The sequence below is a fragment of the Arvicola amphibius genome, chromosome 11 (assembly GCF_903992535.2).
Source record: "Arvicola amphibius chromosome 11, mArvAmp1.2, whole genome shotgun sequence".
Lineage (NCBI taxonomy): Eukaryota > Metazoa > Chordata > Mammalia > Rodentia > Cricetidae > Arvicola > Arvicola amphibius.
In genome coordinates, this window is record NC_052057.2 from 21,114,037 (window position 1) to 21,258,215 (window position 144,179).

The 144,179-nt window shown below is 41.2% G+C and overlaps 4 protein-coding genes across 8 annotated transcripts; 3 read left to right on the plus strand and 1 right to left on the minus strand.

The window, feature by feature from the left end:
- The first annotated feature begins 4,277 nt into the window (after positions 1–4,277).
- On the plus strand, positions 4,278–11,328 carry Pfn2 (profilin 2). Of its 3 annotated transcripts, none has more exons than XM_038347604.1 (3): positions 4,278–4,452; positions 6,430–6,622; positions 11,275–11,328. In XM_038347604.1, the coding sequence occupies exons 1-3, from the start codon at positions 4,321–4,323 to the stop codon at positions 11,286–11,288; spliced, it is 339 nt and encodes a 112-aa protein (XP_038203532.1). In that variant the 5' UTR covers positions 4,278–4,320; the 3' UTR covers positions 11,289–11,328. The 3 variants fall into 3 exon arrangements, with proteins under 3 accessions (XP_038203532.1, XP_038203530.1, XP_038203531.1); XM_038347602.1 differs by lacking the exon at positions 11,275–11,328 and adding an exon at positions 8,502–10,128; XM_038347603.1 differs by lacking the exon at positions 11,275–11,328 and adding an exon at positions 8,823–10,128.
- Positions 11,329–14,512: 3,184 nt separating this feature from the next.
- Positions 14,513–87,344, minus strand: Rnf13 (ring finger protein 13). Its single transcript, XM_038347002.1, has 10 exons — positions 87,195–87,344; positions 62,440–62,565; positions 58,387–58,467; positions 55,487–55,612; positions 45,320–45,407; positions 40,221–40,311; positions 35,588–35,693; positions 27,154–27,247; positions 16,580–16,660; positions 14,513–16,122 (listed from the first exon to the last, which is right to left on the minus strand). The coding sequence occupies exons 2-10, from the start codon at positions 62,551–62,553 to the stop codon at positions 15,761–15,763; spliced, it is 1,143 nt and encodes a 380-aa protein (XP_038202930.1). The 5' UTR covers positions 62,554–62,565; positions 87,195–87,344; the 3' UTR covers positions 14,513–15,760.
- A 10,271-nt stretch (positions 87,345–97,615) lies between these two features.
- Ankub1 (ankyrin repeat and ubiquitin domain containing 1) lies at positions 97,616–123,672 on the plus strand. Of its 3 annotated transcripts, none has more exons than XM_038346999.1 (7): positions 97,616–98,885; positions 100,315–100,994; positions 102,666–102,809; positions 112,482–112,698; positions 118,118–118,232; positions 119,785–120,717; positions 123,103–123,672. In XM_038346999.1, the coding sequence occupies exons 2-7, from the start codon at positions 100,902–100,904 to the stop codon at positions 123,230–123,232; spliced, it is 1,632 nt and encodes a 543-aa protein (XP_038202927.1). In that variant the 5' UTR covers positions 97,616–98,885; positions 100,315–100,901; the 3' UTR covers positions 123,233–123,672. The 3 variants fall into 3 exon arrangements, with proteins under 3 accessions (XP_038202927.1, XP_038202926.1, XP_038202929.1); XM_038346998.1 differs by lacking the exon at positions 97,616–98,885 and having other exon boundaries at positions 100,052–100,517; positions 100,703–100,994; XM_038347001.1 differs by lacking the exons at positions 97,616–98,885; positions 100,315–100,994; positions 102,666–102,809 and adding an exon at positions 110,946–111,744.
- Positions 123,673–127,431: 3,759 nt separating this feature from the next.
- Positions 127,432–132,490, plus strand: Commd2 (COMM domain containing 2). The gene is made up of 5 exons (XM_038347685.1): positions 127,432–127,558; positions 127,639–127,716; positions 128,343–128,425; positions 130,066–130,239; positions 131,556–132,490. The coding sequence occupies exons 1-5, from the start codon at positions 127,492–127,494 to the stop codon at positions 131,751–131,753; spliced, it is 600 nt and encodes a 199-aa protein (XP_038203613.1). The 5' UTR covers positions 127,432–127,491; the 3' UTR covers positions 131,754–132,490.
- Positions 132,491–144,179: the final 11,689 nt, after the last annotated feature.

The window sequence follows — 144,179 nt, forward strand, 5'->3', positions numbered from 1 at the left end:
TATTCAGTTCTTTAAATACTTTTACTTGGGAGGAGGAAGAAAGGATTAGGTGTTTGGGTTCATTGTGAAATTGGCTAAATACCAAGTCTGAGAGCCTGAGTTATAGGAGACCTTGTATCAAAAACCAATGAAACAGAAAAAAATGAAGAGAAAAGATAAATAAGGTAAAAGCTAATAGAAAAAGCTGAGATAGCTATCTTAATAATTGGAAAAATAGATCTTAAGATAAAGTACTATAGGAATTACAGAAGACATTGATAAAAGCTAATTTATATATTTCCTGATTAATATATTACTTTAATAATTAATATCATTTCCCTAAAATGAAAAATGGGGGTAAAAATTTTAGATGATTGAAATAGATTCAAATCTGAATTTTGTAATTGGCTAATTAGAATCTATGTCTTTAGTTTTTACTCTACTATCAAGTTATATATAAATATATATATGAAATATAATAATTTTGTTGGCCTAATTATTAATTTATGAACTTACATCGTTTACGTTATTAGTCACTTCTCCATTACAGTTGTTCTACATGAAAGCATTTTGGAAAGACTGAACACAGCCAAGCACACCAAACTTAAACATGTTCACACTATTCTGAGTGTCTGCATCGGCAGCAGAATCTCAACTCTATAGACTTCTCAGACATTGGTACTCTGAAGGAGTGGAAGGCACAGGTCAGAGACTCTTCCTCTCGTACTGATTCTCCCCTGACCTACACTGTTGTTCCTAAGCCCCAGCAGACTATCTCTACTGACACTTTTTGAAATGTGTGATAAGCAGTAGCTGACCTAGGAACAGACCGTTGTATACAGCCTATTAGCAACACGCCAGGGAAGCCGACATTAAAGAAAGCAAGCAGAGGGTAACTTCCTCATAGTACGAAAAACACAGCCACAAACGGACTCTTAGTATACAAGCTACAATTTAAACTGTAGCTAACAGAATATAATTTTCATAGCTATTTAAAATTTACTGTAGGCATTTTTATAGAAATAATGTGTTGAAAAAGTAAAACTAATTAAAATGTATTGTTAAAGTTTGGAAAATATGAGAACATGACAGACTCTAAACCCTTAGGTTTTTCTACACGTGATTTTAGGCAAACATAAACAACAAAATAACTGAGAGACAATTAAATTTTATGTCTTTTGCAACATACATTTTTAGAATCTGTAGATTAGGATTTCCAATCTTTCTAATCCTCCCAATTTTTTAAAGCCAATAGCAAATAAATGTTAATGAGATGATAAAGACCAGAAATAAGGTTTTAAAAAATGCCAGAGAGTGGAAGTCACTGAGGTCCTTGTGCTCACAGATGAACACTAGGGGAAACACAAATCTTAAGCACACGGGGTTGTCTCTTTGAAGGCAGGGATGATATACAACCTGTTTTCTGCCCAGAAGGCTGGCAGTGGACATGGTGGATAGCCTGGTGACCTTTGCACTATCTGTGTGGCCGAGAACACATGAGATTTTCCCAGAGTCTTATCGTGAGCCTGTCGATCTATATAACCCATCTATATGGAAGATGTCACATGTACTTTACAAAGAGTTTTGATGTAGTTATGTATTAAGCTTTGTTATTCACGCGGAATTGAGCTATTTATCAAGGAATTTTTTTGCTAAACTGTGCTGTGCTTACATATGCTTAAATTACTCAGGGTGGGAGTCTCCAAATTTAAACCAACACCTGCTACTTAAGTCATGTTGAGCAAAACAGCCTTCTTGCCTCTGGGGGATCATTACCTCTGCTGGCCACCCCACCCCCTGACCTGTACCACAGTAATGAATAAAACAGTTTCTATATTTCTGTAAGTTATCGCGATCTTTCCTATTATCTTATTAAATGCTTAAATTTTCTGGGTTGTAACACACATAAAGAAGACAAGCCCTAAGCATTATCACTATAATATTCACAATGTAAGCATATCCCTACTACTGGCAAACTGGAGTCACTGTAACCTGACAGGTCTCCCTGGTGAGCCTGTAACACACTATGTAGACATGGGTTCAAATGTCAGAGCTCCTCATGAGTCTGCCTGTGCTGGGATTAAAGCCTGTGACACCACACCACACCCCATCCCATCTTTAATTTTTTAAAGTATTTATTTATTTTATGTGTATGAGTATTGTGTGTGTGTGTGTGTGTGTGTGTGTGTGTACCACATGCATACCTGGTGACATAAATCACCTGGAACTGGAGTTACCGACAGTTGTAACATATGACTGGTGGGAACTGAACCTGGATCCTCTAGAGGAGCACTCAGTGCTCCTAAGCACTGAGTTATTTCTCCAGGCCCCCCTCCCATCTTTAATTTTTAAGGTGATAATAAGAGTTAAGAAATAAAACGGTTGGGACTACACAAAGGCAGAGGGATAAATAGGAGGAGCAAAGAGCAACTAAATCAGATGAGGACACATTTAAGAAGTGGAAGGACTCTATAAGGAACAGGATTCTCTGTTTTCCCAACACGAGGGAACAGCCTCAACATGACAGCTGACTAATCTATAGTTCGTCCTAATTTCCACAGTCCTCAGCCTGCTTGTGGTTGGAGTGAGGATGGTCCCCATAGGACCATCAGAGTGACACTACTTGAGAAGGATTAGGAGGTGCGGCCTTGTTGGACAAAGTGTGTTACTGGGCGGGCTTTGAGGTTTCTCTGTTCCTGCTGCATTTCGGATCCAGATGCAGAATTCTCAGCTATTTCTCCATCGTCACTCCAGCCTCCTATGCTCCCTGCCATAACAACAATGGACTAAACCTCTGAAAAATTAAGCAACTCCCAATTAAATGCTTTATGAGTTGCTGTGGTCACAGTGTGTCTTCACAGCAACAGAATGCTAAGACATTACTTTTATATTAAAAAAAAATTTAAAAAATAAAAGTTTGGCAATGCTATAAAATTCTCAGTGTACTGAACAACTTTAAAACTGACAAAAGTTGGCAAGTATTGGAGCTTTCTTTCCCTAATAGGCAGGCCAGGACTGCCGTCTAAAACTGGTCATTGTAGGGGAACATTGGATTCTGGGTTTAGACGCAGCACTTAAAGTTAATAAAGATGTAGGAGACAGTTCAGAGACTCTTAACCATCTTCCACCCTGTTAAGAACAAGTCTTTCTCAGATTCGGGTTCTTAAATGTTTTCGCTGTCTAGAACAGTGGTCGTCAACTTGTGGGTCATGACCCCTTTAGGGTTACATATCAGATATTCACATTATGATTCATAACAGTAGCAAAGTTACAGTTACGAAGTAGCAACAAAATTTTATGGTTTGGGGGTCAGCACAACATGAGGAAATGTATTAAAGGGTCCAGCATCAGGAAGGATGAGAGTGCTCTAGAACCTTTTCCTAGCTCAGTTACTCTGTATTCTCAGTGATGTCTGGCACGGCAGCTTTCCCAGTTACCAACTGCACGCAAGCCTGTTTCATTTAGAATTTCTGGACGATCAAACGAGCCCCAGGCATGATCAGCAGCACTGGATTCAGGAAAAAGGTTCCACAGAACCCCAGCGTCCCTGGTACCCAAAGGAGGCAACAAAGAGCACGGTGCGCGCTCCCCTGCCGTGGCTCTGATTTCAGGAGCGTGTTGTCGCAGCTGGCCGAGGTCTTCTCCGAGATTCCTCTCCAAGCGTGGGCAACCCGCACTGGCCGCTCCCACCACAAAGAGTAAACCCTCCGCATCCGTCACCAGGGCAACCCTGCCACCCGACACCGAGGCTGTCACTACCGAGTCCAGAGCCGGCGCTGGAGGAGGGCGCACGGGGGCCCCGCGCGCGGAGCGCCAGCGGCACCCCACGGCATCCACTCGAGCTGCCTCGCCTGGCCTGAGGCTCCAGCGCCGCGCCCCAGCCAGCCCCAGCAGCTCGCCCGCCCGCTAGCTCGCCTCCCGCACGTGTCGCCGTGATTGTCCCCGGCGGTATCCCTCCGCGCCCCCGCCTCGGCTCCCCCGCCCTTCCCGGGACCCTCGCTGGCCGCGCTGCGGAAGGATCGCACGCACGCGCGCTCACGTCCCGCTGGCCGCGGAGAAGCGAGGGAGCCGCAGTAAGAATCGGCCGTCGCCAGCCCCGCTGCCCGCGTCGCTCCGCCGCCGCCGCCGCCGGCTCCCGAGCCCTGCGGCCGCGGCCGCCCCGGCGCGCCCCGCTGCGGGTCCTGTCCCCGCCCGCTCGCCCGCTCGCCGCAGTTCCCCGGAGAGGGGCGGTCGGTGCCTGCGCAGAGCCGCCTCCTCCCCGCCCCCGCCCCGCCTCCGCCGCCGCCGCCGCCGCTGCGCCTCTGCTCCTGCCGTCCCCGCTGCAGTGCGAAGGGCTCGAAGATGGCCGGTTGGCAGAGCTACGTGGATAACCTGATGTGCGATGGCTGCTGCCAGGAGGCCGCCATTGTCGGCTACTGCGACGCCAAATACGTCTGGGCAGCCACGGCCGGGGGCGTCTTCCAGAGCATCACGGTGAGGCCCGGGGGCGCCGAGCCGGCAGGTGTGCGGCGGGCCTCCGAGGAAGGGACGCCGCCCGCGAGGAAGGGGATGCTTGCGGCCGGGTCGCGGGGAACGGGGGTGCCGCCGGCTGCGGGAGGGGATGGAGGCGGCCGGGGCCCTGGACGTGGGCCGCTGAGACTGGGGGGGATGCTGCCCGAGGCCGCGCGGGGGCGGGGCGGCCGGACTCTTAGCCCCGGCGGAGCCCCGGCTTGCGGCTGCCGCGGGGTGGAGGAGGGGACGTCTCCCCGAGAGGCCCCCTCGGCGTTCGGGGAGCCCCGTGGGCTGCAGTGCGGGTCCCCGGTGCGGGCGGGGGTCCTGGGCGGCCGGCTGGCCCTGACTCGGCGGTGAGCGCGGGCTATGGGAGGCGGCGGTGGCCGGGTCCCGGGAATTAATGGAGTGAATTGGCGTAGGCTTGCCGGTGCCCAGGCCTCCTGGGCTGGCGAGAAGGGGACGCGGACCACGTAGGTGGAATCGTGAATTTACTTCATCTTGGCTCTATAGTTTTTTTTTCCTCCAAGATGGCGAACTGCCATTGATTTCTCTTCTCCACCTATAGAGATTCATCGATATACCGTTATCCCCAGTTACGCAACATAGCTCTAAAAAGAGGATGGTTTTAGGGTGATTAAAAGAGAGAAAAAAATCTATCTGGGAAGTCGCGGGAGGGGGGTGACACTTCTCCAAGTCACTCCCTCTTTAGTGATGGTAGTAAAAGAACTAATACCGATTTATGCTTCACGTTGCCTCATATTCATGTGTCTTGATGGCTTTTGACTCCGTTCCCATACATTTGGGGAATATTCGTCAATCAGCCCCCAGCACTGCTTATTGTTATGGCCTTTTCTACGCAAGTCTCCTTAAAATGTTGACACCAGGATCAAGCACTAGACCATTCCCTTAGCCCTACACTCCCACTCCCTCCCCATCACACAGCAAAATTCAAGTCTCACATCCCAGGTGCTCAGCATTTTACTACTTCACATGGTTTACCACTTTGGTGTCTATTCAGCCCCTGGTAGGAGTGCTTCAGGATCTCCTGTCCAGATGTGGAAGACTACAATTCCTGTAGCGAACTGACATCTGGTGATCAACTTTCTTTTCTGCAGTCTTGTCTTTGTGTGTGAGTTCCCGCTGTCTGGCTAAGAAGATTGCGGGAGTGTGCTTGGAAATGGCTGGGGCCTGCTATGACTCTGCAGTTCTGATGGGGGCGACGCCTTCCTTCTTATTCATGGAATGCTAGAGTCTAAGCACGTTTTCTCTTTTCCGGCTCCGGCGGCCACCTCACTTTTCTTTACCAACGCCCCTCCATTTTCTGTATAATTTCACTATCGCCTACGGCAGTGCTGTAGACAGAATCCACTCTGCATTTGTCCAGAAAGAAAGCTGATTACTGAATGAAAGGGCAAAGCAGGCTGGAGAGAAAAGAGTAGTGGCTAGAAAAATAGGAGGGAAATACGAATTTGGAAATGTCCGGCAGTCTGATGATTGAGGTTCATACTACCAGGGATATTTCAAGCTGCTCTGAGGAGAGAGAGGAACAAGCTTGTCTGGGGAGACTTTTTACCCAACTTTAAATGTGTTGCAGCATGAGTAATGTGGCTGAATATAATAGAGAAGCTGTTGGAAGAGCTTATAGCCGACTCTTTGCAATTACATAAGCACCTTCAAACACCACCTGACGTGATACGGCTTATAAATAACTCGTTTGTACCTAGTGTCAACTGCCAACTATTTAGGGAGGCTCTTTGCATGGTTGGTGTACACTAGCTTTCGCTTAGCAGACCTCACTGATAATTGCAAAAGCAAACTAATTAATGTAAAACATGTTATCATGTAAGAACAGGCAATAACAGAAAATGCTGTCTTGATTTTACATCAGCACAGTTTGTTGTATCAAACTCTGAAAAGAATTAACTGCAGTTTTTTCTTTTCTTTGTTTTGGGTGGCCAGCCAGTAGAAATAGATATGATTGTAGGAAAAGACCGGGAAGGTTTCTTTACCAACGGTTTGACTCTTGGTGCAAAGAAGTGTTCAGTGATCAGAGATAGCCTATACGTTGATGGTGACTGCACAATGGATATCCGGACAAAGAGTCAAGGTGGGGAGCCAACATACAATGTTGCTGTTGGCAGAGCTGGTAGAGGTAAGCAAGCCATTATTTTTGTTTGTGTGTGTGTGCGTGTGCCTAAAGTTGCATGCCATATTACAATTTGCCTTTCTTTAATGGTTTAAATTAAACACTAGTTCATAATGTCTGTGATGGTGGTTTTTGTGAACTGCTCAGCACTGAAGGGAGGTCCTGCTCTCCGTTTGTCTGCGCTACAGTGGTTGCACACTCAGCCTCGCTTCTTTCACCCTGACTTACTCTAAATCATTAATGCCAGCTCTGCATCGTAAGCTTTAGTAAACTTCAAAATGAAAAGTCGCCTCCTCAACACTCCAGTATGTCATAATCCTGTGGTTCATATGGCGGCTGGACTGTCCAAGTCAGCTGGCTGTTTTATCTCTAGTAAGTCCTTACTTGTGGAGCTTCCCCTTCATGTTTGCTTAGATTTGAAATCAGTTCACTGCTCATCATAAAAAAATCACAGTAGTTGCTTCTTCTGCCAGGAACATTTCTGAAGAAGAGAGAAATAGTTACATGAGGGTTTTGGAGCACATTTCTCACTTACTGAACTACCTCCAAAGATTCCAACTTGAAAAGTGGCAAACTACATGTAGATCACACACTTGGCCAACAGCCCTGATGCCAGTCTCCAGACTTGATATAAAAATTCTGGTTTCAACCTGGCATAAGGAAATCTGATATTTCAAAGAGAACTTTGGAAATTGAAGTTTACTCTGACCTCTCACTGACACGTAACTGCATTTAAATTTATTGACTTGTATAACTGCCTCATTTGGCAGAGTTGGCACACAGAGCAGCTCTACAGATACATGAGCCTGCAGTGAGTTATCATCTATTGCTGTGGTTTTACCAACTCCCTGTGGGTATCTGACTCAGGTGTGATTTGCTTATGGGTCTCTGGAAAGCAAGATGACTTTAAAACACACAAATCTTAGGTTTTAGCTGCTTCCAGATATATATGATGCATATGGTTGAGGGTTTGTTTGTTTGTTTAATACACCAGCTGAAGGGCTGGAGAGATGACTCGGTGGTTAATAACAATGACCTGTCTTCTATAGGACTGGGGTTCTATTCCCTGTGCCTACACAGCAGCTGACAGTTGTCTGTAACTACTGTCTCAGTGGCTGTGATGCCCTCTTCTGACCTCCAAGAACACCAGACACATACAGTATATAGATCTTCATATCAAAAACCACCCATATGCCTTAAAAAAAAATCAGCATATATGAAGCCAAATGAGATTTGTATACCACAGAACACTGCTGACATCTAGTGGCAGTCAGTGCAACACTTGACGCACACCTGTCCATGTATTTGAGGATAGACCTCTGAACTTCAGTGCAGAGTTAGGTACCAGAAACAGTAAACAAGGAAAACGCGTAGCAAAGGGAAGCATCTGGATGAGACAAATACTGCTGATGTAGCATCTTCTGACCAGCAGTGGAATTTCTGTTAAGAATTTGGCTTTCATTTTCCTCTGGAAGGAATGGCCATGTTTACTCATAGTTATAGCCATACTCTAAAGACAATAGCTTGTATTCATCAAGCAGGGTAGATTTGGGGAGAATTTATCAATGGAAAATAATTGAAGTTTTTAAAGTATATTTTGGGAAACAAATACTGATATCAACCAGGATATTTCTCCTGGGCTGCAAGGTAAGGGATCACGTTTCTCCTAGTGCTCAAAGACCCCAGGTGCAGCTAATAGTGCACTCGGATTTTAGTGTCACTGGCCTGAAAGCTCCACTCTGGAGACCTAATGGAGTTCAGTGCTTGACAGTTCATGGAAAACTAACTTAATGTTAACTTATTAATTGGGGTTCTGTCTGCTTAAACTTATGTGATTCTCTTGATTAACACTTCTTTTGAAACACTTTTTTCCTTTTTCTTTCAGTCTTGGTCTTTGTAATGGGAAAAGAAGGGGTCCATGGAGGCGGATTGAATAAGAAGGCATACTCAATGGCAAAATACTTGAGAGACTCTGGGTTCTAGCTGCTAGGCAGACTGTTAAGTATTAGGGGAAAATTGCTCTTAAATTTTCCTAGCTGTAAGCTTAAGTCTTAATTCTGGAAATTTTATTAGCAATGCAGGGTGATGGGATATGAACACATGTCTCCTTTGTATCCCTCTGTTGGTGGGGAAAGGTGTCTTTCTTTCTGCCCCTTCCCCTGAAATAATTGTGTTCACTTCTGTTTTGTTTCCTTGTGTACTCCAGCATTGGTTATAGTCATGGGAAAGGAAGGTGTCCACGGAGGCACACTTAACAAGAAAGCGTATGAACTCGCTTTATACCTGAGGAGGTCTGATGTGTAAGCAGCCTCTCCCATCTACCTACCGTCTTCACCACCACCTCAATTACGGTCACAGTGCTACCAGATTGTAGATGGTGGCTAGTTTTTCCTTATCTATTTTCTAATGTCATGATCCCCAAAGGGTCATTTGTATGTTAACCACTGTGTGTAACCAACCTTGATCTGGCATCATAACTGCAGCACAATAATGATTTGCATGATATCTTGAAATTGGGGGAAGGGGGCATGCCAAGTTGGGCATCACTTTGTCTTAGCAATTAATTAATGGGATACTGATTACTAAAATAAGTTAATATTAAGCAAGGTGCCGGTTGTACAATCTCTAATTTGATCAATGTCTTTTCAGCACTTTGAGCATTTACTTGGCTCATTTAGTCTTCCTTTTGTAGCGCATGGTTGGGAGGAAAAAGTGCATGCATCTTTATTCTCTTCTCATCCCCTCCCTTCAAACATGAGGTATTTGGTTTGCTTCCATTCTCTTGTGTAGTGCCTGGTTTATTTAAATTAATTAATACCTCCTTTGTTGACGAGCTATCGAGAGCTGCGGTGATTTGCTTTTAATACTATGGTTGCACTTGAGACAGACTTTTTGTAGTGTCTACAGGATATGAAGAATGCAACTGTTGAGAGCAAAGGCACTTCCTCCATGACCTTGCTACAGTAACCACACTGGTCAGATTCCCAGGGACATTCTGTCATTGCAGTAGCTCAGACTTCTTGTCTTGTCTTTGCACACCAGCTCTCTTCTTGAGTAAAATTGTAAAAGGCTGCCATTATGGACATTAGGTTCCCAACATAACCATCTGGAGTGTGTCCAGTTTATTTTTCATAGGACCAATTTTTATTTGCAGCTTAGGTTTTTATATGAAGTTGCATTATTGTGGACTTGGCTGTCTTGTGATGTATTTTTTTCATATGTATTCTGTGCCATACTATTGTTAAAATGAACTGTTGCTATTGTGAGATGGGTTTTCTTTCGAATGGCACTACTTTAGGGACATTCTAGTATTTGCTTCTATTGTTTGGGCATTGTGGATAATGTACAGATTTAAAAACAAATCTTGTTGCTGATTTGTCCATTTCTTTCCCTGCACTTTGTTACATCTGGGATACAGTCTAACTCATCTGATTTAATATGCATTTAAAAAAATGCCATAACTATTAAACACCTTGTTTACAGACAGATGAAATAAATTTATTCCAACCAAATACTTTATAGACTCCTGTTGTTATTATAAATTATAAGTTGTTGGCTTTGCTGCTGTTGTTGATTTGAGGGTGGGATGGGGTGGGAGGCTCTTTGTATCCCTTGTTGATCTTAAGCTCAGAATACTCCTGCCTGAGCCTTCATAGTGGTGGCATGTGGTGCACACCCATCTCTAGCTGACACTAGTAATGGGCCAGACTCATCTGCAAGCACATAAAAGTACCTACAGATTTCTTCTCATTAAGCTTTGGTGTACTAAACATGGCTTTGATCATTCATTCCATGATCATCTTCAACTTACATGAAGAAAACCAGCCTCCAAGGAAATAAATAACTTAGGTTGATCTCTTGATGTGAATTCAATCTCATAAGCACTGGAGGCCCCAGTAGCAAGAAGAGTTTTTGTGGTATCCGTTATTGAGGGTTCTTGGATTTGAACTGTCATTGACTGTAGATAGGCATGTGTGATGTCACCAGTGACTCTCATAAAAGAGTAGACACCATTCCTTGGGTAGCGTTTAAAGAGAATTGGAAACTTACATTTTCTGGTTTTTAGAGTAACATGTTTACCACAACTAAGTATTTTAATGCTGGAGGTTCTTAATATTATGACTTTAGGTTCTTGTGTTCTTCTTACATATTCTAAAATTTCTAAGGTCAGAGTATACTATTTTATGACAAAATAATTTGAATTAGGATATTTATTTTGAAAAAACGTAAGTATAGGAATTTAATTTGAATAGCATTTTCCATAATTAAAATATTTTTAGTAAAAGTATCAATAGAAGAACCACTATAAAACCTAATTTAAAATTCTAAGGGGTTGAGTATTTAAGTTGTTCCTCAAAATATATCTGCTAGATTAGCTGTGACACTTTGTGCTTTCCGTTAGCAAAGGCAGATATGGATTGTATTATGGGTACAGTCCTCCGCAGGGAGACCAAAGCTCTGGTATAGCTACTGACCAGCGGTAGTTTAGCTACTGACCAGCAGTAGTTCACAGGGGTACTAGAAAATCCTAGGTGCTCAGCCGTAGTGTGTCAATGTTAGTAATGTCTGTCAAGTACCAACAGCTGCTGTGTACATGGAATTCAGGATGGTTCATCTTCTCCATCTAAAGTCAACACATCCTGTCTTTTTTGTCCAAGAAACACACACTTAACAGGATCAAGACCTCCGAGTACTTCAGTCTTGAAACCAAGTAGCCTTCATGTAAGTTTTCTATCCCATTTATTTATTTTAGACTGATGGCTTGAATTCTGTGAATCAATTTTCCAAATGCCAGAATATTTGTATATAAATTTATACATTGACTACAATTTTTTTATAATAGAGATCTCAAAATTTGAAACTAAATCTAATTTTTCATGGTAAAACTTACCTTGAGAGAGTCTCATATGTAGTCCTATCTGGCAGCCTGCCATACCTCCCCTTCCAACCCCTACCCCGGTGCTGGGATTCAAGGTATGTGCCATGCCCAGCCAGCTTTCTGTAGTTTTTAAGGTTTTTTTTTTTTTTGACAGTTTTATATATCATCATCATCATCATTTTATTTTGGTTTTCGAGACAGGGTTTCTCTGTGTTAACAGCCCTAGCTGTCCTGGAGCTAGCTCTTGTAGACCAAGCTGGTCTCGAACTCAGAGATCTGCTTACCTCTGCCTCCCGAGTGCTGGGATTAAAGGAATGCGCCACCACTGCCTGCCTAACAGTTTTCATACATTTATATAATGGATTTTAGTTGTTCTCCCTAACCTTCCCCTCCTTCTCCACTGGAACTCTTCTTAATAAGATCCTTCCTACTTCTATGCCCCTCTCCCTTCTGAGTTTAGTTTCTTGCTCAGGTATAAGTGGGAGGTTACTTACTAGAGCGAGGGCAACTTATTAGTGTCTACACCACTGGAGAAAATTATACCTCCTCCAACACTGTTGGTTGCTAATAGTCCCTCGGGGAGGGATGGGCTTCAATGGGTCCCCTCCCCGATCCAGAGGAAAATGTCATGGGCCTGTCATGTGCAGATAAGCCAGAGATGCAGTGACTTCATGAGAGTCATGTTCAGAAGTCATCTTTCTGCTTCGACTCTCACCATCCTCCGGTTTATAACAGTCTTTCCACCCTCTTCCATGATGTTCCCTGACCCTTGAAGGAGGTGACGTTCGTTGGCTGTTCCATTTAGGACTGAGCACACCCCTACACTTATCCTCAGCACTGTGGCATTTACGTTAGAGTGTCTACATTAACCTCTGTCCTCTGCTGTGAGCTCCTCTGAAGGCTGCGAGCAGCACTAAGATAGATATGAACCTGAGTATTCATAAACCAGTTTGTCAACATAACCATGTAGTTAAACAATAGTAGTAGGATCTCCATAGGGCTTGTGACATCCCCAGCCATGGGCTCTTGGCCAGCTTTACAGAACAATTTTCCTCTTGTACAGCAGGCCTCCAATCAGCAGCCGTTATCCCCATAGCAGTCCCAGCACTAGTTCATAGGTTAGCACATCTTGCCTGGTAGGTCATTATGACAGCTCTCGGGATTCATAGCCGAGTAACACCACTAATGACTTCTTCCCCAGCAGCCTGCATAGCACATACGTGCACTATGAAGGCTAGTCAGAAGGGAGGAATCTTCCAGCTCAGCTCCAGCCTGGTTCTGTCTGTCTATGACCAGAGTATGCGATATCTCCAGCAATAGTCTTAATCAGGTTCAGGTGGGCAACCAGAATCAGTATCAGTGATCTTGAAATGTTTAAGCCCCTGGTCCCAATCAACAACTCATAGGAACAGTATCCGTATCTGGCACTTTTATTTTTATTTAATAACATTACTTTTGGAGGAATATTATCCATCCATAGAGGATACCTATGAGCAAAGTTTTTCTTCTTTGAAAGACCTTATAAAGTCGTACCTATATGGGTTTTCCATATATTCTTTGGTTATCCTCCTCTGCGCCACCTTCCTCTTCCCTGTACTCCATCTCCTCTCCCTGTTCAAACCTTCTGTCCCTAGTAACCCGACCACTTTCATGCCCATTGTGTTCAATCCTTCTTAACTAATACACACATGTACACGCACCTCTCTCTGGCCTTTACCAAGACTCAACATGAAGCACGCTGTTCTAAAATTCCTAGCTAGTATCATCATATATGGGATAACATGCAGTATTTGTCTTTCTGGACCTTGGTTACCTCACTCAGTATAATATTTCTCAGATGCATCCATTTTTTTTCTCTAAAAGTTTAGTAATTTTGTTCTTTCCCATTGAATAAAATTCCATTGTGTGTTACACTTTCATTATCCATTCTTTATCCATTGCCATTTCAGCTGGTTCCATTTCCTCTACATGGTGAGCAGAACAACAACGAAGATGGAAGCACGGTGTCTCTGCTGGAGGGTGTGTGTGCAGCTGGGCATGGAGCACGGTTCTGTCTGACACTGGCTGCACCAGTTTACACTCCTGCTGCATCCTTCCCCACAACACTGCCCATGTTTGGCAGCATTTGGCCTTGGTAAAGCAATCTTGACTTTTGAGTAGGATGTTGAACACTTAGAGTACTTATTAACTATTTGTGTTGGTTGGTAACTCTGTTCAGTTCTCTAGACCAGTTTTAATCAGATTCTTTCCATTTTTGATTTTTAGCTTTTTAATCTCTTTAAATATTCAGTATACAGCAATCCTCTCTGAGCTCTCTGGCAAAGAGTTTCTTCCATCCCTTAGAATGCCTCTTCACTTGACTAACAGTTTCCTCTCTTGGCCTCACTTTCTGAGACACTGGAGTCTACAAGGTCATTACTTACTCCCATATTTAATCTACTCCCAGCCTCATCCTCTAGTGTGTCAGAATTGCAGGCCTAACACTGTAGGCTTCACTATATTTAGAATTGATGTTGTGCAGGGTGAGAGATAAGATTCAAGTTCATTCTTCTGTATGTGGATACCCAGTTCCGTTCTCTCAGCCCATTTGTTGAAGATGATGTCCTTTCTCTGTATTTGTAGCATCTTTTTCAAAATCAGGTGGCTGTAATTTTGTAGCCTTATATCTGGGTCCTCTGTTCTGTTCTGTTCATCTATGTATATTTTTGTGTCAGGATCATGTGCTTTTATTGCTATAGTAAGTAATTATTTTTTAAAGGGTGGAGGTGGTAGCATATGCCTTTAATCCCAGCACTCCAGAGGCAAAGACAGTTTGAGGATAGCCTGGCTCACAGAGTGAATTCCAGGACAGCCAGGCTCCATAGAGAAAAACCTGTTCCAAAACAAACAAAATAAAACAAACAAAAAAAGGTATAAAATTTTTAAAGAGAATTCAAAAATTAGTGTCTTTTCCTAGTGTTACATTTCTCTTAACATACTGTATTTTAAACAATAATAAATGGCTCATACACCTGATATACTTATTCTATAACATAATTTTATTCAGTTTCCCATGTTACTACACACATCTACTGTAAAGCATGTGCCACAATTTACAACAGAGTTCCCTAATTTACACTACTTAGGGGATAATTTTGGCTACAATGTTAACTTTGGTGGATAAGCCTGTGCGTTCTAGTAAGTAACCCTGTATAAAATCTAAGATGACGTATGATCGCCGTCATTTTCCTTTACAGCACCCTGCACATAAGGCTAATGTGGTAAGAGTTCATCAGAACAAATACTTGTGGCTTTTCAAGTGGAAAACATTTATTAACATTGAAGCTCCCATCATATAAGACCATATAAAAATTCTTAGCATTCTGATTATACTTAAGTATATTTTCTACATAGTTACAGTTATATAATTTAGCTTTTCATAATACATTGCCTTGATACATTAGTTCTGTTAAGCAAAAGCACTTATTTTCAAACCCAATACTTGAACAATTTCCTCTGCACATGGTTCAGCAGGGCTAGCTAGCATAAGATGCTCTTCATGAAGAGGTATACGATCTCAATAGTAACAGTTGCTGAAATTTGGTATTTTTATGCAGCATTTTTATTGCAACACAAAAGGATACTGAAGTATGGAAATTAAGATCCAGAGACGTTCCTGTGCAATCAAACTCATAACACTATAGTGTTTTTAAAATCCTTAACATAAAATATTTGAAGTTTATACTAGACCATTCCTATGAGGGAAAACTACTTGGGAATAGGGAGGAAAATGACATCTCTTAGTTTCTCCATGGTTCTAAGAAGAAATATCCTAAATTGCCCATTGCCACTCACTAATCATGATGGGAAATATCAGAACAGACATGTGCCAACCCAACAGTTGTAGGCAACCTTATGGAAGTGAGAGTGGTGTTAGCTCGTGCTAGATGACCATAACCGACTCATGTGAAAGACATTTGCATACTGTGATCTAGGTCTTCACTTCAAGCTATACTGAGGATTTTAAAAGTGTCCTGGCTACATTTCATCATCCCCAGAGAGCTGATTTGATGCCTGAGTTACAGCACCAGTCTGTTACTTGTTAGTTAGATGGATGTATACTACTGGAGATAAATATCATAGATCAAACAGTCTACTTCAGGAACGTGATTACACTAGAAAACTAAAAAACAAGTTATTTCTACAGAAACCTCTAAAGGGAGCAGAAGAATCAACTCATATGTCTAAATAAACATTTGAAAGGGAAATGAACCAGCCACCTGAAATCACACGGTGTTTGCTATGGTGTAGTCCGGTTCACCATCAGGCTGCAGCTGGACCACAACACTGTGTTCAGTGACCTCATTGTCGGCATCGCTGCTGTCGGTCTCGTTGTCATCCTCCTCGTAGTCGGAAGACTCTGTCATGTTCTGATGCGAGTGGGATGCTGACAAAGACCCAAATGACGGAGCCCTGACCGACGCTGAAGGCGGAAGTAAAGGGGTGTGCTCTGACACTTCATTTTCCTCCTGACTGCTGTCGGTGTCAGAGTCCGAATCACCTTGGGAAGGAACAACTTTTTGTTTGCAGACTGGACAGGTTTTTTTGGTTTTAGTTAGCCAGGGATCTACACACTTGCAGTGATAAGCTGTTGAAGCAAAATATACATCTTCAGTACAACAGTTCTCTTAAACAAAAGCACTCATTTTCAAATTCAGTACTTGATTTGGTTCAACAGAGCATATTCTTTATAAAGATATGACCACAGTTAACAGTTGCTGAAATTTGTTATTTTATGCAATATTTTCTTTTTATCACAACACAAAAGGATGATACCGAAATATGGAAATTAAGGTCCATAGACACTGCTTTTGAGCCAATCATGCCTAGCACTGTAGTACTCAGAGACTGTTATATTTAATTTCTTGCTATGTTCACTTAGTGTAATGATTTGTACAAATTGTATACACACATAAAAAGTTAGTACATTTTTATAGATCGCATCTATCCATTAGTTTTGTATTTCGGTGTCTTCTCCCTTGATACAGACAGAACTCAGAACCAGACTCTATACAAACTCAAGGCAGCATGTGGTTTACTCATACCATGGGAGCAGGGAAGGATTCTTAGCTTATCTCCATCTTCATATTCCTCCAAACAAATGGCACACACATCATATTCATCTCCTGGAACAAAATTGTAAACAAAAAACGTAGACTTGAGCATTACTTGAAACATCAGAATTAGTTCTGAAACATTCTATGCTAAAAAAATTTCAAACTTCTCGAATTCTGAGCCATTTTGTGGCTGATGGTAGGATTGAATTCAGGCACGCAATGAGAACTTTACCACTGACCTACATCCCTACCCCATCCTAACCCCCGTCACAAAACCACATCAAAACATTCAAATACTTTTAATATGTTCATTAAAAACAGATTGGAAGGGAAGATACTTTTAGTTTGAAATAAACCATGTGTACCAGTTCTGTGGTGTTAAGGCTAGCAGCCAGGTAAATGGGTATTCACCAAATGGCTACTTGACAGTAATGCTAGTTTGTCTTACTCTTGTTTATGGCCTTATAATATCTAGTTTCCTTAATTCCTAGCTCTTCTGGGATTCAAAAGCTACATTTTGAAAGGAAGCAAAACAGTACTTTTTTACATACTGATGCTTTTGAGGGTATATTTAAAAATACTTTGTTACCACTGACTACTTTAGTTCAGTATTTTCCAGTTTACTTTAAAAAATAACCTTAGGAAACAGAGGGTTTCACTGCCTGAGCTACACAGGTATAATGACTTTGGAAGGTATCAGAAATAAAGCTGCTACCTGGGAAGACAGTCTGGGTGAGCACCAGACATCAAAGGGGAAAATGACTCTTCGAGCTAGTCATTCAATGTCTTTTGGTCATTTAAACACAGGAAGAAGAATCCGAAATAGAAAGCTTTAAGAAAAATTAATATTTTTGTTTTGCTAGTGCCTTGATTTTATTGTTACCAAATATACTCTAACAAATTCATGTGCATACATGTTAGACTCTCCTGTGGAGTTTAGTCACATGGATTAGATGGGTCTTAACTAGAAATATTAAAGAGCGCCAACATATTTATGATAACATAATTATCATATGAATCACTGACATGGATTTTGAAGGTAGAGTTTGAACACATTAAGCCATTAAATCATGACTGATGGTATCATACATGTCAAACATTTAGTCTCATCACCCTGTAATGTCTCTTAGAAACAGCTGTAGTTAGCAGGGGTCAAGCTAGGTAGGAAGAATAGCTTGGAGTTTTCACATGAATTCAGTATGGTCACAAGAGTCTTTATACAGAACTACAGGTAATATAGTTGCAGTGCTTTAAGATGCTGTGCTTGTCATTTGTAACCCAAGAAACTAAATGCAGTTGTTTTCTAAGTTATCAGTAAATGATATTTTAGAGTCATTGAGTTTTCGTGTCCTGTGAACAGTTCCAAGTGATGACTTCATATTGACCTGTACTTCTTGCTACAATACTTACTTTGCACATAAGATTCAAGGATGTAGTTTGTGGTCATGGACTAGAATAGACCAAGTGCTCCGTAAGATTTGTAGAAAGCCCTTGTAGCCCTAGACGAGTTATGAATGACAAAACCACAGTCATCCCATCTTGTAAGTTTATTTGTGTTGCCTTGGAAAATAAAATTTTAAAGCTACAGTAGTTAGGTGCCTGGTAACTTAAAATAAAAGGAAATCCGCCCCCCAAAGTAGGTACTCTTGGTCACATTTACACATTAAACATATAATGGTGAGGTTAAGGAACTGTACAAGATCACACACATACTACATGGAGAAATCCAGAACTCCAGAATGTTGTATACTTCAAAGTCTTTGCATTGTCTTGGCCACTGTGTTTTATTGTCTCCGCATATGTACCTACATTTCTAGTCACATTTAAATATTCCCCTTAGACTCATAGTACCTGGATTTTTTGTAGTATATTTTTGTTTGTACATGTGTATGGATGTCAGAGAACAACCTTGAGTGTTGGTATTTGCTATCTACCTTATTGGAGACAGGCTCTCTTGCTGACCTAAGAGCTTCTGAGGATTCTCCACTCTCCACCTCCTACCTTGCCAGAGAAGGTTCCAGGATTACAAGACTCAGTGCTGGCTTGGGGGTAGAGAGGGGGTGTGGATTCCAAACACAGGTGCTTTACCCATCGAGTCACCTCCCTAGCTCGGAAGTATTCTTAAGCAGTCATCTAGGAAGTTAGGGTTAAAATCCCTTCCAGCGCTGACTTCAAGACACCTAAATTTATACACATCTTGGGCTAGATAGGTGACCAGGGTTCAAATCCCAGCGCCACTTGGTGGCTCATAAGAATATAAAGAAAGTTAAAAGCCTGCTCCACTTCAGTACATGTGAGGCACTAGGCCTATATTACTCTTGGATAAAGCAATAGTGCTTCTAAATGATTTGTGCTTATTGGATAGATTATCCGTGTGTTTAGTGTAATCTCAGGTAAAATGACTATTAAAAATTCAAACTTAAATTTCCTTCTAGAAAGTGCACTGGTAGAAATTAAGAAGAGAACACTAACACCCCAGTAGAAACATCCTAGCAAAGGGCATGCTATCATCTGAATAGTGAGTGCCCCCTAAAGGCCTATGTTTTAAAGATTTGTTCCCCAACATGGCACTGTCGGGAGGTGGTAGACACTTTGAGAGGTGGATGGGGCCTGACAGAGTGATACTGGCCTCGTATTTTACATGTTGGATGTGTCAGCCAACTCTCAAGACAGAATAAAACATTTTACAATAGCAGTACTAGATATGGATTCTATAATAATCCCAAGATACCCAGTTCTGAAGATCATAATAAGAAGAGTTCTTAAAGAGAAATTCAAATATGGCCTTAAGTCTAAATTGGATCTAGAAAAAGGGAAAGACATAATTGGGAGAATAAACAAAGGTAAAGCATTTTCAAGTCAATAAACAGGCTGAGGTCGTGCAGAATAAGTAATAAATACAGTGGAAGGCACAGCTAGACGAGTGTAATTGACCCAGAGTGTGAAGAGTTCTCAACACCAAGAGGAATGCTCTAAGGTAAAATGGCAAACAACAGAGGGCACTAAAATCTTTCCAGTAGAGGAATAGATAGTGGGTTAAACATGTGGCGAACCCTTCATCAGAGAGCTGAAGGAAACAGCAGCCTGAGATATAGTGAATACAGAGACTATAAACTACTGTCTGGCATTTCCAGATTCACATAATAAAAGTGGGCTTACACAATGCAGTACCAAGCCCACCATCTGAAATTTTATGACCAGACACTGCTAATAGAAGCCTGGGTAAAATAAAAGGCAATGTATGAAATAAAAAGTTAAAGCTTTTGATGAACTTGTGTTTTATTTGACATTAAAGAGATAACCTGAAATAAGAACAGGAGAGAGACTGGGAAAAAAATTAACCATACAAGCAAGTTGGTTGTACAGACTTTTGTTTTAGCCAAAACTTAGTACGATAACTAATATGATGAGCTGGTTTGCATTTCTGTGAGTACATCTTATCCTTAAAAGTTGTATAACTCCTGTCAAAGCCTACCTCTAACCCAAGCCAGTGTGTGCATTTGGAGCACAGAGTGGCCTGTTAGCGGAGCACTCACTGCAGCACTGATGTGGGCTAGCGGAGCACTCACTGCAGCACTGATGCGGTGCTGTGACAGGGAGTCAGGCTCCCATGGAACTAAATATCAACATTTGTCCTGGAAACTGCTTGAAAATTGGGGTCATATTTTTCCTCCTTTTAAATTTTCTAATGTGTCTTTAATAGTAATAAGCACACATTCATTTACAAATGTAATTGGGGATAAATAAATAAAATAGATCCTGGTGACTGAAAGGAACAATCCTGCATGATACAATACAGACTGTTCGATCACAAGTTCAGGTTTCTTTTTCTGCAAAAGCTAAGACATCCCGAAGCTCACCTGGCCTACTGGATTTCAAAGATTCTACATCTGTTATGGCAGTTCTGGACTTTCTTACTGGCAGCCCACAGACATTCCTTATTTGAAAAGACACAGTTTTTCTTTGGTTTTCCTCTAACTGAGCGAGATGATAGCACGAATTCATCAGGAAGCTAGATTAAGTGAGTTCTCAGGTCACATCCAAGTGGTAGAATGAAGTCTTATGGCTCATTCTTTCTGCTGTACCATGCTAGGGGAAGTGCTGGCCTACTAAAACACTCTGTCAGTATCCTCATTACTGTAACCTCTCTTATGCCGCCCCTCCCATGAATGTTGTCTACAGAGCATGCACAATGCTGAGCTTCAGCGATAAGAGAGAATTGAGGAACCAGATCCAGAAAATAAAATGACTTGTGATGCCATGGGGTCCCGGTGCTCTGTAATTCCTAAAGTGGAGGGATCCCTGTGGGGAAGACAGCACAACAACATTCCTCACTGAGGTCTGGTCTCTACTTAGATGTAGACCCAGGTACAAATCCCATTGCTTTCTTTAACACTAACACACACACACACACACACACACACACACACACACACACACACACTGGTTTTTTGAGACAGTGTTTCTCTGTGTAGTCCTGGCTGTCCTGGAACTTGCTCTGTAGAACAGGCTGGTCTCGAACTCAGAGATCTGCCTGCCTCTGCCTCCTGAGAGCTGGAATAAAAGTCATGCACCACCACAGTAGGCTCTTTAACATATTTTCAAATTATAGAAATTTTAAAACATACAGGCATACATAAAAATATACCATTACAAAACTTAATGTTTAATTATCAAGTTTAAGAATTTTAATCTTTTATCTTTGTTAGATCTACTTCTAGTTTTTTCTTGAAAAAAAATAAAAGACAATACAATCATATCATTTTATTAAATATTACTATATATCAAGAGCTTTAAAAGCATAATCACACTATTATCATGCCTAATAAGAATGAATGATAGTTTCTTAATATCTGAATTAATATCATTCAAAGTAAATTCAAATTTTACCAACTGTCCTGAAAATAATTTTTCATAGATGGTTTGTCCAAAGCAGGGCTTTGTCCTGTTGCTGCAACTAGGCCGGCCTGCTGTCACGTTCCCTGCCATCACAGACTTTTCCCTCCAGAACCACAAGCCACAATAGACTCTTCTTCCTTAAGTTGCTTTGGTCATGGTATTCTATCACAGAAAGAGCAAAGTAACTAAGATACCTATAGATCCATGTCAATTTATTTATTTGTGTGGGGTTTTGAAAACATGGTGCTCTGTAGCTATTTCCTCTGAACTGTAACATCCCTGCATGGAGGACTGAGACTCATACTATTCCAGAAGCTCATAAGACTTAAAAGACTCATATGACGCTTCTCAAAGATTATATATACTCAGCAAACTACTGTAGGAGATATGAGACCTTAGTGGAGCTCTGCTAGTTGTGTGTGACACGTCAGGGATGCAGCTCTTCTGAGTCATCACCCATGCTGGGGTGCACTCGGGGACGTGACTCCCTAGAGTAGCCCGTACTCCTTTAAGTAACCTCAATAACTTCATTGGTTCACTAAGCTAGACGAAGGTAGAGTTATTTGTTTGGTCTGTCATCAGTGCCCTATCTAGGGTAGATAAACCTCCCAAGAAAAGCAGCACAACACTATTGGCACCTGAATAGGGACTGATAAATGAATAGAATATAGTAAAAGTGATGGAAGATACCAGTCAGGTTTGACATAAAGGCAGTTAAAGACATCTGCCACCAAACACTTGACCTGAGTTTGATATTCAAGATCACATGGTGGAAGGAGAGGATCAACTCTTAAAAGTTTCACATATGTGCCCTGTGACACCTGTACTCCCCCTACAAATAAATACAAAATAAATGTAAAAAGAAAAAAATTTTTTTTCCTCTTTTCAGTAAAGACCTTGGGAGTAGATAGGGCTTTAGTGGACTTGCCAAGCTCCATGGCAGATGTAATCTTTGTAAGGTAGAAGGAGCTCTGGTAGATCTTAACTGCAGTCTAGCATGTAAATTGAATTTAAATTCCTGAAGCAATCTAGAGTAGCTGAGAAGGGCAAAACAATCAGAAGGGTCTATCTGGGCCATTCAGAAGATCAGTGTGGTCAGACTTGTCCTGGAATTCCTGAACAGAACATTAACAGAAAGACAACTGTGTTGGTTTCTGGAAGGCAGGAAACTGTTGCCTGAGCAGTGGTTCAGAGAAAATATGAATGATAAAAATAGTGCAAATGAAAAGGATTAAGCTTTCCCTGGGGGGTGTATAGTATTTACACATGAGAGCGCGCGCACACACACACACACACACACACACACACACCATAGTGCTCTGTATACATTTCTTCCCCTGTTTAAAAAGAAGGACACTGGAGTTGGAGATTTATCGCCCAGACTGGGGCTTACAGTAGCCAGTTGTGCCAATGAAAATGAAAGGGACACAGTGCTAGCCTGAGCTTATCAGAACTGGGGAGCCAATTCCTGTGGCAGGCACAGGAGACTGTTGTTCTCGCTTTCCCTTGGACCTGATCCAGACTAGGCAGCACAAACCGGCCTCACTAAGACTGCTGGGTATTAGAAGGATGCACAGAGACTCCATAGCAGATTCAGCAGCACACTAAGATGAGATCAAGTGACTCATGGAAAATGACTGTGGGTTATCGAGAGTTCGATGGATTAGTGTCCCCACCCATGCTGCTGCACAAAACACTGCTCTTTGACAACACCGTTGATACAAGTGACAGGATCTTTTCATGCAGTATTGGATCTTGTGAACACTTTTCTAATAGCAGCCCAGGACAGCAGCAGGCCTTCAAAGACTACCTACCTCTGTAAATGCTAACCCTTGTGTGTCTTACAAATTTGGAAAGGTACCTGAAAGGACAGTAAAACTGTCCCTATTCAAGTGTTTGAATGAAGTCACTGTGCATGGGTAGGAAAAGATATTCCCAGGAGCCATAAGGTTGCTAGGTAAAAGCCTTAAGTCTCAGGAGTAGGTTATCTTCCTATGGCTTACTGACAAAGGAATCCCCTGATACTCCACAAACCATAAAGTTGTTCTCACTGCCGTTGGCTGCACACCAGCACTAGATGGTAAGACCCTATTTCTAGAGATGGCACACACTTTGGCTGCAGGACATAGAGAATTGAGGCAGAGACGAAGCTGAAAGTCCCCTCCCTTTTTGCTACAGTATGCACATTCCTAGGGAAGAATTGTTGCTGATAGTTCTGCTCAGATATGGATGCTGTGCACTGCACTAACAGCACAGCAGGCACGCTGAGCATACAGGTGCAACAGCGGCATGACTGTTATGGGTACAGCCGACTGCTTTTTAAAATTAGATGAAAAAACTACTCCACAGGTCAGAATCCATGATTGGTTTTATAAACAACAACAACAAAACATGGCTGAGGAAATGAAGAAATAATCACTGATGGGGAAGAAGGGACAGGAGAGCTAAGATGTCTGAGAAACTCTTACAGAAACCTAGTGCTTTTAAACTGAATTTAGAAAGTAACGAAAGGAAGGAAGGGAGGGAGGAAGAGTTAAAATACAGATACCCTGCATGAGTGGACAATGCTTCCCTGAGAAGACATCGATTATTAAGTGAAAATTCCTTGCCAGAAGTGGGATACCTTTCTCTGAGCTACTGGTCAGGGAGGCCCAGAGGCCCCTAAACAGCATGGGCTTTAAAAGGGGAGAGGGGGCATGATGGACAGATACAAATGTTAGGGTGCCTAGGAGATGTGAGAGGGAGTAGTGGGTGCATACAGTCCAGATAATTGTTTACCTATATAAAATTCTCAATGAAACAAAATATTCCTCTCTTTAAAAGACTATTCATATTCAGTAAGACTATTTTTTTCAATAAATGATACCGAACAACAGGATTTCCATATTCCAAAAATGAAATTTGAGCCCCACTTCAGACCAAATACAAAAAGTAAATGAATTTATATGAAATATCAAGATGGGGGGAGTTTTAAATTGGGCTTTGGTTTTTAAACAAGAAATTCAGGATTATACAATAAAATCAAAAATACGGTCTTATGAAAATAGAAATTACAAGCTAACAAATGACAGAAAAAGCATGTAAAACCAGTGAAGGGCTGAACTGTCAAACAAATCCAGAAGGGGCTCTTGAGAATATATAAAAATTCTCTTTTTTCCCTCTCATTTGCAAACTAAATTTTACTTCTCATTACTTACTAAAGCAAACAAACAACAACAAACTGAAGATTAGAGAATATATAAAAGCTCTTGCTACCCATGAAGTGGTGGGATATTCTTCCACACCCGACCTGCCATAGATTATCAAGCCTATGTCTAGTAAGGATCTTTCTCAAATAAAGGTCTGTTTGTCCTTTTTCTGAAACAACAAGAAAGCAGCCTCAGTCCTTTCCCTACTTCTAGTCCATCAATAAACTGACTGCATCCCATCTTCCAGATGTATCCAAAATTAGAAGACTTTACCTCCCTAATGGTGACTCAAGCACATTTATATTTAATGCAGAAACTTACTATCTGCTATTTGTTTATATCCTTGACCCTGTACCGCTATTCTTAATACAGCCAGAAAAAAAAAAAAAAAAGAACTTTTTTGTTTTATGTTTTTTGAGGCAGGGTCTTGCTATGTACCCTGGACCTGGAACTCACTGTAGAGACCAGACTGGCCTTGAACTCATCTAGATCCACCTGCCTCTCCCTGCTTCCCAAAGGCTAAGATTATGGGAATGCAAAAAGAAAAGAGAAAAGGAAAAAAGGTGCTACTTCTGCTCAAAATTCTACATGGCTACTCTTCTGAGAAGAAAAGCCAACTTGCAAATCCCTTCTAAACCATTTTAACTCAAAACAGTCTCGATATCCTTGTCTTCATTTCCCTCTTCTTCCTTCTTCTTCGTTATTGCATGTGCATGCATGAATGTGTGTGCGCACATGCGCATGCGTGCATGTAAAACATGCATATTTTTAGTTAATACTCCCTGTCCACCACATGGATACTAGGGATCAAATTCAGGTCAGTAGACTTGGCAGCAAGCACCTTTACCAGCTGAACTATCTTGCCAGCCCTCAACGTCATCTTCTAAAAATATTTTGTTTTAGAGAAAAAAAATTAAAGTAAGTCCGAACACTGAAAGGGGAAAGTGGACACGGGCTCCCACAAACACCCACAAATAGTCTTCTCCAATGGAATCCCACTGGATAGTAACCACACTTAAGGGCAGGCCTCAGGCCCAGGAGTAGTTCCTGACACAAAGCAAACTCAATGGTATTTTCGTAGACTTTTTGACTCATATTGCTTTCTTTGGATATTTTTCTTTTTAATCTCATTGGTTTTTTTGCTTGTATATTTTGGTTTCCTTTTTGTGTGTGTTTTTGTGGGGTTTTTCAGTGTGTGTGTTTCTTGGGGTTTTTTGGTTTGGGTTTTGTTTAAAGAAAGAAAGGGCGTGGAGCTGGGTCACTGGGGAGGTGAGGCGGCTCTGGGAGGACCTGGATTATCTCACATTATTCAAGAAAAAAATGTCTTTAAAGTAGGGATTAAGAAACACAAAACTAAGCATATAAAATGGAGCTTTAAAAGGAGATTCCTAAAGCTAGCCTTTCATACTGGGTCTGATCTGTAAAGAACTTTTAGATAACTCATCTCATATGCTATCAGTTTACAGCTTCTCTGTCCCTTTTAAAATTGAAGTGCAATGTCTTACATCTTTCTTATTGTTATATTTTTAGCAAGATAAAATTATAAATGACAAAATATTTAGTTATATGGAAAATGAAACTTTGCTTTTTATTTATTAGTCATTCAATTATTTTATGTATATGGACAAATTTTGTCTGTGCATCTGTCTGATGCCTGGTGCCCATGAAAGCCACAGAGGGTGTTGGAGCGCCCTGGGACTGAATTCACAGATGGTTTTGGGTCCTAGAAATTGAATCCCAGTTCTTTGGAAGAGAAGCCAGTGCTCTCCATCCACTAAGCCATCTCTCCACCCCCTAGAACTATGTTTTAATGCCTTTTCTATTTCACCTTATATTCTTTACCCTCTTTAAATAGAACATTATATTGGTATAAAAAATAAAGTCTGGGAAGTACTAGTCAAAAGGATTAATAAGTATATACCTATATTAGGAGCTCTCTAAACACAGAGAAGGGAACTATGCTGGCTGTAACACAAAACCTGGACTCCTCTCCAGCTCTGCCAATAGAGTTCAAGCCTCAGTGAAGGCCAATTTCCTTGTGTATAATGGAAGGATAACAATAGTATCCATTTCATATTAGCATAAAAATTAAGTGGCATGCAAAATGCAAACACCTAACAGCTGCCTATGGTTTTAACAGCACAATGTAGTAGTATATACCACAGTGAGAGCATAGTAGATTACCTTGCTGCAAGGGAAGTGTTTTTTCTCTGACACTGTCTACTACTGCACATGGCAGTGGCAATATTTTTTTCCATTTTTACCATTACTTTTTCGTTTTCTGTCAACTCCATACCTTATTCTTGCCTTTACCAGGCTACCAGAGGATAAAAATATCTCTCATAAACATTCATTATTAATGTTAGTGTTGGGCATGGTATATAGCCAAGACTCAGAATGTAGTATAAGTATGGCCATCATGTATTCTGACACATACTAAATGTTACTATTTAGAAAGTAACAATATTCACTTACCCTTCTTGAACTTATGTACAGGGAGTTTTTTAAGTTGATCTTTACGAAGTCTGTTTCTTCTGTTTCTATGTCTGTCCTGGACAAATTTTGTAATCTAAAGATAGGGAAAAAAAGAACAGGTCATATACAAATAGAAAATTGGCACTGAAATAAAAAAAAAATAATGTTTTACGTGTGAGTGCTCTATCTGTAGGTACACCTTTGCAACAAAAGAGGGCATCAGATCCCATCAGATGGTTGTGAGCCACCATGGGGTTGCTGGGAATTGAACTCAGGACCTCCAGAAGAGCAGTCAGTGCTCTTAACCTCTGGGCAGTCTCTCCACTGCAGCTTCCAGGATGAGATTTTCCCTTTCTCCCCCCGCCCCTTTTCTCTTAAATTTTATTTTGTTTTGTTTATTTTTCTGGGGGTTAAGGTGAGACTGGGAGGCATGATGTGAAAGACACAAAGAATAAAGATAGATAGATAGACAGACAGACAGACAGACAGACAGACAGACAGACAGACAGATAGATCCTAACAGAAAAGCCCAGAAATGACAGGTTTGGAGAAAAAAAAAACTTTTATATTTCTGGGTAGCTGCTGTAAAAACAATTCATTTATTCAATTCTAATGGCAATATTATTAATTAAAATATTAAAAGTGATTAGTTAATCTATATATTATCCTTTGAATTTCTTATTAATGAAGTTTATCTTCTTTAAATTATTACATTTATTTACTTAAGTATCTGTTCTGTATGGTGTGGCATACACAGGAGCATGTGGATATCAGAGGACACCCTGCAAGAATGGGTTCTCTCCTTCTACCATTGGGTTCCAGGAGTCAAACACAGGTCATTAGGCTTGGCAGCAAGCCCAAACTTACTGGTAGTGACATTATAAATAGTCTAGAACTAGTATTTGCAAAAATACAAATAGGAAGCTACAGATTATGAATACTTTAACTGGTCAAAAACAATGGGAAATTGAGGCTGCAGAGATGGCTCGGTGGGGAAGAACATGGGCAGCTCTTGCAGAGGGCCCAGTTTCAGTTCCCAGCACCCACATGGGGGTTTACAACCACCCGTAACTCCAGTTCCAGAGGAATCAACACCCTCTTCTGGTCTCCATGAGCACCAAGTAAGCTGGTATAGAATACAACTCAGAAATGAAAGAATGAATAAGCAACATATTCAATAATTTACATGAATCTCAAAAATGATGCCAAAAGGTGACACAAAAGACCACTTAGTTCATAATTCCACTTAAAGCTACTGAAAACAAACTGCAGTGAGTAAAATCAGGTTTGTAGGTATCTAGGCCTCAGAGTCAAGAGACATCAAGATTACCAAGGAACATAGGGACATTTTTAAGGTGATGGACATCTCATTCTCTTGACTTTTGTAATGGTGGTATTTTTATGCTTGTGTTTTTGAGTACAAACACACACACACACACATATATAAGTGCTAAAATTTACTAAGATGTACAACTTAAATATGTGTGGGTTATTTTATGTAAACCATACCTTAATAAATATTTTAAATGTTTTAAATAATAAATGTTTTAAAATATTAAAAATAACAGTATGAGGTATGAGGGTAGGAATATAACTCAATAGTATAGTGGTTGACTAGTTTATACATGGCTCTTGTTTCTAAAAAGAAAAAACTCCAGCAATATGATATAAGGTTTAAACAAGTAGTAAAAAGATAAAGAAAACATTATATAATCCAAATTTACATTAAAAAGCTGAATAATATGCAGACATTGATCCAACTATGTATAAATACAATAGATGTAAACAATAAAAGTTATCTGTCTTAAGAGAGTATATAATAAGAAAAAAATCCAATTTTATACTATTTACAAGATACTATTAAAACTAAATGATGCCTTAACATTTAAAGGGGTGGATGAATACAGCTATGCAGTAAGCACATTAGACTAAAAGAGCTGAATAGTAAAAAGAATATTTCATCAAGAATATGCTGAAAACCATGGCAGCAATATGAAAATTCAAAAACTCAGGGATCTGTATCTAAATCAAACACATTTAAATAGCAGGGCTTCACTAGTCACTGCATGTCACATCCCAATAGAGAGCTGCACTAGTCACTGCATGTCACATCCCAGTAGCAGAACTGCAGTAGCTCTCACTGCATGTCACAAAAAGCCCGTAAAGGGCCACCCTTCCAAGTGAGGGTGTGCTCTGAGAATAGACACACAGTATCCAGCAAGATGCAGCACTGAGATGAAAACCACATTTGTGTACGTGGACTGAGGGCTCAAAACATTTTAAAGTATTCAAATTAATCTCACCTGTTTCCTCTTACTTTGTTGAATTTGGCTACCAGAAGATTAAGAATAATGCTGTTCTATTGCTTAGCACTGTTTTAGAAAGCCTAATGTAAAACTGCAGCAACTACAGTCAAAGCTGCACAATCTGTGAATATACTGAAGTCATTAAATTGTGCGTTTTCAATATGTCAATTTTATGTTTCAGTGATTTGTTTTTAAGTTAGACAAACCCACAGACTTAAATGAAAGGACATGTAACCTGGCATTCTCCACATCTGGGAATAACATTTATAAAATGTGACTACAAAAGGATGCCACAGGGCAGGTGTTTGAAAATTACATAAGAGGTCATAATTAGAAATGTATAGGAAAAGAAAAGACACTGGAAAAAAAAACGATGTCTGAAGCTTAAAACTTCAGTAAAGTAATCCGTGAATCACAAAGCAACTCGCAATGGGTAACAGGTTTCTGGTGAAGCCTCTTTACCACCTAGAATCTCAGCAGCCCACAAGAGACCATGAATTATGGAAGAAGGTGAAACACTAACTCATTGGAGGAAGGGAGCTGCTCACTGAGCCATACAATTAGACAGCCTTAACCACTCAAATATCTGATGGTAGCTTTGAGGTGGTGTGGGCTACTGTGCAACCAACCCTGAGGAGCTGAACAACAGCCACAGGTGATAGTAGGTTGGAGTACAGCCAAATACGCCTACTTAATCCTCCTAATGTACCACACGGATAGTTTTCTTTTCTCCTAAGACAGAAGGGGCAAAAGAACAGAGAAAGGGCTGGAATTGAGTTCCCTTCACATAGAAAGAAAAACTAAAACAATCAGAAATGTCTTACACAGGGATGAAGCTCAGTCCCAGTGGATCTGTCTACAAACACTCCCTCTCCTAAGTCTCAGGGAACATTGCAGAAAAGGGAACAGAAAGATTTTTTAAGAGCCCAAGGATTAGGGAGTTTGCTATGAGATTTTGCTTCCTAGTAACACAGAAGATACACCCATGCAGTCTCACCAAGACAACTGCCCAAATGTGAGCTGAACAAAGATGACAATGAACACACCAAACTGGATGAAGAAAAGCCCGTGAGGCTAACAAAGAACTACAAGCAACCGAGGAAAGCTGGGAATAGGAGAAGTGGTCCTCCCTAAGGAAAAGCACACCGATTGGTTGTTCAATACCAAACAGACAGCCCCAAAACATATTATTAGGTAGCATTATATGAACTTAACAGGTTATATTTAGGTATATATATATATATATATATATATATATATATACTAACTTATATACATACTTATATGCATGGAATAACAATTGGCTTTAAGAAAATAGGCCATGAATTTGAAGGAAAGCAGGGAGGAGTATATGGGAGGGTTTGAGGGGGGGAAAGGAAAGGGATAAATGTAATCAAATTATAATCTCAAAAATAAAACACAAATCTTTTCTTTAAAAGGGGGGGGGGGGGGCTTTACTTCATCTAACTCCCCTAAGGGACAACAGTGTAAATAAGGGCAGTGAAAAAAAAATGACTTTAAGAATTAAAGAAAAAAAGGAGAGGGAGAGTAGGAGGGAGGGAGGAAGTTTTAGCCAGGTATGGTGGTACACAAGCCTTTAATCCCAGTAAATCCCAGTACTTGGGGAGGCAGAAGCAGATAAATCTCTGTAAATTTGAGACTAGCCTGGTCTACATAGAGAGTTCCAGGACAGTTAGGGCTACACAGAGAAACCCTATCTCAAAAAAATGAATGAAAGAAAGAAGAAGAAAAATTAATTTTATGTATTTTGTTCACTGATAAATATATAGATCTCAAAGCAGTGTGGGCCTGGTTTATCATGAATGTGGAATGAAACTCTATTTCTTTGAAAGACAATTAAATCACATAAACATCTAACAACAACAGATGGTTAAGAATACACAAAACTCATTCCACATGTGACCAAAATTGTCTTAAAGCTGTTAGTGAATTATATGAAGAACTGAAATCACTTTGTCTCACTACACTGAATAGCTTCCTAAAAAATATAATGTAGTAAGAAGCCGAGGCCTTCCAGGAGAAATGGAGGCCTTAACGCTGCCTCCATGTGATTGTTAAGGAGAGACATTGGGATGAGAAAGAGTGGAGCTGCTTCCAAGAAAGCAGGAAGAAAGGAAGAAAGTGGAAGTCAGCTTCAGAAACTCAGAATGGCAGCAACAGAACCCGGGACAACGTAGAGAAGCAGATGGGGACACACAGAAACACAGATACACAGATATACAGACATACAGTTCCGCCAACCACAATCCCAATCATGGCTTACTGGTGAGGAGAGAAGACACGACCACCTCATCTCTTAAAAATAAGCTGGGTGACCATGGTGAAAAGAGACTTGTCCTAGGGGACAAACTTACAGCCCTCACCAGCCTGCAGTGCAATTTCTGGTTTAGGTAAGAATGATCCCTCTGGCAGCCAGTGTAGTAGAGAGGAACCCCATTTTATCACTACGACTAGAGGGTGAGCTTTTGACAGGGAATCTATGTTTAAAACTGAGCAAGATTAGGGGCCTGGAAATAGAGAGCAACCACAAGCCAGGGAGTTATAATTTAACATGGCACAGCCCTTGGGCAACAGACTTATAAAAAGCAGGAAGACACTTATAAAAAGCGGGAGGGCCAGATGTTGATGAGCTGAAATTGTAACCTACAGGAGGGTTGGCTCAGGGTGCTGAATGAATGCCCTGAGCTGGCCAAAAGAGGTGCACTGATGGAAATAACCATACTGTCTGATAGCTCTGGGCACGGGAGCTGACTCTTTAGTTGCCTATCTGCTATCCATAACTACAGAACCCAAGGACTCTGAAGTCCACCAGCATGGGGACTAACACTTAGATCGTGAACATAAGAACACAGGTCCTTCCTCTGTACACATCTCAAGGTTGCGGCTGATTCTTATGCATTTAACATATCTGAGAGATGGCCCCTGCTAGAACATTAGCTACTCTCTTGGGATATAATCTAGGGAAACTCAAGAGAGTGAGAAGACTTGCCTAGCCCACAGACTGCTAAGCTAACTGTGACCAGCAGAGGCCCCGGTACATAAAGAAAGCTCTATTAGTGAAGACACTTTTGGTGGATAACGGACACTTGAGCAACAGACTCAACACCAGCAGAAATCACATGACTGACAAGAGGCAAGTCCACCTGGCCCTCTGCGCATGCCTCCCCACCCACTCGCATATCTCATGAACTTAACTGGTAGTCTCCAAGTTTTAAAACTCCAACACTTCATCCCTCCCTGCACCATGCTTTTTGTCTGTATGTACATGCTCATGTGTATGCACATGTGTGTCCTGGTGCACATGTATGAATGTGTGGAGGTCAGAGGTAGAAAGGTGTCTTCTTCAACATCTACCTTATTTTTCTGAGTCAGGGTCTCACACTGGAACCGGAGCTCACACATGAGGTGCAGATGGACCTCAGGGATGCACTGGGATTGCAGGCAGGAGCTTCTGGATGCTGGAGATGACACTGGTCCTTATGCTTGAACCTTAGGCACTCTGCTGACCAAACCATCTCCCCAGCCCCTGTTTTTATTTTTATTTCTTTCCTTTTCACATCAGTTTTAGCAGTGAAAGTTGATTTTTTTTAAATTCCCCATTATACATTCTTCTAAGTTTTGTTTGTGCTTTTTCCATTGTTAAATAATCTTTTCCTTTCCCTATCTTGTCTCCTCCTACCATGTTTCCACCTTTTCCACTCTCTACTATACTTTTAATATCATTTTATCTTGTTGTAAAAACTCACATGTATCTGTCATTTAAGTGGTGTGTGTGTGTGTGTGTGTGTGTGTGTGTGTGTGTACAACATTGGTTCTCTCCTTCCACCATATGGGTCCCAGGGATCAAACTCAGATTGTCAGGTTTTACAACATGCACCCTTACTCTCTAAGTCATCTTGCCCACCCAAGCTTTTACATTTTATTTCTTTTATCTAACTTTGCCATTATTGTAAAATCTTGATGCTCTTGGGCTCTTTGTAATCTCATGCTCTTTCCTCTTCCCTTCTAGAACCATGATTTTCCACTTGTCTTTTTCCCTTTTATTTAATCTTGCTTCTCCTCCATTTTCCCCTTTGCCTGTCTTCTTCATTTCATTCACCTATAAATTTTTTAAATTATCTAGAACACTTTTTCATTGTACATTCAGAACTAGTTTTCCCATTCACTGTTTCGTGATCATTGGTGACCCAGTAGGCAGGGTTTAACCCATTTTAGCTAGTGTATGTCTATATCGTACATGGTTTGATGCTGATTGTTTTCTCCTCTAGGTAGTACTGGAGTTTGAGCCTTCAATAAAAAAAAATCCCCAAATAAAACTAGAAATCTACACAAACAAATATATAATGTACATACAAGAAATATTAAGGCAGCACGACTCCATTAAAATATCCTATATCATCAGCCACTGAACTGAAAGATACTGAAACTGCTGACTGAAAATGTCAGAAGTTCAGTAGTGGAGGTGATCAGTGACCTAAAATACCACACAAGCGTGCAGATTAACTCAATCCAGAATCTGGGGAGGAAAATCAGCAAGACAGGAAAGACCAAAAAGTTAACAATATGAATGAAAAGTCATAATATGATAAACAAGATCAGAAAAAAAATCTAGATTTCAGAAACTAAATCGAAACAGTTGAAATTTTTAAGAAAGAAAGAAACACAGTGGAAAGCCCCAATAAGAACCAGAAGAAAGAATGTAAGGGATGAGGACGCAGTTGAGCAATCAGCACATTCAAATGTTATGAGAAAAAAATAAATTAGCATGACTGTTCAAGAGGCCAGCCTAAAGTCCACAGGCTGGAAGGGGCTGAGATAAGAACTAAAGGCACAGGGAATGTGGTGTGTGCACACAAGAAAGTGAAGATAAAGGACTTAGAGAAACTGAGAAACAATATTGTGAAAAGTGGTCACTCCACCAAAAGCAAGCTACAGACTCAATGTGAGCCTACCAACATTCTAACGCCATTCTCAGTATTCACAGAAAGAGAAAAAATAGACTTAAAATTCATATAAAAACATAAAATAAAAATCCAAAGAAATCCTGAGCAAAATAAATAATGCTGGAGGCATCACCATCCCTGATTTCAAGTTATACTACAACGCTATAGCAACAAAGACAGCATGGTACTGGTACAGACAAACACATCAATGGAACAGAGGACTAAATACAAACCCACATAACACCAACTGTATGATTTTGACAAATGTTTTAAAAACAATATTGGGGGAAAAAAAGATGCCTCTTCAACAAACAGTGCAACCATACTTTTTATGATGGTCTTAGAGAAACCATACATAATCCCTTTAGTTTAAGCCCTCCTAATGTTTTTTCTTACATTTTAATATGAATTTTCTCAAATTCACTTCTAGATGAACTTGGAGAATTTGCTGATACCAATATACCACTACCTAGACTCTACAAATGATACTTCATTTCTGTATGTGAATTCATACGTCTTACTTTTTTTCTCCATAGTTTTTTTTATTATTTCATTTTAAGTGTATGAGTGTTTTGTCTGTATGTATGTGTGCACCACATGCATGCCTGGTGCCCAAGAAAGTTGGAAGAGAGTATCAGATCCCCTGGAACTGGAGTTACAGATGGTTGTGAACCACGTAGGTGATAGGAACTGAACACAGTCTTCTGTAAAGAACAAGTGCTCTTTCTCACTGAGCATCTCTCCAGCCCTCCTTAGTTTTTATAATCCATTTCAAGCTAAGCTATAGATATCGGTATATGCCCCCCAAGTACTGTGTGTATACACATACAATATGTACGCATATACAATTTAATAGATTCAAACAAATGCTATGCATTTGTGTACCTCAAATTTCTATCTAGATACAGAACATGGTTCTTACCTAGGAGAGTTCCCTCCTATCCTTCCAGTAATCCTTTACCCATCCCCAGGGCCTCATACACAATTACTGTTCGTTCGTTCTTTCTTCCTCTCACTCATTCACACTATATTTGCCTTCTCTAGAACTTTATATAAATAAACATATTCCATATGTACTTATAAGGTTTCTCTTACTTAATCTGTCAATAGTTTTTTGATCTACCCATAGTATTTTTCATAATTATTAGGAGTTAACTGACCTACCATAAAAATGACTATCAGGATGAGGCAGATGCCCACTATGATGAGGAAAGGAATCAGATAGTACTCCAAAGGAAGACTCAGTTCTGGAACTAAGGTTACATGGCCCCTAGAAGAAAGAAAAATTAATAATTGAGAGTTAGTAACAATTATCAAGTTATGCTATTTTAAAATGATTAATGACATAGCCACTAAATTCAAATCTACTTTGCACATCTCATTTTCTAAGATATGACTTACATAATTTAAAACAGATGTTCTCAACCTGTGGGCCAGACAACCCTTTCACAGGGGCCATCTAAGACCATCAGAAAACAAGGATGTTTGTATTACAGTTCATACAGAAGCAAAACCACAACTATGAGGTAGCAACAAAAACAATTCTCTGGTTGAGAGACACCACAACATGAGGAACTGTATTAAAGGGTCACAGCATTAGGAAGGTTAAAAAACCACTGGTTTAAGAAATACTTTTTATATTTTTAAAGTCTATTTTGCATATTTTTCACAATAACCCCTGAAGGAATATTATTTACTGAATGCAGTGAACTATGCGAAAGTTGTATTTTATATATAACATCAGCATAAAATAAATTGTAGGCCTAGAGAGATGGTTCCATGGTTAAGAGTACTTGGTGCTGTTGGCGAGGACCTGGTTTTGAGTCCCAGCACCCACGTGATGGTCCACATCCATCCATAACTCCAGCTATAGGGGACCCAACACCTTCTTATGACCTCCATCGACACTAGACACACACATGGTGAGCATATACACATTCAAAGAAAAAAACAGACAGAAACAAAATAATAAATGAACCTTTAGAAAAAAAGTAGCACCTGAGTAATGCATAATAAGAACCTCTACCTCACCCATTGTTTCCATCAACATAAAAACTCTACAGACTCGGGCTGGCGAGATGACAGCTCAGTGCTTAAGAGCACTTGCTTCTCTTGCAGAAAAACTGGCTTTGATTTCTAGTTTCTATACTGGGCGACTCATAACCAAATCTAACTCCAGCTAAAAGATCAAATGCCCTCTTATGGCCTTTGCACATGCACATGGTACACATACATATATGTTGACAAACACTCATGAGTATAAAATAAAAATAAACACTCTATAGCAGTAATCCTCAACCTTCCTTATGCTGTGACCCCTCAATACAGCTGCTTATGTTGTGGTGACCCCTAGTCATAAAATTATTTCATTGATACTTTATAACTGTAATTTTGCTACTGTTATGAATCATAGTGTAGAGATCGATCTGATCTGCAGGATATCTGATATTTGAACCCAAAGGGGTCACAACCCACAGGTTGAGAACCACTGCTCTAGAGAAATTACCTAGGACAATACACACAGTCCTTAAACCATGAGAAAAAAAAAAAATACACACAGTCCTTGTGCCCCTGCATTCATCTGTGAGATATGCCATGAAAACATCTCAAGAAATTTCTAGGAGTGATCTCTTGTACACATCCATGTTCACCACAGTTGGGCTGAAACTGCTGCAGAAATATGTATGTTGTGGGGATGGGAACCAGAGGTATTCCATCTCTCACTCCTCTTTGTTACAACCGTGCTGTTGGTGCTGTGACTTCACTATTACTAAACAGACAGAACCCTACTAGATGCAAACAACGGTCAGAGTTGAGTTCACTGAAGTGCATGTCACGTGTGGCCACACTTTACACAGTATGGAAGCATCGCTTTACAAGGCCCCTAGGCTAAGGAGGGGCCTACAACACTCAACAGTGTGCATGTTCTCTCCATCGGAAGGACTGCGGTACTAGACCAGAGCAGAGTCGGCCATCCTGCCCTACTACTCACTGCTAGGTGATTTTTTTAAAAATAATAATGCCACATACTCAGTTCAGGTAAAGTAAAGACACTCAGTATACAAAAAAAAAAAAAAAAAAAAAAAAAAAAAACCAAGTTGCTTCTTTCCCCACTAACAGAGGTCTTTAGGATTCACAGTATTCATGAAAAAAAAAATTATTTTGACTTCCAAACTGTTTTTACTACTATCATTTGTCAAATTTGCATCTAAGGAATTCAGTTTAACTGTAACAAGTATAAACAATACCAGGGATTTCTCCCAAATAATGCAAATACCCTCCAAAAACTTGCAAGGATTGCAAGAGTACAGTGTAACTTTTCAGCAGAATAGAGGATAATAAATTATTTCACATGCATTTTTGTAGCTTTGTTTGAAATACCTATGTGATATTAGTATTGGTGTAGAAAAGAGAAAGCAGCAGCAGGTTTGGGACCTGCCTCATCATCTCTTCTAGCAAAAGACCATTTCAGAAAATAATTTCATCTGGGCACAAACCCTCTGCACTACCCAAATGGTGCCACTTGTGTGAGCCACCCATCTTCTGGTACATCACTGCCACATCCCCACCGTCATGCTACAATTAGCAGTGCTGCTGTCCAAACACTGGACTTCTCTACTAACTAACGGATGACAGCTTCTTCATCTTTCAGCAGTCCACTTATACTTCCTCTACTCCAGTTCCTCTTTTCTTCGTGTTTATGACTTACATAGAAACATTTCCCCTATGACAAAACAAACACCGTTCTGTGACTTAGCGTGACGACTTGCCTAGAAATAACTTGCTAGGCAAGAAGAAACAAGCTATAAAAAAAGCACATCAGGAAGTTCCAATAAAGTAAAATTAACACATGTTAGAATAAACAAGGTCTGGAATTCACTACAGACATTCCCAGAGGCACTGCTGGGATTCAGTGGTCTGGATTCTAAACCTAAAATTCTACATGTCCTATTCATGCTAGCCTGCCACATTCAAATCACTTTAGCTATGGTCAAGACATTCTTATGAGAAGAATAAATAGTCTGAAATTGATCATTTTACACATCTTGAATTACAGGTTGTCCTGGTTAGTTTATTGTCAACTTCATAAAAGTTAGAGTTATCTGAGAAGAGAGAAACACAGTCCAGAAAATCTCTAAGATTGGTCATAGGCAAGCCTGTGGGACATTTTCAAAACTAGTGATTGATATGGGAGGGCTCAGCCTATTGTTGGTGGTGCCACCCCCCCCTCAAGCTCAGGTTTAAAAGAGAAGAGGCTGAGGAAGTCATTAGGAGCAAGCCAGTAAACACTGATCTTTTATGGCCTCCGCTTCAGTTCCTGCTTCCAGGTTCTTGCCATGACTCCCACAGTGTGGGACTGTTACCTGGGAATGTAAACGAAATAAACCATTTCCTACATAAACTGCTTTTGGTCATGGTGTTTTATCACAGAGATACCTAACTAAGACATGAAATCAATACACTTTCAAAATACTGCCCTTTCCTAACCAGACTGCTAACGGTAGAGGTGGTGACAGTGACTACCTATGGCTGAGAACTGTTTCCTGTTTTGTATCTATTGCAGGTGCACCTACAGATTCACCCCAGATTAATCTCAATTTGGGGAACAAGAACAACAAAGAGGTACTTAAGCAATTTTAGTAATTTCTTACCACATCACATTCCATGGCCATGCCTAAATACTGAAAACACCATAGGTTTTGCAGCTAATATTGATCTTTGAAGCAGAGAAATGTGCAATGGAGGAAATAAGGTTTATTCTATGTTTGTATTTTCAGGTTAATTTCAAACGTAATGTCAAGGCCTACATATGAAAACAAATTGCTAATTTCCCAGGCTCCCCGCTGATACACACACAGCCTTGCCTCTTCTCTTTCTGACACCAGCCAAGAAAGTACAGAGCTTTCAGAACCACACACCAGAGTCTTCTATCCATCCAATTATCAAAGAAACAACCTGTGATGAGCTCAAATGTTGGATACAGATGTACATGCTGGAAACTGAACTCAGGTTCTCCACAAGAACACTATACCCCCTTAATTTCTGAGCCATTTCTCCAGTGCCCCTACGTGCTATTATTTTTCACAGTGGTTAAATTAATTAGACAGTGTTTAAAAAGATAAAGTGATATTTATTCTTAATATGATTAAAAGTTAGACTCCTATTTTGAAACAAACTATCTTATTAATGAACAAGGTAAAGATACCCACTATCTACTGATTACCGTGTGTTAAAGGTGCTGTCAGTGCATTTAGATGACAGAAAGCAACTCAAGTAGAAAAATTAGAAAGGAAAGGCGAAGCCATTCACATATGTAATAGAAAAATTATTATCAGCCATAAAATAATTTTGGCAATCACAGATTAACATCACCATATAAAATAAGCTTTCATTTATGTAGATTAAACTCTCCTTAGAAAATGTAATGACAGAGTAAAGTCTACCAATAATTGTAACCAATAAAATACCTCATCAGAAACTTGAAAAGAAGCCATAAATGGAAAACTTATGTTTAGCCACATTAGCAAATCTCTGTAGCATGAACATATTTTTAATACATAATCAAATATAAAAGAAACAATTGCTTACAATACAGTGATTTGTATTAAGAAGAGACAATTTAGCACAATCTATAATTTAGCACATTATAAAACAATCTTTTCCAGGCCAGCCAGGGCTATATAGTAAGAACTTATCTCTAAATAAATAAATATCAATGTAACTAGAATTATATAATTCTAGTCTAATATAAGGAACAATGTGAAGTTACATGATATTTCTGATATTCATTACTTACCCTTTTTCATATGTGAATTCATCTTTCAGGGAATTAGCTGATGATTCACCAATGAAGACAGATGGAATGTCAATTTTCTTTAATGTTTCAACTGTGTAAAAGAACAGTAAATTTATTTGTAAAAAGCTAGCATTTAAGGTTCTCTCTAACAGCAGCGAATGCAATTGGAAGCAATCACATTCAGAGTCCACAGCCTACTACCTGACCGCCAGACTGCAGATTTATACTCACACGGCACGGCACGACAAGGGCGATGCTGCTCTCACACACACTCACTCAGTTCTCTCCATGTCTGACAAGGCCGAGACATAAGTTTTAATCTTTAATATTTCCATTTTACTTACTCTCCTAGACATAAAACTTTAACTATCAAAGAACAAAGAAGATGGTAATATTTCAGCCTTCCTTCCCACAAATTACCTAACTCCTAAGTAAAGAGGAAAATTTTTACTTTACATACCCAACTCCAAGACAGAGACAAGCCACCGATGTAAAACCATTTTAAAGAAATCTAAGAGACTGCACCATGACCCTGGCTCTCAAGCGGGAAATGGTGACAGGACTAACTGGCAAAGAGCTAAGGGAGTTCCAACTTCCTCCTAGGGTTACAGCAGAGCTAGCTTCTGGCTGCTTTTCCCAGAAACTTGATTCTGACCTCTGTATTTAAAGCCAAAATCAAATGTCACACAAAAAGAAAAAAAAAGATTTTTGTTTTTAAAATTATCTGCTACTCAGGTTTGGAAATAAAATAATCGGAAACAAAATAAAAACAATCTTCTTTAGGGGAGAGATTTGATGGAGCTAGCCCATTTAGGGCTGAGCGTTCTAAGGGTCTCTGAATCTTTGCATAATATCTGACTGTGGGTCTCTGTATTTGTTCTATCTCCCACAAGAACTTCTCTGATGGTGGAGCGCAGATTGCTCAGGCTGACGAGCCCCATCACCAGCCCTAAATTTTATTTGACAAAGCTTAGAATTACATTCCCTTTGTAAGAGATTTTATTCTTTCATGAAGATACTGTGATAAAGTGTGAGAGGGACTTGACTTGAAGCCATTGAGTTATAACTGTAATGACATCTACTGACCTATGAGGTCAAGAAAGATACAGAACAGTCCTCACATTAAAAGCTTGAGTTTGAATTAGGATTCTAGTTAAAGAAAGCCTTCTTTTATTTTCCCAATAATGTATACAAATCACATATATTACCTGAGTTAGGATGTATCAACTGAGATTTTAAAACTTAAAGAGGGAATTTTAAAGAGGGAAAAGAAAAAGTCAAATCTACAGTCTTTTGCACAGCCGTGGTGCAACAATGGCACATGCATCCGGGGGATAACCGAGAGCTCTCTAACTGGACTTAAAGTCTGCTCGATAGGACAGACTTCGGGCCTCATACTGCAAACCCAACACCATCCATGGCTGGTGGGGAGATGGACTCTGGTGGAGAACCTACTACAGCAACTTTCCTAAAGCAGCATAATCCTAACTGCATTCAAATACTTATCCCTACACCCACAGGTAAGTGAAGCTCTCACCCCATCAAAGAAGCTTCTCTTCGCAGCAGATGGAGACCGCTATAGGGATCCACAATGGTCAAAACACAGAGCACAAGCGACTGGAATGCCAAATCTCAACTGATACATCTACAACACAACCCTATGCCTAAGGTACAAAACAATTGAGTAGGAAAGAGCAGAAAGATTCTAAAAGGCAGGGGACCAGGATGCCTGATGCAAGATAATATCTTCTAGACAAGACAAGAAAACTGTACCCAAGAAATAGGGTTGTCCAAACAAGACCTGAACAATGACAACAGCAGCTGACATGTCAGCATTGATCAGAAAAGATCACAAGGTTCCACCTCTACATGAGGGGCTGTAGGAAATCAATGGCTAGCGAGAGTGACATAAAGAGAGAGAGAGAGAGAAGAGAGAGAGAGAGAGAGAGAGAGAGAGAGAGAGAGAGAGAGAGAGAGAGAAGAGAGAGAATACATTTTCTTCAGCATGAGGTCAATAGGCTGTTCAATCCCAAGTGGTCAGCCCTAAACACATGTACATACAAACAACACTATATAGACTCAGCAGGGTGTGTGTGTGTGTGTGTGTGTGTGTGTGTGTGTGAAACAATAATAATTAGATGAGAGAAAATAATGAATTTAAGAGGGAGAGGGGAACATAAGAGAGACTGGAGAGAAGAGAGGGAGGGACAGAAATGATGTAAACAGAATTCATGTATAAAGTTCTTAAAATTTTTTAGTAAAAAAAAATACATGATAGCCCTGAATTGTGTAAACTACATTGTGTAGGGGAAAAGGGCAAGACAAAACCACCCTGCCCCTGAAACCTAAGTTAGTGGACGGAACCCACCCTGGCCCTGAAACCAGAGCCAGTGAAGAAACACTTTAGCCCTAAAGCCAAAATCAAAGAAACACACCCTGACTCTGAAACCAGAGCCAAAGAAACACACTTCGTCCTAGAACCAAAGTCTGTGAAAGAAATATGCTTTAGTCCTGAAATTAGAACCAAAGGGCTAAAAAGGGACAGTGAAAGAAACACAGTTTGGCCCTGAAACCAGAGCCAACACTGCCCCTTACCACCTAAACCAGCCAATCCCTGAGCAGAAAAATCTCCCTGGGGAAAACTGTGCCCCTTCGAAGTGTCCGTTCCCACCCTGGCAGGGGTAGCCACTCTCAAGGACTCCTCCTTCACAAACAAATGTTTCTTAAAAGAGTTTTCCATCAGCTTGAAGCAGAAGAACCTTTGCTGAGGCATCCCCTATGGCCGGAGCAGGAGGATGGCTACATTCTTACAGGGGTTTCCCTTGAGCAGAGTAAAACAGAAGTAATCTTGGGTGGGCGCAGAAGAAGAAACAGAGAGCTCTGCTAGGATGTTCCCGTAGGGCAAACTGGACAGAGCTCAGCTGTAACGCTCTCTCTAGGAGGGGAGCAGGATTGCTACATCCCCACTGCACCCCAGCTTCAGGTACAGTCTGATTCCCAACAAGCCAGGACATCTTTACCGCCAGAACTTTAACAGTCACATATTAAGTGAAGGATACAGCTTTTAAAGAACTCACTGGTAGATGAGCACACCTCTAATCACATCACCCTGAAGGCAGAGACAGGTGGGTGTAGATCCATAAGAGTTCACTATGGCTACATAGTACCATATCTCAAGAAAAAAAAAATCATTGAGAAGTTCTTTTTAGCTCCTTAAGGTTGGCTCATTTTCCCTGTGAACTAATATTCAGAATAAGAAAATATTCTCATTTCAAATAAATTATGAATGTATCCACATGATGTAAAAGACCAACTGATACAAGAAAGTATATGGGAGGCTGGGCATAGTGGTGCACGCCTTTAATCCCAGTACCTGGGAGGCAGATACAGGCAGATTTCTGGGAGCTCTAGGCCGGTCTATACAGTGAGTTCCAGGACAGCCAGGAAGACATACAGAGAGACCCTGTCTCAAAAAAATAATAAGAGGAGGAGGAAGAGGGGAGGGCAGAAGGCAGGTAGGCAAGCAGGCATAAATCCATGCAGCCATGCAGCCAGGCAGTCATGCAGCCATGCAGCCATCCATCCACACGGGGACTGGTAAAATGGTTCCATGGATAAGGGCTTGCTCTATTTAGGGAGATCTAAGTCTGGGTGTCCAACACCTATATAAAAAGCCTAATCCAGTACTGTAGTTTCTCCAGTAGAAGACAGGAACAGGAGGATCCCTGGGGCTTGCTGGGCAGCACCTAGGTTCTGGGTTCAGTGGAAAATCTCAAAGAAATAAGGTGAAAGGGCTGGAGAGATGGCCCAGCAATCAAGACTACTTTCCTGATCTTCCACAGGACCCATATTCTATTCCTAGCACCCACATGACAGCTCAAAACTGTTTACACTCCAGTTCTTGAGGATCTAGCACCCACATGACAGCTCAAAACTGTTTACACTCCAGTTCTTGAGGATCTAGCACCCACATGACAGCTCAAAACTGTTTATACTCCAGTTCTTGGGGATCCAATGCCCTCTTCTAGGCCTCTTTGGACACAGAACACACGTGGTACACAGACACATGTGCAGCAAAACACCATATCTATAAGGTAAAATACAGTGAGGAGCAATAGGAAAAGATACCTGATATTGGACTGCTGGGCTAACACACACACACACATATACACACCGAAGCATGTACATGCCCAAAACATATGAAAGAAAATAATATACAAGGCTTTGAAATTTTACCAGAATATAGTAGATACTATATACATCTTAGAATGTAATGCTGTATATATCTAAATAATTACAAAAAATGCTTATACAGCATTCCTTAATTTTTATTACATTTCGTGTGTGTGTGTGTGTGTGTGTGTGTGTGTGTGTGTGTCCCACAGCCCTTTCATGGCATTCTTAACAAGTAATGAAATCACTGTTTATGGCCTTTGAATTCTTTTTTAAAGAAAATATCTACAAATCAGTAAATAAATACATAAGCTAAACAAAAAACAAAACAAAGCCCTTCCCTGTTCAGAAAAAGAAGTCAATTCTACTTCAGCTGGGAATTAAAATTATCCTCTAACATGGCCCCAGACCTTCGTTAGCCTAGAAACTTTAGCACAAATGACTCCAAGATGGAAGTGTCATTCAGGGTGTAAAACTAAGCACATAGACAGCATTCCCTGCCAAAACTAAACAAACACCTAATCCATCAAAGTCCATGGTTCTGGGAAAGCCTCTAACTGTGCTTGTTAGCTTCTGTAGCTCTGCTTCTGACTACCTGTTCTCGCTAACTGAAATATGTCAGCCCGGAACATGGTTACATGCTTAAAAGCTCATCCTGAGGAAGACCCAGGGCTACCCTGGGATCTGAACATCCAGTATAGTCGCTAGCTGGCTAATAAAGACTTCCTACTGGCTTAAACCCAAGCCTGTGCAGTCTTCTCTGGTGAATACCCCACAGCAATCCCATGAAGGCTAACAACTGGGAATTATCTGATAATAAAAAGAAACTTTACTGTTTGAACAGAAAATGAAAGAAGAAACTCTGTTAACTTTAATTTCAAATGATCTGTCAATCAGGAGACAAGAAAAGTGATACCTGTACTTACTGTCGTTGGATCCCATGCTAATCAGGTCATCAGAGTCTACATTGTGAACTATGGCTGCTTTGTATCCTGCTCTCTGTGCATTTAAAACCTGCAGACGAGAAAACAGTCATAAGTTGAGGAAAAATGGCTACAAGTCTAGAAACCGATCTTGTGCCTCTGTGGGAATAAAGCACAGATGTTCTTGAAACACGTGGATGTCTATAAGGGACCACTGAAGAGTTCTTTGGATACTTTCCTAATTCATTCAGGGCATTAGGAGAATCCACAGCAAATAAAGGTTGGAGATATGGCACAAGTGTTAAGAGGATGCAAAGCAATAAGGAGTCTGTTTCCAAAAGAGAAACTTGCTATGAGCAGGCTTAGTAATCACTAGGTCCCAGGCATTCAAATCCCATCACGATACTTACTAGTGGTATAGACTCAGGCTGAGTACTTTCTCTGTATCTGAGGGGGTGAATATAGTATGCTTGTTCACATACATGTACATACATGTACATAGGTATAGCTGTTTGTGACTACCGTTGGATACCAGAGGTTGACATCGTTGTCTTCCTTAATCACTGTTTACTTTCGGAAGCAAGGTCTCTTTTTAAACCCAGAGCTCACAGATCTAATTAGTCTAGGTGGTTAGCTTGTTCTGAGTATTTTCTGTCTTCTCCTTGGCTGCTACACCTACCCAATATTTAATTTGCATGGTGCTTGAGATCAGTCTTCACAGTGCAGGGACAGGGATGTATCTTTTAAGTCATCTATCTACCCAGTTAACTTTCTTTTTTAATTCTCAGTTTCCTAAATTTCCTCATATGTAAAAATAGTATTTTTAAATGCTTAAAACCATGCTTTAAACATAGAAATGTGGCATATGAAAGTAACTTAAATCAACTTGCTCAACAACGGTACATAAAATTTCTTTCAAAAATTAAAAATAACCTCCAGCCAGATAACCTCCAAAACTAGAGAGCTACTTAATATTTTCTCAAACCTCTAAAATAGCAACTGATGACCACGAGGATTCAGCTAGTTGTGTGGCAAAAGTTTGCAACATGAAAGATTTGAAAATTGTCCAACCATCCTATTAGGTAGAAAAATATATGCATGATAAATATGCTATATATTTACATATATTTTATATATTTTGAATGTTTAAACACATAAATTACTTTTAAAAACTACAAAAATTTTATATATTAAATATTTAATATGGAAAGAATCTCTTGAAATCCATCACCTTATAATTAATGCTTTCTATAATTTGTAAATAATTTCTAAATAATTTGTTTTAATTTCCAGGTCTAATATTAGTTTTATTTGGTTAGCAGAACTAAAAATACTGAAAACTGCTGTAATTAATGGAAATAAAACCTATATCAAGTTCCAAAGCATCAAGGAAAGCCTTGGGTTGAGTTCTCAGGAGTCAAAGCAATGTCCCATTACTGATTCTCTGACTGACAAATGGGTGAATCACAATGAGGCTATGTGTGTATGGCAGGTCGGCTTTGCACAGCCAAGTCTCTTCGAGCTATCCATGACCTCTCAAAAACTACCCAGTGTAAGTGTGGGTAAGTCTGAATAATTTTGTCATCTCATTTTTGAAAAATTGAGAGATATGAGTGTTTTCAGCCAGTAATACTCTGTTCATATTTATGGCCCCATTATCTATAAAATAGCCTAATACAAAGTAGAACATCATTAAATAAATGTCACTGAATGAAGTAAATAAAGCATTCATTTGGATTAAAAGTTCACATAAATAGTAAAATTGGGCAGAAAGATTTTCCGAATAACTAATTAAAAGAAATAGCTTGCTGTGTGGTGGTGGAGCACACACCTTTAATCCCAGCAATTGGGGAGGCAGAGGTAGGCGGATCTCTGTGAGTTCAAGGCCAGTCAGTCAGGGTTGCTACACAGAGAAACTCTGTCTCAAAACAAAACAAAAAAGAAACAAAAGTTTTACTTTTTTTTTTTTTTTTTTTTTTTTTTTTTTTTTTTTTTTTTGGTTTTTCGAGACAGGGTTTCTCTGTGGCTTTGGAGCCTGTCCTGGAACTAGCTCTTGTAGACCAGGCTGGTCTCGAACTCACAGAGATCCGCCTGCCTCTGCCTCCCGAGTGCTGGGATTAAAGGCGTGCGCCTCCACCGCCCGGCAAAGTTTTACATTTTTACACACAAGTGCAGTATCTTATTTTTGGGTGGATTTTTATTACCACCTAATTTCATTGTCTAACTTATAGTTACTAAGAAAGCACATGGGCCTCTTCCTCAAAGAAGCTGCTGCTGTCTGGAACCTTCCGGAGAAGCACCGCAATTTCTGCCTCTCGCTACATGTTAACTTATCACTCATTCATTATATTGTCATGATAATACAGACTTCTATAGTTTTATTTAAATAAAAGCATGCGTAGGTGGTGTTCCTGTTAGTTTTTCTGACACTTCAGAGACCATTTTAATTCTTCCCCTAAAAGCTAGCCAAGTAACCAAGAAGTGTTTCTTTTTACATCAAGAAGCACCTTTTACCACAGACACACTTTAAGAAACAAAAGATTAAATCAATATCAAAAGCCATTTCCTGCTGATCTAAAATACAAGGTTTAAATTTTTAAAGCTAACTTTACTTCTCTGATAGCATATTAGGGCTGACAAAGCCACCACGGAAGCCACAATAAGAGCAAATGAGACACTGAATGCCATGCACAATAGCAATAAAGAAAGATCAGAAGCACTGTTCCCCTATGGAGGCCTCAGTCCTGCTGTTTACCATGTCTCCAGCAGACTGTCTTTGAACGTCCTAAAGTCCACACTAACTACCAAGTGCCCTGTTCCTCAAGTCCCATCTATGCACCTTCTCCCCCCACACCAGTCGTTCTTAGGTTAGAGTACTTAATCAATCTATTTACTTCTTAAGTACTAATGTTCTATTCATCTTAAACCAAGGCACATGTATCATCCCAATTCCAAAACAGGCTATCAAAGGCTATTTAAATATTTAGACGCTATCTACCTAAGAAGTTTTCTGGTGAGAAGAGCCAAAGTATCATCAGTTTTGTAAGACGCTTTCTCATTCCAATATTATTTTTGAGATTTACTTGTTGTTGTCGGTAGTGATGTTGGTGGTAGTGGTGATGATACTTGTGGTGCGTGTGAACATGGGTGCACAACGTGCCATAGTACACCTGTGAGGTCAGAGGACAACTCTCAGGAGTAGTTCTCTCCCACCTTTCCATGGAATCAGGGGATGGAACTCAGGGTGCCAGGCTCGCAGGTAAGGTTACCTGCTGCGTCAGCCATCTCTCCAAACCCTCACCCTCAAGTTACTACAACACAGCGACATGAATGAATGCATTAACAACGGCATGCTAGGTGTACACAGAAATAGAACAGCCATTAAGTTTTTAAGACTTTATTAAGCAATTGAGGAGAAATATTTACTTCACATATCTAGCGTGCAACTGTTTCCACAAATAAAATGCAACATTATATTACTATCAAAAGTTGTTTATGTGAACAAAATGAAAGCTCCTAAAATAGAACATGTAAAACTAACAAAATGAGAAACAATTCTGTGAGCTTAAGTGTGAACTCTAAAAAAAATGTTTTCAAAATTTAACAATTCCTCCCAAGGTTTCCTTTTGTTGCTTTACTGATGGAGAAGAAAAGTGAAATCAAGAGACACATTAACATACGAACCAAAATGCTTATGAAAACAAACAAGGAAACATATTCATGTTGAGAAACTATAAATCTCAAGTGTCAGTCAAATCAAATTACATTTCAACTAAGCAGCAGCTGGTATTTTTAAGAACACATGAGACAGAAATAAAACCTAAATCATTTAGTAATTATGTTCATGGTTTTACATTCATAAAATGCAACCTCAAACACATGGTGTCAGATGGAAGCAAAGGATGAAAAGATTCATGAATAAAAATCACACATGGTAAACAAAAACCTGAATGCAAACAGACATCAAAACTAAAATTGCAAGAAAAAAACCGACCGAACTGTATTACCAATCTACCTTTTAAGGGACTGGTCAGAGCTATTAGCTCAAATTGCAGTGTATATACTGAACACTCCTCATCTATCTAGTCAACAAACCAGAGGACACTGCATTATGTAGACCAGGTGGCGTCTAACAAAGAGTTGCAAGGGAACAAGGGACTGCTGGTTTGTTATTATAAACAGGCAACATGTCAAAAGATAACACACTGCTAATGATAGTGTCACCAATGAAACAGGGTGTAAAAGAAATCCTGGAAATGAAACAATGGTTCATCTTTTTTCAGTCTGAACAAATTGATCATAGCTTATAGGAAGAAAGAAGTGACTGTGCTCTTAAGATGACCATGAATGAAGAACTCATGGGCATTAGAAGCAGGAAGCTATTAACATCACTTAGAACATGACATGTAAGAACAAAAGGACTTGCTAGACATTTGTGTCATTATCTCCAATGTTCAGCATGGTCCTAAATCTAGATATTCTTTTCTACATTTTAGAAGTGAGGTAAGATAGACCCCACAGTAAGTCACATTGGGGCAGAGCTGAGATGGAAGAACATTTTGTTAGGTTAGAGAGCAGCTTGGAGCTATAGTTTGGATATATAGTATCCCAAAGGCCCATGTTCAAGGCTAAGTCCTTAGTTTGGCATTATTAGAAGATGGTGGAAACTCAATGGGATGTTTTAGGTGACGGGGGGCTGCTTTTGGGAGGACTGTAGATACCAGTCTATTCCTCAGGCTCTCTCTGCTTCCTGTCCACTGTCAAGTCGGCAGATTGTTCTAACACATGCTCCCTGCCAGAAGTAACAAAGTCAAGGAATCATGGGCAGAATCCTTGGAAACTATGGCTGAAAATGCATTTTCTCTTCACAGACTGCCTATCTCAGATAGGCATCTTAGGCAACAGTGAAGGAAAGCTAAACAACACAATGAGATTTGCCGATGGAACAGGACCATTACCAGCACTTAGCATCCCACCAAGGCTGTAAAAGGAAACAGAAGTGAGAAAGATTTGGATACACTAATATTAGGATCCTACAGGAAAAGCCAAACTTATTAAATAAACACTGTGTGCCAAGAAAAACTGTGTTAAAATACTGAGGTAAATTAAATGGAAACCCAAGAGAAGAAAATACTATGGCATGAAATACATATGGCTGAATCTCTACAAAAGTGAAAATTTGATTTCATGGTAGAAAAAGAATAGATTTTTCTTGCAGAGAAGACAGCAATAACAAGCCAATAGCATGCTAAAAACAAAATTAGAAACAGAAAGAGCTACTTGAAAAGAAAGGTGCCTCTGGAAAGCAGAAGACCCAAGAGCAGAATCTCATAACAACTACATAACCTAGCTTTGAAAGCTTCTCTTAGTATTACAAGATGTATTAATTTAGACAAGTAACTTCCATACCAATTAATATAATACACTCAACTGAGAAGGTTGTTCTCAGGAGTTAACAAGTTAATATACACAAAGCTCTTAAACCAGTACCCAGACAGCTTCCAGCACACAGGAAATGTGTTCTTGTTATGATTAGTGCATGGCAATTCATTTGATTATTACTGATATAGACTCAGAGGTGAGAAGAAATAAGAAAAGGAGAAGCAGGTTATGGAGCCCTTGAAGGCCGTTCAGAATAGCAAGCTTGGAATTTCCTCTTGTGAATTCCAAGCTGACACTTGAAAAAGGATAAATGGGGTGTCAGAGCAACCAGCTATGGCTGGATTTAACAAAGTACGATGGTGGCAATGATATAATTTTTCTTCATAACTATATTTTTGTCCTTGGGAACCTGGAAGATGTCTTTGACCAAAAGTCACAAAAACTTAGCCTGACTTGATAAAGGGAACTAGAACTGGCTTTGAACATGTTGAATTTGAGAGGCACCAAGGTTTACTAGGTGAAAGATTACATCAGTCAAACTAGAGGCAAATATTTAAAGATTTTCAGCAAATAAATTCATTTATTAACTCAGTGTTTTGAATAAAACTCACTATAATTTTCAAAATGAACTTCAAAAACATAATCCACATTTTTATCTTTCCTATCAGTCCCAATCTCCTCGAATAGCTATACACAGAGCTAAATATAATTTTTGTTACTCTATCAAGAGGCAAATAAGCAAGCATGTATACACATCTATATTATAAACCTGCAAAAACCATAAAAGCATAACGGGTAGAAAAGAATCTCTTAAAAAAGAGCACAGTCATTGTAGACAAAAATATTTCTCACATATGTTGAAGTTTCCAAGCTTTGTCAAGTAAAGGGCACCAAACGTGCCCTGAACTCAGTTAGTCACGGGTTGTAGTGAACAAGCAGGCCTGCCCTCTTCAGTAAGTGTTAAATGTCAGCCTGCTTGCCTCAGCCCTTACTGCGGGCAGACTGCTAAATCATCATGACTCCTTCCACCCACACACTCTCTTCTGCAGAAGAGAAAGGAAGAACTAAACTTAAGAAGAAGTACTCTTCTAGAAAGGAAGGAAGGAAGGAAGGAAGGAAGGAAGGAAGGAAGGAAGGAAGGAAGAAAGAAAGAAGTGAAAAGAAAAAGAAAAAAAAATGGCAGGTGGTGTCGCACGCCTTTAATCCCAGCACTTGGCAGAGGCAGGTGGACCTCTGAGTTTGAGGCCAGCCTGGTCTACAAAGTGAGTTCTAGGACAGTCAGGGCTACACAGGGAAACCCTGTATGGAAAAACCAAAAAAAAAAAAAAAAAAAAAACCCTAAAATTAAAAGTGTATGAAAGCCCCAAGAAAGGCTGTCTGACACACAGTCCCTTACTTGAGATCATGATTTGGGTGGGACTCGGTCTGCTGCTAAGTGGCATCCCCACTATGCATGGTTTGAAAGGCCAGAGATAAAAAGAATTTATTTCTCTAGAACATGTTTTCGGTAAGTCTGTGAAGCTTCTTTGCTGTACTGAAAGCTATTTATTCATTTTTTTAAAGATTTATTTATTACATATACAATATACCTCTGTGCCAGAAGAGGGCACCAGATCTTATTACAGATGGTTAGGAGCCATTATGTGGTTGCTGGAAATTGAAATCAGGACCTCTGGAAGAACAGCCAGTGTTCTTAACCTCTGAGCCATCTCTCCAGCCCTATTTATTCATTTTGAGAAAGCCAGAAAAGAGATGCTGGGGTACTTTCAACTTTAGAAAGTGAAAATCATATGCTATGTCCCAATACCATCAGAATGTGGCTCATAGGCCAAAAAACTTTAAATATTGGGAGATAATAATTGATACTAAATTAAAGATTAAAAACATTTTTGAATTTGCAACTGCTCAGGCCTATTTCATTGATGTGAACAAAAAGCTAGCCTAATCAGTATCTCTTTACCAACACACACACACACACACACACACACACACACCACACACACACACACACACCACACACACACACACACACACACACACACACACACCACACACACACACACACCACACACACACACACACACACACACACCACACACACACACACACACACACACACCACACAGCAATTTTTCAGCAGCTCAAATGAGTGACTCTAGTGAAAAAGCTGCCTCAACATTCAAGTGCTAAGACTGCAAGTCTAAAAATGGCATCTCTTAGAATACGGTAGATATTAAAATGCACACAAAAATGAAATCTCTATTCTGAGTTGATATTAATATCATTTTTCATGTGCTGAAAGGATTCGTATTCCAACCAATCTTAATACTTCTCAACCTAACACAGCAGAGGTGGCATTCTAACATGCTCATCACTGAACACATGGTTCCCGGAAGTAGGCTAACACAGCCGAAAGATATCTCTCTGTATTTGCTTATCTGCCCACTAGGACCATCCCAGATGACAAGGATTCACACTGTGCTTGATAAAGAACAAATAACTTTGATAGAACAATTACAATTAGAATCTTGGTTTTTAGTGCCACCCAGTGATGAATCTCAAGCACACATGTCCTTTTAAGGCTTCTCACTGTTCTGGTGTCCTAGCCCTATATTTAAGGCTTAATACCCAGATCTACATAAAATATAAGCTCTAATGCTCAAATTTAGAAAGGAAAAAATAGACTTTTAGGACAACGTCAATCAAGAAGGTGGGAAATATTGCTATTGAACAAAAAACATTCTTTATCCACAAAAAGAAGTACAAAAGGACCAGCCACGGTGGCACGTGCCATTAATTCCAGCTCTCAAAAGGCAAAGGCAAGCAGATCTCTGTGAGCTCCAGGCTGGCCAAAGCTATGTAATGAGATGAGACGCTGTCTCAAAGAAGCAGACAATGCCTTGCTGTGGTTTTCCCCAACCTGAAGAAACAATGTTTCTTTTCACAAGCGGTTTCAGTACAAGATAAAAGGTGAAAGTGGGTGGTCGCCAAGGGACCAACAGCAGTCTGGACTGCACAGCCCATGTCAGGCCGGCGGCTGCACAGCAAGACCTCATAAGGAGCAGTGCTTGCTGCCAGGTCTGACAAGGAGCTAAACCTTCAGAACCCACGTGGTGCTGGAGAGAACTAACTCCTACAAGTTGTCCCCTAAGGAATACTGGACCCATCCCTGTAAGCAGCTTTAACAGGATGTTTGACTCTCATTAATAGTTTGGTGACGTAAGTCATCTTTCTCTTAGGTCACATGTTTTCTTCTTGCCTAAGCACCATTCATTACGGCACATCACAGTAATCTGAGTATCCTGTGTTTGAAGAGCGTGCAAATAAGCTAGTTTCCTAACATTTGCTTTAAGCTAACGCATTGATACAAAATTATAAATAGACATAAATGGACTGCTATTGACTACTTGAAATATATTTATGTAAAATTCAGAAAAAGGTTCTGTATCTACATTGTAAATCATGAGATGATGAATGTAACATAAAGCTGTATATAATAATCTGGAAGCTCAGAGAAGTACAGTTATTTTTAATCAAAGGCTGATACCTAATCATCAGAAATTCTCCTCAAGGTGAAATTACATCTGCTTCTCCAGTAACTAAGATGACTTTACCCTTCCTTAAATTACTGTGATAGGTGGTCTGTAATTATTACTATTAGTAATAACCTGTATTTTCTACATTACATCCTAATGTAACTAAACTGCCTTTTGAAACCAATAACAAATTTTATAACTGATATCAAGTCACTAAATCAATATCCTGTCAATAACTAAATTTCTTTAAAACTCTCATTTTTGCTGTCTTTATCATTATTATATTTACCTAAAATGGGAAAAATCATGCAACACCAACTGCAAACACCTATTGCCTACATCTGACATTCAAGGCACTGGCAGGGATTTGGGATTCAGATGGATGTAATCTATTTTCAGGTGTTGATTATAATCACTTCTTCCCCGAAAGGGACACCCCTGTATTTAACACAACTACAAAGAAGATAATATCAGGAAATCACCCAAGAGCCATTAAGCATATCTTTGAAGAAAAACTCATAAAATAAAAAACATGTGCACATGTACAACCAACTAAAATTTTATCCATTGAGACTGTCTATATGGTGAAATCTAAGGGGAAAAACGTTAATTATTATTATTATTATTATAAATACAAAAGTGAGAAAAGTTCTGTGGGGAGCTCTGCCTTACTACCTAAAATGTCAGCTTTGCCCAACTGCAGGGAGACAAAGCCCAATTTCAGGGACAGGCTATTACTACAAACATCGCAATCTAAGTGTTGATAGAGATAAAGGGTAAACATTTTGTCTGCACTGTAAAAGTGAAGGCTAAAACAAAGCCTCCTTTTTACTTTTTCCTTTACCCATTGGCCACTAAATATTTATAGTTCATTTTGTAACAAATGAGACTTAAGTAAAATTTCTTCTTAATCTTGTCTTCAAAGTTGTTTAATTTTAATTTCCTTTAGCTGGCTCCATTTTTATTTTACTCTGAATAATTTCATACACTGACTTAAATCTTTCCTGAAAGAGAAAGAATTTAAATTAGATAACAAAAGATAATAATAATAATATCAAAAGCCGGGCGATGGTGGCACACGCCTTTAATCCCAGCACTCAGGAGGCAGAGGCAGGCGGATCTCTGTGAGTTCGAGACCAGCCTGGTCTACAGAGCTAGTTCCAAGACAAGCACCAAAGCCACAGAGAAACCCTGTCTCGAAAAAAAAACAAACAAACAAAAAATAATAATAATATCAAAAGGAAAATATTACCTTTATATCAAAATTACAGTCAAGTCTTCTAATCAAAACGATAAAAGTGCTGGATGAATTGTCTTTTAGTGGTGGAGGCACTATAGGTTCACAAGCATTCTCTGGTTTCGAGTTAATCAAAAAGCCCTGAAAAAGAATCAGTAGTAAGTTATTTCTGTTTCACTCAAGAGGTCAATTATCCCACAGACGGCTTCCATTAGTCTCCTGTGCTTTATTATGCTATTCTGCATGTACTTCTGGAAGCTACAGTTGTTCACAATCCCAGAACGTTATTCTCAACTTTCTATATATACACACACAACCACACACAAACATACACATTCATACACACATGGAGTAATCATTTAATACTCTTTAACTTACTCGAAATAAATAAAATAGAAACACAAATTGCAATTTTCTTCCACTTACATAAGGATGTATTGAACTCCTACCATAAGGCAAGCACTGCCAGACACAGTCTAAGTGCTGTGAGATAGTGATTTTACCCTTGAGACACTTCCATCCTATGCCAGGAGACCTACCTCAGAATCCATGGGGCATTGCTTCAAGAATCCCAGATAGAAAGCAAATCTATAAATGCTCAAATACCTTAAATAGTTTAGTTGGTGTGCGGAAGCTAGGCATAGTCTAGAGTTACTCATGATACCTAACATGATATAAATGACATATAAATAGCTGCTAGTGTCACTATATTGTTTGGGTGACTACAAAAAGAAAATGCTGTCTGTATATGGTCAATACAGATGTAAACTTTAACAACAATTCACAGTAGCTTTTCAGTTGTTATTACATTTCTATTTATTATTTGTGCATATTATATGAACTATATTATATGTGGTCATTATATATAATTTTATATATATATAAAGTTGCCTTGGCCATGGTGTCTCTTCACAGCAGTAGAGCAGTGACTAAGGCATTGTGGATCAAGCACTTTTGCTTTGACCACAAGTATGTCATGGCCACACGTAATATATATATTCACTATTACAACTATACCCAGTAATACACCCTCTCTTCCCTAAGCTGCTTTTGTCTTGGTGTTTGTCACAGCATAAAGGGGATTAGAACACCAGTCCTCTCTGAAGCCTGCACATTGGTTCCGAGTTTTATCCATGAAGCAGTGTCATCATCTTTTCATAAATCCCCTTTCATGTAAAACCACAGAAGAAACAGTTCATAAATACAATTAATGCATTTCTGAAATTTATAACTTCATCAATGTATGAACAGAAGAAATAAAAAGGGGCAAGTGAGATGGCTCAGTGGATGGTGCTTGCTGCCAAGGGTGACAACCTGAGCCCAATTGCTGGGACCCACATGGTAGAAGAGAAAATTAACTCCTGAAAGCTGTCCTCAGGCCTCCACGTGCACACCATGGTGCACATGCACACACACGCACATGTATGCACACATACGCACAAACACACAAAATAAATAAATGTAACAAGTTTTTTAAAGAACTAAAAACTATATATTCAGAAAAGGACCCAAAGTAAGTATTACCTGTAAGTCCCTGGTAATACTTAATTCTGGAGACAGATATGACTGCTACGTAGGTATGGTTAAAGAAGAAACAAAGGAAAGCTTCTCCTGTTCTTAAATGTTCCCTGTTCTGTTTAAATATTCATTCCAGTGATAAATAACCACATGATATTCACAGCGTTTTTAAAAATAATTTAAATTCTTAAAGAAAACTAAAAGCAGATATGCCCACTACAGAGTTGCACACCATGCTGATTGAGAACTGGAAACATTATGTATGTGTATTCGAGATTATACAACAAAAATCTCATACTATCTTGGAAGGAGGAAGGAATTTCTAATTATCATGCCAGAGAAAAAGAGAAAATACACTAATTTTTAACCACATAATAAAATTGTTGAAACAATTACTTAAACTCAAGAAAAATTATTTAAACTCAAGAAAAAATATCCCAAAGCATATGTAAAAAAACAATTGATACTTCCAATATGTAATCAGCTCTGGCAAAAAAAAAGAAATGCATCAGTTTTTAAATGGGCATAGAGTATTTATAGTCAACTAACTCTCTCAATGTGTCTGTGTATGCATGCATATATACATATGTGTGAGTTATACAAGTAGAAAATCTAAGATATTTAATCTTATTAGAAACTTCTGGCAAATTAGTGAATATTTTATATCTAATACTGAAGATAGCATAGAAAAAAAGGATGGTCTCAGACAAAATGATAGAATTTTAAACTGCCCTTAACCTTCTATAGGCAACCTGAAATCTATACCAAAATTTAAAACATGCTATGTCACAAAGAAAGCAATCTTACATTTCAAGACATACCCTATAGAGATAAATTCAGCAGGATAAAAACATTGATTAAGCAAGGACTGGTAATGCATGTCTTTAACCCCAACACTCAGGAGTAAGAGGCAGGAGAATCTCTATGAGATCGAGACCAGTCTGTTCTATACAGCAAGGCTACATATTGAGATTCTCTCTCAAAAAGAACAAAAACAATAAAAGAAAAAAATCATGGAAGATCTAAATATACAATTCAAAAAGTTAAATGTTCAATATCCATAGCATTTCATGACATTGCAAAACCAAGAAATTATTCAAAGTAATAATGAAGGTCTTTCCCTATCAGCAAGAAAACTTGACAGAGAACAAATTATGGAGGCAGGATTCAAGCAGCAAGTTTCAGTTAGTGTTAAATATAGCTTTATTGTGCACACAAACACACCTGTATAAAGATGCATACATAGCACACAATGGCTTGAATAACTTCATCTTCTCAAATGAGTACTTCAGTTTTTATGATAATAAATACTAAGAAATGTTTTCAGTCAGTAAATGACCATTAAAAACACCTTATTAAATCTATGTTACGTATCTTGTATGTTAGTATCTTCTTACCTTTAAGCCTTCAGCAGGTAGCCTATAGCCAAATCTTGCTGGAAGATCCTCAAATGTCTGAGATGCATTTTCAAAATTATACTAAATATAAAATTAAAAGAATCAAGTTAAAATCAATTTATATATTACATTTTAAAGTTTATTAAATCACATAAATTGTCATCTCTGTAATTCTGATTTACTAGTGCAACATCATAAAATAGAAACAGAGCATCAATTAAGATAGCAAGAATAAACATAATTTACATAAACCACCTAAATTTGATTCTAACTTCATGTATTATCAAACATGAACAATAATTCTGTAACATTACATACCTACTACTGTTTTCTGGGCAAAGATAATTCCCTGGCAACGAATTTTCTAGATATATAATTCCAGCAGACAAGTTCCCTTTTATTTTCTCTATATTTTAAGGGTCTTATTTAATAGAAGAAATTTACAAGATTTCTGGTAAAAGCTATGAAAGATGACATTTCCTCCCAGCAAAAGTAACATCAACTCAAACTCTGATGTACTGTCAACTCTAATATAAAAGAACACTTAAGACAGGGGTTCTCCATCTTCCTGATGCTGTGACACTTTAAAACGGTTTCTCATGTTGTAGTGACCCCCCAACCACAAAGTTATTTTTTTTTCCTTTTTTTTTTTTTTTTGGTTTTTTGAGACAGGGTTTCTCTGCAGCTTTTTTAGAGCCATAAAGTTATTTTTGTTGCTACTTTATAACTGTAATTTTGATGCTGTTATGAATGTGATATAAATATCTGTTTCTGATGGTCTTCGGCAACTCCTATGAAAGGGTCATTTGCCCCACAATGGGTCACAACCAGTGGAGAACCAGTGATTTAAGGACCAAATTCAGCGGAGCACATAATAGGGAAAACTAAAGCTATTTAAGTATTTTGATTTGATTTATTATTGTTGGGAATGGTACACACATGCCATAAAGGGCATATGGAGGTCAGAAGATAATTTTGTCGAGATGGTTCTTCACGTCCATTTTGATGTGGGTTTCAGGGATTGAATTCAGGTCCCAGACTTGTGAAGTAAGCACTTTACCCATCTCAATAGCCCAAGTTATTCAAACAATTTCCATTTTCCATACAGATATTGGTTCTTGTGCTATAGTATTGAGTCTTCTACTATAATAAAAGAGAGTGTGCTTTTAAGAGATAATAGGAAGACTAGGGACATAGCTCAGTGGTAGAGCCTTGCCTAGCATGCATGAAGTCCTGAGTTCCATTTCCAACACCACAAAAAAAAAAGCTTATAGTTCATAGCAGTACCGACCTAACTGTGAGATAAGTCTGCTGTGTCATTTAAAATGATTAATCTACTATATGGAAAACAAGAGAAAAAAGAATAGGAAAAAAAGCAAAGAATAACAAGTAACTTTTGTAACGCAGATGAAATCTATGCTACTAGTAGAATTTAAGAGAGTTGTTCATAAGCTGTATGTCATAAATAGAAAACATATTTACAAAGTAAGGTAGTTACTTGATAGTAATCACAAGACAGAAAAGTCTTCAGGGGCTAAGAGCACTTTCAGAGGACACAGGTTCCAATCCTAGCAACACTCACATAGTAGCTTAAAATCACCTCTAACTCTAGTTTAAGAAGACTGATACCTCCTTCTGGCCTCCATGGATACTATGCAGCACATATACATACATGCAGACATTCACAAATACACATAAAATAAAAATAAATAAGTCCCTTTTAAAAAGATGTAAACATCAAGTATGCCTTGAGAGTCACAAAGCATAGAGGTCACATATCCAGGTGGACAGGTGTGCTACCCTGAATCAATCACCTACTGGACAATCCTGCTCTTCCAGCATCATCTGCCAGAGGCATGAGATAAGAAGTACGGTAGGCGAGCAACATTATCCTCATAGCTATGCCAAGGCACAGACATGTCTCCCTCCCCTACAGAATAAGCACCATTCAATCAGGACAGCTGCCAGCTGTCGAGTCTCTTGGCCTCACACTCAGCTCCTGTCACAGTGAAAGCTGATGCAGGCAGCAAACAAGAGTTCAGGCTAACACAGCAGGGAACACAGGACCGGGGTGACCCAGTGTCTGAATGTTTCTGCATACACCCAGATTTCCCTTTGCTTCTCACTAGACAATTATTCATTCTGTTGACTTGGAAACCCAGCCCAAAATCGTACCTGTGGGCCACCAAATGTACATGGTAACTGCTCTACACTGACATCCTGCTGCAACAGAAGTTCACACTTTCAGAGCGATTTACAAAATGCTTTCGACACAAAGTACTTTCAAATCAACTAACACAATTCACATTTAATCTCCTAAAGTATCGTTATTTTGGTTACTCAACCACGGTCAGCTCAGTATTGAATCTAAGGAGGTCATTTACCCTTCCTAAAGACACCAATGTAAAATGAAGAAATTTATTTAGAACAGTGCAGAAAGAGCAAGGGAAAATACAAGTGTATAAAGGTAGCACTTTAAAACGTATGCTTTGAAAATGAGGAAATGAGAGAAGCCACAAATAAGTGTTTTTGGATCACTTTTATGACTAAATTTTTGGAACTAAAACCTCTCTCTTGAACAGTACTTGTAACATCCATCAGGGCTTGGAAGACAGGTATTCATTCATTTATAACCATATAATATAAACTATTACTATCGCCCTCATTCTGAATGATGAACACAGAATACCTAAAACAACTTACACAGTTTACACCATTGGAAGGAGCAGGAGTCAGAGCCCTGGCTCTTAAGCCACAAGGTACAGCTATACTTCCACTTTCACTGTCAGGCAACTGTGGACTGAGACGTTAAGTGATTTGCTCAAGGTCATCTTACCACATGAACAAGAATTTAACTCACCTTGTAACGCTATTACCAACATTCTAGACTACCATTACATATAATCTATCCGTCCCTGCCACTTCTAACTATGTGATTCTTGATGGTCACCCTGCTGACCATCAAGTAACCAATCATCTCTGACAAATACAAACAATGAAATCAAAGGCAAATTGGGATCAACTAAAATGATGTCATTCAACTGTAATTAACAAAATAACATGAAGTGGCACATCCATGTTTAATGCTGCTACACTCACAACAGCATGATGTTTACTAAGAAAGAAAAGAAGAAAAGGAGGGAAGGGGGAGAAGGAAAGGGGAGGGAAGTAAGGGAGAAGAGAGGAAAGGGGAAGTGTGGAAGGGAGGGAGAAAAGAAAAGAGGGAGGGAAAGAAAGAGACCAGGTGAGGTGGTACACTCCTGTAATCCCAGCACTCAGGAGGCAGAGGTAGGTGAATCTCTAGGTCACCCTAGTCTACACAGTAGGTTTCAGGACAGTCAAGATTATGATAACAAAAGCTGTCTCAAAAATAGGAAATAAAAGATACCAGGTAGTAAAGAAACCAATGAGATTCTACATAAGAGCTGGTTGGTTATGGTGCCGCGCCTTTATTCCCAACACTCAGGAGGCAGATCTCTGTGAGTTCAAGGCCAGCCTGGTCTACAGAGAGAGTTCCAGGACAGGCTCCAAAGCTACACAGAGAAACCCTGTCTAGGGGCTGGAGAGATGGCTCAGAGGTTAAGAGCGCTGCCTGCTCTTCCAAAGGTCCTGAGTTCAATTCCAGCAACCACATGGTGGCTCACAACCATCTGTAATGAGGTCTGGTGCCCTCTTCTGGCCTTCAGGCATACATGCAGAGAGAATATTGTATACATAATAAATAAATATAAATAAATAAATAAATTTAAAAAAAAAAAAGAAACCCTGTCTAAAAAACAAAACAAAACAAAACAGAAGGTTCTACATAAAACACAAGGATGTAAGTATGAGCACATAGTCTCAGGAACAAACACACCATTTATGAGGCACTTAAATGTACAAGAAATTTATGCTGGATATTAAGCAAAGAAAAGAAAATAAGACATGCTCAATTTTCAAGTACCTGTACGTAGTTCAGCATGTTTATAAACACATTGTAAGATCCATCATCTGTGGCTTTTTTTAAAGCACTGAGTGATATTTTTAGACATAAATAAATTATATTACACTTACTGCTAAAATGTCTGCTTCTACAGGCAGCAGGTTCAGGAATGCAAAGAGCTGCACAGTCAAGATGGTGTAGACTTGTGTGGCAGACAGCATGAGCATCCCTATGGAGAGCAGCATCTCGTAAATCACCTAGGAGATAAAGAAAGAGTAACTGGAAAAGCTGGTGCTTTCACCCCTAGAAGACACCATTTCCCACATTGATTCTCAACACCCAAAAATATCCATTTAATTACAAATGTGCTAATATTAATTATAAATGTGCTAATAAAACCAAGAAATATTTTGAAGCCAGGCATAGTAGTGCACACCTTTACTCCCAGCACTAAGTTGGCAGAGGAAAGCTGATACCTATGACTTCAAGGTCAGCTACCTCTACATAATGAGCAAGGGTTACACACACACACACACACACACACACACACAGAGAGAGAGAGAGAGAGAGAGAGAGAGAGAGAGAGAGAGAGAGAGAGAGAGAGACCAGGACAGGGAGGCACTTCAGTGGTGAACATCATTTGCCTAGCAAGCACAAGGGTATGTTCAATCCCACAGTACTGGAGAAGGGGGTTAGTTTTAAATAGTAGCATACTCCCAGAAAAATCTATGTTCTGCATTTTAAGCACAGAACAAATATTTCCCCCACAGAGCTTTGTTATAGCACAACTTGTTCACCAACCCAGTTTTTGGAGAAAGATTTCAATCAAAATACGATAAAAAGAAAGCAGACAACTTTGCTTTAAAATTTAAAGTTTTTCTACATTTCTAGAAATTGTATCTTTTGTTCAATACAAAAATTCATATACACTCACTAAATATAAATTCATGTAATTTGAGATAGGCTTCATTGGATGGCCCTGGATGGCTTAGAATTCCCTACTAAGACCAGCGACTAGGCTGGTCTTGAACTCGCAGGGACCAACTACAACTAAAGATGTGTGCCACCACGGCCACATATGTACTTTCTTTACCTTTCCCTATTACCTTTCCCTCCACGACCACATATGTGCTTTCTTTTTTTTATTTTTTTTTATTTTTTATTTATTTATTTATTTATTTATTTATTATGTATACAATATTCTGTCTGTGTGTATGCCTGCACGCCAGAAGAGGACTCAGGACCTTTGGAAGAGCAGGCAATGCTCTTAACCTCTGAGCCATCTCTCCAGCCCCATATGTGCTTTCTTTACCTTTCCCTATTACCTTTCCCACCACGGCCACATATGTACTTTCTTTACCTTTCCCTAATACCTTTCCCTCCACGACCACATTACCTTTCCCTATTACCTTTCCCACCACGGCCACATATGTGCTTTCTTTACCTTTCCCTACTACCTTCCCCTCCCTGTTTTTTTTTTCTTTTTGAGACAAGGTCTCACAATAACAACAGCTGACTTAAAACTTAGTATGTAGTTCATGCTGGCCTTGAACAAGCAGTGATCCACATACCTCTGCCTCCCAAGTGCTGGGATTGAAAGTGGAAGATACCTTTAGGTGTTGTATTGACATTAAAGGAGGAAAAACTAGTTGACCCTCTCTGATCTAGAAATCAAAACATTCCAGATTTTGTAAAATTTCACATTTATGATTTTTTAAATTAGAAACATTCAATTGGTATAATTTACAGAAATACAATGAAATACTTCCCATACCAAGGACTTTTCGTAAGGGGCATTCAATTTTTTGCATTGATTTCCTAATAACCTAGCATTTTATTTTCCCTATCTATATCTAAAACTGACCCCTTCTCTCCCTTACACTCTTGGAACCAGGCCACAGTGACATCATGGCTTACCTCCAGAACCCCTGTATCTTTCCCTTCATAAACTATCTCCTCTGCTATTAAAAATAAAAATAATAAAAGGCAATTTTATTAATAAAAATAATAAAAGGTGTTTGCTTCTCCCAGATCATTCGGTTTTCTAAATTACTCTCCGATCTATCTTATAACAAATCAAAATCCCAGGATAGGACTGAAGATTCAACAGTGGATAAAATTTTTATTGGCACGTCCCAACCAATTATATAGTATACTTTTCAGGAAAAAATGAGAACATGATTAACAAAGGCAATAGACTTTATAGTGAACTGCTTCAATAAATACCAACAAGTTACAGAGAGTCAACACTGATGGTAGTGAGTGAGAGTTCTTGGTGGGGAATGAGACAGATCCAAAGCCTGAATCTGACTCACACACTGAAAGCAAAATACCTGTACATAGTTTCTGAAACACCATTTTACAAATCCATTAACATTGGTGATGAAAATGTGTTAGAGCTGACTGGGTGTTGACGGAGCCTATGACAAGAAGGTTTGGTGAAGACAAGGGAGCAGGTGGAAGCAGAGAATGACCGCTCACAGGGACAGGGGGAAGATTAGAAAAATGTTCTAAACTAGATTTTGGTGTTCGTTGCACAATTTTATAAATATATTAAAATCACTGCACTGTACATCTGAAGTAAATTGTATATTGAGAATTGAGCTACAATAAAAATGTAAGTGTATAACTTTGTTGAAATTACTTCTTAAGATAAAGTAGCCTTACCGGTGTGTTACTGAGACACTGGGCAGCACACACATTCATATGATCAATATGGAGTGCCACGTTGTGCAATGGCTGGGGTAAAGGGTGCAGACAGTGATGGTCCAAGCAGTCTATCTCAGATGAAGATGTGGCTGTGAGAGCTAGTGAGTGTGCCAACAGACCACTGGCCTTGATGAGCACATGATCCTCACATTAGACAACGTGGCACAGATTCATAAAATGAAGTCAAGAAAACAATCTGAATGGAGATGAGATGGTGCTTCCAATAAATGCTGTGAAGCTTTTGTTAAAAAAAAGAATTAAAAGGAAAACTATAAATCTGAAGCAAATGTTAACTTTGTGTGTGTGTGAATATATGCAGTTTCTATTAAGAAGGCTCGTGCTGACTAGTTTTACCACCTTGACACAAGCTAAAGTCATCTGAGAGAAGGGAATCTCAACTGAGACACTACCCTCTAAGAGATAAGACTGAGCTATAGATAAGCCTGTAAGGCATTTTTCAAATTAGTGATTGATGTGAGATAGTCCAGCTCATTGTAGGTGGGGCCATCCCTGGGATGGTGGTCCTGGGTTCCATAAAAAACAGGCTGAACATGTGGGGGCCCACAGATGTGAGTCTGTCCCACCTTCACACAGGTCAGAGAGGTTGAGTTTATTTTTACTCTTTCAAAGTTGTTGACAACAGGTGTGGCTACAAACAGGATATCTTGGCCAAGGGTGTGGTTACTTGGTTTCTTGGGCATTAAGATGGCCCATAGAGGTGGATCTGCTCCACCCTGACCACAGGTCAGAGAATTCAAGCCTACTCCAGCTCCTTCATTTTAAAATAAAAGATTTGACATAGAGAGTGGCTGCCTACAGGATGCTTGGCCTAAGGTGTATTCGCTGCATATCTTGCCCAAAACATCAAAATGCTTGACTCAGGAAATACTGGCTTAATGTCTCAAGCATTGAAGCAAGTACCTGTTCTGCTTCTGTCATGCTAAAGCAGTCTTTTGCCTTCTTTCTCCCTTTCTGTACTGGGGTATGTAAGTGTATGGAAAATAAACACGGACAGATTCAGTATTCACTGAGTTGCCTTCCTGGTACTATCCTATGTCTCTTTATTTTTTTTTTTTTGTATCTCCATCTATTATAACATTCAACAAGGCACTTATGACATGAACAAGTCATGGGAAGCAAGCCAGTAAGCAGCACCCCTCTGTGGCCTCTGCATCGGCTCCTGCCTTCATGTTCCTGCCCTGTTTGGGCTCCTGTCCTGACTCCTCCAATGATGAACAGTGATACGGAGGTGTAAGCCATACATTTCCTCCAGGTTGTTTGTGGTCATGGTTTTCATCCCAACATTAGTAACACTAAGACTTTCGTGATCAATACATTCTCAAGAAAGCATGAAAGTTTCTACATTTTAGTTTAAAGTGACTTTGCTTCATTAAGAAGCCTTCTAAAGGGAAAAGTTTTAATTCTTTAATGGCTCCTCCTAGCACTTAGCCTACTGTGTGAAGAGAAATAAATACATCATGTTACTAGACAACATTCAGCTGTATATGATTCTTCACTAGAGAATTTAAAAGGGAATGACTCTTAAGTTTGCTATAAATCCTTTTCCAAGAAAGGTACAAGGACATAAACCTGTAGCCCCAGCTACTTAGAAAGCCGCTGTGAGATGGACCGCTGCAGCTAGGGACTGAAGACCTATGAGGGCCCAGAGATGTAGATCGCTCCACCTCGACTGAAGGTCAGAGAGCTGGAGCTTACTCTAGCTCAGGAAGTCTGACTTAAGGAGTGGCTACAAAGAAGACGCCCTGATGTAGGGTGTGGTTGCTTGGTGTTTTGGATGTTAAGATGGCTCACAGAGGTGGATCCGCTCCACCTTGATCAAAAGTCAGAGAATTCAAGCCTATTTCTGCTCCTTCAAGGAAAAGACAGAAGGTTTGACCCAGGGAGTGGCTGCCCACAGGATGGTCTAAGGTGTGGTCACTGCATGCCCTGCCTAAAGCACCTGAATGCTTAACTCAGGAAATAGTGGCTTGACATCTCAAGTATGGAAACATAATTGTTCTCTTTTTACTTTGTGTCATGTTAAGGCAGTCTTTTGCCTTCTTCCCCCCTTTTTGGATTGTGGTATATAAGCAATGGAAAATAAACATGGGCCTATTCAGTGTTCACCAGATAGCCCTCCCAGTTCTATCCTATGACTCTGTATTTCTTTCATCTCTGTTCCTCCTACCTAATTTTTCTAATCTACACACCCCCTACCCTGGAATGTGCAAACCCCATTGAGGCTGGACCACAACAGAGACCAGCCTGAACAACAACATAGTGGGGTTCTCACCCCTCAGCATCCACCCTTACCCCACAGTCGCTATCCCAGTCTTATAGGAGGAAGAAGAAAAGATAATGACTTTTTTAAAAGGGTTTACTTGTACCATTTCTTAAAACTGAACATGATCTTCAAGGGAACATGGAGGCTACTAAATGGCTGTTAAAGGAAGCTGTTCCTTTCAAATACCAAGATCTTCCACAACCTGATCTCATGATTCTAATCCAGTATCATCGATGCTGAATATGAAAGCTTTACCTGAACAACGGAAGACTTCTCCATGACCACGTACTTTACACTGGCATACTGTGCTTTCAGTTTGTATACTCCTACAGAGAGAGTATAATGCCACCCACACAATGTCTGTGTGGCAGCACACATCTGAAATTCCAACAGTGTGTGTGGTGGTGGGGGGACAGGCAGAAGATTACAGGGCTCACTTGTCACCTGTCTAGCCAATTAATGAGCACCATGGTCAGTGTGAGATCCTGACTCAAAAACAGTAAAAAAAGAAAGAAGGCAGAGAACAATACAGGAAGACAGAGATATCAACTGTTAGACTCCACACATAAACTCACAAACAACACACCACACACGGAATACATGCATACAGACACAGAAAAATCTAACAAATCAAATTCAAGAACACATTAAAGATGACATTTGCCATAAAGTTCAATTCAACATATGTGAATCAATAAACATTCACACATCAAAAAAAATTGCGCACATAAACAGACATAAGGGCAAAAACCACATTATCATCTCAATCACTGCATATGAGGCTTCCCACAAGTCCAGCATTACTTCATGACAAAATCCCCAAAGATATGAGCAACAGAAAGAAAAAAAACTCAATACGGTAAGTTATGTATGACATACCCATAGCCTGTGGCATTCTAAATGGGGAAAACAGAACATTTCTTCTGAAATCTATAATGACAAAGGTGCCCACTTGCTCCATTTAGTCACTACATGGCTAGAAGTCATGGCTAGAGCAATACGACAAGATTTTTAAAAAGGGATACAGACCGGAAATGAAAAAGGGAAACTATGCTTACTTGTAGGCAACATGATCCTATACTTAAAAACCTTCAAGACTCCACCAGAAAATGCTTAAACCTAAAGAACATTTTCCACAAAGTAACAGGACACACACACACACACACACACACACACACACACCAAAAAAATCAGTAGCTTTTCTATATACCAATAGCAAACTTGGCAAGAATGAGATAAGGAGGAAATTCCATTCATAATAGAAAGGGGGAAGAAAAGGTTAAAAGGCCAAAATCAATGAAATAATCTTTAAATTATATTACTAAGCCATCATAACATAACCAGGATGGTACTGGCACAAAAAATTGACATGCAATTATTGGAACAGAATAGAGGATCCAAAAATAAGCCCACACAGCTACAGCTGCCAAAAACATAAATCGGAGAAATGACCACCTCTTCAATGAATGGTGCTGGGAAAACTGTATTTCTATGTGTAGAAAAACAAAATCAGATCTGTTCTCTCTCTCTCTCTCTCTCTCTCTCTCTCTCTCTCTCTCTCTCTCTCTCTCTCAAAACTCAATTTAAAATGGATGAAACTTTTCATCAAGATGTAAGCATGAGGCAAGGACTTCTGAACAGGAGTCCAATAGCAGAGGATATAATCATTAGACTCAAGAAACAGCCTACAGAATGGAAAAAACATCCCTGCCAACTAGACACCAGACAAGGGATTGATAAATATAATAAAAAGCTGAAAAATGAAACACCAGTAAAATCAAATGATTCGCTCAATCAATGCATGAGCCAACAAACTAAATGAACAGTTCTCAAAAGAAGAAAAATACAAATGGCCAACAGGTACCTGTAAGTGTGTGTTTAACATTCTTAATCATTGAAGACATGCTAATTAAAATTTAAGGATCCTTTCTCATCAAACTCAAAATGATAAAATCAAGGGAACAAATAACAAATGCTGGCAAGGGGGTGGGAAACAAAGATCCCCTACTCACTGCTGACAGGAATGTAAATTTGGACAACCAATTTGTTGGCGTTTTGTTTTGTTTTTTGTTTTTTTCGAGAGACAAGGTTTCTCTGTAGCTTTGCTGTCTGTCCTGGAACTAGCTCGTGTAGACCAGGCTGACCTCAAACTCACAGAGATCCACCCGCCTCTGCCTCCAAGTGCTGGGATTAAAGGCGTGCGCCACCACTGCTCGGCTAATTTGACATGGATCTTCCTCAAAAACCTGATAATAGAGCCACTGAGATAGATGACCAGGCGAATGCATCTGCTGGTAAGGCTGACAACCTGTGTTCAATTGCCAGGAAATACAAGGTAGAAGGAGGGAACCAACTCCTTGGACCTCCATGTGTGTAGTAACAAGTTCACAGGTACCCGTGCATGAACACACTTAAACACACACACACAGATACATTAATTAAAGAAAACTGAAAAATGAATAACCATATGACCCAGTTAAACCATTACTGGATATACATCTCAATGATTCTAAGTCAACAATACTGAAATGCTTTGTGCAGTCATGTTTATGTCTGTACTGCTCAAAATCAAAAAATGTCAACAGACTAGACTTCCACCAACAGATGTACAAAATGGAACTTTATGAGGTGATAAGGAAAAATGAAATACTGACATATTCAAGAAAACTGATGTAATTGGAAATCCTAAATGAGTTAAGTCAGTCTCAGAAAAGCAAATAACATGTTTTCTCTCTTATGCAGAAACTTAAAATTACATGCGTATAAACACATGTGAGCATGTGTGTACAAGTGCATACATGCACAGATGTAAATCACAAAACTTGAAGAAGGATGAGATCAGTGTGAAGCAGGGAGGGTAACAAGATACATGTGATGGGAAGCAGAAGAGGGAACTAGCTGAGGGCACGATCAGCTATGGGGGCAGGGATAAAACAGTTGGGGAGAAAAAGAATGGGAGCAATGTACAGTGACACAAATGCATGGTGACGCCGCGGCAAAACCTACTGCTTTTTATTCTAACGTAAAACATTAGTGTAAGAAGAATTCTTTTCAGGGCCACAGAAATGACTTGGCAGATAAAGGCAGTTGCTGCCGAGCTTGACCATCTGAGTTCCATCCACAGGGCCCACGGTGATGGAAGGAGAGGAATGACTCACCTACACACACATCCTAGAGCACGCACACACCAACACATACAATAAATAAAAACAAAATGTAAATTTTGGTTTTAAAAAATGATTATGACTGTAATCCCAGCACTGGGGAGGCAGAAGCAGGAGGATTGCTCCTAATTCAAGCCCATCCAGGGCTACTTATATCAAGAACCTGTCCCCCCCCAAAAAATTTCTTTTTAATTTTAAATAAAGAGAATAAAATATTTTAAGATAATAAGAAACACTAAATACATGACAGTTTCATCAAACCAACAATAAAGACATCCTGGAGGCAACAAGGACAGTGTAGCTGTGATTCAGCTTTAACTGCCTACTTGACAAAACCTAAAATCACCTGAGAAGAATCTCAGTGAAGAACATCTATATGGATTATCTTGTAGGTAACAGAGAGGTCTTCCGAGAAGTTCACCTGTCTCATTTTTGGTGTGATATATATAAAACTTACCATTTCAAAAATAGCTTAGTAACTATATTTTTACTATCATGTACTAGATCAACTTCTTATATCTCTAGAGCCTTCTTATCCTGACAAAATGAAACCCACAGCCCTTAGCAACACTTATTCACTTCCTGTCAGAATTTGACACATAAGTAGAATCATCCAGCATGTCTTTGGTGACTGGCTCAGTTCACTGCATGTCTTAAACACTGATGCACTATAGAAGTATAAAATCTGCTTCCTTCTCAGGCTGATAGTGCCCCACGGCTTGTACACACCACATCTTGTTTACCTACTCATCCATTAACAAAAATTAAATCACTTCCATGTCTTGACTTATTAAGAAACATTTAATTGTTTCATCTTTTAGTTGGGTATGACAGATTGCCTTAGTTGTAAAAACAGAATTCCTCTGAGATTACAGCTGACTTTGTTCAACAGTCACTGGTCAGCCCAGACGGGAATGTTTGCTAAAACAGCATCCGCCCTGCCTCAAGGAAACAATTCACAAAGGAAAGACCACGGAGCTGCACATAGCCCCCAGAGCTGCATCAAGTTCCTCATTCCAAAGCCCCACACCTATAAAGGGTGCCCTTTGCAGACCCCTCCATTCTGATGGGAGAGGTTGTCCTTTGCCGTGCATGCTAATAAATGCAATCATGTGTGGAGGTTAGACTGTTCCTTTCTGCCTTGTCTCTTTCCTCTGGGCTCCAAATCTAATATGGTACATACCAGAAGTAGAACTGCAGGAACACTGACTTTTTGAGTATTAAACCATTTTCCACAGATGCTGAAGCCTGTTTACCCACCAGTAATGTCCAAGGGTTCCTATGATTTCTCATAGCTATAACACCTGCTGTTTGCTATTTTTGACACAGCTACCCTAGAGTGCACAGAGTGGTGGTTCTGGTTTGCATTTCTCTAAGAATTAGTAATGCTGAGCATCTCTTCTTGCACTGTATGCCCATTTGCACATCTTTGTGCACTCTTCTCATTTTAATCAAACTCTACTGCTGTTGTTGAGTTATAGGGGTACTGACACACTTTAAATATCAAGCCTTGCCTAGTATAGGACTGAAATATATGTTCTCCCATTAGGTGCATTATTTTTTCACTGTGTAAAAAGTAGACAAGTCCTTCAATACACAAACACTTTTAATGTTTATGGATGCCAACTCCCCTATTTTTGATTTTATTACCTTTGTTTTTGGTGTCATACATAAGAAATCCAATGATGCAAACCTTTTCCCTGATTTCTTTATATATTATTTCTATTTTTAGATGTTGAACACATTTTTTGCTAATTTTTACATTAAACAGTAATATAACTTGTTTGGAAAACACTTTCTTGATCATGACTGAGAAGTGACATACCATGCAATGATTCACAAACTTCTTACAAGTCAAAGGACAACCAATAGGTTAAAATAGACAAGAAGAAAAGATGGGGGAGAGATGCTAACAAACACACACTTCATAGTTCTCTCAATGCCACTATTGTCAACTATATCAGAGGCTGTCAACCTCAGCAAAGAACCACACAGAAAACAAGAAATGAACAATTGACAATGGAACTTTTTTCAGGGGTTTTGAAATCTTTAGCACTAGGGAACATAGCAGAAAATTCTGGGTTTTGTGGTTATCAAAACATGCACCATGTTTCAGAGCATGTCTCCTAAACCAGAATGTTTTATTTTTACGATGTTTCCACACAAATGTGAATGCTATCACTATAGCTGGCACTGAGAGAAACTTGACTTCATGATAGCTCTGTGTTAACGATCTGATGGGAATGTTACTCCCCCTAACCCTCTACACAGCCTTTAAAACAGAACAGGAGAAAGTGACTTGAATGTGCTGTCACTCTTTTAGGGGACAGAACTTCTACATACAAGAACTAGGAACTAACGCACTGAAAAGCGAACAAATCTGCTTACGCATGGTTCCTACCTTCACCCCTCATTCTTTAATTTTTGTACAGTTCTTAGATGGAAACCAATAATGCGGCCGATGATCTACAAGGAGTGTGGGTGTATAAACGTGGGCTCTTTCACGCTGTGGTCATGGTGGCAGACTGTCACACACCAGGCCGTGTTACATCATCGCCATCGGCACACGCTGCTTCTTTACATTGACTTTAGTTATGTGTATGTGGGGAGAGGTGGACCTGAGCGCAGGAGCCCGCACTCAGGGAGGCAAAAGACATCAGATCACCATGGAGCTAGTTACAGGGAGTCACAAGCCACAGGAAGTGAGTGCAGCCTATGGTCAGGCCCGGAAACCAGCTTCACAGTGTTTCTCCAGCTATGTTCTTGACTTCCTTTCCTGGATGCCAGGCCCACCGTGGCAAGTGTTTGCAGTCAGTTTACACATCTCCCATGAGTTACTCCTTTAATCTGCTTTTTTAAATGCTCACTTCTTCCTGTCTTAATTTTTAATTCTCATTTTTACTGTTTAGTGTCCTTATTTTCTGAAAGAATATGTACTTGTTGGGACTAATGAGTCCTGGCCTTGAACTACTCCTCCCTGCTAGAACCTTCTAATTGAAGTTACTAGAAGCTGTGCCTAGCTTTAAGGATCAGAGGATGGAATTTTCACCTGCTGGCCATTGACTGCAGTGTATTTAAGCCTCCATGGTGCTATTAAAGATGGGTTTTTTGATACCAGTGACTGAAGGTCTGCGTGTCGGTCTGTCTCTGCGTGAGTATTCTCAACCTCTAGCCCCTTTCCTGAAGCTCGCGAACTGGGGTCTAGCGCACAGAGCGCAGGCCGGGGCTGAGATTCCGGCAGGCACTTCTCAAGTACATCACTATTTACGTTACAGATGTGCAAACAGTGCTTGACAAACCGGATGCTTGGCATTTGTAAAACAAATCACACAACACTTCTCCTTATACCATCTTCAACAAAACCTCTAAACGTGACGACCGGTTTACCTCTCTTTAAAAAGTCCTAAGACTTTAACATTAAACTTGTCTTAAGGCTCAATAGGAGAGCAGCTGCCTACCATGGGCCTCAAAGAGGCACTGACTCCCCAGTACCACCAAACATTAATAAAAATCCTGTTTTCATTAAAACCAGGGTGTGGTGGTTTCAACAGTAGTCCCAGCTACTCAGTGGAATTCAAGACTAACATAGGCAGCACAGGGAGATGCTGTCTCAAAAAGATTCCTAAGTGACAAATGTCTTATGCATATATTAGAAATACACACAAATATACATACATTGAGTACTATGGAGGCTGGAGAGATGGCTGAGCAGCTAAAAGCAGCTGTTAACCTTGCAGAGGACCCAGGCTTGGATGCCAGCATCCATGTCAGCTGGCTCACAAACCTCTTCCGGTTTCCCTCTTCTGGCCTCTGAAGGTGCCTGCACATACGTGGTATGCATCTTTATACTGTGTCACACACACATACATACAAAATAAATAATTCTTTAACTATTATGAAACAATAAGATAATCTAATAGATTAGAATGCTAACTCTGGGCAATGGGTCTTTATATCATTTTCAGTTTGTTCTTCACACTTATTTACATGCTTCAGAAAAAAAATTCTAGAGTCTATTAATTTATGATGGTACCTGCTTTTAATCCCAGCATTTAAGAGACAGAGGCAAGTTGACCTCTGTGAGTTTCAGGCCACTCTGGCCTACATAGGAAGTTACAGGATAGCCAAGGCTACATCATAGATGCTGTCTCAAAAACTATCAAAATGATGATGATAGTTCAGGTATGTGGCTGCTGGTAGGCTGTGCGTACTCCATGGAGGTCCTGTACCCATGCGCCAGCAGGCAGCATGAACTGTCAGTGAATTTACAAACAGAAAGGACATGAGGGAGAAGAAGGACCTGTTGGGGGAGTTCTATGGGGAATAAGAGGAAGGCTTGGGGTGAATATAATCATGCATGAAATGGTCATGAATAAATAAAAATATTTTAATACTTTTAAAAATAAAGAAAAGGGCAGATCTTGAGAAGAAAATTAATTTTTTTTCAATATAAGCACTCAATTGCACATAAAATATTCCCTTTTTAAGATTACTTATTTTTATGTATATATGTGAGTGCTTGCATATATACACATACTGTTGCTGCCCATCAAGGCCCGAAGTGGGTATGAGATGTCCTGGAACTAGAATTACAGGCTATGAGAGGGTTGAATGAGATATGTCCCCCCCCAAAACTGTGGGCATTTTAACCCAGTTGGTGGCACTGTTTGAGGAGGTTTCTAAGTCTAAATAAACCCTTCTTCTATAAGATGCTTCTGACCATCGTGTCTGATCACAGCAGTAGAAAAGTAGCTAATACATTGACAGCAATAAGCTCTCATACGAGTGAGTTATGGGTACTAGGAACTAAACTTAGGTCCTCTGCAACTGCACAAGGGCTGAGCCGCTACCCTGGCTCTGCTCCCAAAATATTCTATCCCATGCAGCAGCTTTAACAATGAGTATGATTGCCATAAAGTGAAAAAGCAGCAGGCATGTGCCTCAGTAGACAATACATCTCAATCAGCTACAGCCCATAGCTTAGTTAACTGTGATGCTGTGGTTGCTAGCATTCAGTCCCAACTGGCAAATGGCTCAGCACTGTCCTTGGACCCAAAGGTAAACCAAACTGAATAACAAAAACAAACAAATAAACCTCAATTTTTTAAGCATCCTGGAACTATTCCAGGTACCAATACCAATTTTGTAGCAGCAGGGAGCTATATCAGGAAACAAGGACCGTATAATATGCTAAACTATGGTATAAGTATAAAGATCTACATTACAGAGGCAGGAGAGTAGAAAGCCTATGTGGCTTGAGAAACTGCTGAGAATAATGGACATGTTTGTCAACTTCATTATAGTAGCTGTTTCATAGCTATGGAAATGTCAGTGTTTATCAGAATTTATACTCAATATCTGCAAGGTTTTTCAATCAACTAGTCAAAATTCTGTTTTTAATATTGTGAAAAAGATGGCTAGAAATGGTCCTTAATCCCAGCACTCAGGAGGCAGAGGCAGGAAGATCTGACAGTACACACCTGTAAATTCCAGCAATCAGGAAGATGAAGGAAACACCAAAATTCATATAGCTTACCCCAGATACTGAAATACCATTTCAAAAGAAAAAAAAAGCCAGCAGCAGTGGGACACCTATAGTCTAAGAAGCTGGGAAGCAGAGGCAGGTGAACTCTATGAGTTCAAGGCCAGCCTAGCCTACACAAAAAGTTCCAGGTCAGCTAGTACTACTTACTAAGGCCCTGTCTTAAAAAAAAAAAAAAAAAAAAAAAAAAAAAAAACAGAAAGAAGGAAAGGGGCAAGTTTCCATATTAGCAATGAATTCTTAGAAATAACATCAAAAGCACGAGTAAAAAAGATATAAATTGGGCTCCTCAAAATTGAAAACTTTTGTGTATCAAAGAACATTATTGAGATATTAACCACATACAAAGGGAAAGAAAATCTGTACATCTGTATATCTGATAAGGATTTAATACCTGGAGTACAGAAAGGAGCTGGAGAGAGGGCTCAGCTGTTAAGACTGCTTACTGCTCTCTCGGAGGACCAGGATTCAGTTCCAGGTTCCCAACATCCTCCTCAGACAGCTCACCAACACTCTCTTCTATCCTCCAAGGGGACCCACACTCTCTTCTATCCTCCAAGGGGACCCACACACAGATACACAATAAAAACAAAATAAATTTCAACATATACAAACCACATTTTTGTTGTTGTTGTTTTTGTTGTCTGAAACAGGGTTTCTCTGCGTAGCTCTAGCTGTCCTGGAATTCGCTCTGCAGACCAGGCTGGCCTCAAACTCAGAGATCTGCCTACCTCTGCCTCCTGAGTGCTGGAATTAAACATTTTGCCACCATTGCCTGGCCATATAAACCACTTTTTAAAAATTCAGTATCAAAAAGATAATTTTTAAGAGACAAAGAACTAAATTAACAAGTCTTCAAGAAAACGTGCAAATGGCAAATAAGTGCATGAAAGATGCTCAAGGTCATTGGTGACAGGGTGACACAAATCAAAATCATGAGTAGGGCTGGGCATAGATAGTGGCACATACCTTTAATTCCAGCACTTGGGAAGCTGACAGAGTTCTGAAAGTTTGAGACTAACCTCATCTACATAGCAAGCTCCAGGTATAGTGAGACCATGCCTCAAACAAACAAATAAACAAAAACCATAGGTAGGTACCACTCACAAGAGTAACAATAATAATTTTTAAGAGAAAAAATAGGAAGCTGGAGAAGAATCAGTAGATAAAGTCCTTGCTGCCACACAAATATAAAGATTGAGTTCAGATACCCAGCACTCGGAAAGTTGGTCGTGGTGTGCACAGCTGTCACCCCAGTGCTGAGGAGACAGAAACAGGAGGACCCTGGGGCTTATGACCAACGTGGCTTGCTGAACCAGTGAGCTACTGATTAGACTGTCTCAAAATTTAATGTAGAAAGAGACTAAGGAAGACACCCAGCATCACACACACTCACTCTCGAACATATGCATACATATGCACGGGCATACACCAGACAGACAAACACCAAACTGAAAAATAGAAAAAGAAAGAGGAACTGTTACAAAGACACGGAAGAATTCTTACCCTCACCCTCTGCCAATGTAAATATCGGCTATTCTAGACACTATGGAAGACAGTTACGCAGGTTCCCTAAAAACCTAGACACAGGCTTACCATAAGCAATTCCAGTCTTGTTACAAAGAAATAAAAACTGGTACCCAAACACATCCTCATTGATGAATGCTAACAGAAACACTAAACACAACAGGCAAAGGGTTAAAACAATTCAAATATCCATAAATGACTGAAGAAATTGTGTTTGTAGAGGAATATTACACAGGAGTTTAAATGTGCTAGTACATGTTACTATACGTCAGTAAGTGAATGCCACTAAGTCACAATCATATAACATTTGATTCCCTATAAAATACCAGAGTAAGTAAATACATAAAAAGAAAAATAATTACTGGTTGATATGGCTAAGGGTATTAGGAAATAAAGAAAAGTCAAGCTGCTAATGGTATAGGATTTTTATTTTGAAATGGTGAGAACATTTCAAAACTAAACAACATTGAAATATACAAAATGCCACTGAACTGCTACTTTTTAAACAATTAGATCTTTTTGGTGTAAGGGGGGGCATTGTAAGTGTGTGGTGCATGCGTGTAAGTATGTTGGTATACAACATGTGCACACATATGTGGGGCCAGCAGAGGATATGTGTTCCTCTATCACTCTATGACGTACTGCCACAGACAGGGTCTCTCACTGAAGCAGAAGGTTGCCACCTCAACTAGAATGGCCAGCCAGCAAGCTCTCAGCATTAGCTCCTTATTCACAGCCTTGTCCAGCTTTTCATGCGGACGCTACAAGTTCGAACTCAGGTTCTCATGTGACAGGACAAGTGCTCTTATCCACTACATCACCTTCCCAATCCCTAAACAGTTAATTTGTTAGGTTAATATCAATTCTTACCCTGCCAAAAAAAAATCAATTAGTATTTATAATTCATGAGCATATAGTACTTTCTTTCGAAAGGTCAAATAGGGAAACTGTAAGACAAGTAACCAGATAAATCCAACATTGACAGGTGCTTTCTGTAAGAAGAGTTAAAGATCAATGACTGCTTTCTCTCCCAGGGCTCCGCGCAGAAACACTCACTTATCAGCTCATTAGAGCTCTTTCCCTCTGTTGAGATCCACTCCCTCTGCAAAGTTTAAGTGGATAGTTCAATCATTAAAAACTGAACTTGAACTAGACAACACTTAAGCAATAAAACATTAACACATTTCTAACTTCCTTAGAAATTATTCTCAAATTTTTACCCAACCAGAAGTTCTCATACATCAGTGAACAGAATTATCCCAAAATCTATTGCTCTTTCAATTATATAAATGTTGATATAAATATTTACATGTCTTAATGTACATATGTTTCATGATTATCAGTACCCTAAAAAAACATGATATTAACAATGTTTCTTAGACTTTGTCCTTAAAACACTGATTTCATCGACATCTATGATCACGATTGAAATAGCATAACCGTCTTCTTCCAGCCTCGCCCTCTTGTAAGAGGAAGGCAAAGTTACACACAAAAATGTCTCAACAAGTAGGAGGAGGAGGAGCACAAGAGAGAATAAAAGTAAATGAATATGCTCAAAGCATTTAATAAACATGAATGAAAATGTCATAATTAACATATGGTGGGAAAAAAGGAAATGCCTGATCATGCTATGAGCTGTGTAAAATTCCTTGGCAGATCACACGGATGTCAAAGACAGTTTGTGACTACCTTGAGACTCTGCCCGGGAAATCTGCGTACACTCGCTCTCTCTGAACTCAGTCCCTTGCCATCCTCCATACTCCCTTCTTCTCACTGAAAACACTGTCCAGCAGCAGCCTCTCATTCTGCTTTGTTGGTACCACCACAAGGTAACCAAACTAACTGATCATCATTCTTGTGTTACCCCCTCATGCTAGGGATCCTTTTTCTTTAAACGTCTTCAGATTAGGAACTGACATTCTCTGATTCTGTATGTCTCGCATCTCATGCCAGGAAATAGCACAAGGGACCAGTGTACAAAGGTAAACATGAAAAGCTAAGGAACCACTATGGCCTAGCACTGAAGCTCAATGGGAAGCACTACAACTCCTTCTCCTCTGACAACTGTATAGTAACTACATTTTACCCTGTTTTAAAATGTGCACAGCAGTCATTAGCAAATAGCACCAAAACATAATGTAGATTTGGTAAAAATCCACTCTTAAACCTATGTCATTAACCAAAAGCAGTTATTTAGCTTCATTTGTATGCAAAGGAAGTTTATAATTAGCTATTTTATCTATGTTAGTAAAGCAAAATATTAATGCAACATTTTTGCAAGACATCTCAAAAGCTGATTTTTAAGCTAAAAAATTCCCATTACCTTACCAATGAGAAAATTAATTGGAAGGTAAAAAAAATCATTATTGTTAGTGAACAATAATACCCAGGTTACTTTAATGTTGAAGCTTTTGTTTCCAACAACCTTATTTCTATTAGTCTCCTAGATCAGCAGAAATACAATTCACAGCAGGTCTCTCTTTGTTCATCTAGCAAATGCACAGTCCTTAATACTTACTGCACTACAAATTTCCTTCAAAGCCTGCTCCCTGCCTGGCACAGCCTCTTCCTGTCTATCATGAACACTTAATGTACACTTATATTTGCATGCATTAAGAGCTTTCTGACTTTAAACCGTTTGTCTCAAAGGAGATAACAAAAGCAAAGTTGGAGACAGAACAATTTACCATTCAACATACATATAACCCTTGGCACTGTTCAAAGGGTAAGACATTGTAGTGGGAGGGGGGACATGGAGAGAGGGGAGGAAACATAAGAAAGACATGATCCCTTCCTTCAGAGTGCTCCTCACAACCCACCAGGATCTGGTATCGTTATCTTATCTGCTTACGTAGTATGGCTTGAACATACAGTAGAAAAAAAATCTAATTACCATTATAAAAAGGTACCCATTTCTCCCACAAAAAGGCCAACTTCAGAAGGACAGGGCTCCTGTCCCTTCAGTTAAGTGATGCTGACTGAGTGCCTAGCACATGACAATGAAGGGACTGAATGAATAAATACTTGCTGGGTGAAAGGATGCCGCGTAAAAGAAGAAAGCCATGCAAGCAGCGGAGTTCAAATACTGTTTCTACTGAGATGACATATGTGCAGGCCTGCTCTCTCTCCAAGCTCACCAGCAAACACACTTTTGTTTGACTGGCCACTTACTCAGGCCTAACATGACATCAGAGAACTAAAAATAATTCAGGGAGAAAGTTCACAGCATAATTTAAAATCAAGAAATTGCATGTAAGCCTAGAAATCTGCTTGCTAAGGGGAAAAAACCCTACAGGCCCTTCTATTACTTAGTCCTGAGCCCTTTCGATGTAAAGAGAGCTTTGAGATACTGCTCCTTCCTTCTTACCACAGGTCCCATTAGCGACAACACAAGCATCCCAATTACTCTCTACCACGTTTCACATATTGACTAATTTTCCAAACGACTCCGAATCAGAACTGTCATCATCGTCATTTCACAGACGGGGAAACTGAAGCCAGCGGATGGAAGGCAATGGGATTTACTCACAGGTCTTTACTCTGCCCGCCATCCCAGGTAGCCTTTCTACCCTTTGAAGTTCTTCCAGTGTGAACTTGGGTAGAAACAGAGTACACTCTGTAGTTGTGTCCATAAAGTCTCACCCCATCTCTGAATAAGGGTTTTGCTATAAGCAAGTCAAGTTAATCGACAAAGAAATAATTAGATCTAACATGGAAATGTTGCTGAGTCTTGCAGAATACAAAACTCAAAACATCTTCCAACATTCTTCGCGTGAGAATCTCTGGTCTCCAGTTTACTGTTCTGAGAAATGGGAGCCTTGTGTGTTTACACTTTTCCTGCCGCCCCAGAACACTAATGAGACATGCTACAGGAAAACGGTCAGCGCATTCGTACTAAGTGGGGAACTCTCAGGCCTGAGTCATTTCCAGCACCCCAGAGAGGAACGGCAGTTTGGGCCATTTCCTCGTGGTGTGAGCCTCACTCCTCAGCTCATGGAATAGCTTCCGGTATCCATTTTACCTTTGCATTGCTGAGCATCTTCTCCACTAAATGTCTTCATCGTAATCAACACCCCCCAGATCTGCCCAAAGCCATGTCCATTCCCAATGCTATTCTGAACATGTCAAACCTATCCTTCGTTACAACCTCCACATTCTGTCTCCACTCTATGGAACTCCTACCTCAGGCTTCCACTTCTCCACTGGACCTCTGTTCCCAAATTAATGTTCAAAAAAGAGGGATTTGTCACAACTAAAAGCCAAATGCTCAAGTCCAAATGGATCAAAGACCTCAACATAAAGCCAGCCACACTGAACCTTATAGAAGAGAAAGTGGGAAGTACACTTGAACGCATTGGCACAGGGAACCACTTCCTAAATAGAACCCCAGTAGCACAGACACTGAGAGAAACAATAAATGGGACCTCCTGAAACTGAAAAGCTTCTGTAAAGCAAAGGACATGGTCAACAAGACAAAACAACAGCCCACAGAATGGGGAAAGATCTTCACTAACCCCACATCAGACAGAGGTCTGATCTCCAAAATATACAAAGAACTCAAGAAATTGGACACCAAAAGATCACATAATCCAATAAAAAAAAATGGAGTACAGACCTAAAAGAGAACTCTCAACAGAGGAATCTAACATGGCTGAAAGACACTTAAGGAAATGTTCAGCATCCTTAGTCATCAGAGAAATGCAAATCAAAACAACTCTGCGATTCCATCTTATACCTGTAAGAATGGCCAAGATCAAAACCACTGATGACAACTTATGCTGGAGAGGTTGTGGGGAAAGAGGAACACATCTGCATTGCTGGTGGGAATGCAAGCTGGTACAGCCCCTTTGGATGTCAGTGTGGCGATTTCTCAGAAAATTAAGAAAAATTCCTCAAGACCCAATAATATCACTTTTGAGTATATATCCAAAGGATGCTCAATCATGCCACAAGGACATGTGCTCAACTATGTTCATAGCAGCTTTGTTTGTCATAGCCAGAACCTGGGAACAACCTAAATGCCCCTCGACCAAAGAACGGATAAGAAAAATGTGGTACATTTACACAGTGGAGTACTACACAGCAGAAAAAATAACGACAGCTTGAATTTTGCAGGAAAATGGATGGAACTAGAAAACATTATTTTGAGTGAGGTAACCCAGACACAGAAAGACAATTATCACATGTACTCACTCATAGGTGGTTTTGAAACATAAAGCAAAGAAAGCCAGCCTACAAACCACAATCCCAGAGAACTTAGACAACAATGAGGACACTGAGAGACTTACATAGATCTAATCTACATGGGAAGTAGAAAGTAGAAAAAGACAAGATCTTCTGAGTAAATTGGGAGCATGGGGACCTTGGGGGAGGACTGAAGAGTGGAGGGGAGGGGAGAGGCAGGGAGGGGAGCAGAAAAAAAATGTAGAGCTCAATAAATATCAATAAAATAAATAAATAAAAAGTCAAATGCAAAATCCTTAGTCTGGCATTTGAGGGTCTTCACACTCTACCACTTCTCTTCATTCGGCTGTTCCTTAAATATACGACATTAGCAAATGTTCTCTTTCTCTAAACCTCTGCCTTGATGATGTCCTCCTAGGGTCTGTTGTCTCCCCTGCTCCTCCATTTACTATCAGTTAAGCAAAGAGTCACATCCTCAATGTAAGAACAAGCCTGAGGCTCATCATTAGCTAAACACATTCTCTCTAAGGATTTACAAACTGTCCCAGTGCCCAAGCATTATGAGTAAGGAGTTAAGCAAACTATCCAAGGTCACCAGCAAGTCAAAACTCACATACCCAAGAGTAGTCTATGGGGCATTATGACGTGTGTAGTGTATACATGTGTACACATGTGCATACACTTATGAGGTCAGAAAGGGAATTTGGGTATCCTTTATCCGTCTACAGTTCTACACCTTATTTCCTCAAGAAAGGGTCTTTTACTCTGGTTTTTTGCTAGCCTGATGGCCAGCCAGCCCCAGTCATCTTCCCGTTTCCCACCATCTCCCAAGGCTGGGGTTACAGGTGTGGACCTCTCTCAGATTCTTCGCATGGGTGCTACGATCTACACTAACGTCTTCATGCTTATGTAGCACATGCTCTTTACCCACCGAACCCCCTTCTTAGTCTCATGCCGTGCATTTTTTAAGGAATGCCATACAGAGACTGGCTTTATATAGTGGATGCCAAATCGATCTCTTCCCCTACAGGCATGAACTCGTGTCGGTGCCTTAGCTTCTTGCCTGTAAGAATGGTACATATTCTCATCTGTAAGAACGGTACATATTCTCGTCTGTAAGAACGGTACATATTCTCGTCTGTAAGAACGGTATATATTCTCGTCTTTAAGAACGGTACATATTCTCGTCTGTAAGAACGGTACATATTCTCGTCTGTAAGAACGGTACATATTCTCGTCTGTAAGAACGGTACATATTCTCGTCTGTAAGAACGGTACATATTCTCGTCTGTAAGAACGGTATATATTCTCGTCTGTAAGAATGGTACATATTCTCGTCTGTAAGAACGGTACATATTCTCGTCTGTAAGAACGGTACATATTCTCGTCTGTAAGAACGGTACATATTCTCGTCTGTAAGAACGGTATACATAACTAAGCACAGAGGAGACGGCTCAGCAATGCTTTCTGCTCCTCCAGAAAACCTGAGTTTGGTTCCCAGCTCCTACATCAGGTGGCTCACAGCCAGCTTAACTCAAGCCTCAGGTACCCAACACCTTCGGCAGGCCTCCACAGTCACCCACATACATGTGTCATACACTCACACAGACACACATAGACAAAATAAAAAATATATATAAGTTGAAATAATTTAGCCAGACAAGATGGCACATGCCTTTAATCCCTGAACTAGGGAGGCAGAGGTAGGAAGAGTTCTGTGAGTTTGAGGCCAGCAAAGTCTACATAGTGAAATCTCCACCATCACCTAAAATAATAATAATAATTTTTTAATGTTAAAGATGTATTTGGGCCAGCAAGATGACTCAGAGGGTAAAGACACTTGCTGCCAAACATGAAGACATGGATTGGACTCTGGGTCATAAGTCATACAAAAAGAGCATCTCCCACAAGCTGTCCTCAGCCTCCGCATGTGCACTGTGAGTATATGTGTGCACACATACAAAAAATAATTTTGTCATAATTGTACTATCTACCACACTAATGAATTTGAGAGTTGTATGTGATAATACAAACTAATTAGAAATCTATTGACCCCATTATGCTTTGTTATTTGTATACTAGGACATATAAATTTTGACACTAGCAATCACATACTTTCATTCTTCTCAAATCAACCTTTGTGCAGTGCAAAATCTTTATAAAAGCTTAATTCTGGCTGGGTGGTGGTGATACACACCTTTAATGCCAGCACTCAGGAGGCAGAGGCAGGTGAATCTTTGTGAGTTCAAGACCAGCCTGGTCTACAAAGTGAGCTCCAGGAGAGGCTCCAAAGCTACACAGAGAAACCCTGCCTTGAGAAACTTAACAATGTTTATTAAGTGCCTTCCTCTTTTCATGTTGCAGGAAACCACCACACCAGCACCACAAGGCGATACTAACTCAAACAGTGGAAATCACTGTTTTGGTTTACTCATTGGCTTTCAGCTATACATTATTAATTCCTAATTTTAAGATGTCCAGAGCCATAATTTTTATTGTAAAACCCAACTATTTTTTAGTTAATGCTGGCATATGTATACCATAATATTTTCATCAAGCCAGCTAAAACCTATTCGTAATAAAACTACAAAGCCAGTCTACGCCTGCCCCTAGAGTCAACCCCTACTCCACCCTCACTTTGCTTAATTAGTGCCTGAAATCTGATAAAAACCTGTTCGTCTCAGATGTAGAAACACCAAAGGAAGTAAGCTGCATGCTAGTCACATGGGTCCTCCAAAATCCTTAAAGAAATAGCAAGGATAAATGAGAAATTAGCCCCGAACCCTCCCATAATCAACTTCCCTAACCATGGTTGCTGCACACATGATTTACAATGCCCATCAAGACCTCATGCTGACTTCAGAGCAAAGCACACACCCGCTGCTAGGAGAACCATCATTCCTTACACAGAGAAAACTGTGGGTTCTGCACAATCAATTCAATGAAGCTGAACTACATTACACGATGGGTTTCACTTCATTTCATCTTCACAACTTTCCCACTTTTTCACTTTTTAACTTTTGCTTATTGTGTGTGTTTGACTTGGGAGGGAAGACACACACTACAGGGTTCATGTGGAGGGCGGAGGGCAGTTTGCCGAATCTGTTCTCCACTTCCACGTCTACAAGGGTTCTAGAAAATCTAATTCGGGTCACTGGGCTTGCACAGCAAGCTCTCCTACTCAGTGAAACATCTCCCCAGCCCTTTCCATATTTATTGATGTCCCAAAACACAAGGGGTAAAGTCTAGTCTGACTCCCCAGTTTGCAACCTGTCTTTTGAAATATTTGTTTTCCCCCAAATCTACAATAATACATTCTACAGCTTCCTCTTGTCACACATTTTTTAAAAAAAAAAATTGAAACTGACTTTCTATAAATTAAAAAAAAAATCAATTCATGAAACCCTGTGGCTCTGCACTCAACTCAAGTCCAGCTGTGCTCCCCTAAAACGGTGTTATCTTTTTGACCCATTAAAAACTATCTTTAAACAAGGTTTGATGGCCCAGTAATTCCAGTACTCGGTAGGCTGAGACAGAAGCGTAGCCAGTTTGAGGTCCGTCTGGGTTACACAGAGATCCTGTCTCAAATAAACAAACCATGACCCTATGACAGATAAAACCTCTCAAGCGCTCTTCCGGAAATTTGCAAACGGCCTGTTTCTACTGGCTCTTTGGAGGCGCGACAAACTTTACTGTATTGGATCAGAAAGCGCAGCTGTCTTCTAGTCACTGCTGAAAGGAATGCAGATTCCACTGTAACTGCTGCATCACTAGGCGAACAGTAACACCGGGGCAGGTTTGGGGGGCAGACGTCAGCCCACAGCAGCTGCCCACGGTGCTGAAAGTGAGGATAAAACGGGAGTTGCGGAAATTAACTACTGCCAGATTAGGACAAAACACAGCCATTTACCAAAAGCCAGCAGAGAACATGCAGCAGAGGCTACCAAAGTTGTTTCCCTCTGGGGGGACAGATCAATTCATAAGCGTCCTTGCCGAAGTTCAAACTTCAAAAATTGGGCGGGGGAGGGGGGTGAGGGGTGTGTAGCTCTAGCAAGGTCACGTCTAAGCCTGAAAGCTGAGCTTTTAGGGAAGGAAGGGGGCAGAGGAGGGAGGCGGTGAGAAAGGAAGAGAGCGATCGCATTTTTTTTCTTCTTTTTTTTCAAAGACAAAACTGGCCCGGGAGAATTTTCTCCGAAGACTTAAGAGTCAAGTGCTGGGTCAAGGGAAGTCTTCCAGGCCACAGGCACTTCTGGAAGGGAACGTGGGAAGCAAAATCCACGACCCGACAACTTCAGACCGACAAGCCCGCTGAACGGGGCGCTAAGAACCGGTGTCCCGCACGGGCGTGTACTGACACCGAAGGGCCCTACGAGTCCCCGCCGCGGGCCACCGCACCCAGGCCGGAGGGGGTGTGTTCTCCCGGCCAGGCCCGAGGACAACCCCCGCCCACCGCGGCCGAGCCACGCAGGCTCTTACCTGAAGTCCGGCCCCGGAACCCAGGCTCGCGGGCACCCGGGAGAAGTCGCTACCCGGACTTCATGACTGAGTATCCGCACCGAGCCCCTACCCAAGCGAGTCCTAGCAGGGACGACAACAGCGGGGCGAGCGGAAGTCCCGCCTCTCGCGCCTCATTGGGCCACACTTGGAGGTAGAGAGACGCTATTGGGCTGTAGTGTTGCCCGTCAGGGCCCCGCCCCTCTCGCCGAGCCGCACCGCCTGCTCCGGCTGGCCTGGGAGCTCTGCCCAGTTGTTGAGTGTCTTTCTGAGCCGCGTGATCTATCATCCCCCGTCGAGGAAGGGAAGATGAGGGAGGACCGGCTTTCGGAAGCCTTGGGCGCTGTGGAGAAACCACCCTGGACAGCTCCGGGCCGCTTGACAGAGGACGGACGTGCGGAACGTGAGGCCCAAGCAGAGGCTGCGAGTCAGAGCTGTCCGCGCCTCTTTCCTGAACCCATCCCGGGTCGAGGAGCCGCGAAGTGTCGCGCGGCCCTCCAGCTAGCTGGCCGACGAAGGCGGGGACCGCCGGGCGACGCCTCGCTTTGGAATCCAGGTCGGGTTGGAGCTAGCTGCCTGAGGGCTGGGCAGGAACCCCTGAGGCCTGGCAGGGAGCCGCGCTCATCTTCACACTGCTTGACTAGCAAAAGTCCAAACCACGTGATCCAGACCTCCAAAAGCTTTCAGAATCTTTATCACATTCTGAGAAACGAAAATCACATTCCCTCGGCTCTCATCATACATTTTCTCCCCCAGTCTAAATCTTAAAACCAACTACTTAGATTTAGACCTATTGAGCCATGGGCTTTAACAGCTTCTAAACCACTGCGGTTTGTTTTTAATGTAGTTTGATGTAAAGACTGCAGGATCCTGACATGCCCTACTGGTCCTACTGTGGCTTGAAATAATAAGGATTTTTAATAAGGGCTATGCTGGCAACAAATTCTTTAATACTGGGGTGGGTATAACAAGAGATATCAGTAGTTTATAACCTCGTTTGTTTCAGGAGGTCTTAGTGGGTGGGGAACAGGAATAGAAAGATTTCCTGTTCTCTATCTCTTTGTGGCGTTTTAATTAGAACCTACTCTAAATACCACACGAGCAATTTAAAACACAAATTTGAAGTGTTGAAGATTTAGTTCAGGGGCAGAGCATTGGCCTAGCAAGCACTAGGCTCTATCTGGGTTACAGAAAAAAGAGGGAACACAAGAGTCAAATTTGAAAAGTAAAGACCACCACCTGTGTAGTCCACACCTGTACAGTCAATGTATTTTCATTCATTGAGAAGACGTTCAATACTGCCTAGTTCTACTTTGACGAAAGTCATAAAGATCAGGAGATTATTGTTATGAGGGCTTAAGTAATTAGTATAAATAGATTTGCCATTCTTTATATGTATTTTCATTAAATACTCTCAGAATGGTTTGCTATATTAAACCCAATTTCTTGCATAATACAAGTTTTTTTAAGCACAGAAAAAAAAAACAGCTGTTAATTCCTTAAATAAGGGCTCTTAAGGAAGGAACATTTTGCTTCTATTATCAGTCTCCTCTGTCAACTATGGAAAGTATATAGTTCTCCCAGAAATAAATAAGGCAATACGTTTGTGTTGCACTTGGGAAGACTAATGGCATAGTTTATAAATATATATCCTTGAGTTGAGTGAAGGCAATTAGAAGACATATTGAAATAGGATTTTTTAATTGTGGTTTTAATAGAGTTTAATAGAGTATATGCTCATTGAAGTGACCTGCATTGGCACAAGACATCCCAAGACCAAATTCCCAGCTCAAAGATTTATTTGCCCCAGATGGACAAAGGGCAGGGAATAAGAGACAAAGGCAAGAGATAGACATGAGGGAGAAGGGGGAAAAAACAAGGAATAGGGGGAAAGGATATTTGATCCTGGGGGACAAAAGCCTGCCTCTGGATAGAGAAGAAACAGAGGTGATCCACAGGCAAATAGCAGTTTTATTTTGTTTTATTAAGTTATTTTTTTTATTGAGATATATATTTTTCTCTGTTCCCCTCCCTTCCTCTCCCCTCTCCTTCTACCCTCTCCCATGGACCCCACGCTCCCAATTTACTCAGGAGATGTTGTCTTTTTCTACTCCCTTGTACATTAGATCACAAATGGCAGTTATAAAAGGGGAAACCCCTGCGTTAGAATGAGTTGGTTTGTTTTGATCGGGCATGTTAATTAGGGTGACCTAAAGGGGACTTTTGATTGCTACACTTTACTAGTTAGGTCAGGAGGAGAAAGTGGCCAAAGAGGAGAACAGAGCTTGCTGGCTAACTTTAGGGATGTAATCTACTCGTTTTTAGCAAAGAAGAGAGAAAGGCCTGCCAGAGCCATGTTTGCCATTCTTAAGCCTGCCAGAGTCAATTCATGCCCACCTTTTTGTTTTATTACTGGGCCACTGGGTGTTTGATAAGTGGGCGCCCTTCTCTCTGTCTGCTTTCTGTTGACATGGAGGCATCATTGTTAGGGGACCCAAGGAAGCTGGGTCGCTAGTCAAGGCTGGGAAGGGCAGGCTGTTTCATTTGTACCATATGGAAGTGTAGGCTGAGTTGGAACAGTCTGTGAGGCTGCACTATCTGGGGCTGGACGCTTTGGCGCTGTCTAGGATGTAGATTCCAAGGAAACAGCTGGAGCTGTTGCCGCAGTGGCTAGAGCAATCTGTAGTTGATTTGAAATCTGTTCGAAGAGATAACTAAAGACAGGGGTAAAGTTGAATATAGGGAAAATTTTTATCTTAGATATACATTTGAAATTTCTAGGTCCTGGTAGTTGGAAAGAGGAGTCCCAAGACCAGGAAAAGGGGGTGAGATCTCACCTTTGGAAATAGGTAGTAGCCAGGAAGACTTAGGCTGTTGCTTGTCAGGAGTTTGGGAGTTTTGTGAGGAGCCAGGGAAATTTCGATTGGATATATAAGGCTAACTGGGGAACAACTATTGTCTGAAAGGAGGGTCTGGTTGTGTTGGAGAGAATACAAATTGAGAGGCTTCCATTACATCAGAATAGTCTTTTCGGGGGTGTTTAGGTAGGTTTTGAAGTTGAGATATTTGAGGAACATGAGTAATTGGGGAAGCTCTTGCCAGATGATGAGAGGGATGGTCTGTCATAGGTTTTGGGTTTGGTGTGGGAAGATTGGGAGAACTTGGCTTTGGTTCTCAAAGGGTGAGTTGGATAGTCAAGGGGACAAGTAGCCAGTAGTGGGGCAGGGCTGTGCTGGCGGAGCACACGCATGGGGTGGGGGCAGTTTTGCTGTTGTGACTCCTAGCTGTGGTGAAGGCATAGCATCTCGCACACTTGAGTGCCAGACAGTCAGCATCCCTGCCGTACACAGAGGTTTACAAAGGACGTGAAACAGGATACGTGTAACAGTGGAGTGTCAAAAAGTTCAGATTGTGGATCACACAGAGTCCCTGAAGCAGACAGAAGGAAAAGCGGGCACTTCCAGGCGCCAGGGTCATCCGTGGGTGCAAGTCTTCCAAGTGGAGGAAGCCATTCCCATCACCCCACAAGCCCTTATCCTTAGGACACATGGAGTCTTCCAAGGACCCTCCAGGAGTGCCACCACTCTCTGACTGCCCACTCTGGGGCTACACCAACCAAAACCATATCAGCCTATGGATCCACAAGAGGATTTGACCATTGAATTCAGACAGATCCCCTTATGACCCACTCTCGTTGAGCTAGCCCAGAGCTTCTAGATGCATGTTCCCAAAGGGTGACTCACTAGCTATCACCGTAGTCCAGAGACTCTGTGCAACAAGCAGACACTGAGCAGAGCATCAAAAGAGAGGTCAGGGGTGGGGTGTGTGCCTGTCTTGGAAACCTAGCATCATCTGTGTATGACATCTTTGGGTTTCTATTGCTGCAAGAGGCACCATGAGCATGGCAACTTCTATAAAGGAAAGTACTGGGGTTGGCTTACAGTTCACAGGTTTAGTCCATTATCTTCGTGGTGGGAAGCACAGTGGCATGTAGGCAGACTTGGTGCTGGAGAGGAAGCTGAGAGTTCTGCATCTTGATCCGCAGGCAGCAAAGGAGACTGTGTGCCACACTGGGCATAGCTTAAGCATATGAGACCTCAAAGCCTAGCCTTCACAGTGGCACACTTCCTCCAGCAAAGTCACACCTCCTAATAGTGACACTCCCTCTAGGCCAAGCCTTCAAACACAGGAGTCTACAGGGGCCATTCCTAATCAAAGCACCTCAAGAAGTAAAAGACCTCTTCAGTTTTACAGCACATTCAGAGCCAGCTCAGGAACCATAAGGCTGTCTTCGTTACAGTGCCAAAACACCATGACCAAAGTAACATTTATAGAAGAGACTGTTAAACTGAGCTTTCAGTTTCAGAGGGCGCATTCACCAGGGTTCTCTGCAGTAACAGAACTTACCGAATGAATGTCTGTACATATTGAGTAGTGGTTTATTCGAATGACTGAACAGGCTGTTGCCTAGCTAATCCAATAATGGCTGGTCAGAAACAGAAAGTCCGAGAATCCAGTAGTCTCAGCTGGTCTTTAGTATACACCAGAATCCTGAAGAAATGGGTCCTAATGCCAGTGAGGAATGGACTTGTTAGCAAGGCGAGAGTAAGCAGGCAAAGAGCAAAAACTTCCTTCACATAGGCAGCCAGCAGAAGATGTGGTCCAGATTAGAGGTGGGTTTTCCCAGTTCAAGTGATCTAGATTAAAGGTGTTATCTTTCCACATTAAAAGATCCATGTTGGAAGTGGATCTTCTCACTTCAAATTAAGTAAAAATTCCACAAAGGTATGCTCAATTTTTGCATCTTAGTTAATTTCAGATATAGCCAAATTATCAAAAAAGAATAGCGATTACAGAGGGTTAGAGTCCATGAAAGCTGCAGGCTCACATCTTGATCAGAAAGCAGGAGGCAGAGAAAACACTAGGGATGGGTCAAGTCTTTTGAAACCTCAAAGCCAGCCCACAATGACACACCTTCCAATAAGGCCATGCCTCCTTATCCTTCCCAAACAGTTCCACTAACTGAGGCCCAAACAGTCAAACATGTGAGCCTACAGGGGCCATTCTCACTCAAACCACCACAGAGACCTGTCCCAAAATAAAATGAGATATAAATGTGCAATAAAAATAAAAGGCTTATTCTTAGGGTCGCTGTTGTTGTATGGAGACACCAAGACCACCACAACTCTTATAAAGGAAAGCATGTGATTTGGCCTGGTACAGTTCAGAGATTTAGTCCATTTTCAAGTCAGGAAGCATGGGAGGATGCATGGCGGAACACAGGCAGACATGGTGCTTGAGTGGTAACTGAGAGTTCTACATCTAGACCTGCAGACTGCAGGAAGAACCAGTGTGAGCCACTAGGCCTGGCTTGAGCTTCTAAAACCTCAAAGCCAGATACACTTCCTCCAACAAGGCCACACCTCCTAATAGTACCACTCCCTCTGGGCCAATGGGGGCCATGTTTATTTAAAACACCGCAGTTTTACGTGATGGCTATTTCTAGTGGTTGTATTGGGTGGTTTTGTGTGTCAGCTTGACTTAAGTTAGAGTCATCAGAGGAAGGAGCCTCAGCTGAGGAAATGGCTCCTTGAAATCTAGCTATAAGGCATTTTTGTCATTCGGTAATCAATGGGGAGGGCCCAGTCCATGGTGGGTGGTGCCATCCCTGAGCTGCTGGTCCTGGGGCCTATAAGAAGGTGGACTGAGCAAGCCTTGGGAAGCAAGCCAATAAGCAGCTTCCCTCCATGGCTTCTTCATCAGCTCCTCCCTCTGGGATCCTGCCCTTTTAGTTCCTGTCCTGACTTCCTTCTGTGGTGAACAGCCATGCTGAAGTGTAAACCTAATAAACCCTTTCCTCCCCAGCTTGCTTTTGGCTGTGGTGTTTTGTCGCAGCTATAGAAACCCTAAAACAGTGGTCAACTTGGCTACATCTGGAATAAACTAAAACCCCAAAATGGAAGGTACACTTGTGAGGGATTTTGCTTAATTTGAAGTAGGAAGATCAACTTCTAATCAGGAATTTTGAGCGATCCTGATCACTTGAGTTGGGAAAACCCACCTCTAATCTGGACCACACCTTCTGCTGGAAGCCTATATAAGGACGTGGAAGAAAGAAGAGTTTCCTCTTTGCCTTCAGTGGCATTAGAGCCTACTTAGAAATTCCACTGTCTTCTGAAGACCAGCTGAGACTACTGGATTCTCGGACTGTCTGTTCCTAGCCAGCCATTATTGGATTAGCTGGACCACAGCCTTTTAGTCATTCTAACAAATCCCCTGTGTTAATAGAGAGAGAGAGAGAGAGTCATTCTCTAAGTTCTGTTTATCTAGAGAAACCTGACTAATACAGCACATAAAAGGGACACATGCTGGTAATTCCACCAAGGGGCAGCAGCTAAGCAACTTGAGCATAGCCTGACCTATGTGGTAAGATTCTACCTCAAAAAAATGAAAAAAAGAGGAAGTGAGATTTTCAAACTTAGTGTCTGTCAGTTGTCCATCCTAAAAAGCAGGGACAACGTGAAAGTACAGTCTTTGCAGACTCCCCTACTTCCAAAGGCAGTCACAGCAGGCTCAGATACCAAATGACTTCAGTAGGATGGGATGGAAGTAATCCTCGCTGAATGCTAAAAAGAATGCAAACAGTCTCTTTCCACACTGAGATATTCAGAAACATGATGAAACAGATCACTCATAAGAAAACAGAATCTATGCCAGACGGTGGTGGCGCACGCCTTTAATCCTAGCACTCCCAGAGGCAGAGGCAAGAGGATCTCTGTGAGCTCGAGGCCAGCCTGGTCTACAAGAGCTAGTGCCAGGACAGGTTTCAAAGCTACAGAGAAAACAAAAGAACAGAATCCATAAAGAAACCTTATATGTCTGGAGTAGAACTTGAAAAAGTATCACCAGAAGTTATTTTTTTTAATGCTTTAGAGAGTTAGCCCAAGATGCAAATTAATAACTTTGTTTGATGGACAGTAAAAAGTTTAAAACAGGAGGAACCATATCAGAAGGGATTTTCAACAAAGATTTTTTTTTCAAGGAGTTGAGAAAGATCACACAAATGTAAGTCTTTTTAAGCCTAATGCCTAAAAATATGATCTAGGAGAAAAGAGTTGCTTACCTCACATTTCAAAAGAAGAAAACGCATCTCTGTGTCACACAAAGGGACAGGGAAGCAGAGTGAGAGCAGCAGCTGACCAAGGCAATGCCTCTGGCAAACAGGGTTCTCTAGAACTCAAACCAGGCTAGGAAGCACCCCGAGACAGGAAGTTCACAAAGTGGGTGAAATATTTTTTCTCCATCCGCTGGGGTCTCACCTTGCACACTTTCTCGGTCAGCCAGCCTTAAAAGAACCTGAGCAAAGAAAATGGGGGAAGATGCTAGGCGTTTCAGGCCATCAGATTCGGGGAGTGCAGTGCGGTCTTTGTGTAAACCAAAGTTTTACCTGATGGAGGAAATTAAATGATTTGCATAAAAGTTTTACAAGGTGAGAAAGATTTATGGAATATTGGACCTTGACCCAATTATAATAGTTAAGATGACTGACACACAATTTCAACTTTATAATTACTTACTTAAGACACTCAAACAAAAACACTGTCTTGGTTGCAAAATGTAATATAAGATAAGCAAAAATTTGTACGATATAATATGTATTCATAGTAGTGAAAATTTTGGGAAACAACTTTGCATTACATAAAACAAAAAACTAAAAACATCTTTTTTTTCTGATAGAGCAGTTTGCTTCAGGGATTTATCCTGTGCAGGCTGGTTTCATGTCACCTTTACACAAGTCAGAGTGACCCCTACTCAGATGGCCTGGGATTGTATAAAAACCAGGCTAAGCTGCCATGAGAGCAGTCCAGTACTCGGCACTCCTCGCCTCGGCGTCAGTTCTGGCCTCCAGGTTCCTGCCTGTTGGTTTTTTGTTTGTTTGTTTGTTTGTTTGTTTGTTTTTTGAGACGGGTTTCTCTGTCTAACAGCCCTGGTTGTCCTGGAACTTGCTCAGTAGACCACGCCTGCCTCTGCCTCCTGAGTGCCTGTATTAAAGGCAATTGCCACCATGTTTGGCTTGGAACTGGGTTCTAAATTCCAGCACTTAATCCGAACGATTCATGAGAGCCACTGTGATATGAGGTGGGCTTTGAATCTGAGCCAAATAACTGTTTACTGTGTAATCTGGGGCACATAATGCAACTTCTTGAGTTTTGATTTGATCACGTTTTATTTATGCATGACTGCCCTCCCGAATTATACAAATTATTCAAACCCATCATTCTGACTCCAATGTGTGAAATTTATCAGTCTCACGTGAGCACAGCTCTCCTTCCGTTTAGTAGAGTTTTAAATAGTTAAATACAAGGGAATTTGCCTCGTTAAAGTTAGCTTCAGAAAGCACAGTACCTCAGCGAAAATGAAAATCTAGATTCTGAAATAATAGGAGAAAAAGCTCTGCAGTCGAGGATGCAGATCTTGTCGGTCCTGCTGAACTGCAGCATTAGGTATATGATCCTTTTGCAAACTTCATAAGCGGCAGCACCTGAGAAAACCGGTACACTAAGTATTTGACTCAGTAGATCTGAAAATTTAGTTTCCGGTGGCTGGCCAACTTCTTTTGTTATTTATTTATTTATTTTTATTCTATGTGCGTGAACGTTTTGCCTGTATTCCTGTCAGTGTGCCATGTGCATTAGCCCTGAATCCAGAGCTGTGGATGAGTGTGAGCCACCATATAGGTGTTGGAACTTGAACTCATCCTCTGCAAGAGCAGTAAGTGCTCTTAACCATGGAGCTACCACTCTTCTTCCTCCAACCAAACGTTTTATCACCATTCCTGCTATAGTTGGGAATGTTAATATTATTTGGTTGGAAGTGTCACCCCAGCCCCCTGGTACCCCCATATCTAAGGAGTCTGAGATGTTTGGTTGGAAGCATCACCCCAGCCCCTAGCATCCACCTCCAATGTTTGGGTGGAACTTTCCACCCCAAGTCCCCTCCCCTGGGAGTTGCCACAGTCTAGACTCCACCTCCAAAAAAGCCTGCCAAATGGTGACCCCTCCCTAGAGAGGGTCAAGACCACTACTCCCACAGGCTATTTAAACTGCCCCCACCCCAGAGAACAAACGTGTGGTCTTCCTGGTTCTCCTTTTCCCCCTCTCTGTGTTCTCCCAGTCTTTCTTGGGCAGGGAGGTGGAGGAGTGGGGGAAGTGGGGTGGAGGGCCACCCGAGAGCACTGGCATTCATTAAACCTGGGCTTTTTCTAATTTGGCTTGATTTGGTCTGAATTGGATTATTGCATCAGGAAGAGCTTATCAGGCTGTAAAAAACTTTACAAATAGATTGGCCTTTCTCCTGCTTTTCTCTTTGCTCAGTAGCAAACAAGGAATTAAGGGTTGGGTTTTCAGTTCCTTCTTTGTTTGAGGGGGAAAAAAATCCCTTATTCTCTGATGACCTTTTGCAAAGGCTTACTGTATTTAGAACAATGTATCTAGGCGTTAATTGCCCAAATCCTCATGGTTGTTTTTTTACTCAAAATAATGATTAATAAGTTATTTTTTTCCTTTTTTTCTTTTCTTTCTTTCGTTCTTTCTTTTTTTTTCTTTTTTTTTTGAGACAGGTTCTCTCTATACAGTTCTGGCTGTTCTGAAACTTAGTAGCTCAGACTGGCCTCAAACTCACAGAAATCTGCCTATGTCTGCCAGCCAATAAGTTTCTTTAAAAAAATAAATAAATAAAACTAAACTATAAAGAATCAGGAATAATATGAAGACACAAAGAATACTGTCAAGAACTTATAGTACTTTTCAATTTTAATTCTTGAAGCACAGGATAAGGGTGCTGGAGAAATAACTCAGCACTTAAAAGCACGGATTGCTCTTTCAGAGGACCTGAGTTCAGCTCCCAGCTATTCAGGGTCCTCTGAAGGGGTGCTACCTGGAAGAACATGGGCTGAAGAGAGGAAGGAGACCAAGCAAGATTCTATTTGTAAAGGTCTCGTTTATTAGGGTGAAGGTTACAGCTTATATAGCCCTTGAATGGGGTGGAGGTAGGGGTAGGCAGGAACTTTGCCGGGGTAGCGGAAGGTCATCAGTCAATACATGGTGTAAGCTGAAACATGTGATCCATTAAAATTTTTCAAGATAGTTGGAATAAGGGCGGGTTCCGTAAACAAATAGTTCTCAAGATAGTTGGGATGTGGGGCGGGTTCTCCGCAAACATCCTTAGGGCAATGACCTCTGCTATCCTTTAGGACAATGGTCCCTGACACAGCATCCACATGGCAGCTCATGACTGTCTGTAATTCCAGTCTCAGGGGATTTGATACCCTCTTCTGGACTCCGAGGGCACCAGGCATGTGTTGCACAAACATACCTGCAGGCAAAACACCCATACACATAAAATAATAAATAAGTCTGTAAATAAGCATGATTAGGGGATGGGGAGATGGGCCTGTTGGTAAAATGATTGATTTGATACAGCCTCTCACTCCATAGCTCTGGCTGACCTCCAAGTCGTGGCAAGTCTCCTCCCTCAGCCTTCTGAGCACTGACATTACAAGCATGGAGCACCACACTGAACTAGATTAATATTTACCGAACACCTGTTGTGTAACTCAGGCTGTGCTAAGTGAAGTTAAGAACAATTTTATTAATTAAATGTGTTATCTATACAAAATAAATTTATTAATTATCAACTTTATTATTTAAAATACTGGTTGTACCCTCAGTCAGATGTGCTTCAGGGAGAAGGCAGATGTGGGTATTTGAAAAAAGAAAAAGAAAGATCATACATTGAGTCAAGTGTGTCATAAGGGGATTTCAGGGGGAAGAGTTTCAGTCCTAGGAAAATGTTCAAATTCTAACTCGAGCAGTGTTCACACAATAACTTGGCCACTCCCACAAGTTCTGTGCCACCATGGCCCAGTGGCTGGGTTGGTGTCCAGGTTTCTCTTTCCATTGCCTGCAGAGTACCTTCTCACACCAAAGAGACTGAAACAGTGGTTCTCAACCTGTGGACCCTTTGAGGGTTGAACTACCTTTTATAGGGGTCACATATCAAATATCCTGCATATCTGATATGTACATTATGATTCATAACAGTATCAAATTACAGGTACGTAGCAACAAAAATAATTTTATGGTTGGAGGTCACCACAACATGAGGAACTTTATTAAAGGTGCAGAATTAGGGAGGCTGGGAACCACAGGACTATAGCAAAGTGGTGAGGGCTCCGTGCGGGCACCAGTTCAACCTCTCTACGTCCAATGGTCTATGTGTCATTGTTGCCCTCCGCAATGTTTGGTTTACCTTGAGGCCCACACCATGAGAGGGAGCCCATTCTTACACTGCCTGAATGGCCAGAGACTCAACGAAACGATTCCTAATGATATTCTGCTATACTCATAAATGCCTTGTCCAGTTGTCATGGGAGAGGTTTCCTCAGAAGCAGATGGGAGGGAGGGAGTGCAGAGACCCACAGCAGACATTATGCATGGAGATAATCTAAAATGGAGGCTTCCATTGGGTCCTTCCCCTGGGAGATGAGGGAACAACACAGAAGAGGGAGAGGAACGATCGCAGGAATCAGAGGAGATGGAGGACACCAGGAGAACACAACCCACTGTATCAATTAAGCAAGGCTCATATGGGCTCACAGAGAAGACTGAAGAGGTAAGTAGAGCCTACATGGGTCCACACCAGGTCCTCTGCTTATGTTACAGCTGAGAGCTTGGTGCTTTTGTGGGACTCTGGGGTTCTTTGAAAGAAAATGGTCCCCAAAGGGAGTGACTCTATTAGGAGGTACTCCTTGTTGGAGTAGTGTGTTGCTGTGAAGGAGGACGTTGAGGTATCATATGTGCTCAAGCCATGCCCAATGAGACAGACCACTTCCTGTTGCCTGTGAGTCAAGATGTAGAACTCTCAACTTCTCCAGCACCATCACCATCGATGCTGCAATGCCCCACCATGACAATAAGGGACTAAACCTCTGATTTGAAAGCGAATCACCACAGTTAAATGTTTTCCTTTATAAGAGTTGCTGTGATCATGGTATCTCTTCACAGCAATAGAAACCCTAACAAAGACAGATTCCTAATAGTGGGAACAGGTGTATCTCTGACTCTATTGCCTACTCTTGGGACTCTTTTCCACCTACTGGGTTGCCTTGTCAGCCTCAATATGAGTACTTTTGTCTTGTCTTACTATATCTTGTTTTATCCTATTTGGGGGTCAGTTCTTGGAGGCCTGCTCTTTTCTGAAGAGGAAACAATAGGGGAGTGGATCTGGGGAGAGAGAGAGAGAGAGAGAGAGAGAGAGAGAGAGAGAGAGAGAGAGAGAGAGAGAGAGAGAGAGAACGAAGGATATCAAGTCTCAAACTGGGTCACATGGCTGAGGTGTGCCTATTTAACATATCAAAGCAGACCTGGTTGTCAGGTTCTCCTAGCATTCCTTAGTCCCTACTTGTCACAGGGTATGGTGGACATACCCCAGCCTCTACCCCAAACTCTCCAGACCAGGAGCTGGGCTGTCCTCTCCTCATTGGCTCTTCCCTGTACAGTCCAGCCATTTTGGTTGCCCGCCCCTTTTGTACCATTGCCCTCTTGGCTGCTGCACTTGGTTCCCTCTCTCCCCTGCCTCTTCTCCTCTTCCTCTTCCCACGTGGCCCAGCTCAGTCAGGGTCATGTTCACTGTAAACTCTTCCAGATGTCCCTGTCTCTGCCTATGCTCTCGCTTTCAGCCACAATAAACTTTCTCCACCAGCACACCTAGAAGCGGTCTGTCATGTTTTTTTTTTCTTTTCCTTTCCTTTTCCTTTTTTTTCATTCAGGGGAAGCTGGGAGGAGTGGAGAGAGGGGAAACTGTGGTCAGGAGGTATGATATGAGAGAAGAATCTCTTTTCAATAAGGAAAAGAAAAAGAATTCCACTGATGTCAAGTGAGGTAGAAAGAGATCACAATGGCAGATTGTTCGGAGTAGCACAGAGAGCAGAAGAAATATCAATTACATTGTGTTGCGATGCAGCAGATTTCACTGTGCAAGGGTGGGAAGGGAAAGCCACATTGGTTTCCTTGGTGTGAGTGGGTATTGTTCTGGACCCCAGGGCAGGATTAGACTTACTGCCAGAGAACAAGTACACAAAGTTGTTATGGAAACCAGGACGCCTCCATGCAGCACACATTTGCAGAGGATTTTCAAGGCCATCTCATTCAGCAAGATCAACTCCATCCGCTTAGCCGTACGCCAGTGCACCCTCATGCAGGCTGTATTCTTATGGGTTCTTTGACCGGCTGTCCTCAAGTAAAGGTAAATTCAACACTCAGGGGAGGGCAACTCCATCACCAAAGCGCCGCTTGTGTGTAGGGTCTTTGCACTGCATGTCAGAAGCTTGCTCACACTTGCCTCAGCCATTGTCTGCGTTCTGGTTTCTGTAATCTGAGAATGAGGTGGCAGTTGTGATTGTCTTCTGAGAGAAACGTTTCCTCCAACAGAGCCACAGCCTGTGTTGTCCCGTACCGGGATACGGCGCGCGTGTCTCTTTGCATTCTTTCCGTCGTCATGGAGAACAGACAGTGACAGCTGCCTCTGGCCATCAATTTTTGTCTTTGGGAACTGGAAATTTTTCCAGCTGTCTCTGAAAACAGGATTTTTGTTTTGTTTCATTTGTCCCACTTTTGAGAAGGTAAATGCATGATGAGGATTTTTGTGGCTTTTGAAGGATCTTTTGAGGCATTTGATGTTTCAGCACACGAATCTGTGGAAGCCATCAAGCAGATGGTAAAGGTATGTATTTAGTCAGGGGTCACTAAGATGGGTTTGAGTTTTCATTAAAATGTGCAGGGTAGAGACCCTATCGGGTCCATTTCTAACACAGGGAATAAGGAGGTTTCGGAAAATATCCCTATTTGTTTGCATACTATATTGATAAGAATCTGGTACATTTGGAGATCTTAGATAAGAAAACAGACTGAGTCAGTAAACTCTGGGATTGGAGGAGGTGTCAAGTTTCACTTTTCTTTAATGACTTCATGGGTCGTGCCTGGACCAGATAGTTTATTACAATTGTTCATAAAAGGAGAAAGTGCAACGCTAGCTTTAATATTCAGAGGAAGCTGAGGTGCAGAGAGGGCATCCTACCTACGGCCACACTGCCAGAGTAAGAGACAGTCATGAAACGTTTAACTTAGAGGTGGTCATTCTCATTCATTAAGGAGTATTTCTTTTGTGCTTTACTTTGTTCTACAAAATGGGGCCTCACTGTTTACCTCTGACTGTAGACCAGGCTGACCTCAAACTCAGAGTGCCTGCCTCTGCCTACTGAGTGCTGGGAATAAAGATGTGTGATGTGTATGCCACCACAGCTAGCCATATTGAGTATGATTGCTAATAGTGGGGAGATTATTGCAATCTGGATCTAGTACAGGAGATAGTAGCCACTATGCGTCATGGATCTGTTGGAAGTTTGATAAAGCAGATTAACTCCCTCTCAGAATGTTGTTAAATGCATAAAATAATAAGATAAAAAGATAACCACAGAAGGCGTGGTGCTGCGTGTTTATAATCCTAGCACTCTGGATGCTAGGGCAGAAGGGATAAAAGATTGAGGATAGCCTAGGCTAGACTAAGAGACTCTCAAAGAAAGTAAGAAAGAAGTGAATTGAATTTAAATATAATCTTCAAATAATAAAAGCCATATTTATGACACAATGCCATGGGATGTGGGGTTTTATTAACATTAGCTAAGAGACCCTAGTGGTGCACTTGGCAGCTAGTCTACTTTCAAAGTAGTGATAAGTATGCATAAAACTCTGGAGTATCTGTAGCACCAGGAACGTGACATGGAGGTGAATGCAATTTTTAAATGGTGACAGTGCCACAGGTACAGATGATGACTTACCTGAGTACAATTAAAGAAGGGGGGAAATCTCAATTTCACTTAGCGTTAACAAAAATAAAGCAGTAGCAACTGGGGAAATGGTTCAGTGGTGAAGAGCAATGGCTATTCTTTCACAGTTCAATTCCCAGGACTCACATGGCAACTCGCTATCATCTGTAATTCCAGTTCAAGGGGCTCGAGTGCCCTCTTCTAGCATCTCTGGGTTCCAGGCACACATGTGGTACAGATATACATGCGAGCAAAACACTCACACATAAAATAGAAGTAAAAGAAAATTTAAAATAAAGGTTCAGGTTTTTTTTTTTTCCCCAACTAAAATCTTATTTATAAGCTTTTGGGGAGCAATAGGGTCCAAGTCAAGAACCCTATCCAATCTTCCTTCCTTTTCTTCTAAAACAATCATAATGCCATTGGGAAGAGAGGGAAGGAGAGAGGAAGGAGAAGGGAGAGAAGGAGGAAGGGAGGGAAAGATGAAAGGAAGGGGGAGGGGAGCACTGTATTCTTGGTCTGCTAATAAAGAGACGTGCTGGTTTCATAAGCGGTTGTTGCCCTTTAAGGATTATTTCCACATCCCTCTTTCTGAAGACCAACAAGGCAGGTGGTATTTAGAGCTGATGTACGCCGGAGCTGCCCTAAGGAACAACTGGAGGCTGTCGGATGTTGGGATATCTTTCTGCGCAACTCTCAAATGCTTCGTTAAGGTACGATAGAATAACATTTGATCAAGATGTCTCTCGCGTTTTGAGGTAAGTTGTGGATGGTTCAACTAAGTAGTTTCACACTGTAGAAAAAGCTTTGCATAGGCTGGTATAGCTGATGCACACCCATAATCCCAGTGCTTCTGAGGCAGAGGCAGGAGGATCATCACTGAGGGCAGTTTGGGCTATATAACAAGATCCTACCTAAAAGACTAAAATAAATATTGCTTTATTTTCTTTACATTTTTAAAGATTTTTTTAGAATTTAGATAGATTTATTTTATTTTATGTGTTTGAGTGCACAGCTGGTGCTTGAGGAGGCCCAAAAAGGCTGTTGGCTACCCTGGTGTTAGAGTTACAGATGATTGTGAGCCACTGGATATGGGTTCTGGGAATCAAACTCAGGACATCTTTAAGAGCGGTACCTCTATTGACCCCGTGCCATCTTTTCAGCCCCCTAAAGATTTACTTTTATGTATGTGTATGTGTGCACATGAGTGCAGGTGCCACAGGGGGGCAGAGCCATTGGATTGCCCCGGAGCTAGAGTTACAGACAGTTGTGAGCTTCCAGGCATGAGTTCTGAGAACCAAACTTAAGTCCTCTGCAGGAGTGCTATACACTCTTAACACTGACCCATCTCCCCAGCCCTTCTTGTCTTACAGTCTCCTCTTTTCCATTGGTACTCATGGTCTTATGTATGCTTCATGCCTGCTAATGGTAGTAAGATATGGACACAGCATTCCCTCTGTCCCCTGTCTCTTCCATCTCTCTTTCTCACCTCATCCCTTTGCCATTTGTCCCATCACACCATACAGGAGTCACCGTAAATCAGAGTCTAATGGATGGCTCTGATGTCTGCACAGTGAGGCAGATGAGGTCACTTCCCTGGTCATAAGAATTGGGGGCAGCGGCGTGACAAAGAGAAATTTCTCAGTAACAGGAAGAGTGTGCCGGCTAGTTTTATGTCAACTTGACACTAGCTAGAATTATCTGGAAAGAGGAAGCCTCAATTGAGAAAACATCCCTATGAGACCAGCCTGTGGGCAAGCCTGTGGGATGCGTTCTTGATTGACGATTGATGTGGGAGGATCCATCCCACAGGGGGTGGTGCCACACTTGGGCTGGAGAAATCCCTGGGGAGCGAGTCAGTAAACAGCGTTCTTCCATAGCCCTGCATCAGCTCCTGCCTCCAGGTTCCTGCCCTGCTTCAGCTCCTGCCCTGACGTCCTTCCATGATGGACTGAGATGTGGAAGTATAAGCTGAAACAAACTCTTCCCACCCCAAGTTGCTCTTGGCCACTGTGCTTTATCACAATAGAAACCCTAAGACAGTGTCTACATCCAAGTACAGACAAAGTAGCCATCAGAACTAGGTGTGTGTGCAGAAGAAATGTCTTTCCCACTTTTAGGGTGCCCTTAATTAATGGCACATAACTAGGGTTCCTGGGCTCAGCTTTCATTAAGAACTTTACAGAATCCTAACCCTAAAATATACAAAACCATGTACTTTGGGATTTCCTGGGCTCAATATCTCTAATTTGAAATTAGTTTTTAATGGGGCAAGTGACCCAATTAAAAGCTGTTGTTTATGCGGGGGTAGAAATAGTGTCTTACACTTATTGCCAACCCTGAAAGCATGAGTTCTCGTCCCCTTAAAATGTGACACTTATCTTCTCATACTCAGCAGTAAAAATTTTTATGATGCTCCAAATTAATTCTTTTTTTTTTGTTTTTTCAAGACAAGGGTTTCTCTGTAGCTTGGAGCCTGTCCTGGAGCTAGCTCTTGTAGACCAGGCTGGCCTTGAACTCAGAGATCCGCCTGTCTCTGCCTCCCGAGTGCTGGGATTAAAGGTGTGCGCCACCACCGCCCGGCTCAAAATTAATTCTTAATATGCTTACACAATTAACTAAGATGTTTTAAAAGATACTCTTCTTTATTAAGTACTAAAGACAGGTCACAAAATGCTAAAGATTGCATTACTCCATTTATATAATTTTGATGTTTTCTGAGCATTTATTATTTACTTATTCCTTATATTTTAAAGTGAAATTAAAACGACCCTGAAGTCTCCAATTTTCTCTCCCTAATACCCAGAAAATACTTTTAAAGCAAACCAAATTATATTTCTTTTCTTTTCTTTTCTTTTTCTGACAGGGTCTTGCTATGTATCCCAGGCTAGCCTCAGACTTTTGAGTCAAGATGTTAGGGTTACAAGCGTGTGCCGCTAGAGCCCGCTTCTCCTATGAGTTCACGCGGGTTCCTATACCATGTTCAGGCACTGCACAACTACACAGGTCACCTCCCTACAGTCTCCATGCACTGCCTAGTGACGATAAGGGTCCAGATTTTTATTCATTTATTGTTTTATGTGTGTAGGCATTTTTCCCGAGCGTATTTCTGTGCATAACATGTGTGCCAGGTGCCTGTGGAGGCCAGAAGAGGCTGTCAGATCCCAAGGAACTGGATTTAGAGATGGTTTTGAACTTCCATTTGGGTACTGGAACTCAAAATTCAAACATGGGTCCCCTGGAAGACCAGTCAATGCTCCGAACCACCAAGCCCTCTCTAGCCCCAAGTTTTGGGCTTTTTGTTTTGTTTGGTTTTGCTTTGCTTTGTTTTGTTTTGTTTTTCTTTTCTTTTAACTGTTTGCTTGCTTAGAGACAGTTCAATTTTAACATTTGAGCTGGCAAGGGGGATTTAATAGCTGGACATATAGAATGTATTAAGAGTATTTTTTATTTAACTAAGGACTGCCTTGGTCTTTATTATTAAGAACTTAAATTTTATCTATTTTCAACTAGTGAATATATTTCCATGGTTCTCAATTCAAAAGATACCAAAGGAAATATATAGTAAAGTCTCCCAGCTCTGGCTCTAGCTTCCATTCCTAAGAGCAGTTTATATTGTCAGTTATGGTGACAAGAAAATTTCACAAGTACTGCCAATGCACTGAACTCTAATATTTTTATGGGTTTCAAAATTACGATGCAAGGTGTGGACTAACAGTGGCAAAATAGTTTATTTGAGAGAGTTGAGACAGAATGTGGTTATGATCAGCGTGCTGATCAACACAGGGTTTCATTAGAAATTCTCACATTTTGTAGGCCTTTTACTGATTTTATTCTTCATTCCATCCATTGGAGTTACACCTGCAGTTCGTTATCAAAACTTTAAGAAGAAATATAGTGTGTCTTTAATCTAAAGAAGAAAGAACTGCCTAAATGTCAGTTCCTATTTTGGTTAGATGATTAAATAAGCTATTCCTGAAATTCACAGCATTTACTATATGTATATAACAGCTGCCAAAAATGTACTTACAATAATAATAAAAAAATCTGTTGAAAAAGATCCCAACATCCATTTGATCTAAGGCAACCAAAGGCTGCGTTATTACTTTACTGCATAACTAAATATATACAAATTCAAGTAAAGTCCTTGTTCTGTAACATTTAATTATAGTGCTGTGTGTAAGTTAGTTCTGAGAATCTAGGAGAGCTAAAGCCTTTTAACTTACTTTAGCATAAGTTAGAAATGTGATAAAAGCAGAAACTCTAGCTGAGTTCAAAAGTTTAGTAAGGGGGCTGGAGAGATGGCTCAGAGGTTAAGAGCATTGCCTGTTCTTCCAAAGTCCTGAGTTCAATTCCCAGCAACCACATGGTGGCTCACAACCATCTGTAAAGGGGTCTGCTGCCCTCTTCTGGCCTGCAGGCATACACACAGACAGAATATTGTTTACATAATAAAATAAATATTTTTTAAAAAGTTTATTAAGTCATCAATTCTTCTTTTTAAACATGTACCCATAGATATAGGTCATAAAACAAAAGGTAGTTGCTTTTATTGTGCTTATATTTTGTGTAGTTTATGAATAATTGCTTATGTGATAAGATCATAGGTAAATATTTAGTTGATCTACTGTTAAACACATTTAAAAATAGTCTATTTCCCACTATTCCTGCAGACAAAATCTTGAAGCCCAAGTAGGAAAGATAATATGATCACTGTCCACGCTTCAGTGCAGGGCTCTGTGATGCTCTCAGGACCCGGATTCCCTCCCTCTGTATAGCGTTCCCGTCCCTCTCTAACCCTGAGGCCACGTGCTCCCCAATATCCTTGGATTTTTCTCTTTCTCCAACACCGTACTTATAGAACAGTAGAAACAGACCACAGATAACTTAAACAGAAAAGAGACATATCCTAGTGCTATCAGGTAGTGGACAATCTCTTGAGGAGGAATAGAAAGTGAGGGTCTGCAGTCACATAGCCAGAAATGGCATCTAAACAGGACCAGAGATAGTTCTGAGATGCCAACCCTAGCTTCAAACATTTTTTATTTTTGAATATTTTCAACACACACACACACACACACACACGGGAGAGGCTGAAGAAAAGAAAACATCAGACCCCTGGTGCTGCAGTTCTAGGTGGTAGAGAGCTGTCATGTGGGTGTTGGGAACCGAACTCAGGTTCTCTGCGAGGGCTCTCAACAGCTGAGTGTTTCTGTACAGCCATCACTTAGGTCTTATGGCAGGCACTAAGTATGCTGGCAGCCTTGTGACCAGGACAGGGATGCATTGGAATTGCTATCACTAGGACAATCCCAATGTCTGTTGTTTCCTTTAGTTTCTAATTCTTTTTTTTATTTTTTAACAAAATACAATAAGATAAAACAAAATCCATCTTGTCAAATTTGGACAAAACCAGCCCACAGTAAATTAAAAGAGCCTCAAGAAAGGGTGCAAGAATCAGAGACACCCCTCCCCCATTTACCCACTCAGGAGTCCCATAAAAGTACTAAACTAAAAGCTATAGTCAGAAGACCTGGTGAAGACCCATGTAGGCCCAGTGATTCTGAGTCAGTCTCTGAGTTCATTTGAGCTTTGCTCAGAAGTTTTAGAGGGCCTTGTTATTTTTGTGTTCCCTGTCATCTCTGTCTCTCCCACTCCTCTGTATCCCCTTCTGCAGGGCTCCCTGAGCTCTGAGGGGAGGGATTTGATGGTGACATCTCATTTAGACCTGTGTGTTCCAAGGTCTCCCCTCCCCTAGCCTGCATAATATCTGCCTGTAGATCTCTGTAATTATTTCCATCTGCTGCAAGAGAAAGCAGCTCTGACAATGGTTGATAAGGCACTGATCTATGAGTATTTGCAGAATATCATTAGGAATCATCTTATTGTTACTTTTTTCTTTTTAGGACAGAAGTATATTGTAGTCAGACCTTTTCATCAGTTAATGCTGCTGGCTCTCCAATAATGACACAGAGACTTACTATTAATTATAAAAGCTGGCCAATAGCTTAGGCTTGTTTCTAACCAGCTCTTACAACTTAAATGAATCCATTTCTATTAATTCACTTTTTGCCTCATGGCTTTATTACCTTTACTCTGTACTGTCCATGTTACTTTTCTGCATCCCCCCCATCTCTGACTGGCTACTCTCAGCATCTCTTCCCTTCTTCTTCCCAGCATCCTCTCTGCCCTGAAAATTTTGCCTAGGTATTGGTCATTCAGTTTTTTATTAAACCAATCTGAGTGACAAATCTTCACAGTATACAAAGAGATTATCGCACAACAGTATTTGGTTTTACCCTAGATTTCTGGTTTTTTTTTTTTTTTTTTTTTTTTTGGTTTTTCGAGACAGGGTTTCTCTGCGGTTTTAGAGCCTGTTCTGGAACTAGCTCTTGTAGACCAGGCTGGTCTCGAACTCACAGAGATCCGCCTGCCTCTGCCTCCTGAGTGCTGGGATTAAAGGCGTGCGCCACCACCGCCCGGCTACCCTAGATTTCTGAGCTATCTAGACTCTGGTTCTTGGCCACCCAAGCAGTGTCAAGTTCTTTCTCATAGAGTGGACCTTAAGTCAAATCAGACACGGCTTGGCTACTCCCACAAGGTTTGTGGGTTTGTGCCACCATGACCTAGCATATTTTGCAGGCAGAGCAGTTTGTAGATCAAACATTTTGTGGTTTTGTTTACTTTTCTCTTTTGGTAGCCATAGAATACCTTTCTGTGTCATGGGGCTATAACAAAGTTATAGAAATAACTTAGTTAACTCCGTTTCCAAGCACACCTTTTCCTGGACAGCTGCTGTACAAAAGGGGAAGTTCATTTGATTTCTCAAGTGGGATTCACCCCATTTAATAAAACTAGATATTACTTACTCTTTTGTTCAGTCTGGAACAGGTAGGGGTAGATTTCTGTTAATTTGGTATCTGCAAATTTTTGAGGCAGAATTTTAGCAGAATTCAGATTTACATCAACCTCAATTTATTTGCACTGGCCTTTTTAATAAAAACTTTTCCTTCTCATTATTTTTAGTGGATTTGCATCTACTTTTTGAAACAAAAAAGGAATTATGCTCTTGAAATAGGCTACATTTATTTGTACTGAAGAGTGGACTATTTTGAGTTTATCCTCTAACATGGTATGTTGGCTTGTTTGTGTTTTTATTTCCAAAGGGAAATTTTTAATCTTATATGTGCCCAACCGTGAGTTATTTAGGGTGCTGTCTCTCTAGCTGCATCTGACCTACTTGGACATAACTGAACAACCTGTCTTAATTCAGAATGCTTGGGAGGCAATATCACGTTCGGATGCAGAGAGATGCCTTCTTTCACTGGCACCCCATCTCTTTTTAAAAAGTTGCTTATTTATGTATTTTTGCATATGCACCTGCTATAATGTGCATGAGGAGGTCAGAAGACAGCTTGAGGGAGCTGTGTTCTCCTTCCGTCATGTGGGTCCCTGGTATCGAACTAGGTCATCAAAGTTGGTGGTAAGTGTTCTTAACCCATGTGGCCATCCTGTTGGTCCATAGCTGTCTTATCTTACAAAGGGATGCCTTATTTTATGATGCTTTCTAGTGTAGCATTTCATTAGCGAGTTGCCATTAATTGGCACCTGTGGACTCTGACCGCAGGAGGCAAGAGGGTAGGTAATTCCGTTTAACACAGCTAAGTAACAGGTGTTGGCTCAGACTTTGAGAGTCTGTTCCTAGGTAGTTTATTTTAGGCGTATTTAAGCACAGCACAATTTAGTGAAATTTTTCTGGTAGTAAATAACTCAATCCCATGTGCATAATAAAACTGAAGGCATACCACATCAAAACTCTTGGCAAAATTCATAATGATCTCTCCCATAAAGATGGGTTCTCTAGATTGACTCCATGTGACACCTTCCAGAAAGATTGGTTCTGTAGATTGGCAAGTTTGTAAGAATCTGAGGAGGTTTCAGTGTGGTCTCAGCCACACAGATAGCACAAAGGTCTCCAGGCTATGAAGCTCATCTGATCACAGCCTTTTGGGTGGAAAATAGGGTGTTTTTGTTGTTGTTGCTGTTGTTAGTTTTGATTTTGTTTTTGTTTTGTTCGATTGTTTGCTGGTTTTGTTTTGTTTCCTTATGTAGGGGTGTGTAGTAGGGATGAGAGGAGGATATGGGGGGATCAGGAGGTGAATGATGTGAAACTCCCAAAGAGTCAATAAAGAAGTTAAAAACGAACAAGCAGACTTTAAGATGTTTCTGGAGACCTAAGAACCCAGCTTCATAGACAGCATTTTTCCCTGTCACTTCTGATTTCCATCTAAAGCTGCCAGCTATTTTTTTTTAACTCACCTTCATTAGGGCTTGCTCCAGAGCTACCTATTTGTATGTACAGACTAGAGATCTTTTTCTTTACAATCACAGGATAATACATATTCTGACACGCTTTTAATCACGCTTATCTAACATGATATATAGTGGTTTGCTGTTGAACTCAACCTAGCTAATTGTCAAGATCAACTTAAGCCTCTACGTTCTGCTTGTCTGTTATCTGTTTATTGTTTTTCATTTGTTGTTTGTTTGTGTTTATTAATAAAGATAAATTAGAGAGCTAAAGAGAAATGAGGGGACGCTAAATAAATAAGAGACCACTGTTGTATAAATTATAATTTTCCTTTCTCTACTACCTTCCAAAATTGTATGTATGTGTCTATACATACACACACACACACACACACACACACACACACGTGTGTGGGCACCCACAGAGACCAGAAGAGGGCATCAAAGTCCCAGAACTAGATTTACAGGCAGTTGTGACCTGCCTGACGTTCTGATGTGGGTGCTGGGACTTGAACTTGGGTCCTCTCGAAAAGCAGCAAGTGCTCTTAACCACTGAACCATCTTTCTAGTACCTCTCCACTACCTTTCAATTACATTTTTACAGTAATCTCTGCCTGTCTATAAATATTTCAGAGATAGGTTTGGCAGACACCCACCTGAAGGAGTCAAAGGGCGGCAGGAACATCCTTGAGTGAGATTTTTACAACCTACACTCAGAACACCTAGCACACTGGCCACAGGCAGCATCTCAGCTTGTTGGGCTGGCTTCGTGTGTAACAGAAGAGAGACTGAATTGGCTCTACTAATTTAAGTCTCTGAAACGAGCCCTCCATCAAAACATTGGAAACATGTGTTTCATGAGTAACATCATTCCTCCAAGAATTTTTTTGAAATGTTTATATTGATTATATTATGGCAATGCTATCTGGGAAGAGAGGGGTGGAGTGAACATCCTGTAAGCTTGTAGCAGGAACAGGCCCAGGAGGAACCAGAGAAGAATTTAGCTTTGACTTGGTTTCTGTCCTCTGAGACAGTTATGTAGAAAACTTTCCATGTGGATGAGGCTGGTCTTGAACTCCTGATCTTCCTGCCTCTACCTCCCAAAGTCCTATGACTACATGAAAGATGTGGTAAGTGGCTGGATTTCCTGCAGGGTGCAGGAAGGACCTGGAAGCCAGGTATTCGCTTCTAAGAAAGCATCCACGATGGGGACATTCTGGAGCAGTGTCATGCACTTGCGTGTGCCCAGCCAACAGCAGCCACTGCAGAAAAATGTCACAGTCCTGCGGCCACTAAAGAGGAAGTAAAACCAGTTTCACTTCTCTAGACTGGAGGAAGGTATTCGTCTTCCACACCCCCTTCCCCGGCTTGCTTAGGACTAACATTCCCCCAAACTTTCCATTTTCACTTTGGGTGTCTCAGTTCTACTTGCTTTCCTATTGGTCTCTAAAATAAAAGGAACAAAGGAAACTTAAAAGAACACACAAACAAACCTACGTACATTTATTATTTCCCTGTTTCTACAGCAAAGTAAATATAAGTGTGTCTTATATAAAGGCAAACCACACAGACAAGGAAGAGAGCACAACAGTAAGAAAATTGTCCCTCATGTTCTTGCTTGGAGCCAACCTCCAGAGTGGATCTCAGAAAAGGGACAGATTCCGAGTCCACAGCCTCTCCACCTTAAACACAGCGTAGTGTGGAGTGCTCTCTGCACTGGTTCCTCCATGAGCGTGTGTGGGTGCGCGCGCGCGTGTACACACACACACACACACACACACACACACACACACACACAGAGACACGCACACAGAGACGCACGCAAGCAGGCACGCACGCTGGTGGCGCTCGGCTTCCGTATCTGGATCTGTAAGGGCTAGAATCCTGCAGACTTCATCCCTTCACTCAAACTGGGTACATGCTTTGTCCTCAGGAAAGCAAGTGAAACAAAGTCCCTGAAGAAAACTAACTTTATCTCTCCCATTTGCACACGTTGTGAGAGGTGGAGGTGCTCACACTCCAGTGTCCCTAGCACAAGCTTCAGACAGTGAGTGTCCCCTCTCCTCTCCCCGCAGAAAGAAGACAAGCCTACCCTGTATGTGTTTAACGCTGTGACCCAGGAGATGATGCCAATGATGGAGAGCATGTCTATTCTGGATAAAAAGGTGTCCGACCTGAGAAGGCTGGTAACTCTGAAGTGTGGCTTCCCCGTGAGCGTCTACTGTCTGCGGACACCAGAGGGACTGGAGATGTATGATTGCAACACCCTCAGGGACTACCGGACTGCTATCGGTACTGCTCACTACATTTCACGTCAGCCGCCACTCCGCCACCAGAGTTCTCTGATACCAGGTTTTATAGTTTTTCAGGAGAAAATGCAAAGCAGCTTTTTATATGCAGACTGTATTTTAGTTACCCTAAAATAGTTAATGCCTTATGTGGTTTAACGATAAGAAGTGTATATAGACATACAGGGAGTACTTTTAGGGCCAGGAGGCCAGGGAGTGATCCCTAGACATCTTTTCATACGTCTTATCAAGATTTAAAATCACATATTAAAAATGGGGCTGGAGAGATGGCTCAGTGGTTAAGAGCACCGTCTGCTCTTTCAAAGGTCCTGAGTTCAATTCCCAGCAACCACAAGGTGGCTCACAACCATATAAAATGGGATCTGGTGCCCTCTTCTGGCCTGTAAGCATATACGCAGGCAGAACACTGTATACATAAATAAAAAATAAATAAATCTAAAAAAGATCGCATATTAAATCACAACAGATGGAGCTGTTGCAAATTGAAACCTCAGTAGTCACACTGAGGGTGTAAATTATCAATACTTTGTTCTTTCATCTGGGTCTGTAGAGTAAGAAACAGAGATCTCAGAGCCCTGCTTATTCCTATATTTAATTTAAAAATATGTGTGTGTGTGTATGAGAATATATGTAGATGGGGTTTTCCATCAGGACCACCAGCTGCTCCCAAATGACCACACAGAGACTTGGTGTTAACTATAAATGCTTGACTGATAGCTTAGGCTTGTTCTTAGCCAGCTCTTATAACTTACACTAACCCATTTTTATTAATCCATGTGCTGCCCAAGACTCTTTACCCCATCTACATCCTTCCCATCCTGCTTGCTCTGTCTTTTAAGGCTTTTCATGGTGTCTCCTCCTGACCCTGACACTCGGCCCCTCTTCTCGTCAGCATTCTCTCTGCACTGAAAGTCCTGTCTTGCCATCGGTAAGGGAGCAACACATCTTCACAGTGTACAGACGGATCATTCCACAGCGAACACATGTATGTGTACATATGTACAGGTACCTTTGGAGGCCAGAAGAAGGAGTCAGGTCCCCCAGAGCTGGACTTGCATGTGGTTATGAGCCGCTTACTGTAAGTGCTGGGAACCGAACCCAGGTCCTCTGCATGAGCAGCCTCGTGCTCTTAGCTGCTGAGCCATCTCTCCAGCTCTGTTCTGCTAATTCTTAAAGCAGCATTTTGCTAATATCCTCAGGGTGGGAGGACAAAACTCAGATAATATCATTCTCATCTTCTAAGTGTATTTCAAGCACAGATGAGCTCAGGTTTCCTTTTCCCTTAGTGCATGTGGCAGAACTCGCTTTGCATGATCTCATCTTTAAATGTTGGCAGTTTTGTTAAAAAAAAAATAACAAGCTTCTCAACAGCAGTGCTTCGCTAGCGGACTGGAATCCGCCGACAGAAAGATCACAGCCTCTCCTTCAATACGACAGAGTCAGGCCACATCTTCTCGGCCAAACATCAATGAGAAAAAGAACTAGATTTGTTTTACCTAGACTAAAAAGTGACTCAGACCTTGGATTATTGTCGAAAGGTGACAAAGGTCCTTGCTGAAGACCCATCCGCCCCAGAGTGGGAATGTGCTAAAATATTTGCTGCGAGGGATTTTGAGTTCCCTTAACAAACACACAGGGCTCTGTGTGCATGCTTGAGCTAAATAGTTTTGCTTTCTGTCACTGCTAATAATCAGTAAGTATAAATCTATACTTACTGATATTTCCCCAGGCTCTTCTTTTGCTTAGCAATCTGTTTTCATTTCATTCGGAGCTGAGGATCAAAAACTTTGATATCAGTTATTGTCTCCATTTTTGATCAGAGAAAGCGAAGTCGTTGGACTTGTCCCCAGAGTGCTAGTCTAGTTCTGAGTGCATGCTGGAGGCGCACATGGCCTGGAATGTAGGGCTCACACGGGCATTTGTACTCAAGCAACTGATAATCTCATGCTTTGATTAAAGATCAAAAGAGAAAACAAAACTAGAATGATTTCTGGAGAATGTTCATTCACTCACATACTTCTTGGGTTATGATATTTTAAAGCTGGGAAGAATTTTAAAATTACTTCATCCAAACCCACCTTTCCCAGATTTAAAAAAAAGCAAAGTTTCTGAATGGTTCATTCATGGTAGGTTGAAGAAAAGAACCCCTTAAAATAAACATTCGAAAGGATAAGATTGGGGCGGGGGTGAGAGAGAGGATTTCAGATACAAAATCCAGAGCTCAGGAACCATTTAGGTAGATCTCCTGGCTACCTGGAGAACATATTGGAGGAAAGGCTCAAAAAGGAAGTATGGGGGTGGGGTGACTCTGACCTGCTTCTCACCGTTCCTAAGGGGTCACCGGCATTCCAGTAGCCACACTCCTGGCTGTACCTAGAGGAATCCTGACCAACATGCTCACCCTTGCTGCTATCTGAAAGTGAACTACGAATCACTCTCCCAAAGGAGTGGACAATAACATTTTGGAAATGCAATCAAGTCCAGGTTGAAAAACCAAAGGTTGAAGTTTCTCAATGAGTCAACATACATACCTGCTCATACAGAAATGTACAAAGCTACCTCTTCCCACTAGGCATTTACAGTAAAGTAGAAAGAATGAGCCATGGCTGCATCCTCAGTTATAATCCAACAAACCAGAGCGGCACAGGCTGATGGGATCACAAGGTGTTGTTCAGGAGAATGTGGCCTGGAGCATACGAGATGCAGAACTGTAAACAGTCTGAGAGGAGGAATGGAAAGTGTTCTGGGCTTCCAGGCCAAGAGAAAAGATCAAGCTATAGGCTTGTGAACATGCTAATCCCAATGAGAGGATGAAAATAAGAGACTATAAACCGAGAGGATTTCCCTGACAACATGGGGAAGCTCAGCTAAATGAGCCAACCATGGTGGTACATGCTTATTAATTCTAGCACTTAGGAAGCAAAGACAGGAGAATCACCACAAATCCGAGGTCACGCTGGTCTATGTGGCAAGTGTCAAGCTGACCAGTGCTACATAGAGAGAGAGAGTGACCGCCCCCACCTCCAAGTGAAAAAAAAATTAAATGGGGAGTTGAGGAGATGGCTCAGTTGACAAAGCGCTTGCCTTGCAACCTGGAGGACCCAGGTTTGAGCCCCACTACCCACAGAGAAGCCAGGTGCAATGGTGCATGCCTATAGCCCCAGCTTTAGTGGACACAGACAGAAGCTGTGTGGAGCTGGATGGCCAGTTCATCTGGTTGAATTCATGAGGTTTGGATGAAATAAGAGATCCTGTCTCTAAAAATAAGGTAGATTCCGGGTGGTGGTGGCTCACACCTTTAATCCCAGCACTAGGGAGGCAGAGGCAGGCGGATCTCTGTGAGTTCAAGGCCAGCCTGGTCTACAAGAGCTAGTTCCAGGACAGGCTTCAAAGCTACAAATAAACCCTGCCTCAAAAACAAAACAAAGGTTTGAAAGTAGATTAACAAAGACCCTGGTTGTGGGAGTAAGAGTGCCTAGGTTCAAATCCCAGCACCCCTGGGGCAGCTCACAACCGTCTTTAGCTTCAAGATCCGACACCCTCAAACAGACATGCAGGTGTAGTCAATTTTTCTGGACTGACTGCCGCTCCCACATAACCACATGGAGACTTCTTATTAATTATGAAAGATTGGCTGATAGCTTAGGTTTGTTTCTAACTAGCTCTTCTAACTTAAAGTAACCCGTTTTTATTAGTTTACTTTCTGCCATGTGGCCTTATTACCTTTACTCTGCCCATGTTGCTTTCCTGCTTCCTCTGTGTCTGGCTGACAACTCCTCGCGATTCTATCCTTCTTCTTCCCAGCCTTCTCTCTGTCCCCCCCAAAATCCTACCTAGCTACTGGCCATTTAGTTTTTTATTAAATCAATGACAGTGAAATATCGTCCCACAGTGTAAAGGAATATTCCACATCATGCAGGCAAAACACCAATGCACCCAAAATTTCTAAAAATAACAAATAATAAATAAGGACCCTCAACAATGACTTCTAGCTTCTATACATATGAACCTGCACATCCACACTGTTTAAGGAATTTTGGCTTGAGATTAAGGACGAAATTTCCAACATTTCTGAAATGGCACTAAACATCCTTCAACATCTGTGCTATATAGTTATGTGAAGCCACACTCTCAGTAGTGACAAAGTTAAAATATCAGTTAGCTCTGAAAAATATTGAAGATATTTTATAACTCAACCAAGAGTTAATCCCTTTTAAAAATATTTATCAGTCGGGTGGTGGTGGAGCACGCCTTTAACCCCAGCACTTGGGAGGCAAAGGGAGGCAGATCTCTGAGTTCAAGGGCAGCCTGGTCTACAGAGCAAGTTCCAAGACAGCCAGGACTACACAGAGAAACCCTGTCTTGAAAAACAAACAACAACAACAAAACATAACGTGTGTGTGTGTGTGTGTGTGTGTGTGTGTGTGTCCACAAGTTCAGAGGAGGTTATCAGTCCTTGATCAGATCCCTTGAAGCTGGAATTACGGGTAATTACGAGCCACCATATGGGTGCTGGGAACCAAATTCAGGTCCTTCGTAAGAGTCAAAAGTGTTCTTAACCACTGAGCCATCTCTCTAGCCCCAAGATTTAATATCTTCTGTCAAAGTAAACAGGTATATCCATCTCACCAGTGTGCAATTTTTCTTTAGTTTTTTATAAATGATAAAATCATATATATATATATATATGAATGAATATATATATATTTCAATTAAAATATTTTAAACATTTATTTTAAACTCTGTGCGTGTCTGGTGTCGTGTGTTTGTTTGGAGGGGTGGTTATGTGCACATGAGTGCTGATGCACAAGGAAGGGTCAGAACCCCTGGATCTGGAATTACAGTGGTTGTGAGCCATTTCGTATCCCAGATCCCCTGCAAGAGCAATACACACTCTACCAACTGAGTCAACTTCCCAACCCCAGTTATTTTTTAAACATTTGTTTATTTATTTATTTATATATTTATTTATTTATTATTTATTCATTTATTTTGTGCCAAAATACACGTGGAGGTCAGAGACTAACTTGCGGGAGTCAGTTCTTTCCTTCCACCATGTGGGTCCCAGGATCAGACTCAGGGAGGCAGGCTTGGCATCCAGCACCTTTACTCACTGAGTCATCTCGTTGGCTCCCAAAATAAATCCTTTATGATGGATTATAAGTAAATGTCTGATGTGTATATGTATTTGATAAACCTGTTCACCCCAATCCGAGTGTGTTAAAGGGCTTTCCCTGGCCAGTAGAGGCCTGAAGGAAAATGGCATCCATCCCTGCCTCCCGACTTCGAGGCTTCGTTTCACTAAGCTCTCGCTATGTTTGGAGAAAGCGATCATTAAAGCTTAATCCATTGCTGAGCCACAGTGACAGACTGGACCATCAATTAACTCTCTCGATCCACAGGCACAACACTTCGTTTGGATGTCTGGGATGGATGGAAGGAATTTCTCATGGGATGTCTTCTCGGGCAAAAGCCTAAAGTCCAGCGATACTTATCAAAAGAAGGACCAGTACTCAAGTACGAGAACCAAAGCAGGTGTTAGATGGATTTAAGTCCCTTTGTTCTAAGCCTCCATTCAGCCTTGAACCTGGCATTGAGATATGACTGAACTGGCTACTTCATTGGATGCCAGGGATGAACAATAGATATTGTCCCCAAACCATAAACTACTATTCAATTTCAAATGTTTGGTTGTATTAGAGTCTAGAAATGACAGAGTCGAGCTTCTCCTTTAGAAGCCTTATTAAGAACTGATTTGGTTACCTGCCACGATCTCTAGTCAGCCCTTCACATACAGTGACCATCAGCACAGCTCACACGGGGTACCAAGCTGCACTCTCTCTTGTGCCTCTGACGTGAATGAATGTGTTTACTGAGAATGAATGAATGAGTTTACTGTCACTAGATCAATAGTTCCCTCTTTTGCCTTCCGTGAAGGGTGATGTGTGTCTGGGACTGTTGACCACGGTTGATTTGGAGAAGCTAGTGGCTATTTTACTGCGTTACTACAGCCAGCAGCTTCCCAAAGTTGAATTAACTGTTAGTGGTCAGGTGTTTTAGAACAGTGCCCTCTTGTGGGTGATTTGAACATGTTTTACCAAATGCAGACACCGCCAGGCGCTCCAAGGGCTCCATAAAATGACAGCCAGGAGTTAGTTCTTGCAACCAACCGTGAAATAGTCTAACCTTTCCATCAGCTTCTCTTTAGGGATAGTTGCAATCCTGTTTCATATTCTAAATGCAAACAAATATCTGTGTCATTTTCATACTGTGTTAGTGAGCATACTGCCTGTGACCAAGCACGGTATTGTGTTTATGTTTTATCCTTCATATGTGCAATAATTTCATGGTAGGCACGCTTCATGTGAGGAAACTGAGATTTCAAAGATGTATGTTTGACTTATCTTCCAAATTTGGGCAAGATATTGGGAGTGGCGGGGGTGGTAAGGTACAAGGCGTGATCTATTTTAAGACCTATAGCTCATGTGTGGTAGCACATGCCCACAGCGCCAACAGTCAAGAAGATAGGGAGAATCAGGAGTTCAAGGCCAGCCTACCTAGTGGCTCCAAGACCAGTGTGGTCTATGGGAGACCCTGTCTCACAAAACCTAAACTGATTGTGTGTGTGTGTGTGTGTGTGTGTGCGAGAGAGAGAGAGAGAGAGAGAGAGAGAGAGGGAGGGAGAGAGGGAGGGAGGGAGAGGTGTTGTATGTATTCTGGGCATGCATGCGCACATGTGTGAGCTCATGCATGAAAGTCAGAGGCGGATGTCAGGTGTCCCTCTCTATCACTTTCTACCGTGTTCTTTTGAGACAAGGTTTCTCTCCGGTGCAGGCCAGCGGGCAGCAAGTCCTAGCAATTGTGTCTCTGTCCTCACAGCGCCGAGTCACGGGTTCACCAGGAAGTTTTACCCACGGTACCAACCTCCCAAACCCTCTAAACTATGCTCACAGTTAAATGAGTAAACATAAATAAAATACCATTATAAATGAGCATCGTAAGGAATATTGATTGCTGTCTGTTTGCTGACTTACTAACCCTTTCTGCCAAATTTGTTGCACTCATTCAGGTACCAGAAAAGGGTAGCCCTGTACATCGCTGCCTTTCACGGACACACTGAACTCTCTGAATGGGCTCTGAAGCAGGGCGTGCAGCCCCACGAGGCGGTTGGTGTTCACCCTTATCGAGCCTGGTGCCACGAAGCCCTTCACGCCGATGTCTCTGACTGCCCTGTTCACGCAGCTGCAGAAGCCGGCCAACTGTTAATTCTGAAGGCCTTTGTCAACTGCGACGTCCTGTGCCTGCAATGTAAAAATGCAGCCGGGCAAACGCCCCTGGCCATCGCAGCGAAACGCCAGCATGAAGCCTGTGTGTTATATTTACTGAATAAAACGTGGTCCACAGTTTCTTTTCTAAAACTTTCAGTTCCGATGAGGATTTACATTAAAATAAAGCAGTGGATTCTCAGAGCTCAGAGTCATAGGGGCCAGAAAAGCCAGCTTGGCAGAGCAAGAATCTCTGGGGCAAAAGTTGGAGACACCGTGGTGGTGGATGGATTTACCGAGCCAAAAATGACTTCCAGGAGTTGGCACAAGGCTGGAGACAAGAGCTGGCAAAGCACTCGGAGCAAACTACCACCTTGCAAGCAACAATCAAGCAGGAAACCCGTCGATTCTTTAGTAATTTCGCAAAGGGACACCAGAAAACAAATCACACTCCCATCCTTAGTACAAACAAATACGTCTTTAGAACCACAACATCCTCAACAAGAAAGCCAGCAAAATAAAACTGCCCCAGCTGGGAGAAAAGAAAAGTACGTAAGAAATGCCTATCTCCCCCAGGTCCCGCTCCCTCCAGTCTCCCGAGTGGATTATCCCCACCGAATGCTCCACCACGCTCCACCTGGTGCCAACCACTTGCTAAGATCCTTCTTCGCATCTTTCTCAGAGCACCGTGGGAGGACTCCGAGAGAGAACGCCATCTACTGCTTAGCTGTGGCAAGGTAATATTTACTCTTTAAACAAGCAAGGGCATGTTTGCTAAGGCAGGTCTGGGACAGGGAAATGTTCGCGATAGCCTATTGCAGCATTCTGGGTAACATAAGTTGTTTTAACATTTAACTTATTTACTTGGCATCAAGGACTTTGTCTCACTGAGTCTGGTGACACTTGCCTCTCTCTAATACCAGCACTCGGGAGTCAGAGACAGGGACTAAGAGGATCTCATCTCATCTTCAAATCTAAGGAAGAACTCAACTGGTGCTATCAGCCAGTCCTTGAGCTCCCAGGAAGGGACAAAGACACTTAAAATATGGGAGGCTGGGGCTGGAGAGATGGCTCAGAGGTTAAGAGCATTGCCTGCTCTTCCAAAGGTCCTGAGTTCAATTCCCACCAACCACATGATGGCTCACAGCCATCTATAATAAGGTCTGGTGCCCTCTTCTGGCCTGCAGTCATACACACAGACAGAACATAGTATACATAATAAATAAATAAATAAATAAATATTTAAAAAAAAAAAAGAGAGAAAAAATATGGGAGGCTGTCATCAAAACTTCCCCCAAAGACTGAATAGCCATTAAATTTGAAGGGACAAAAAAAAAAAAAGAATAAATTGAAAACAAATTGAGCCATAAAGGTCTAAGGAGGCTTATGGGTCAAGATTCACAGAAGAGAGATCTGTCCTAAGTAGAATGGTAGCATTGGCATTGATGTTTAAGAGGATAGACTATCACAGTTGGAGGACACAGAAATGTATCAATAGGGCTTTCAGGAACATTCACATCCAAAACTGAAAATAAAGCCTTCCCATTAAATCATTTATGTTCTGCTTTAGAGGTGAGGCACAGCTGCCTGGGTTAGAGAAGTGTAGGTGTATGGCTGTTTTTTGTTTTGTTTTGTTTTTTGTTTGTTTGTCTGTTTTGTTTTTTTCTTGCTCAGCATCATGAGAAGGCAATTTAAAACAGTACTTCATCGGTTTGCTTTCCTTTCCATACTGGTTTGGTTTGGTTTCCTCCTAACTTGCTGCCACCTAGTGGGGAAGAGTAATTTAGGCTGTAAAATTCAAAATTTAGGATCCAACTTTATGGCAATTTTTTAAAATTTAAGAATTAAAAAAAATAATCAGCAGATCTTAGTGTGGTCACGCATGTCTACGATCCTAGCCTCTTTCTGACAGAGTCCAGTTAAAAGACTCTTCACTTTCTGTGTTTTCTTTGCATCTGCTCTAATGTAGAGAAACTAGTTCAGCAGAAAGACGTTATGTTGATCAATTTTGTGGACATCAAGGCAGATTCTGTTTCCACTTGTGTAAAAGTGTTTTGAAAAAAATGACAGCAAGTCCTTCCAGAGACAACCATTATTCTTACTCAAGAGTTATTCTGTTCTTTACTTCCTCCACCTGGCTGTTTTGATCAACATATTTGTAATGGTCTGTCCTGTCCCTTTTAGAGACAAGCCCCACCCACTCCCTCCTCCATCCACCTCCGAGGCAAGCAGATCTTCCTCTTCCAATCTGAGCTCTTCCCTTTCCAACTCTCTCCCTTCTCCCCACTCCCCCTTTTTCCCCCTCTCTGTCTCTCTCTCTCTCTCTCTCTCTCTCTCTCTCTCTCTCTCTCTCTCTCTCTCTCTCTCTGCCTCTCTTCTCTTCCTCCTTCTCCTTCCCTCTACCATTTCCCCTTCCCTTCCATAACCCACTGAATAAATATCTAACCTCACTCTGCATGGCTTGCCTATCCATCTTGATCTCTCATCTACCACGCGGCTCCCTGTTAGAAAAACTAACAAGTCGGAATGACTGTTCCCAGGTTTAAGAGTTAATTCTATGACCAGCTTAGATGGGTTAACCCAGTTAGATGGTTCAGAAAGAGATAACCACTGAGATAAAGCAAGAAGTAAACACAAAACAAAACAAAAAAAATGTTGTTACAACCCAGAAAATTCCCCACAAACTTGTGTGGTTTTCAGTTTCTGGTGGCAGTTTGTAAACTTCTAGCACTTTTTAGGGAGAATATCCTTCCTGACTCATTGTAAGACCTTGGCTTTAGAAAGACCATAGTTTATATTTCCCCTCATGCCTATGTGGCAAGCGAACTAAACAGCAATGAAATCACCCTCAGCCGAGTGGTGGTGTATGCCTTTAATCCCAGCACTCAGGAGGCAGAGGCAGGTGGATCTCTGTGAGTTCGAGGCCAGTCTGGTCTACAAGAGCTAGTTCCAGGACAGGCTCTAAAAGTACAGCAAAAACCTTGTCTTGAAAAAAAATTAGAAAAATTAAAAAATAAAATAAAATAAAATCATCCTCAGTATTCAGCAATGGGCAGGGAAGAGGTTGGGCCTCCTTGTGAATTGTGTCTTTGTATTTTTTGATTGTTTTGTTTTTCTTGTAGCGCCTTTAAGGAGAAGCGATGGCTCCAGCAATTAGAAATAGCAAGAGTCCTGGCCAAAAAGAGCATTTCTAACCTGACTGTCCAAGGAGGTCCAGCAAAGTGTGACAACCTTCCAGAAATTTTGCTTTGAAAAGCCACATCAGCCCTGGTTTGGAGCATGATATGGTCAAATAGAATCTCCAATTCTAATGTCAACATATTTAACTACATTTCTAGTGCTACATGGCTTTAACCAGATGTTGAACGTTTAACAGCAAGCTTTCTTAGACACTGTACTATTCAAAGTTCTCTAGAGGAGCAGAACCCACAAAATGACTATGTATTTAAAGGGTTTATGAGGTTGGCTCACAAGATGCTTGGCTGGTCCAACAGCAGCTCTCTTCACACTGATGAAACTGGTGCCTTCTCAATCCAGGAGGAGGGACAGACAGTTCCACCATTCCAACCTGGTGCCAAGGCGTGAAGGATTCCTGGTCTTCATATCAGTAACCAGAAGAAAATGGATTTCTCTATCAGGGAAGAAAGGCAGCAGCAACAACAACAGGGGGAATTGAGGCACAAGGACAAGCAGGCAAGAAGCAAAGCTTTCCCTCGGAACCCCTTACTTGTGACTGTTGTGGTGTTTTGGTTTTTTTTTTTTAATTATTTTATTACCATCTCAGTGGGTGGGAGCACTCCTCGCAGTCCAGACTTCCTTACAAGTGTTTTCCTTCCTTCTGCTCCTCATTTGGACCTTGGGCGCTCAGTTGGATGCACCAATGTGTGGCTCTGTCTTTATCTCCATCCATCTGTTGTGGTGTTTTGAATAAGAATGCCTCCCTCTACAGGCTCATATATTTGAATCCTTAGGGTTTTTTGGAAGTGTTTCACTGGAGATGTGTTTTGATGGTTCAAAAGCCCATGCCAAGCCCAGTCTCTCTGCCTGTGGATCAGGATGTAGCTCTCAGCTGCTACTCCAGCACCTGCCTGCAGGCTGCCATGCTCCCCACCATGACGATGATGGACTAAACCTCTGAAACTGTAAGCCAGCCCCAATTAAATGTTTTCTTTCATAAGAGTCGTCACCTTGGTCATGTGTCTCTTCACAGCCGTAGAGCAGTGACTGAGACAGCTGTTATTAGAAGATGCCATGTGATGTGGATCTACCCACTTTCAAATAACCGGAACAAGAAAACCCCTCATACACATCAGGGGTTCACCTCTATCCAGATAACCTCTCACCCACATTCTCAGGGCCTAGCCTTTGTCCAGATAACTCCTCACAACCTCTTATCTTGTAGTCTTATCTCGCAGTCAGCTCGGGACAGTCAAGTGGATGCCCAAGGTTAGCCATCAGGAATACAGATGACCAAATGGCCCTTAACCCCTTAGTGGACAATACTTTAAAGGACAGTACTGTTCTGATGTTAAATTTTCAGGATCCCCCCCTCCCAGCCCAGTCTCAGAAAGAACTCACAGGAAAACAGACAAACAAACACTGACACCAGAAGATGCCTGTGGAGTTGGGAAACTAAGGAGCATATAGGAATGGAGCTATAATCTTTACTGTATTTTTTTTACCTCTTTTCTGGGTTTGTTTTATTGTTCTGGAGTTTAAAAGTCATATAAATGAGGAAATAGATGACTTTTAAATAAAATATATATTTTTAGCAAGGTCCCTGTGAGAATTACTAAAAACCCCTAGGTTCAGACATCATTTTAACTTCTGCTGGAACATCTCTTGCTAGTATTTTTTTTTCAAACTGAAGTAAAGCTTGTATACAATAGACCACAAGGATATTACATTAACATGTAGTGGTTTTAAGAGGCGTGTATCTGTGTGGACAGTATGCCCCAGTATACATGTAGAATTATTGAAGATACTAGGAAGCTTCTTCAAGCTTCTCAACTATTAAAAGACAGTGCTGTTGTGACATCAAATTCTAAGATTTGAAAAACATGTGGGACACTATTGCTCACGTGGGCTCTGATGTTTTGCGATTCCATTGCCCTTTTTGTTGGAGCTTAGTCTGGTTTTATGAGACATGATGTAATATGTAGTCCTGGCTGGCCTGGAACTAATTTTGTAGTCCAAGTCAATCTAAAATCCATGGCAATCTTCCTGCCTCAGCCTCGCAAGTGCTAGGAATTACAGGCACCAGCTGACACATGCCATCCAGCACTAGGGTGTTTTTTTTTAATTACTTCCTGAGCAGTTAGGGTTCTGTTTATGGATTTTTCATATTATCTATTGCAAAGCACAGACTGACTTCCTAGGACTCATGAACTCTTCCGACAACCAAGACCTGAAGCTACTCTTTGGTTCTTTTTTAAAAATAATTTTTAATACATTAGAAAAGAATACTAGAGAGAAAGGAGTGAGGGGAGAGGGAGAATGTGTTTATATGTATGTGAACACATGTGCCACAGTGTGCTCTGAGAAGTTGGAGAAAAACATATAGGAGCCAGCCTTTTTTTCTTGTGAGTCACAGGAATGGAATTCAGGTCTTCAGGCTTTGCAGCAATCACCTTTTACCTACTGAGCCATATCTGATGGAGGAGGGTCATCCCTCTGCCATTCCTTCTACACATATCACTCAGCCGTTCTATTTGGTTCTTCTATACCTCTTCAGTTGCTGAGAAACCAGCCATTTTACCATTCTCGCCTCTCAGCTCTCCCTCTTCCGCTGTCAAGCATCAGACTGCTCTGTCAGCTCTGTGGCTTGGTGTGCTGGCTGCTCAGTTGTTGTAGTTGTTGCTTTTACCACTGTCGCTGCTTTACTGTGTCTGCTTCTAGAAGTGGGCAAGAAACCACCTCCGGAGCAAAGCCTTTTATTGGGTCTAAAGTTGCAGCAGCAAGAAATGCAGTGCAAGGGGATCGATCCCTCCCGGCTCACCAACTGAACAGCCAGCTTCTAAATCCAAAGGACTGGTGTTTGCACTGATCCCAGCAAAATCTCACACATAAATGAAGGTATGTTTGCTCAGCATCTATCTTCCCTTTTATGCAAAGCATAGCAGTCCTTTGGCTGGGTCGCCAGGGGAAGTGTTCCCTTTCTGACCTAAATAGAAATGCTTACAGACTCTCCTTGGGTTCACAAAAGCTTACGATAGCACAAAGTCTTAGACAAAGTGTTTAAAACCACCCTGGTTAAGGTTGCACCTTATGAAACCAATGCAAGCACCTGTGTGGTTTCCTCTAGGTGTTTATGGAGGGTACAAAGCAGTCAGTGGTTGTGTAAGGATAGTCCAACTAGCTGTTGACTGGCCGTCCTTTTGCTCAAAGCACAAAAACAGAAAGGGATAGACTAACAGCTGCCATCTAAGAAGTGAAACTTCCCATTCCCCTATGTTTCTACTCGTTACTGAACAATGAACAGCAGAAGGCTATTTTACAAGAACTTAATTTTTTTATCATTAACATAAATGATGTTTTTAACAGCACTTTAATAATTCTTAACACCTGCCCACTAAAGAGTGGTGGGTCTTCCTCATTTGTCTCTCAAAGAGACATCAGTGGAGCATACAGCTGTAATTCGATGAAAAGGATGTGGAAGAAACAGGGAGGCTTAATCTGTCTGGATGGCAGATTAAGAAAAGGATTCTCTAGTTGAGGATGATAAAAGCACCTGGCTAGCATTTAAGAGGTCTTGGGTTAAATCCCTAGACTTCTAGATAAAAAGATAGTAATTAATTCTCTCTCCCCTGTTTCTTTCTCTCCTTCCCCCCCCCCTTTTCCCTCCTTCTTTTTCCTCCTACCATAGGAGAAAGATTTGGAGAGCCACTATCAATTGTCATTCTATAGTCTTTTATATATGAACCAAAGCAAAAGAAGAGACCAAATTCTTACACATCGTCAAAAGATAAAAATAATGGAGCCGAGCTGTGGTGGCGCACACCTTTAATCCCAGCACCTGGGAGGCAGAGGCAGGCGGATCTTTGTGAGTTTGAGGCCAGCCTGGTCTATAAGAGCCAGTTCCAGGACAGCTAGGGCTGTTACACAGAAAAACCCTGTCTCAAAAAAACAAAAAAAAGTTATGAATCGTGCAAACATCTGTTGTTGTCATCATTATTATCATTATCATAATTTAGATTTATACATAATACTTTGTACAGTGCTGAAGACATAATTAGTGGCAGAGTTCACATTTACCATGAAGAAAACCCTGGGTTTGATCTCCAGCACCCCAAACATGCCAAACAATCAAAATTGCCGCGGAGATGGCGCCCCCTCCATTCCTACCCTGTGAGCCTTGAGATTTAGTGCCCGTGGGACCGCCAGACACCGGAACCCAAAGCATGGGCAGTGCAGCGCCGCCCGAGCTTCTTTTTGCCTGTACAGAGGCAGGAAGTGGCGAGGGCGGGGCCGGCGCTGAATGTCGGAGGCAGGAGGAGGCCTGCTCTGCTAAGATGCTGCTCGATTTGTCCGAGGAGCATAAGGAGCACCTGGCCTTCCTACCGCAAGTGGATAGCGCAGGTAAGGGAGTGCGGGGTGCATGCGGCGGGGACAGCCCCGGGTCCAGCCCGATACTTACCGCTCCCTGACTTCCGTTGCAGTGGTCGCCGAGTTCGGGAGGATCGCGGTGGAGTTCCTCCGACGGGGATCTAACCCGAAGGTCTACGAAGGCGCCGCCAGTAAGAAAGGGAGGAGACGGGCTCTGTCTGTTGAACTGGAAAGTGCTATCCGATCTCTTTTGCTCAGTCCGGGAGGGACCTTTGCAAGACCTAAGGCCTTGTACCCATTGCATAGCCGTTAACCAGGGCGCAACCTCTGCAAGTAATTAAGATTTTAAAGCTCACAATAAATAAATGAATAAGTGCCTTCGTATTTTAAATAAATACAGTGCCACCTGCTTGGTAAATACTGCACGCTCATGAAATGGAACTGTCAGATTAGCCGAGGACTTCAATCAAGTGTTCAGTTATCGTTTACTGCCCGCAAGCCGCTTTTACTGAAGGGGGGGGGGAGTAGGCAGGGGGGGGAGCAGTGTGATTAAGAACATCCCTGTTGAGTTCCTCTTCTGCCTGCGTTGAAGGGGCTGTGTGTCCCTGTTCACAGGTCTGTGTTTCGTTATGGGTGGTTGGAGAGAAATACCAAAGGCATCTGTTAGTGGGGTGGGTTGAGAAGGAACAGGAATCTCCGCTTAACTCACTTTTAATTAAACTGTTTGAAAACTTAGGATAATTGAACGTGGTTTTTGTTTGTTTTTAAACAAAAGGATAATCTTTTCGGTTTTTTTTTTTCTCTCTTTTTTCTTTAGGGAAACTCAGTGTGAGTAGTGACACTATCCAGCATGGTGTGGAAGGATTGACATATCTTCTTACTGAGAGCTCCAAGCTCATGGTAAGGCTTCTGAGAATGGTATTGTATTACCCAGATCCTTTCAGACAGGCACCTGTTATAAATTAGTAACTCATAATCGAATTTGTGAAGTATACCTAAACGGTAGTGTTAAGGGCATTATCTAATATGAATGCCTCTTGCTAATATAAATTAGCAACTCATAATAGAATTTGTGCAGTATACCTAAACGGTAGTGTTAAGGGCATTATCTAATATAAAGGCCTCTTGCTGGTATAAAATTGTAAAATTCTGTATCATATGCCACCATATGTGTATCCTAGGAGAGAGGAGAATGAAATATTGCATTTCTTTATGTATCAGCAGTCGGTATTTGGCTTGATTGGAAAAATAGTCAATAAAATTGGCCGTCTTAATTGTGGTTTTTTTTTTTTTGCCCTCTCATCCCATTTATTAAAGAAACAGTAAGAAAAGAGGCAATGCAGGAGAAACACCAACCATCCTTCACATCAGTCCGAACGAAGCACAGTGATTCTCCCTTTCATCCCTCAGTTCCCATCCACATCAGTTTTAAGTTTTGAGGTTCTTTAATTGGGAGTACCAGTGGAGAGGGAGCTGGATGATCTGAGGAGCCTTAAGTCTGGCACCTAAGTCTGCAGGCCCAGTCAGGCAGAAATGTGTGGGTCTGTGGCGTGAGTGTCCACCTCCTCATTCTATGTTCAAGCCCCCAGGGAAAGGTCTGGCAGTAGAACATGACCAGGCCCAGGGTGACCAGGCCAGAGTTACTGATGCATGGTCCGCTCACCAATGCAGCATCACCAGACAACAAGTGAGCTAATTTTCCTGTGGTGAGCGGGGGAATTAGGACCTACAGGCCAGTGTATCCCTGAGGAAAAGTCCACAAGAACAAGTCAAGAAACTAGTAAGAGGGGGCTGGAGAGATGGCTCAGAGGTTAAGAGCACTGGCTGCTCTTCCAGAGGTCCTGAGTTCAATTCCCAGCAACCACATGGTGGCTCACAACCATCTGTACTGAGATCTGACGCCCTCCTCTAGCGTGCGGGCATACATCAAGACAGAATGTTGTATACATAATAAATAAATAAAATCTTAAAAAAAAAAAAAAGAAACTAGTAAGAAACGAGGGGCAGAAAGGTGTGGGACAACAGTACAGCAGGTGTCCAGAAGGCCAGAGATGCTTTTTCTTGAGGTTAGGATCGGTCCAATCTGCCATAGTCTGTGTCTCACAAATAATAGTTTGCCTTCAGTCAAGAGAAAAAGCAGAGGAAAAAGAAGGCTCATTTGAACTCGAGCCCAGTTCTTCAGACTGTAGCTCCAGATCTACTCTTATCTAAGGGACAGCCCAGCCCAGAACCACCATGTTTGAAAACCAAAGTGGCCCTGGAAGAAAAATGGTATTTAAGGGGGTAACATTCCATCTGGGTACATTGCAGCCGTGGGACCCCAGGTCTGGGGAAAGCAGCTGGATTTGAACTAGGGAGGCTGCTTTTTTTTGTATTTTAATGAGGTTATTTTGTATGTTAGTAACTTGGATTTTGGAATGGTGGGCAATGATTGTCTTTAACTGTAAGGAATGTTGTAGACAGAATGTGTTTAGAAATATCTAACATTTACTAGGCAAAGGTAAATCCCAGTGTTCTGTTGATCTCAATTTTATCTTTAGATTTCTGAACTGGATTTCCAAGACTCTGTTTTTGTCCTGGGATTCTCTGAAGAACTGAATAGATTATTGCTTCAGCTTTACCTGGACAACAGAAAGGAGATCAGAACTATTCTGAATGAGTTGGCACCTCGTCCTCCCAGTTACCATAGTCTTGAATGGCGACTAGACGTACAAGTATGGCTTTTAAAAAATAACCTGGCGCAGACTAGAAGAATTGTTTATATGCTCTGTTATTTACCTACTTAACCAAACTCTGGTTTGAAAAAATGTTTATATTTTAATGGTCATTTTTGGGTCATTTCACAGATAGCTCATTTCCTTTTACTTCTAATATAATTTGCTAAGTTTAATTTGCAAAGGTTTTTAATTTGTTTTTATTATATGTATTTATTTAGTGTATGTGCATGGCACTTGTGTAGAGGTCAGAGGACAACTTTTGTTGTCCTGAGGGATAGAATTCAGGTTATCAGGCATAGCAGAAAGTACCCCAGCCCACTGAACCATCCCAGAGGCCCCAATTTATAAAGTTTTAAATCATCTTAAGAAAAAATGATTTAAAAAACAGTTGTTTGTGGGGTTTTGTTTTTGTTTTTGGCAATGCCTTTTTTAAAAAATCATTTCTTCGTAACACGAAACCCACAAAGGAAGGTGTCCAGATCTCTGCACTCAGTGAGTTACTACATAGTCATATATGTGTATCGTGGACGTGACCGTGACCCCACAAACACCTTTCTTACCTCCTACCAGTGCTCCTTTCCTCCTTCCCAAAGGTAACCAGCATCCTAAGATAGGACACAGATTTTCCTTCTAACCCATTGTAGCTGTGTTCACGTGCAGGGGTTGAGGCGACACTCATCTGTAGGCTGTAAGATAGTGAAATGGGTTACAGAAATTTGGTGAGAGTTTAGATATAACATAGCAGACACTGGGAAACCATGTAGATCTTGGATAAACATGTAAAATTAAAGCAATTGTTTAAGAAAACTAATTTGGCATCATCGAGAAAAATGGGAATTTAGAAGTATAAAGAATGTAAGCCTTTATAATCATTTTCCCCTTTCTATATGATATGCTATTTTTGTCTTACTATCTCTTTATTCTATTACATTACCTTTTTTTAATTGAAGTATATTTATTTATTCATTTGTTTTGTTTCTAGGGGCAGGGTTTTTCTGTACAGCCCTGACTGTCCTGAAACTTACTCTGTAGACCAGGCTGGCCTTGAACTCACAAAGATCCACCTGCCTCTGCCTCCCAAGTGATGGGACTAATGGCGTGCTCTTTTTATCCTGTTTAAGGAATTTTTTCATACCATGAGGTTTCATTGACAGTACCAGGTTTTTTTTCTTTGCAAAGGTTTTAAAGTTTACTTTTCATTTTAAAGTTTGTGATTCGTCTCATTTTATTTTTAACCTGGTACAGTGTAGTTTAGAAGTTACCTGTGCAGCACATTTATTAAAGAGTACCTGTGCTCTTTCTGTGTCTCCAAGCTTGCAAGCAGAAGTCTCCGGCAACAGATTAAACCCTCAGTGACTCTGAAGCTGCACCTTGATCAGAATGGCGAGCACAGCACCCGTCTTCTGCAGACAGACCCAGCTACCCTGCTGCATTTGCTTCAGCAGCTGGAGCAGGCACTGGAGGAAATGAAGACAAGCCACTGCAGGAGAGTAGTCCGCAGCATCAAGTAGCCCCGAGGTTCAGGTGGCGATCCAGGGACGGCTGTATTACATCTGGATCTCATGGACTCTCTTTTCTGGTCAGGATGCTGAGATCTTGATTAAAAGCTAAAGTACAGTTCTTTTCTGGTGCTAAATGCAGTCAGCTTCTTCACAAATTGAAAAGTTTTTTGTATTTTAAGTGTATAAGTAGAATGGACTAACACGAATCTATACTGTTCATGTCTTCTGTGTATATGTGAGCCTCCTGGAATACTGTTCATGTCTTCTGTATATACATGATTCTCCTGGAAAATGTTCGTGTCTTCTGTGTATACGTGATTCTCCTGGAATACTGTTAATGTATTCCATGTACATGGGACTCAACTCTCCTGGATTGGGTATTTTTTTGTCTGTTTTATTTTCTTTTTCCTTGATAAATTTTGAAAATAAGATTCACTGCTACTTAGAACTATTTCTAGACAGTTCAGTATCTTTTACTTCTAAAAGCACTGTACTATTATAGCCATAGAAAAAGATAGAGTTTTCACAAGATTGTGTATATTGTTATAGGTAGCTTAAATATTCTTGTCTGTATATGAAGGTGACAAATAGCAATGATACCATATTCCTTACATTTGAGTTACTGAGGCCAATTGATTTAAGTGACATACAAATTTCTGTGGTCTTATCATGTATTTTATCAGGAACTATTTCCCATGTTCCCAAAGCAATTAAAAGACACGTCATCATTTACATTTATAAATAATGAATAGCTAGGCGGTGTTGGCGCACATCTTTAATCCTAGCACTTGGGGAACAGAGTCAGGCAAATTTCTGTGAGTTTGAGGCCAGCCTGGTCTACAGAGTGAGTTCTAGGACAGACTCCAAAGCTACCGAGAAACCCTGTCTCGAAAAACCAAAAATTAAATAAGTAAATATGAATGAATAAAGAAGAAAGAAAGAATATAAGAGTGGTATGATCAGTTCTATTTTTTAATTTTGTGTGTATAGGTATTTTGCCTACATGTATGTCTGTGCCCCATGAGCGTTCAGTGTCCCCAGAGGCCAGAAGAGGGTATTGGATCCCATGGAACTAGACTTAGAAGTGTTGTGAGCTTCCATTGGGTGCTAAGGCTCAAACCCAGGTCCTCTAGAATAGCAGTCAGTGCTCTTAACAGTCGAACCATCTCTCCAGCCCCAGAACAGTTTTTTTTTATAATATTTATTTAGTGTGTTTAGTTCTCTCCTCCCATCCTGTGAGGCCTGGGAATAGAACTCGGGTCATCAGGCTTGTAGACAAAACATTTCTACCCACTGAGTCATCTCAAGTGTATAAACATAATTTTTAATTACACTGAGAACTCAGTTAAAGAAATTGTCATATTAACAAACCCACAAACTCATAAAACCATGAGTGCTGTCGCTGGGCTAACGTTAGCCTGCCTGCCAAGCTATGCGGCAGCTCTGTGAGCTTGCTCGTCCCATTGGACAGGAGATAAACTAGACTGGCCCCACCAATATTGAGCCGTTAGCGTGTGGCCCTCCAAGCAACCCTTCTTCACCTCTTGGGCCATTACTCTTAATCACAAGATGAAAGCAACGGGGCAGAGTCTTTCATGCCTGTAATTCTAATGCCTGGGAGTTGGATTTCAGTGAGTTCCAGGCCAGCTTGGTTTACATAACAGGATCTAGAAGTTTGTAACTGAGCTATCTCCCCAGCCCCTGACATGTTTTACATTTTATTATTATCTTAGGTGTCTGGATGTTTCACCTGCGTGTATGTCTGTGCACGGTGTGTGAGCATTGTCTGTGGAGCGCAGAGGAGTGCATCGGATCACAGTAACACATTGGGGGGCCGGGGAGGTTGCTCGGTTGGTAAAGTGCCTCCCGTGTAAGCAGGACTACCCAAGACTGAATCCCCAGCACCCACATGAAAAGTTGGGCATTGCATCATATGGTTGTCACCCTAGCCTTTGGCTGGGGGAGGCAAAGACAGGTCACTCCCTAAAGGTTGTTCTGCAGCCAGCCCAGCTAAACCAGCAAGCTTCACTTTCAATGCGAGACCTGCCTCAAAACTAAGGGTGAAAAGCAGCTAAGGAAAGACACTTGAAATCAGCATGTACGCACGCGTACATATACACACAAGTTCATACATGTACACCCACACACAAAAAATAGCAAATCAAAGTTTAGGATCAACAACCACATTTCTGTGTGTGGACTAAATGGAACTAGGTATATATAATATTTAGCATGGTGCCCCACTTTCTTTTTTTTTTTAAAGATTTATTTTAGCCAGGTGTGGTGGTAGTGCACGCCTTTAATTCCAACTCCTGGGAGACAGAGACTGGCAGATCTCTGAGTTTAAGGCTAGCCTGATCTACAGAGTAAGTCACAGGACAGCCAGGGCTACACTGAGAAACCCTGTCCTAGAAAAAAAAAAGTAAGTTAAAATTAATCAAGACAGGGGGCTGGAGAGATGGCTCAGAGGTTAAGAGCATTGGCTGCTCTTCCAAAGGTCCTGAGTTCAATTCCCAGCAACCACATGGTGGCTCACAACCATCTGTAATGGGGTCTGGTGCCCTCTTCTGGCCTGCAGGCATATACACAGACAGAATATTGTATACACAATAAATAAATAAATAAATAAATAAATAAATATTTTTTTAAAAAAATTAATCAAGACAAAAAAAAATCACCTAAAAGTTCATTAAAATCATTAACCTATTAAATATCTATGCATATAAATATAAACCCATTATGTTTTTTGAAACTTTTTAAAAAATCATTTATTTTTGTTTTATGTGCACTGCTGTGTTTTGCCTGCATGTATGTCTGTATGAGGTTGCCAGATCCTCTGGAACTAGAGTTCTGACATTTATTAGCTGTCATGGGGGTTCTGGAAACTGAACCTGGGTCCTCTGGAAGAACAGCCAGTGCTCTTAATCACTGAGCCATCTCTCTAGATCCCAGTACCATACTTTTAAAAATGTTCAATAAATTTTTACCATTATCTAACAGTGGAGACTAAGGGACTCGTTATTTTATATTTTGCATTATACTCAATATACTCTAAGAACCTGAGCAATGTACTAACTCTGGTAGTAACATTATGAGTATTTTTTTTTTATTTCTGTTGTGAGTTTGGATGACTTGCAGATGGTGTTGGAAAAGCAGGGTCAGGGACTGTGATATACATATATATATTATATATGTATATTATATATATTATATATGTGTATATTATATATATATTAGACAAGCTGGATAAGCCTGTTATTCTTCATCTTTACAAGATACCATGAAGACAAGCAATGATACAATTTATACACTAGGGTATGTATTTAATATTTATATTTGTTGACTGGTTTGTTTGATTTTCTGAGACAGGATCTCACTATGTTAACCTAAGCGGCTTTCACACTCTTCCTGCTTCAGTCTCCTGAGTACTGATTGTATATTCACCAGGTCTGATGTTTTGCCAGATAACTCCATCTGAATCTTCTTGACAGCAATCCATCCAGTCTGCAGGCCATAGAGGGCCTATAGAAAAACCAGTTTTATTTTCTTAAATAGACTTCAAGTACAAAGGAACAACAGGAATACAAATTCTTACATTAATTAATACACTCTAAAATTGGTTTTTAGACGGGTGTAGTGGCAACTACCTTCAATCCCAGCACTTGGGAAGCAGAGGCAGACAGATCTCTGAGTTCAAAGCCAGCCTGGTCTACAGAGTGAGTTCCAGGACAGCCATGGATACACAGAGAAACCCTGTCCCGAAAAACTAAAATAAACTGGGTTGTCACTTAGATTGTTGCCATTCTAAACCCAAGCAACTCTTGACAAGATGGATTCTTTGTCTAATTTTAATGTAAATCATGTTTTTTTAATTTTTATAAATATTGCTAACTACATGGCTGTCAAACTGACAGCTTATGCTCTTTGCTTGAATTTGAATTTAATTCACTGAATTTTAGTGGCGAAGGATCAATGCAGAGGCAATGGGAGTGGCAATGCCAAGAACATGCCTCAGCCCCATGGAAATGGTGAAGCCTTCCCAGGTCAGGCTCAAGGGGATGGCAAAGCCCTCCTATGGTCTATGTGAATGATGGTAGTGTACGCAGGAAATGTCCGCCATAGCTTGCTCCCCTCAGCTGTTTATGGCCTGGAGACAGCTTCCCTTCCCCGAAGAGCCTGCTCCCACTGAGATTAGCTAAACTGCCTCTTAGTAATGCTGTGTGTGACAACCCCGCCTTCTTGTTGACCTTTCATGAGCCCCTTCCTTGTTCAGCTAATGGGACAAGCCCACCTCCCTGTTCAGCTAGAACTCAATAAACATGCTGTGCTTCTCCATTTGAGAGCCCGGGCCACCCAATCCCAGGTTCCTGTGTCCATGTATCTGTCATTTCTTTAGTGTCTTAATTCCTTTATAGACGGTAGTCAGGGTTCTGGGACCAAAGCCATTGGAGACTAAAGTAGACGATAGTAGATTATACTGTCTTTTCATTTTCATGTTTCATAGAATAGTTTGCCCGGCAAGCAGGTAAAAAGAGAAACAATGGAACCAGCCACATGAAGTTTATATCTCTTTTTCCCCATTCTTTATTCTCTTAAAGGTATAATCCACTTATTTATGGTAGGCACACTGGGAAAAAAAACGTAGAGCAATTTGAAACCTTTAGCTTCTTCTTAAGCACACAGAGGGTTCAATTTTGTTAAATATTTATTACATTCTTGGAGGGGTCCTTGTGTGTGGAATGAAGGGTAAAGTCTTACTTTTCCGGTTTAGTATGCTCAGCTCATTCCACTCTGCAGGGCTGTTTCACCTAAGTTCCTTAGGCTGTGGAACAGACTTCCCCAAGTGCTGCTGTGGACAAAGCCATGCCTCTGCCTTGCCTGTGGGCAGGATGTTCCCAGCAACTGCACAGCCGTCCCGAGAGCAGAGTGGAGCTGTAGTGTGCCGCTCGGGTGGCCAGAGCCTAGACGCCTTCAGAGGATCCCAGGTCCTTGTGGGAAGGTGTGGGCACGGAGAGCGTGGCAGAAATGGTCCTTAGTCCCTTTCCACCGAATTGAGGTTCCATGAGGTAACCAGAGGTGTGATGGGAAAAGCAAATTGAGCTCTTTTTTTACCTGCATGCCAATGTTGTGATTGTCATAAATCCAATGAGAAGTGGATGCCTGTGGTTATAAAGGAATGTGCTTAGTTCACAGAATAAAAATACTCCTCAGTTAACTCAAAGACTAAACCCACAGATTACAATTCGGAGAATGAGGAAAAGAAAACCCAGACTAACAGAATCTCACTGAGGCAAGTAGAGATGGTTAGAAAATGGGGGTGTGCTCGAAAACAGTCCAGTCTTTGCTGAAACATAGTAAACAAGCCTCAAAAGAAGAGCTGGAGAAAGATTGTAAATTCTTGTTCTGCTGTTTCATTTGTCAGGGTTTTATTTGTTGAGACAGGGTGTCACTATGTATCCCTGGCTGGCCCATAGCCCAGGCTAGCCTCAAACTCACAGAGCTCCATATGCCTCTGTGGTGTGTACCATCATCATACCATGCCTGATTGTTAGGGTTTTTTGTCCTTTTTTATTTTTGAGACAGGGTCAAGAACAAAGCTTGAACATGGTTTCCTTGTTTGCTTGTTTGCTGTAAACAGTGACCTTACCAAGTTCATGTTGGTCTTCTTTTCCCTTAGTGAAAAAGCATTTAAGACATTCAGTCTTCAGATTCCACTGAATGCCAAGGGTAAGATTCCCACTTGAGTAAATGGTTTTTAGCCCAACCTGCCTACTAGAATCATGTAATAGTTGTAAAAAAATAAATAAATAAACAAATAGGGCCTGGAGAGATGACTCGGAGGTTAAGAGCACTGGCTGATCTTCTGGAGGTCCTGAGTTCAATTCTCAGCAACCACATGGTGATTCACAACCATCTATAATGAGATCTGGTGCCCTCCTCTGGTGTGTCAGGCATACTTGCAGGCAGACCACTGTATACATAATAGATAAATAGATCTTTTAAAAAAATAAACAAATAATCTGATTCCCGACTTCATGGGTTTTGGTTTGATTGCACTGAGATCTGTAAAATCTCTCCACATGATCCCGATTCACAGTAAAAATTAACAAGAAATTCTCTACAATTTTCTTCTCTCTGACTACTGATGGACATTCAAGACAGCTGAGAATAATAAATTTAAATAAGAGGAGGGCTGGAGAGTAGGCTCAATGGTTAATGGTTAATGGTTAATGCGTCCCTGTAGAACACCAGGTTCAATTCCCAGCACCCACATGATAGTTCATACCATCCTTAACTCCAGTGTAGGACACACATGATACACAGACATATGTGCAAGCAAAACCCTCATGTGCACAGAATAAATTTAAAAATACAAAAACCAGGAAAAAATCTTCCATCCTCTGGAGAACGATTTGTATGATTTGCATATCCCTACCCTCCGAGCTGCATCAGGAGCTGGGAAAAAAAAGCTTTGAATTTTATTTCTCAAAATTTTAATTATGAAAGCAACAGGATTTACACTTTCAAAAAATCACTGAGTTATAATACTGCCTTCTTTATTTGCCTGTACTATGGGAAAACACTGCATCCCTGATTATTCAGATGGCTGTGGGTAGAGGGGCTTGCCTAAGCCAAACACCTGACTTTACCACCTAGAACCCACATGGTGAAAGGAGAGTGCCAGCTCCTACCAGCCATCCCCTGACCCTACACACACACACACACACACACACACACACACACACATAATAAATGTAATGACAATTTTTAAACTTCCTCATACACAAAAGTTCCCAACACACCTTCCGTTGCTATCCTCCAGGGGGTAACAATGCTCTCCGTCAGAGACTCACTGTTCGAGACCTTGCTCTCCACAAATACCTCCTTGTTATAATTCACATAAAAAGTTTCCCCTAAGCAGAAAATGTGCTAACCAGTTTTCATAGATTCAAGCCTGCTTGTGGTTATGCTTCTCTCTCTCTCTCTCTCTCTCTCTCTCTCTCTCTCTCTCTCTCTCTCTCTCTCTCTCTCTCTCTCTCTCTCTCTCTCTCTCTCTCTCTCTCTCTCTGTGTGTGTGTGTGTGTGTGTCTTTCTTTCCTTTGTTTATTTGTTGTTTTTTGTTTTCCGAGACAGGGTTTTTCTGTGTAACAGTTCTGACTGTCCTGGAACTCACTGTAGAGCAGGCTGGTCTTGAACTCAGAGATCCACCTGCCTCTGCCTTCTGAGTGCTGGGATTAAAGGCATGCGCCACCACTGCCTGACCATGGTTATGTTTCTTATTGAAAGTCAATAATTGGCATTCATCAGCCCTTAAAATCCCACCAGGTCTATGTGTGCTAACACTGAATAAAGTTGGAGATAGCATTCCTGAAGGAGACCTCTCCCAGAAATTTTGCCGAGACTAGAGCTGCTATACCCAGTCATGCCAGCTGCCTTCTCTAGACTCCATCTCATCAGATTATACTGGTAAAACCCTATACATCCACAGCTCGGACACAGTGTCTGTTGCCATGTGGAAGTACAGTGCCTACTCTCTGTGTGTACACCACCTGTGTCTCCCGTGCAGAGGATCTGATGCCCCCTTCTTGCTTCTGCAGGCACTGCACACAGATACACATATATCCCATACATATAGTCATATATGTATGCATGTGATGTTCGTGTTCAGACAATAAAAGGAGTGCCTCCTAATTTGGCTAAATATACAGAGGGATGTCATGGAGGTGGAACTGAAAAGAATTATTTGAAGGCAGGAATGAAAAAAGAAAGAGCCAATAAAAAGATAGGCAAGAAATCCCAGGACAAAATTCACATTGAAGGAGTAGGTAGTAGCTGTTGACTGTCTTATGGGTGTGTAATGGTCTATCATGTCATTATCTGTAGATGTGTTTAATACTGATTTTTTTGAAGCCTGCCCTGGAACTAGCTCTTGTAGCCCAGACTGGCCTTGAACTCTCAGAGATCCACCTGCCTCTGCCTCCCTAGTGCTAGGATTAAAGGCGTGTGCCACCGTTGCCTGGCAATACTGAATTTTTCTGCAATAAAATTTGTTTACTTTTTTTAAAATAACAAATCTCAGGAAATATTCTAGAAAAATTGTCTATCCTGATTGGGAGGGTTTTTTTTTTTTTTTTTGTCTCCTTGACACAAGTTAGAGTCCTCTAAGGAGAGGCTCCTCTCCTTAGACGGGATTCTGGGATGTACAATGGAGAGGCTGAGCTGAGCGAATGCACTTTCATTCCTTGCTCTCTGTCTCTATGCTCAGTGTGACTTGCTGCTTGAAGTCTTCCCACCTTGACTTCCAACAATAGACAGATAGGCACACTATGCAGAGGAAATGAGTATTTATTTAGCAGGTTATGGAGGGGTAAAAGAAAAGGGGAGAAGGGAAGATGGGGGAAGAGGAAGGGGAGGAGGAGTGGAACCATGGCAGGAGCTACCTCTTTGAGAGAGAGATGAAAAAGGAAGAGAGCTCAGGCAGGTAGCAGAAGGAAGATCTTCCTGCCTAGGCGGTGGACTGGGGTGTGGTGGGGGTGGGTGGGGTTTGTCTCTTAAATAGACAGGACAGACCATTACAGTGGGGGAAATTGGAACCTGTGTGGTTTGAAAGCTGCCCGCTGCTCCTTCTACAGCCTGCAGTATACAGAAGATCCTGGAAGAGGAGTGTGTGGAGGAGAAAGAAAAGACAAAAAAAAAAAAAAAAAAAAAAAACAAAAAGAAAAAAGACCCCAGATGAGGAAAGAGAAGATGGAGAGCCATAGAGTGTTGTAAAATGAGAGTGGGCTGCGTCCCGCCTCCTGGCTAGCTTATACCTGAAATAATTACACGGAAACTATTCATTTAAACAGTGCCTGGCCCATTAGCTCTAGCCTCTTACTGGCTAACTCTCACATCTTGATTAACCCATTTCTATTAATGTGTATCGCCACTTGACTGTGGCTTACTGGCATGAGTCTAACCAGCATCCGACTTGGGCAGGAGAACCATGGCGTCTACCACACTTCCCTTTTTCCCAGCATTCAGTTCTGTCTACCCTGCCTACCTGAGGGCTGACCTATCAAAAGGCCAAAGCAGTCTCTTTATTCAACCAATGAAAGCAACATAAATACAGAAGAACCTCCTACACTAATAGAGCTTGTTGTGGATATGTGGTTCCTGTAGCTCTATGTGGCTAAGTGTCTGGTTATGGTTGGCCCCTCCCGTTTGCTTCCCTTTCTGTCTCAATTCTCATGGTCTGATCTGCATTCCTGTACAGTCATGCTTCTCTGAGACCTAAAATTCCAAGTTGAGAGCTGGGTGTGGTGGTGCCTGCCTCTGAGCCTAGCACTTGGGAGGCAGACGATCGAAGAGTTCAAGGCCAGCCTAGTCTACGGAGAGAGTTTCAGGGAGAACCCTCTGTCTCACAGTAGATAAATAAATACAAATAAAGTAAAATTCCAAGTTGACTGTAGTGATTACAGGGGAGAAAGAAAGAAAAGGAAACCGCTAGCCAACCATAAGAAGGTGCTGTCCAAGCCCTTTCTGTTTTGGTTATAGCCTACAGACATTTCTAACTCATCCCCAGGGCCAATGGACTTTATCATGTCCACACAGGGATGATGAGGTAACAGAACCATCTATTTTGATTGAAGTTTCAGTTATCCAAACAATTTTTCCCTAATAGGGCAGTTTGGAGTCAAGATTTTACATGAATTCCACTCCCTGGTTACTCTTCATTGTAAACATAGCCTAAATGACCTGGCAATTTTTATGATTTCCAAAATGAGGGTGTTTTCTACACAGTGGTTTGAAATCTGAGAAAGAGGGAAACAAGTATTGTTTATGACTTAGAAAATGTCACAAGCTAATGTTGCCTTTAATCCCTGTGTAAGTGCCGTCCCGGGGGTATGAATTTTTGTTCCTGTATTTCAACTGAGAACATTTTCAGTAACCAGCAGGCAATCACAGCTTGGCAGAATGGTTTCCGCTCACCAGTGTGTTGACTTTAAATTGTTACTCTTGTCCTGCCCCTCTGAAGCCACCAGAGGGCGCACATCTGTAAGTCTCCTTTGTGCGGGACCCAAATCCTTTGATTATGCACTCCAGGGTTGGTCTTCTGGAGTTGATTCAGCACAGAGTTTGAAGAAACACTTAAAGGCCATAGCTAACAGCCCCAAGCTGTTTCCAGTGGCTGCCTTGACTTCTCCCTGAACACCAGGGACAGAAAGGAAATGTAACTCAGGAGAAAGTCGCCTGATAAAGGTGGCTTAAAAAGCTTTGTCTTAACAGTTGTAAGTGATCAGCCCAGCATCTGCTTGTTCTTGCTGACCTGTCATCGTGTTTGGCTCAAGATAGAGTGCCTTCAAAGCTAATGAAGTGAGCTGGACTGAAGCAGCTTGCAAAAGGCAGGATGTAGAGCAGCATGTAATTACAAAACGGTTGTGGGGGGGATATCAACAAGTCCATACCTTTGCCAAATCGGTTTAAAAAGTTACCTGTAAAGAATATTGTTAAGAGCACATTTTTATTCTAAAGACAATTGTTTTCATTTGTGTGTGTGTGTGTGTGTGTGTGTGTGTGTGTGTGTAGGTCAGGAGAACACTTAGCAGGAATTGGTTCTCTCTTTCTGTCATATGGGTCCAAGGGATCAAACTTGGGGCTTAAGGATGCTAGCAATTACCTTTCTTTACTCCCTGAGTCCTTTCTCCAGCCTCAAGTCTTTATTATTATGAATGAAATTCTCACATTTATTCCTAATGTTGATCATACCTAATACATTTTTTAATTTTCTAAACCTGTTAATATTTGTAGGACAATTTAATTTTTTTAGATCTATATACATTTAGATGTACATTTAAAAACCACTCAATAGCAGTTCACTTATAAAACATTGTGCCTACTTCTGAAGATAGTAAGTTAAAAAATAAACCAAGGGCTGTCCAGATGGCTCAGCCAGTAAGGGTGCTACTGCCAAGGCTTAAAACCTGTGTTCAGACCGTTGGTGGTGGCACATACCTTTAATCCCAGCACTGGGGAGGCAGAGGCAGGTGGATCTATGAGTCCCAAGACAGCCAAAAATACACAGAGAAATGAAATCCTGTCTCAAAAAAGCAAAAACAAACAAACAAACAAACTGAATTCAATCCAGGAACCCACATGGTGAAAAGAGAAAAGCAGCTCAAAAAAGCTGTCCTCTGGCCTTCACATGCGCAGGGTAGTACCTATGTACTACACACATCACACACACACATGACACATACCACACACAAACACACACATTGCACATGCCACACACACATTCCTCATGCCACACACATCACACATGGCACACATGACACACAAACATACAGAATAACAAAAAAATGTAAAAGGTATGGGGCTGGAGAGATGGCTCAGTGGTTAAGAGCACTGGCTGCTCTTCCAGAGGTCCTGAGTTCAATTCCCAGCCATCTGTAATGAGATCTGGCGCCCTCTTCTGGCATGCAGGCATACATGGAGGCAGATTGTTATATACATAATAAATAAATAAAATCTTTTAAAAAATGTAAAAGGTAAACAGCAGGGCATAGTACCTGCCTTTAGGCCCAGCACTTAGGAGGCAGAGGCAGGTAGACCTCTGTAAGTCCAAGGCCAGCCTGGGTACACGAGGGAGTTCCAGGACAGCCAGTGTGATGTGACATAGAGAAACCGTGTCTCAAAAACAAAATAAAAGCCGGGCGGTGGTGGCGCATGCCTTTAATCCCAGCACTCGGGAGGCAGAGGCAGGCGGATCTCTGAGTTCGAGGCCAGCCTGGTCTACAAGAGCTAGTTCCAGGACAGGCTCTAGAAACTACAGGGAAACCCTGTCTCGAAAAAACCAAAAAAAAATAAATAAATAAAAATAAAAAAATCAAACAAACAAAAAATGATCTAGGAGGAAATATCAAAATTCAAAATACAAATATATAGGTATTGTCTCTAATACCAAATAAGAATATTTATTATTGCCGGGCGGTGGTGGCGCACGCCTTTAATCCCAGCACTCGGGAGGCAGAGGCAGGCAGATCTCTGAGTTCGAGGCCAGCCTGGTCTACAAGAGCTAGTTCCAGGACAGGCTCTAGAAACTACAGGGAAACCCTGTCTCGAAAAATCAAAAAAAAAAAAAAAAAAAGAATATTTATTATTTTCCTTTGATTCAAGGTTTGTAGGATCCTCCCCGCCCCAGGTGCTGAGGCTCAAACTCAGGGCCTACTGGGGGCTTGGCAAGAACCAGGCTCCCTAGCTACAAATGTTGGTTGTTGTTTTTTTGTTTGTTTGTTTGTTTTTTAAATCTAGTTCTTTGGGTGTTTTGTATTTTTTATTTATTTTGATTGTTTCGTTTTGAGACAATGTTTCACTACATAGCCGATTATCCTGGAACTTGCTAAGTAGACCAGGCTGACCTTTAATTTAGAAATCCTTATCTTCATAAGTACT

What these genes read in the sequence shown, in the direction of transcription:
- Pfn2 (XM_038347602.1), top strand. Translation starts at nt 4,321, where the DNA reads ATGGCCGGTTGGCAGAGCTACGTGGATAACCTGATGTGCGATGGCTGC. An exon ending in GCGTCTTCCAGAGCATCACG is followed by an intron (nt 4,453 to 6,429) that starts GTGAGGCCCGGG and finishes TTGGGTGGCCAG; the next exon opens with CCAGTAGAAATAGATATGAT. An exon ending in TGTTGGCAGAGCTGGTAGAG is followed by an intron (nt 6,623 to 8,501) that starts GTAAGCAAGCCA and finishes TTTTTCTTTCAG; the next exon opens with TCTTGGTCTTTGTAATGGGA.
- Rnf13 (XM_038347002.1), bottom strand. Translation starts at nt 62,553, where the DNA reads ATGCTGCTCTCCATAGGGATGCTCATGCTGTCTGCCACACAAGTCTAC. An exon ending in TAGAAGCAGACATTTTAGCA is followed by an intron (nt 58,468 to 62,439) that starts GTAAGTGTAATA and finishes TTTTATATTTAG; the next exon opens with TATAATTTTGAAAATGCATC. An exon ending in TACCTGCTGAAGGCTTAAAG is followed by an intron (nt 55,613 to 58,386) that starts GTAAGAAGATAC and finishes ATTCTTTTTCAG; the next exon opens with GGCTTTTTGATTAACTCGAA.
- Ankub1 (XM_038346999.1), top strand. Translation starts at nt 100,902, where the DNA reads ATGATGAGGATTTTTGTGGCTTTTGAAGGATCTTTTGAGGCATTTGAT. An exon ending in CTCTCAAATGCTTCGTTAAG is followed by an intron (nt 102,810 to 112,481) that starts GTACGATAGAAT and finishes CTCTCCCCGCAG; the next exon opens with AAAGAAGACAAGCCTACCCT. An exon ending in TACTGCTTAGCTGTGGCAAG is followed by an intron (nt 120,718 to 123,102) that starts GTAATATTTACT and finishes TTTTTCTTGTAG; the next exon opens with CGCCTTTAAGGAGAAGCGAT.
- Commd2 (XM_038347685.1), top strand. Translation starts at nt 127,492, where the DNA reads ATGCTGCTCGATTTGTCCGAGGAGCATAAGGAGCACCTGGCCTTCCTA. An exon ending in ACCGCAAGTGGATAGCGCAG is followed by an intron (nt 127,559 to 127,638) that starts GTAAGGGAGTGC and finishes CTTCCGTTGCAG; the next exon opens with TGGTCGCCGAGTTCGGGAGG. An exon ending in CTGAGAGCTCCAAGCTCATG is followed by an intron (nt 128,426 to 130,065) that starts GTAAGGCTTCTG and finishes TTTTATCTTTAG; the next exon opens with ATTTCTGAACTGGATTTCCA.